The sequence below is a fragment of the Cryptomeria japonica genome, chromosome 9 (genome assembly GCF_030272615.1).
Source record: "Cryptomeria japonica chromosome 9, Sugi_1.0, whole genome shotgun sequence".
NCBI classification, from domain to species: Eukaryota; Viridiplantae; Streptophyta; class Pinopsida; order Cupressales; family Cupressaceae; genus Cryptomeria; species Cryptomeria japonica.
In genome coordinates this window covers 398,956,109-399,100,287 of record NC_081413.1, presented here as the reverse complement: position 1 = coordinate 399,100,287, position 144,179 = coordinate 398,956,109, and the positions used below count along the sequence as shown (strand labels likewise).

The 144,179-nt window shown below is 37.4% G+C and overlaps 1 protein-coding gene across 2 annotated transcripts; it reads left to right on the top strand.

Moving 5' to 3' along the window:
- The first annotated feature begins 46,022 nt into the window (after positions 1 to 46,022).
- On the top strand, positions 46,023 to 101,109 carry LOC131073094 (uncharacterized). Of its 2 annotated transcripts, none has more exons than XM_058009472.2 (6): positions 46,023 to 46,423; positions 48,041 to 48,193; positions 48,447 to 48,593; positions 48,760 to 48,912; positions 49,009 to 49,131; positions 100,818 to 101,109. In XM_058009472.2, the coding sequence occupies exons 1-6, from the start codon at positions 46,205 to 46,207 to the stop codon at positions 100,890 to 100,892; spliced, it is 870 nt and encodes a 289-aa protein (XP_057865455.2). In that variant the 5' UTR covers positions 46,023 to 46,204; the 3' UTR covers positions 100,893 to 101,109. The 2 variants fall into 2 exon arrangements, with proteins under 2 accessions (XP_057865455.2, XP_057865447.2); XM_058009464.2 differs by lacking the exon at positions 100,818 to 101,109 and adding an exon at positions 72,052 to 72,344 and having other exon boundaries at positions 46,024 to 46,423.
- The last annotated feature ends 43,070 nt before the right edge of the window (positions 101,110 to 144,179 follow it).

Below are 144,179 nucleotides of genomic sequence, written 5' to 3'. Positions count from 1 at the left end.
TGTGACCACAATCAAATAAGACTTATACAAGTGACAAGAGACACTAAACTTGAGGACTACAGTGGATGTTGGTGTCGAGTCTTGGTTTTCTTTTGATTTTATCTTTTGGTGATATGTCTTTTAGCTTTTTTAGGATGTCTCAGACTAGAGATTCTATCTCCAGGATGTCTTTGACTAGAAAGGCGAGAATGGGGTATCATCACCTATTTGTATTTGCTATTTGTGGATTGTCTCTTAGTAATGCTATGACTTGTCCAAGGATATGAGGACACTGTGAGTCTACTATGAATTGGGGCATTCCTTGTTTGTGACTGTCTTATCTCCATGCAAACAGGTACAATGACTTTCTGGGTCGAACATATGCCTCGATTGTCATAACCTACTTGCCATAATAAATCTCAATGATGATAATGCACAAGAAGCTCTTTCACTTTCATATCTTTTGTCTTTCATCCCCCTTTCTTGATTGACTTCCATCGTCCTTCTCGAGTCCGCGTAGCCTGCTATCTCATGACTGAGTATAATGACACACCAAAAACATTTGCATTTCATGTAGTTGCATCTGCATTACCACATATTAAGCATTTCATACATACATATAGATATCACATCCTACACACAACACCTGTTAGCATAATTTACATTTGCATTATCATATTCATCTGCATTTCATACATTCACATTTGCATCATGCATACACATATAAAAACATAAAAGAAAAAATATATTGCATTGCATCATGTACATATTTGCATCCATATCATAAGCATCACATAAGAACATCTCATCACATAGGTACACATACATATAGCTACCGCAAAGATGAATCATCTCATATATATATAGAAAGTGTCATGATACAATGATGTCAAAAAGTCATATGGCTACAATCACCCGAAGGTGTCTACATCATCATACAAAAATGGTACAATACTGATACATAGGGAGCCCTCTATGGCTATGATGAACTCCCTCCCTCAGAGCCACCTGGCCTCGATGGAATCTGAGCCCCTAAAGGACCTGCCCCAGGATCATCCCTCCCATCCCCTCTATCTGGTGGTGGTGGAGGACCCATAACCCCACCACTAGATGCCTATCTCCTCCGGCTCCCTCCCGTAGCTATCACTGTCCACAATGGTCTATGGAAGCTCCTCGCCCGCTGATCCGCTAGCACTACACCATAATAGAGATCCCGCCAGTAGGCAATCTCCTCCCCGGCCCGCAGAACATAGGCATATCCGGCCCCTATGTCCTCTGCTGCCTGCCTCCCAGCCCTCAGTGTTGTCTCAGCCTTTGTGTAGCGCTGAATGGCCTGGTCTCGCTCTCGCTCAGTATCTCAGAGCTGCCTCCTGAGCCTATCCCTCTCCCTCTCTAGGTCCTGGATCTCATCTGCCTGTCCCTGGTAGATCTCCCTCAACTCCGTCAGCTCATCCTCCTCTGCCTCAGCCCCCTGTGGCTCCCCCTATATGGGCGCCTACCCCTGTGCCTGTGCCTGTACTGGTACCTGTACTAGTATCTGTCCCTATACCTGTCTTTGTACCTACACCTGTCTGGGACCCTATGCTGCTGGCACCTGTAGCGGCAATCCACTGCGACCCCTCACCACCCAAGAGCCTGCCTATCCTCTCCACCCTCCCTCCACGGTGCAACCCTCCTCTCTCCAACTGCTCCCCTCCTCCTCTGTCGGCCTCTTCCACCATCAGCTCCATCATCATCATCCCCACCACCATCTCCATCTAATAGCTCTCCCAGATCCGTCAGGCGTGGGAATGGATACTCGGCCCAGTATGTTGTGTACTCGGCATCCATGCCGGCATCCTCAATCTCTGGCCACATGTCCCAGGGTAGGGGCATCATCTCTACCAGCTGCGTAACAGCCTGATCATATGATAATAGGGGCCCAAACTACGCTTGATCTCTCACAGTCCATGCATACATGCCTGAACCCCATGGCATCCGCTGAATCCTGTCAAACTACCTGCCAACCCTGTCCACTAGCTGCCTTTCCAGCACATAGGGCGTCCGCCCAATCAAGTACCTACTCTGGAAGGTGTAGGGAAGCTCAACCACATCATCCTCCCACTGCTTGCATCCCAGGTATGGCCTCCATATGACCATGTCAATGTCATCAATCACCCGCCACCAATGCTCCAACCTGCCAATCTGTGGCTGTGACGTGATCATGTCATACAAGTGAACAAAACTGCGTCCGTGACCTCTACCTCTGAAGTGTATCAGTCTCGTCACTAGCACATGCTCATAAGCCCACACCTACAACAATGTCACCCCGCAACCCAATCCCACTGACCCGTGGTACACAAACTGATGCAGCTCATAGTAGAGGTGTGTCAGCACACACGGTCCCCAAGCATATCTAGTGTGTTGTGTCACTAGTGTCTCCAGTGCACCTCCCCAGCCTATAGCCAACCCCCGTGTCGCCCTATCCGGACATAGGAACCCACTGATCGCTCCTCCTATCACTGCTAGCAGTGCTAACCCTGCAGCTATCATAGTATCCCAAGCCACATGTCCAGCCCTCATCTCCAGTCCTGGGTCCCAGAACACTCGTCTCAGGGCCTCCCTGTCTCCATCTCGATTGTACAGAATCAGCTCCCCGTCGATCGGTATCCGTAAAATCCTATATACATCCTCAAGGGTGACTGTCATCTCCCCCATCGGCAAATGAAATGTACATGTCTCGGAGTGCCATCTCTCCGCCAGTGCAGTCAACAGTCCCATATTCGCCCGAAACTCAGGCACATACAACATATGTCTCAATCCCATAGCCTCGATCGTAGCTCGGTCCTCGGCTGTCAGCTCAGGTCGCAACCTCTGAGTTGATGGGAATCTCTCCCGTGACTCCAACATAGGCAAATACTCTTGCAGTCAAGCAAATCAATCATGTCAGTCATCGTGGCATTCACTATTCATCACAAAATGCTACTTTTTTTTGTGCATATGGCATTCTATCCTAGTGACACTCACTATTCATCACAAAGTGTTGCTATCTATCCTAGTGACACTCACTGTTCATGACAAAGTGTTGGTGATTATCCTAGTGGTACTCCCTGTTCATCATAAAGTACTACGAGTGTTGCACTCCCTGTTCATCACAAAGTGCTGCTCACACTTGCACTCCCTGTTCATCACAAAGTGTTGCTCATATTTTAGTACTCCCTGTTCATCACAAAGTACTCTATCTTGGTACTCACTGTTCATCACAAAGTGGGGCAAATTTGTATCAGTTCATCTTATCTTCTTTGAAACAACGCGACAAGCCGCATTGTCTCAAAGAGGGGCAAAATGTAGACACCTAAAATTGTCATGTCTAATTAAATAAATATTTTATTTATTTAATTATCTAAGCTTAATTCTTCTATTAATTAAATAAATCTTTATTTATTTAATTAATTCATTTATCCACTTCTAGCCTTATTTTTCATTTAAATAAATACATTTATTTATTTAAATTATCCTTTTCCTAAATTAAATAAATATCTTATTTATTTAATTGATCCCACTTCTTCTATTAATTAAATAAAACTTTATTTATTTAATTAATTCATTAACCTTTTCTACCAATGACACATGCCATTCATCTCTTAATTCATACACTACCTACCCCTTTCATTATTTTATTATTTCTTTTACCTACCCTCTAATCATAGCCGACCTCCTTTTACACCTCTCAATCTTATCCCTCCATTTCATATAGTGTCTTCTATATAAGGAGAGGCTTCCTTCATTTTCAAACCCTAATCATCTTTTATGCACTTGACTACACTACGATCCTACTTGCAACCACATTCCGTTCTTTGTTGAGCTCTTGTGCACACACAAAATCTGAGAGCAAATATATCAAGCAAGATCAATGGAGATAGGAAGAATGGAGATCCAAACCCTATTGGACATGTGATGGTATAATCTTTGTGATTTCATTTGATTTTCATTGTCTTAGGTAATCTTCATATCTTATGGTAGATCTTTGTTGTTGTTAGGCTAGGGTTTTTGTGGTTGAATTCATTTAGCCTTTCAATATCGTTATTATTGTATCCATTTTCACCATATACAATTTGTATGTGATAAGTGACTATTCTATTATATGTCATTCTAAAATTCAATTTTTGTATATGCTAACATCATTCTTTTCATGTATCAGGTGGAGTTACAAAAAAGTCTGGAGAGGAGGTCGAGTGGACGTACTCGAAAGACACCTGCATCATATACATCTCCATCCCCTCGATAGGAAAAGATATCTCATGATCTGTTTCCTTCCCCTAGAGGGAAATGAATAGAATAGGGTCCTATGTTGTATGCCTATAAGGCAATTTTGAAGATATGTTTTGTATTACGAATATGTGACATTCTATCACCATATGGCTTTTGGCAAGCTCCTATTTGACTTTATCAGATACCATGTTGTATGCCTATATGGCAAATTCGAACATATGTTTTGTATTATGAATATGTGACATTCTATGTCCATATGGCTTTTAGCAAGCCCCGATTTGACTTTATTGGATATCATGTTGTATGCCTTTATAGCAATTTTGAACATATGTTTTGTTTTATGAATATGTGAAATTCTAAGTCCATATGGCTTTTGGCAAGCCTATTTGTTTGTATTGGATATATTTGATAGTTTTAACGGTATACAATATTGCATGGATTTGTAGCTTTTTGGTTAATGCAAATCATTTATCATGGTTATCCATAATTGCAGTACAAATGATTAGATGAATAATTGCACAAAGTTTATTATTACTTGAGCTTTGAACCTAAATATGTGTTTTTAATCCAAGACACAAGCCACCCCGACGCATACAAGCTGACAGTTTGGTGCCGCAACACGACCCCGTATGATCAGACGGATCGTTCTTATGATTAACGGGCATGAAGAAACGCGATGCCAAATATTAACAACTTTGAGCAATTTAAGCACTTGGGTGATTTGGTTGCTAGGGTGTGGCCCGCAACGATCGAGCGAGTTGGAGAGCAAAAAGAAGGCATTCCTAGCATAAACCTAGCCACCTCGATGCGTACGAGCTAACGATTCGGTGCCGCGATGAGCGGATTGAAAGATGGGGCATTGTGCAACTTTTCATTGAACTCATCTGTCGCTTTTTGTCGCAGTCAAGAAAGAGTCGCCACGAGTAACTGGATCCGAGTCTACCCAAACCAAGATAGGCTTTTTTAGAGTGTCATAACTTGACCCCGTAGGATCAGACGGATCATTCTTATGATTAACAGGCACGGAGAAACGCGATGCTGAATATTGACAACTTTGAGCATTTTGAGCACTTGGGTGATTTGGCTGCTAGGGTGTGGCCCGCAACGATCGGGCGAGTTAGAGAGCAAAAATAAGGTATTCCTAGCATAAACCCGGTCACCCCAGTGTGTACGAGCTGACAGTTCGGTGTCGCGACGAGCGGATTGAAAGATGGGGCATTGTGCAACTTTTCATTGAACTCATTTGTCGCTTTTTGTCGCGACCGAGAAACAGTCGCCATGAGCAACTGGATCCAAGTCTACCCAAACCGAGAGAGGATTTTTTATAGTGCCATAACATGACCCCGTAGGATCAAATGGATCGTTCTTATGATTAATAGGCATGGAGAAACACGATGCTGAATATTGATAACTTTGAGCAATTTGAGCACTTGGGTGATTTGGCTGCTAGGGTGTGACCCGCAACAATCGGGCGAGTTGGAGAGAAAAAAGAAGGCATTCCTAGTGTAAACCCGACTACCCCAACATGTACCAGCTAACGGTTAGGTGTCGCGACAAGCGGATTGAAAGATGGGGCATTGTGCAACTTTTCATTGAACTCATCTGTCGCTTTTTGTCGCGATCGAGAAAGAGTCGCCACGAGCAACTAGATTTGAGTCTACCCAAACTGGGAGAGGATTTTTTAGAGTGCCATAACATGACCCTGTAGGATCAGATGGATCATTCTTATGATTAACGGACACAGAGAAACGTGATGCTGAATATTGACAACTTTGACCATTTTGAGCACTTGGGCGATTTGGCTGCTAGGGTGTGGCCCGCAATGATCGGGCAAGTTGGAGAGAAAAAAGAAGGCATTCTTAGCATAAACCTGACCACCCCAACACGCACGAGTTGATGGTTCGGTGCCGTGATGAGCGGATTGAAACATGGGGCATTGTGCAACTTTTCATTGAACTCATCTGACGCTTTTTGTCGTGATCGAGAAAGAGTCACCACGAGCAAATAGATCTGAGTCTACCCAAACCAAGAGAGGATTTTTTTACAGTTCCATAACATGATCCCGTAGGATCAGACGGATCGTTCTTATGATTAACGGGCACGAAGAAACGCGATGCCGAATATTGACAACTTTGAGCAATTTGAGTACTTGGGCGATTTGGCTGCTAGGGTGTGGCCCACAATGATCAAGTGAGTTGGAGAGAAAAAAGAAGGAATTCCTAGCATAAACCCGGCCACCCCGATGCGTACGAGCTGACGGTTTGATGCCACGACGAGCGAATTGAAAGATGGGGCATTGTGCAACTTTTCATTGAACTCATCTGTCGCTTTTTGTCGCGACTGAGAAAGAGTCGCCACGAGCAACTGGATCCGAGTCTACCCAAATCAAGAGAGGCCTTTTTACAGTGCCATAACATGACCCCTTAGGATCAGACGAATCATTCTTATGATTAACGGGCACAGAGAAACGCGATGCCGAATATTGACAACTATGAGCAATTTGAGCACTTGGGCGATTTGGCTGCTAGGGTGTGGCCCGCAACGATCGGGCGCGTTGGAGAGAAAAAAGAAGGAATTCCTAGTGTAAACCCGGCCACCCTGATGTGTACAAGCTAACATTTTAGTGCCACGATGAGCGGATTGAAAGATGGGGCATTGTGCAACTTTTCATTGAACTCATCTGACACTTTTTGTCGCAACCGAGAAAGAGTCACCACGAGCAACTGGATCCGAGTCTACCCAAACCGAGAGAGGATTTTTTAGAGTTCCATAACATGACCCCATAGGATCAGACGAATCATTCTTATGATTAATGGGCACGGAGAAATGTGATGCCAAATATTGACAACTTTGAGCATTTTGAGCACTTGGGCGATTTGGCTGCTAGGGTGTGGCCCGCAACGATCGGGCGAGTTGGAGAGAAAAAAGAAGGCATTTCAAGCGTAAAACTGGCCACTCCAATGCATATGAGCTGAAGGTTCGGTGTCACGATGAGCGGATTGAAAGATGGGGCATTGTGCAACTTTTCATTGAACTCATCTATCGCTTTTTGTCGCGACCGAGAAAGAGTCGCCACGAGCAACTAGATCTGAGTCTACCCAAACTGAGAGAGGATTTTTTAGAGTGCCATAACATGACCCTATAGGATTAGATGAATCATTCTTATGATTAACGGGCAGGGAGAAACACGATGCCGAATATTGACAACTTTGAGCAATTTGAGCACTTGGGCGATTTGGTTGCTAAGGTGTGGCCCGCAACGATCGGGCGAGGTGGAGAGAAAAAAGAAGGCATTCCTAGTGTAAACTCAGCCACCCCAACGCGTACAAGCTGATTGTTCGATGTCGCGACAAGTGGATTGAAAGATGGGGCATTGTGCAACTTTCCATTAAACTCATCTGACACTTTTTGTCGCGACCGAGAAAGAGTCGCCACGAGCAACTAGATCCGAGTCTACCCAAACCGAGAGAGGATTTTTTATAGTGCCATAACATGACCCTGTAGGATCAGACGGATCATTCTTATGATTAACGGGCATGGAGAAACGTGATGCCGAATATTGACAACTTTGAGCAATTTGAGCACTTGGGCGATTTGGTTGCTAGGGTGTGGCCCGTAATGATCGAGTGAGTTGGAGAGCAAAAAGAATGCATTCCTAGCATAAACCCAGCCACCTCGATGTGTACGAGTTGACAGTTTGGTGCTGCGACGAGTGGATTGAAAGATGGGGCATTGTGCAACTTTTCATTGAACTCATCTATCGCTTTTTGTCGCGACCGAGAAAGAGTTGCCACGAGCAACTGGATCCGAGTCTATCCAAACCAAGAGAGGATTTTTTAGTGTGCCATAACATGACCCCGCAGGATCAGACGGATCATTCTTACATGTCACTAACATCGAGAAAAACCATTCCGAATTTTCATAATTTTTCACACTTTGAGTGATTAACAACAAATGAGCATTATTTACATCTTTTACCATATTAACAAGGTATACTTCACGAAATGATCCCATGTGATCTCTAGTGGTCCAAAATGACATTATTTACATAAAATCACACAAAACAAGACAAAGACATAATTTGTTATATTACAATACCTCGAGTAGTCAAAAATACAAGTCATGTACATATATCCAAATAAGATTGATATTATAATTTTTTACATTTATATTTAATCCAATGAACCATCTGGATTTGCTCTACTCTTTATCGTGTCTAGTATGGCCTCATGGTCAGACTCACGAACCTTCCATAGGTTCTTGTTTTGTGGTCTACCCCCATATTTGATCAAATGAACATTTGAAGCTACAACAAGGTTAGAATAATGAAGAATCTTCCTATGTGTCTCGAAGTCCTCGAACAACCACAAGTTAGACTTCTTCACTGGGTACCTTCTAAGCCATGTACCAGTAACAACTACTAATCATGTGGGGTACTCAATATTTTCTCCATCTACCACAGGGCAATCCAATTTCTTTTTTGCCTCCACACAACGACACAGGTAATAATATGTTCCTTCTTAATTGTCTTCAACTACAATTACTGCATAAACATGCCCTGCAATGATAAAGTGAGAAGAATTTAGCAAACAACTAAGGTAAAATATTAAAGTACAAAAATTGCATGTGGATAATTTACCTAGTTGGACTAAATCTGGCACATGGTCAAAGTCAATTGATGCTTCCATTTGTGTGAGTTGTAGTGCAATTGGACGTCGGTATGTCTCAAGTGGGATTAGAGGTCTCATACACCATTCGTCCACCCACTCCTTTGACTCACAATCATTATAGGCACCATCTCTACATGAAGAACAATAACATGCCATCTGCCATGTATGGATAGTCCATGAACCTGCATTAGAGCTTTTGAAAGAGTGTAGCTCACTCGATCCTGTCAATGTACAACAATCTTCTAATTTTGCAATGTTAGTATCATCTACCAACCAAAAAAAATTGTGAACTAAAGACTTACCTTGATTACCTGGACCAATTGTACCATTGCACCATTGAACAATTGATTTTGCATCTTTCAAGTTTGCATCCCCTTTGTACTTTAACTCTTCTCGTGCTAAAGCTCTTTTAATACATGCTCATGCACCATCATGCTCCCCTTTTCCATGCCCAGCCTCAGAGAAATTCCACATATGTTGAATAGAAATCAACTTATGCATCCTACTCAACCAATAAAACATTTGAGAGTTCTTAAATTGCGATGCACAATTATCTGACTATATGATATGTTGACGGAATGATATGCCTCGACTAGCCAAATCATCGTAGAATATCTGAAAACAACCTTGCACAAACTTTGTAGAGTGTGAGCGATCATCACTGATGTAAAAATGATTCTCCCTCAATATCTTCCTATCCTCTTCCATACTATCATGTGCATGAATGAATGCTATATGCACAAATATGGCAACTTGTGTGGAGTTGTAATATTGTGATTGCACCTCGTTCTGAGGTTGTAGTGTGTATTTCTCTACAAAGTCAATAATTGAAACGATTGTATGAAGTGGAAATGTGTCCTTGCATAGCTTAAATTGTGAGTCCAACCAACGAGCTTGATGGTTATGCCTTGCATACTCATACACTATATTCTCATGAAAGATGCCTATAAAGTGATACACTGGAATCTTCTCACTAACCAATTCACACCTCTTTGCTTCTTTTCCATCTTTTAGCATGTAGGCCTTTGTCTTATATTTTCCAAATTCTACTAATTCATTACCAATTTCTTGTCCAATATCCATATGTTGACAAATTTGTAAATGTCGCAATCCACCACAATTAACACATGTTCCATCCAAGCAACACTTATTGTAATATACTTGAGCATATACTCTTTCACATAAGATGCTAGATATGAATTCCCTTGAAGATTTCGGTGGATCATTTATGTTGCATTCCTGCAAAACATTGTTAGCATGTAAATCTATACATATGCGTTGATAAACATCATAATGGTTAGAAAATTCAATATGTACTCTACAACAACAAGTTGTGCATGTGTGATTTATTTTGACATAAAAAGGCTTTAGCATTTCAAAGAACCTTTGACTAATTTTTATTTGAGGATACATACGTTGAAACTTAGCAAAAAATTGTGTTTGAGTCATAGCCAAAAAATGTTTCGGATGTGGATCATGGATTTTACTACCAATCCTCCTTCTTACAACATCTCTTTGATTTTGAGAGACCCTTGTGTTATTCTTGCAAAAATCTTCAATTAGGGATCTCAAGGCTTCAACAATAGCTTTATCTTTCCGTGGTAATCTACCAGAAAATGCCCATAACTCATTGTTATATGGATCCTCTGCTCTTTGTCGCCTTCCCAAAGCTCTCATTAGAGTTTGTCTACTTATCTTCAATTGTTTACTTGTCTTTCTAAGGAGGCCAGCTTTCTTAGTTTGAGTGCTTACAATTGTTGATGTAATGACACGTCGTGTGGCATTACTATCTTTTGTGCATGAGTTAGAACCAACAGTATCATATGCATTCATCAGATTCTTCACAATAGATTTTTCGCTTGATTCAATCGATGTTCTTAGCCCAAGAATCTTCATTATAGGCCTAAATTTCAGATTTCTCATCATTTCAACAAATAGTTGACATCTTCCTGTCTCATTTAAAGGCTCAAAAAATATTTTCCATATCTGGTTAGCATGTCTTTGACAAGTACGCTTCGGAAACTTGTCAACCATTGGTTTCAAAACATTAGCATCAATATCAATCAAATACTTAGGATTTCTATGCAAAACTCTAGGAGGTGTTCTCAAACTTTGAGTTATCTCAAGATTAGGAATGTCAACAACATTAGGGATAGGTGGCATACCTTCAAGCGGAGATGAAAATGATGACATACCTTGAAATTGAGGTGTACAAGATGGTGTAGCTCCAATACTTGATGTCAGTCGTGAAGTACTTGCAACGTCAAATGTCATAGAGGGAGTGAATTCAATATGAGATGTTGTAGACACCAACGATGTGCCAATAAGAGATGGTGTGCCTTCAACTTGAGATGTAAGAGATGGGGTGCCTTCAACTTGAATTGTTGTAGACATGCTCTCAACCTCAGGATTCAATTATCTCATTGCATGAAGGTTTTGCATCCGTTGCCTTTGTGTGGCCAATTTTGTCTCTCTCTTAGATTGGATGGATATTTCATGTTCCTCTTCAATTGGCACCTCTTCAATTGATACCTCTTCTTCTATGGTATTCAATTTCCTTTGTTCACGAAGTTGCTTCATTCCTTCTCTTTTTTTGGCATTCTTAGCTTCACACTCTTCCGGTGTTACATTTTTTGGTCGTTTCCTCGGCATGATGATGATGCTGCATATGTTAAAATGGATATATGAAATTGAAATTATTTCATGTATTCCTTTTCTAAATTATTTCATAAGATCTTAAAAAGGATGTATGAAATTGCAAATTTTGTTTTAAACCACTAAACAATTAATTTTCTTATGCAACTTCCTTCAAATGCATAGTTAAATCTAATGTAAATCTAATAGGATTATAATCAATTTTGACTCACACTTTTATTCTAACATTTAAACAAAATAACACTTAATAAGTATTTGAATTCTAAAAACAAGAAAATGTTACCTCAATTATTCAAATTTGATAAAAAAACTATGTTCTTCCTCTTTGACGTTGCCAAATGAAAAAAAAGGTGGTGGAGAGATAATGGAATGTATAAAATAACCTTGCATAAAATGTCAACACCATGCAAAAAGCATTTTTTTGTCTGATCATGCGCAGATAGAAGACAAAAAGAGAGAATGTGGGCTTGGATCATGGGTCAAGGGTCCCATATAATGGTTTTTTAGTGTAGCTCATTTGGCTAGCGCCAAATATGGCGCTAGCCAAATGACTTCCATTGAAATTTTTTACCTTAAACTAAACACTAATTATATACCCTATAACCTTTTTTTTGTGCAGCTCATTTGGCTAGCGCCAAATGACTTCCATTGAAATTTTTTACCTTTGATAAATTTCTACTCTATACCCTATAACCTTTTTTTTGTGCAACTCATTTGGCTAGCACCAAATATGGCGCTAGCCATATTTGGCGCTAGTCAAATGACTTCCATTGAAATTTTTTAACCTTTGATAAATTTCTACTCTATACCTTATAGTTTGATAGCCACAACCATAAAAATTAAACCATATGACTCTTTAGGACATAATATGGTGTCTTAGGACACCATATGACCCCTTAGGACATAATATGGTGTTGTTATGGGTCGTATGGACACCTAAGGGGTCATATGATGTCCAATGGGGCCATAGGACACCATATGACCCCTTAGGTGTTGTTATGGGTCGTATGGTGTCGTAAGGGGTCATATGGTGTCCTATGACCCCTTAGGACACCATATGACCCCCTAGGACACAATAGGGTGTCGTTATGGGTCGTATGGTGTCCTAAGGGGTCATATGGTGTCTTATGACCCCTTAGGACACCATATGACCCCTTAGGACACAATACGGTGTCGTTATGGGTCATATGGTGTCCTAAGGGGTCATATGGTGTCCTATGACCCCTTAAGACACCATATGACCCCTTAGGACACAATATGGTGTCGTTATGGGTCGTACGGACACCTAAGGGGTCATATGGTGTCCTATGGGGCCATAGGACACCATATGACCCCTTAAGTATCGTTATGGGTCATATAGTGTCATAAGGGGTCATATGGTGTCCTATGACCCCTTAGGACACCATATGACCCCCTAGAACACAATAGGGTGTCGTATGGTGTCCTATGACCCCTTAGGACACCATATGACCCCCTAGGACACAATAGGGTGTCATTATGGGTCGTATGGTGTCCTAAGGGGTCATATGGTGTCTTATGACCCCTAAGGACACCATATGACCCCTTAGGACACAATACAGTATCGTTATGGGTCGTATGGTGTCCTAAGGGGTCATATGGTGTCCTATGACCCCTTAGGACACCATATGACCCCTTAAGACATAATATGGTGTTGTTATGGGTCGTATGGACACCTAAGGGGTCATATGATGTCTTATGGGGCCATAGGACACCATATGACCCCTTAGGTGTCGTTATGGTTCGTATGGTGTCATAAGGGGTCATATGGTGTCCTATGACACCTTAGGACACCATATGACCCCCTAGGACACAATAGGGTGTCGTTATGGGTCGTATGGTGTCCTAAGGGGTCATATGGTGTCTTATGACCCCTTAGGACACCATATGACCCCTTAGGACACAATACAGTGTCATTATGTGTCGTATGGTGTCCTAAGGGGTCATATGGTGTCCTATGACCCCTTAGGACACCATATGACCCATTAGGACACAATATGGTGTCGTTATCGGTCGTATGGACACCTAAGGGGTCATATGGTGTCCTATGGGGCCATAGGACACCATATGACCCATTAGGTGTCGTTATGGGTCGTATGGTGTCGTAAGGGGTCATATGGTGTCCTACAACCCCTTAGGACACCATATGATCCCCTAGGACACAATAGGGTGTCGTTATGGGTCGTATGGTGTCCTAAGGGGTCATATGGTGTCTTATGACCCCTTAGGACACCATATGACCCCCTAGGACACAATAGGGTGTCGTTATGGGTCGTATGGTGTCCTAAGGGGTCATATGGTGTCTTATGACCTCTTATGACACCATATGACCCCTTAGGACACAATACGGTGTCGTTATGGGTTGTTATGGGTCGTATGGTGTCCTATGGGGGTCATATGGTGTACTATGACCCCTTAGGACATAATATGGTGTTGTTATGGGTCGTATGGAGACCTAAGGGGTCGTATGATGTCCTATAGGGCCATAGGACACCATATGACCCCTTAGGTGTCGTTATTGGTCGTATGGTGTCGTAAGGGGTCATATGGTGTCCTATGACACCTTAAGATACCATATGACCCCCTAGGACATAATAGGGTGTCATTATGGGTCGTATGGTGTCCTAAGGGGTCATATGGTGTCTTATGACCCCTTACGACACCATATGACCCCTTAGGACAAAATACGGTGTCGTTATGGGTCATATGGTGTCCTAAGGTGTCATATGGTGTCCTATGACCCCTTAGGACACCATATGACCCATTAGGACACAATATGGCATCATTATGGGTTGTATGGTGTCCTAAGGGATGATATGGTGTCTTATGACCCCTTAGGACACCATATGACCCCTTAGGACACAATATGGTGTCGTTATGGGTCGTATGGACACCTAAGGGATCATATGGTGTCCTATGGGGCCATAAGACACCATATGACCCCTTAGGTGTCATTATGGGTCGTATGGTGTCGTAAGGGGTCATATGGTGTCCTATGACCCCTTAGGATGCCATATGACCCCCTAGGACACAATAGGGTGTCATTATGGGTCATATGGTGTCCTAAGGGGTCATATGGTGTCTTATGACCCCTTAGGACACCATATGACCCATTAGGACACAATATGGTGTCGTTATGGGTCGTATGGTGTCCTAAGGGGTCATATGGTGTCCTATGACCCCTTAGAACACCATATGACCCCTTAGGACATAATATGGTGTCGTTATGGGTCGTATGGACACCTAAGGGGTCATATGGTGTCCTATGGGGCCATAGGACACCATATGACCCCTTAGGTGTCGTTATGGGTCGTATGGTGTCGTAAGGGGTCATATGGTGTCCTATGACCCCTTAGGACACCATATGATCCCCTAGGACACAATAGGGTGTCTTTATGGGTCGTATAGTGTCCTAAGGGGTCATACGGTGTCTTATGACCCCTTAGGACACCATATGACCCCCTAGGACACAATAGGGTGTCGTTATGGGTCATATGGTGTCGTAAGGGGTCATATGGTGTCCTATGACCCCTTAGGACACCATATGACCCCTTAGGACACAATAGGGTGTCATTATGGGTCGTATGGTGTCGTAAGGGGTCATATGGTTTCCTATGACCCTTTAGGACACCATATGACCCTTTAGGACACAATATGGTGTCGTTATGGGTCGTATGGTGTCCTAAGGGGTCATAGGACACCATATAACCCCTTAGGACACAATATGACTCCTAACGACACCTAAGGGGTCATATGGTGTCCTATGACCCATTAAGACACCATATGGTGCCGTTATGTGTCCTATGGTGTCCTAAGGGGTCATATGGTGTCCTATGACCACTTAGGACAAAATATGGTGTCGTTATGGGTCCTATGGTAACCTAAGAGGTCATATGGTGTCCTATGACCCCTTAGGACACCATATGACCCCTTAGGTGTTGTTAGGGGTCATTTTGTGTCCTAAGGGGTCATATGGTGTCCTATGACCCCTTAGGACCTAGAGAGAGGGGGGAGGGAGGAAAAAACTAAGGGAAAGAGGTGAGAGAGGGAATTAGATGGGTGTAAGGATGAAGAGGGAGATAGCTCGAGGGATAGGAGAATAAGGGAATTGTGAGAGCTAGAGAGGGGAGAGACAAAGAAGAGTTTGTATCTATTCCACATTTGGTGCATGCCAAATAGGGAGAGTGCCAAATGTGTACATAGAAACCCCCATCTCACCTCTCCCTTCTTTATCTCCCTTTCCTCGTAGTTCCATCTCTCTCTATGAACTAGATCTCATATTCTCTCTCTCCCCTTACCTCTTCTCGGGCTCTTCATTCTTATAGATACATACTCTTCTTTGTCCCTCCCCTTTCTATCTCTCACAATTCCCTTATTTTGCTATCCCTCGAGCTATCTCCCTCTTCATCCATATTTGGTGCACCAAATGTGGAATATGGACCACATTTGGTGCGCGCCAAATGGAATATCCATTCATCACATTTGGCGCACGCCAAATAGGGCGAGTGCCATATTTTGCGCATGCCAAATAGGGTGCTCGCCATATTTGGTGAGCGCCAAATGTCCCACTTTGGGAAACACCAAACCTATGGTTTGGATTTGCCTTGGGCATTCAACCCAAAGGTTTGGACGACCATTTCAGGCTAGAGACATGTTTTTGTCAGAACATTGAAAATTTTGACATATTTTTGGTCGTGCTCTCTGTCAGGTTTGCACATGTTTCAATGAAGTTAAAAAAAATACTGTGGTAAACTTGAGCTCCCTCTTAGTTATCCAAAAATGTAATTTATTTCAAATTTTGATTTCGTTAAGTCTTTCATCTATAATTTCTTTTGTTAGTGTGTCCGTTTTTTGTCAAAAACCAACATGCACTATTTTGGGTCTAGATTTTTACACGTTCATCAGATTTTGAAAAAAATTACATTTTTAGAAACTAGACTCCATTATACACAATTTAAAAAAAAAAAGTTTTGATTTTTTATTTGTTTTCAATGATTTTAGGGGGGAGCACGCTCAAATTTCTATTTTTTAGGATGTGTCCACTTCGAAAATTAGTAAAAAATCATATACTCATTAAAAAATTAGCTGAAAATTCTGGCATAAACTTCAAGGTGTTAGCTAATTTCTCACTAAAGCAATTTTAAAAATTCAAAAAAAAAGTTGACATTTTAGGGGGGCCACAATAGATGCTATGTTGTGTTTTTTGCATAAAAGAAGGACCACTTTTTGTGGCCCCCCTTTTTCAAGTCCTTAATCTCCACCATTTTCAAAAAAAATTAGTAGTTTAGAAAGTAGACTCGAAGCACTCTGACTCTTGTTGTTGTTGCATCTTCAAATTTGGAGTGTAACTATCTTCAATTTGTTGAAGTTCAAACTTTGTTGATTTCAGAAAAAAAAAAAAAAAAAAAAAAGTGGCATCTTAAGACCCCCTTTTGGTACCACAACTTGGTGCACATACCCAGTATCCTATATATACTCATGTATTGCTCTTATAGGAGCAATATCAAGTAGTCATGAATATAATGTATTTTACATCATTTGAATAGAATACTTTTTTTTTAGCCCATTGATATCTTTTTCTTTCGTTCAGGCCTTCTTGACCTTGGTTGGTTGTATCCATAGTTAAATCTTACAAATTCAATGGTAATCCTACTATTAGGATCAATAATATCCAAGCCCTAGAACAATGTGGAGATGGACAATTGCCCTTGGGAACCTAGATAATTTTTGTATCCTCCTCTCCTTTGATTGTTGGTAGGTCCTTTATTGGTGCAATAAAAAGGAAGAGACAACAAACAAGCTAACATAAAAAGGACAAAGATGGTTGTGGTTATATGTGTAATATCAAAAAATTACACATCCTTGCAATTTCACACTACACTGTGTCCTCATTTCAACATCCTGATATAGAGCATCTTAAATATAAAATGTTAAAACTTTAGTTCTATGTTTTTTGATATTTTTGTGATTATTTAGGATTTTTAACCCATAATTTCTTCATATGGGAGCACAATGCATGGACATACATGCAATGCATTAGCATCCCATAAAAAATCATGAATCGAATGTTTTTTGAGCGTTACTTTCCCATAGGCTAATTAATAGTCAGAGAAGTAATGACTTTGCGTGTGAATCCAAACAATAGTTTGACTTCTACTTTTCCCTTTTGACTTCCAAATTGGATTTTCATTCTCATTCCATTACTTTGGGAATTATTCTACAAATTCTATTACCTCAAAGAAGAAACTAACAAAATAAATAACTATACCCATATTTTGCATGTGTGATTTCTATATTATTTTAAAGCAAAAATCTTCATGGGATCATGGTAAATAGTTGAAGCAAAGACACATCAATTTTCTTGGGGTTTTCCTTAAAATATTTTAGGTGATTTTGTTCTTGTGATAGTAATCCTTTTCTCCTTACATTTTTAATTTTCATTTGTAAACTCCAAGTGCTAGGATAGTATATGTAAGATTACTTGTATCTCAACCATTGTCATTTTTCAATTCAATCATTTTACTTTTGTATATGTTGAATTTGTACCACTCAATTGCATACCTAGTTCCAACCACAAATCCCTAGATCTACAATAAAAATTTAGCAGCACATCAATGAAGAAGCATCAAACATGCAAAATCATAAAATAACTCAAATGATACCTTCACACATTCACATAGATTTGATCTTCTTTGTTCTCCCATCTCCATTGATCTTCTTTTGATATAGTTGCTCTTAGATTTTTATGCTTTCACAAGAGCTCAATGGTGAACGGATGTGGTTGTGATGATGTAGTTTGATGTACGCTAAAGTCAATTCAGTAGAATGTAAGTATGCTCCAAGGTTTCTATATGGAAAAGATAGGGGATAAATCCTCTTATATAGAAAACATCCTAAAGGCATAGGGATAGGATTAAAAGGTTGGCAAAGATTGAAGGGTAGGTAGCGGAAATAATAAAACAAAGGGAGTGGTTAAGATAAATGAGAGGAAAAAGATAAATGAATTAATTAAATAAATTAAATAACTTATTTAATTAATAGAGAAAGGGCCACATAAATTAAATAAATAAAATATTTATGTAATTAGGGAACAAGAGAATTTAAATAAATAAAAATATTTATTTAAATCAAGATAGAAAAAGGGCTTAAGTATGCTCCAAGGTTGCTATATGGAAAAGATAGGGGATAAATCCTCGTATATAGAAAACGTCCTAAAAGCAAAGGGATAGGATTAAGAGGTTGGCAAAGATTGAAGGGTAGGTAGAGGAAATAATAAAACAAAGGGAGTGGTTAAGATAAATGAGAGGAAAAAGCTAAATGAATTAATTAAATAAATTAAATAACTTATTTAATTAATAGAGAAAGGGCCACATAAATTAAATTATAAATATATTTATGTATTTAGGGAAAAAGAGAATTTAAATAAATAAAAATATTTATTTAAATCAGGATAGAAAAGCGCTTAGAAAAGGTTTAGTGAATTATTTAAACAAATAAATATTCATTATATTTAAAGAAGAAAGGGGAATAATTAAATAAATAAAAATATCTATTTAATTAGGCTAGAACAACAACTTTATATTTCAATATATATAAAAAATCAAGGCTATATTTGGAGATGAAAATTACCAAAATGGGTGTTTGATTGAGGCAAGCCCCTCAAGAACCACAATTTTAATTTGTCTTTCTTTGTTTGTAGTTTTTGTTGTAGAATAAACAACTCCCTCCAAAATAATTTTCATACTTGATGTAATGCCCGCCAAAATACCCTAGATAAATATAACCAACTAATATGCAAATAGAGATACTTTTTTGTTTTTTAAATTACTAACTAATGCAACATATACAACTAGAATACTCAAATGCATTAAGCAACCATATGCAAGATATGCACATAATAAACTTAAAGCATAAACATAAGAGCACAATACACAAGCGAAAATAAATACAATTCATCAATTAACTTTTCCTAGGGTATCTCAACGCTATTACTTAATATAACACTACTACCATGATCTATTGCATTCTAACATTTCTTCCTATCATTTACTTCTTACAATATCATAAGAGAACATTTGTTAACCTAACTATCAAGATTACCTTCAATTATAATACATATGCCATTAAACCCCTTCAATTCACTTTAAGAGTGCCAATCCAAATGTTCCTAATACCCATTCACTTATTAGCTTTTATACCATCATTATTCCAATACTAAACATCAGCTACAACATAGCTAATTCATTTTCTTTAATAAGAATAACCACTCACATCAACATAATACTAAATGCATATCCACATTCAAGAGATAAGAACATTAAGGGAATTAACTTAATTTTTCTAACTAAGCTCATAAACTCTATTCCATTTGAGTCTAATCCAATGACATCTTTTATTCAATCATAAACCCAAATCCTTATTTCCATAAATGATAAATATCCAAGACACAAAATAGATTCGATGAGAATTACAATAATATATATCCTATTACAAGAATCATGATCACAACCTATAGCATATTTTTCCATTACATATAGATTCAAGATCCTCTTACACCAAGATACATGGTTCTCATTCTACAAATACAACTATCACATAAATCCTACTAACATAAATGTCATATGAATCATATTACATCAATCTGCTCCAAGAATCCAACCATAAGCTGAAGAGATAAGAATATGCATCCACACACAAGAGCATCCACTGAGGAACATCCCAATGGAAGAAGGCATCAAACCACCTGACCATGTGGAACCATAAGGAACCACCCCTCGTGCTAGGAGATGACACAAGGTCCCACACGCACTCTAGACCTAGGCTGACACCTAACAACCAAATAAACCTCAACAAGACAACTTCCACAACTGGAAAGCAACCACATAAGCAATAATCCAAATCATATCACATGGATGAACTGAAATCATAAAACTCCTAGAGACAAATCAACAACCATGGCATAAAGAACAAAGACACGTGTAGGGAAGAGTGTCATCATATGCTATCCTCACATAGAAGGGAATACACACACACACATCAGGATCTCCATCCAACACTATAGGATCTCCACCCATCCTCCTTATAGATACGTGGAACCGTCTCAACCTATGAGAGAATCAAGGGAGTTTGGTTATGTCATCTCCATGACCTTTCCATGCTCATCCTGAGTCTCCACTCAAGGGCTATGAGGTGGGGCACCAGAATATAATTTATTACCTTGTTTAAAGGAATCCTAATTACCCAACCCATCTAATTAATCATTATGGTTATCACTTGTTTAAATAAAGAAAACCTCCAATGTGTTCCTGGTGGTCTAGACTCCAAGCATCCTTATAAAGAACCTCTTGGCAGTCTATTCTCTCATGACCCCGACCATCACATGGAAGCCCACTCCCCCTAACCACATTCCAAGGCCTTAGTGTAATCACATAACATTAACAATAGCAAGGAGGCTCAACCATAATCACAAAATAACATCCACATACATGTGCAATATGAAACAGTAGCTGGAGCCATCACAAAGAAATCCTCCACAACAAGGAATAAACCTTCTTGCTAGAGCCATATCAATACAATCCTCAACAATGAGGTACAATTCATCTCGCTAGAGCTATTAACATAATAAAATATCCTCTAAAGAATATCCAATTCTGAAAATCACAAGGATATCGAAAATATCCTCTGGTATGAAAACAGACTCATAAAAAACCATCTCAGAAAGTCAAAATGACCAAAACACAAAAGACAGGACAGATTAGCACTTTTGCAAAATAGTACGACACATTTGTCAAATCCTGTAGCACCTTTGTTAAGTTTTGTAGTGCTTTTATTAATCAGTTTAGCACTTTTACTCAGAAGAACAACGCATTTGATAATTCCTACAACACATTTGACTAGTATGGTAGCACTTTTGGCTAGTTTGTCAACACACATAATAATTAGGGTAGTGCATTTAATTAACAAAACAACGCATTTGTGAAATACAACAATGCATATGCTAAATACAGTAGCGTATTTAACAGTTTAGTGCATTTAATTGAAAAGACTCAGAAAAATAGAAATAAGAATCGTGATATCGCCCCGAAAATACATAAGAATATCAAACGAAACCAAAACCAACCAAATAAGGGTGCAATACAAATTAAGAACCAAGGAATCAACTCCAACAAAGAAATAACAACCAAGAGAGTAACAAATTGACTCACGACACTTCACAGGAGCTTTCCCGACAACAACATGTAGGGAACAAACTCTTAGCAAAAAAAAATGACACCAAAGGCTCCTTAGACAATAAGGTCTCTCCCAATGGTAAATAAACACCCCCAAATGAAATGAGCACTCCCAAATCATTCCAGAATGCAAAAAAAACATGACAATGCACATAAAATGCATACAGGCCAATCTCAACAGGATCATATACAAACATATGTTTCTCCTCATTAACAAATTCAATATGTATATACATATATACATGTATGTATATATACATACATGTATATACATGTATGTATATATATAAATGTATGTATGTATATATATATATATACATGTATATATATAAATACATGTATATATATATATATATATATACATATATATATACATACATATATATACATATATACATATATATGTATACATGTATATATATGTATACACATGTATACATGTATATATACATGTATACATGTGTATACATGTATGTATATATATATACATATATATACATGTATACATGTATACATACATGTATACATGTATATATGTATACATATATATATGTATATACATATATGTATATACATATACATATATGTATATACATATATGTATATGTATATACATATATACATATACATATATGTATATACATATATGTATATGTATATATATGTATATAATTAAAAACCATATAACTAATCTCAAACTCCCACCCCACAGACAATCTTTCAATAGGTACAATGCAAACACTCTTTTTAAATCAAAACAATAGAAGGAAGAATTCCTCCAACTTGGACAATAGTAGTTATGGTCAAGAAATGTGAAGAAGAGCAATCCAATCCAAAATCCAGTCAAGCCAAATCCAAGCTCCAAGCAATCGAAGATCTCCAATAACATAGAAAATTCTCCTAAGGCCAACCCCAACAATTGCTTAGGAAAATGTATTTATAAAAATGTATTCAAAACTATAATATTTCATACCTACCATACACAAAATGGAGATAAAATAATATAAAATATTATTATTTAATTTACCCAAATCTCAAAACCAATAATAAAATAGGGAAGGTAGGGTAAACAATAATTATAAATAGCCTAAATGAGTAAAAAGAGATTTAAATAATAAGAATAGCCAATAATAAAATAAACTATGGGCATAATAAATAAATAAATACCAAATTAAATATTAAATACCAAAACATAATAACATATGATCAATAATAATTAACAATTATGTAATAAATAATAATAAATCCAATAAATCAAACTTAATAAACATTAATCAATATAACATTAATAAATATTAATCCTCAACAATAAATCACCTAATAATAATTAAATATCAAAACTCTTACATTAAATTAATTTTAATATTAATAACTATTAATTAATTAATTGATTAATAATCACAACATCACAAGGCAACCCGACATAGGGTTGAACAACACATCACAAGATGCTAACAAGACAACTCACACCAAGATACTAGATTGACAAGGGTATCAACTTAAGCCTAGAGTGTGTAGAAGGAACTCATGTCACCTCCGATCAACTTGCCATTGGGATAAGACATGCTCAGACCTGTGGGACTAGGTGGAGTCGATGTCTAGCACTTGCAATCTTGCATCCACCAATAATGACAAGAAAAAATATACAATTGCATATATCATAATTAATCAGACAAGTGAGAGAGAATTGTAATGCCATATCATGCTCATAATGAGTTGTATGACATCGTCTCTATCACGAATACAGTAGTAAGATAGTCTTGACAATCACAATATCAACACATCCAATATAATCATGAAGTGGGGCTAGCACTAACAAAATACCATCATATCATCATAAAAAATATAATACATCCATGTGTATAACCATCAAATGTAAGTCCATCCATCATAACAATCCAAGATATGTCAACATCCACATAAACCATCATATATCAAATGTCCATATAAAATATCTAGCATCACCAATTAGCATCTAAGATATAAATAAAGTCATAAGTATCAACCAAACATCATCAAAGAGTCTAAACAAGTCTATCGATACACAATTAAAATATGGTTTAGGGAGGGACACTACACTTGGTTATACTGATAGTTTTATGTTTGGACTAGATGATAATGCGATGTGAGGGCATTTGTGCAACATGTTGGTGTAATAGGCAAAGCTGATGCAACCATGGTCTGGAGGGTCCTCAAAGAGAATAGTTTTGATCATGCAGTAAGAGTAACACAATGAAAGCAACATCAACACAACAAAAATGTGAAATCAGACATCGCAATATCATCGATTCATTAAAATCCAGCTGACAACATGTGGGCAAACATGCAGGCTCACAGGCCTTATTACATGATACATTCCAGAATACAATCCATCTGAACCTCCAAGTGGTGTTCTGATTACAAATCATGAATTGAAATCATCATGTATCTATATTATCTCCCTAAGGATCAAATACAATAATATCAATAGCATCCAGAACACATCTGGGTCGGCCACAAAAGATTACATTCTCCAAAGACATGAAAATGAAATGTATCAGATGGGTTAGACCCAAAGCATGAAGATCTCCTCTGCCAAATCCAAGAATGAAATGCTAACCACCAAGGAAGGTCGGCTAAGGGCCTAAGAATATCGCACATGGTGCAAATTAGATCCACAAGCCAAGAAATCACTCCGCACGAGAAGAAATCTCCAACTAGTCGTTAAGGTCAAACTTCTCCAGGAACCAAGAAATAACCAATCTGGAAGTAATAACTTTCCAGAAAAGATTCCAAATGAATTGGCAATCTAGAACAAGGAATAATCAAATGTTTAGAGGCCAAGAATCTGATCTGCGCAACAAAAAAGGAACAACTACCGGAGAATTCTGGAAGTAACACAAAAACTACAACACAAAACAAGAACAGACTGAAAGCAATTTTTTTTTTGGTTGATGCAAGATTGCTCATCGACCAAGGATGCTCGTGCATCAGACACCCTAGGTAGGAAAATATGTTCCATGAGAGGGAACTCATGAACATCGAAAAGGTTTTGGGATATAGACCCCATGCTCATTTATGATCCAAACATCTTCTTTGTATGCAAAGTTCTTCCTCCTTACCCCTTCCAGCAACTCGGCTAAAATATCCAACTTCTTTTCCTCTTCTCCTCTCCTTCCATGCTTCATACTCACACACTGTCTCTTATTACCACTCTCTTTCCTTCGCAAGTCTGATCTATTCCTTCCACCGGGAATCTTATTATCTGCCTCCACAACTCTAACTTTACTGTCATCTGGTACCATCTTGCTAACAAACCTATCCACAAGATCCTTCTTCGTATCTATGCCATCATTCGGTATAACCTCTGCATCCTACTTCTCAGCACTACAACTCTTCACAAGACTCGGGATCTTCACTTCCTTCTCATTTTCCTTCAAAGAAGCCAAAGTAAACTTATGTCCATCCTTCTCAATAGTGACCAGGTTTATTCTATGATCATAGATAGCTCCCCTATCATACTACCAAGGTCTACCCAACAAAACATGACAAGCACTCATAGACACAATATCACACAAGACTTCATCTTTGAAAGGTCCAATGTTAAAATTCTTCAAACACTGCTCTCTCATTTCTACCTTATGATCGTCTTGTAACCAACTCACCTTGTAAGGACAAGGATTCTCAAGCCTCTTCAAACCAAGGTTCTCTACCATTTCCTCTCATACCAAATTATCAGTACTTCCAGTATCCACAATAACCTTACAACACTTACCTCTTGATTTGCATATAGTCCAGAAAAGATTCTTCTTTTGAGTAGGCCCGGTTTCTTCTCTACTATGCTCCACCAAGAATCTTCTAAACATAAGGGATTCTCCCTTCTCCGATGCTATCATGCTCTCATCTACAGCTCTAGTATCTGGTTCCATGTGTGCTATAAAATTCCTTTCCATTCCCTTGATACCAGTTCCTTTAGAACACTCATAAGGTCTATGTCTGGTTTCTCCACACTTAAAACATTTACCCAAGAACTCCATGCTACCACTATCATTCCCTTTTCTTTGTGTCTTCTAATTCGGTTCTTTACTCCACTTAGATCTTGATATTCTTCGATAGTTTGCTTCTCCATACTGCCACTCACCTGTCCTCTATTCATTGCATATCTCTCTCTTCCCTTAGGGTTATTTTCTTGTCTTCTTTTTACTTTATCTCTAGCCTTCAAAGCATATTGATAAGCCTCCTCAACTGTAGAAATCTTTAACATACTCATATCTTGAATGTTAAATCGGAGTCCATTTATGTCTCTAGCCACCTTCTCCATATCCATCTCTCTATGTCCAGATTTGATCATCACCTTGTATAATTCCTCACTATACTCTTTCACACTCATGTCCTTCTACTTCAAGTTCTGCAACTTCTTAAACAATTCCAACTCATAGTCTCTTGGAATGAATTTAGCCTTCAATCTTACAAGCATCTGCCTCCACCGGGTGATTTTCATCTCACCATTCTCCACTATATCCCTCTGCAACTCTTTCCATGACAAAGAAACATGCCCTTTCAACATAGTTTGTGCAAACCGGACCCTCTGTGGGTCTTTAATATCTTCAAACTCAAAGTAGTCCTCCAACTCTCTGATCCAATCTATCAAGTCTTCTGGATTCAAGGTACCTGAAAAATTAGGAACCTCAAATTTATGAACTTTACTTACTTGTGTTACTTCTCTAAGAAATCTATCTTCGCTTTCATCTTTCAATCTTTTTGCCTCTTCGACTTATAGTTCCTCTCCAACCTCTTCATACTGATCCTCCGAATTTGGATTCCTTCACAAACTAGCCAACGCGTTTCAGATCTCATTCCTTATCTCATTTTTAAAATCCTCTATAATCTTCTCTACCCTTCGAGGGTTCATCCTTCTTGGTGACATCTCCTCCTTTGATCCGATGCAACTGCCTCAACTCGGTGATCAAACTACAAGGTTCCAATTGGCTCTCTGTTGGTGATCTATTGAACACATTGTAGCCTACCTCAAATCAGCGATCTGTTCACCCAAAGAAATGCCTCAAGGTTTGCAACCAACTCTGATACCATCTGACACAACCATGGTCTGGAGGGTCCTTAAAGAGAATAGTCAGGATCATGCAACAAGAGTAACAAAACGGAAGCAACAACAACACATAGAAAAAATGTGAAATCATACATCTACAATATCATCAATTCATTAAAATCCAACTGACAACATGCGAGAAAACATGCAGGCTCACATGTCTTATTACATGATACATTCCATAATACAATTCATCCGGACCTCTAAGAGGTGTTCTGATTACAAATCATAAATTGAAATCATCATGTATTTATACTATCTCCCTAAGGATCAAATAGAACAATATATATAGCATCCAAAACACACCCGAGTTGGCCACAAAAGATTACATTATCCAAAGATAGGAAAATGAAATGTGTAAGATAGGTTAGACCCAAAGCGTGAAGATCTCCTCCACCAAATCTAAGAATGAAATGCAGACCACCAAGGAAGGTCGACCAAGGGCCTAAGAACATCACGTGTGGTGTCAATTAGATCTGCAAGCCAATAAATCGCTCCGCACGAGAAGAAATCTCCAACTAGTCATTAAGCTCAAACTGCTCTAGGAACCAATAAACTATTAAATAGTTCAAATAACCGGAAGACAACTGAGGGGGGTGGGGGTGAATCAGTTGTCACATATTACCAGAACATTTATCAATTAAAACTTTAATACTGGAACCCAAAACATTAATACCGGAATGCTTAAACGAAATATTGGAATAACAGTTAAACCAATTAAGCATAAACAATAATCACAGAATAAATACTATCCACATGACACCAAGATTTATACGTGGAAAATCCGGTAAAGAGAAAAATCATGTTGGGAAGCCTACCCATAGTCAGATAATACTTCTGTAGTAAGTATGTGAGTTACAATCGAGGGGCTTGCACTTGCAGCTTCACTTGTAGGAAGGCCAATAGCCTAGAGTGCACTGCTCATCACAAAAGGAGTCTCACTGACTACATATAAAACCATACTAGAATACGAAAGAAGGAATGAACTGCAAAGATAACATCTCCTATGCCTGAGTACAGTTTCGATTAAGCTCAATACCAGAGGACTAAATCCTCTTACATAAACCCAATTCGATCTCCAATGATCGACCAAATCCTCTGCTTGAATGATATTACATTATTCGTACATTACATATCCATATCCCATTCCTTGACCTTATACCTATGATGATCTACAATGAGATCTTACATCATATATATATACAAACCCTCGACCATAAACAATCAGGTTGGCCACCAGATAATAAACCGATTACATAATTATAAAACATGTCGGTATTAGACCAAACAAACAATATCCAACACATAAGACATCCCGAAAACACATCGAGAGGTCTAATCCACACGTTACATTAAGTTGATCCATAACCTAGAGAAACTGAGACCCAATATAGGTCCACATGCTAAATCAATGATCTCCATCCACCAAGTCTCGAACATGATCACCAACAACATCCTGAATCTCCACCAGAAGCTGCACCAACATCACTTATACAATTCATCAAAGATCTTCAACAAAAGCTCTATCGGTGAAACCCTCGCCGAAATCGCAAGCCAAGCTTCCAAGCAAACAGGATAGCATCTGATCACCAAACCAAAACCAACTTACCGAATATGTACATGAGTATCATGAATAAGCCAATTCCATAACCAAACCATATTGGAGAATACCGGATCATGCCGGATACAAACCAACCAGAAACTACTCAACCTACCGGGACCAGAAGGGTGTCGGTAAAGCATCCAAAATAGCTAGTGTTGACATCAATGAAAAAACATTAGTGCAACACATAATCAATTCCTCCAAATGGCCAACAATGTCCCCCTTTGGCATTGATGGAAACACTAGATGTGAAAAATATCTAAGTATCAAGAAATTCCAAACAAGTCTCCCCCAATGAAAGACAACCAACAATCTCCCACTCAAAGATATAGCAATGAAGTTTTGAAACAAAGACCAAACTCCCCTTGTGAATGATATCTCTATAAAGCTCTGAATTAAACATATATCTCTCCCCCTAATGTATACAACCCCTTAAAGTTTTCTTTTTCACATCAGTATCTCTCCCCCCTTGACATCAATGCCAGAAATCTGACAAAAATATAAAAGAAAAAACATAAACCACTGAATCATAAAGCTAACTACTCCCCCTGAGTAGTAGCATCCCCACATCAATGCTGGAATGAAAAACATCTTTGATAATGCATACCCGACTGATTCCAAAAAGCATTAATCAGTTCTCTACTGGAGGGGTAGAAACCCCTAACCTGTCTCTCAGGTACTCAAATGGTTCTTTAGGCAAAGGTTTAGTGAAAATATCTGCAATCTGCTCTTTAGTGTTCACATAAACTAGTTTGACTTCATTTTCTTCCACCTTCTCCTTCAAAAAGTTATACTTGATAGATATGTGCTTTGTCTTAGAGTGAAATACCAGATTCTTTGATATGTTAATAGCAGTAGAGTTATCATAGTGAATACCTATCAGTCCAGTGCAATGCACTTTGATATCCTTCAACATTTGTTTCATCTATAAAACTTGTGTACAGTTAGTAGTAGCAACAACATACTCAACTTCAGCAGTAGATAAAGAAGTGCATGCTTGTTTCTTGTTGATCCATGAAACCAACTTCTTTCCAAGAAAGAAAGCTCCACCAGAAGTGCTTTTCTGGTCATCAACATCTCCAACCCAATCATAATATGTATATGCACATAAAGTAAACTCATCATCCTTAGGGTACCACAAACCATATTCTGATGTACCTTGCAATTATCTAAAAATCCTTTTCATCGCACTCATGATTTTCTCTAGGATCACTCTGAAATCTAGACGCAATACAAACAACATTCATTATGCCAGGCCTAGTCTAAGTCAAATAAAGTAGACCTCCAATCTTATATTTGTATCTTGTAGGATTTACCGATGTAGAAACATCTTTTCTTGTCAATTTCTCAAGGTGTTCGCCCTTGGTCTCCTTGTTCTGTGCATCATAGTGCTCGGGTTTGTGACATGGCTTAACCGCCTCCTGTGGATTCTATAAGTCTAATGGTTGTATCAGGCATTAGAAGGTCGATCTTTTGGTGCAACGACAACCACACTTGTAACAAGTGGTATTAGAGCTTGGTCACAGGTTCAAACCCCTCGCTTGTGTTGGGGGGGGATTGTTACAAGGTGTGCACCCTTGGTCTCCTTGTGTTGTGCAGCACAACGCTCGGGTTTGTGACATGGCTTAACCGACTCCTATGGATTCTATAAGTCTAGTGGTTGTATTGGCCATTAACAAGTCGATCTTTTGGTGCAACGACAACCACACTTGCAACAACTCCCATACCAAATTTCTTCAACAATTCCCTAGCATACTTAGTTTGACATATGAAAATACCTTTGTCAATTTGAGTAATCTACAAACCTATGAAAATTTTAATTTCCTCAAGCATAGACATTTCAAATTCTTTCTCCCTATTTTTAGAAAATTCCATGCACAACTTATCTTCACCTCCAAAAATAATGTCATCAACAAATACTTCAATAATCAGTATATCATCATCAGTGATCTTATAATATAAATTACTGTCAGCATTACCCTTGGTAAAACCAAGCTTCAAAAGATATATATGTTGGTGTAAATAATTATTCATCTTGGATATTATTACACCTTACTTAAGTTTACTTAGGAAATGCATTTCATAGTAGTTTGGGTATGAGACACTTGGGTGTTTGTGCCACATTGGGATAGTGTGTGTAGGAGAATTTCCACCTTTTATGGTGTTGATTTTGTTGTTACACTCCACATTCAGTGGGTGATCCACCTCATGTGGAATATTATATTGTTTCTTCTACCTACCCACATCTATTTCCTACCTAACCTTGTTTCTTATTGAGCCACATGTCATGTTTGTGTGCTCACATATCCATATAGTCTTGCCTATATAAGCAAGCTCATATTCATTGTATGTAATGCTTAATGATCCAGTTGATCATATTTTTCATCTTGATAGAATACAGTTTATTTCTATCATCTATTTTGTTCTCTCTTATTTTTGCTTTCCATTGCCTCTTGATCTTGGCAAAATCTCACATGGTATCAGAGTCATTAGAGTGTCATTGGTTTGCTAATTGAGAGAAATTTGATGTTATTTAGGGTTTGCATTTTGGATCTTTCTATTGCAGGTTTTTATTGAAGCTTGATGGGTCAAATCTGAGGTCATCATTGGATTGAGGAGGTCCAAGAAAGTTAGTTTTGCCTTTTGTTTCATCCAAATCGGACTTCAGAGGCCAAATCTAGAGACATTTGAAGTTTGACGCTGCGGCGGAAATTTTCCAGAAATTATAATTTTGCAGGCATTTTTCAAATAGTGATATCTCACTCATCCGAACTCGTTTTTTCGAGCAATTTTTTTTGTTTTGGGGTAGAATTTTGTGATCTGTACAATGGTGCAGGATTTTTTTGTTTCTCAAATATATGTTTTTTGGAAATTCTAATCCCAATTTTTACAACTTTGGAGGCTTCATTTGGGCTCATATGGACTCCTTTTCAGGTGCCATTTTTTTTGAAAGTGCATATTTTTTCATCTACTTTCATAATATGCCATTTGTTTGCAGTAATTTTAAGTAGAAATTGTACTTTCATTATTTGGCCATTTTTGGCATATTTGGTACTTGCATTTTGCTTGGATCTCAGTTTAGATCACTAGCAGTATTTGTTGAAGTCTCTTAGATCTCATTTTGAGAAGTTGTAAAACAAAATTAGAAGTCCACCTTGCCATTGTTTGCAAGTGGCCTATTGTACACACACTACATATAAAGTGCCAAAATCATCATTTTTGGGGTACTTTGATTGAGTTAATTTGGGGGGGGGGGGGTGTATCTTGTGCTTTTGTGCTCTTGTGTTCCTTCCTTTCTGCTGTTATGGGTTCTTCTAAGTTTCCTCTATTAACTCCTCATAATTATGCTACTTGGAAAATTGATGCATGAAGTAAACTTATGGAAAAAGGACTAACTCATTACATTGATGAAACTATTGTTGCTCCCGCTGATCCTAAGGTTGATCCAGTTGGTCACCTAGATTGGCTCACTAAAAATATCATGGCAATTGGTACCTTAAGAAAGTATGTATCAAAGGATCTTATTTTTCATATTGAGAAGTGTACTCTAATCAAGGACGCTTGGAAAAAGTTTCAAGACTTGTATGGTCAAGTTGATGAGATTAGGGGATATCAAATTGATAGTGATCTCACCATGTTGGATCCCAAGAACTTTGATACTATACAAGATTATGTCACCAAGGCAAATGAGTTGAGGGCACAACTCAAAGATTGTGGCATTGATAAGAAGGATACTCAATTGATATTCAACTTGATAGGCAAGCTTCCACAAGAATATGTAGCATTTTTTTCTAGTTTCCAAACCCATAGGATGGCAATGGGTTCAAGCTACACAATGACTACATTTGATGCTTTCAATGAAATGTTGATGATGGAACAAACTAAGTTGATAAGCATGGGCATTATTAAGGCTTCTAAGTCTCAAGCATTAGTAGCAAATCAAGGGAACAAAGGAAATCAAGGAAAGGACAACTCAAACAAGAAGAAATGGCAATCAAAGACTAAGGACAAAGCATCATCATCTCCACAACAAGAAGATACATCCTCTTCCAAGAGGGATAATTCACCAAAGAGGGAGAAACCTACTTGTGCCTATTGTAAAAAGTTTGGTCATGAGGAGCGTCGTTGCCATTTTAAAAAGATTGATGAGCTCACACATATCATCAAAAAGAATAACATTGATTTGCCTAATGTCTACAAGAAGGATGATTCACCAACTTCCACTTCCTCACATTTAAAAGGAAAAGGGAAAGCATTCATGGCTTCTACAAGTGGGAAGACTCACTCTTTTGGGACAAGAAAAGGAAAATCTCTTTGTGCTACTACCAGTCATGATTCAGAGAGATGGCTTCTAGATTCAGGGGCTTCTCATCATATGGCATCTTCACAGTCTATGTTCTCTACATTTGAGCCTTGCACCATGCCCCAGATTTTGATGGGTAATCATACATACATGGATGTGATTGGGAAAGGATCTATTGACATTGGGGATAACTCCTTCAATGATGTGTTGTGTGTACCCCACTCGACAAGCAATCTCCTTTCCATCTATCAAATCACACATGGCACAACTAAGAGAGTTGTGGAGTTCACACCTGAGTCAGTTTTCATTAGAGATTTGGAGACTAGAGCTATCATTGCGACTGGGGTGGTTGATCATGCATCTCGGTTATACTCCTTTTCAGATTTTGTTGATGATGATGATTTCACATTTGATGATTTTACACATGATGATCACACTTCTTGTGATGGTTCAGTTTTTGAGGAGAACTTTGGACACTTGAACATGGGGATTCTCACATGTGACCCCATTCTTGAGCCTTGTATTTCATCTCCTCATATTGATATCACATCACCTATTGAACCTGATGATTCAAATAGTGTGACAGTTTTGCCTTCATGTGATTCAGTGCAGCAGGATATTCATTGTCTTCCAGCTTCAGATTCATGGGATGATTACTTGACAGACATTGTAGGCTTGTTTATGGAATCCTACATTGCATATTTGGGGGACATCATTGATGACATTCATCTTCTCTTTGATGAAGATGATCCTTCTTTGATTGTTGTGAGGGAACACTCTGACCCTCTTGTTCATTCTCTACATGATCATTCTTTCGAGGTTGACATGATTGTGGATACTTATGTACAACAGTTGGAGGAGGTCTCTTTATTTTTTGAGGAGACATGTGAGTCTTTGGGACATGTTCTACATCCATCTCCACTAGATCTTGGAGTGCCTTTTTCAACAGTGTGGCACAATTTACCACCTTTGGAGGGGGTATCTTTTAGCATCGACATGGGGACACTTGAGCAGTTTTCAGAGATTTCTTTCATCATGAGTTTTTTTCATACATCTTCCCTTCATGATTGGGGAGACTTCATGGATACACCTTTGGTTTTGTTTCTTCCTAAGGGGAGGAATGTTGTTCGATGTTCGTGGAGCAATTTTTTCATACATCAAACTTCTATCATTGGTGCAGATTCCACATTGAGGGGGGGCTTCCTAGCTTCTCTTCTTCTCTCATATGGGGGGGACTTTTTCCTCACATGGGGTTTTGTCCTTCACATACTTCTATGAGAGTTCTTTGTATCTAGTTTTTCATCTCTCTTTTGGGGGAGGGTTTTTTCCCATTGGTTTTTTCTCTCTTTCCCCACTTTGTGAGAGATTTCATTGCATTGGTTTGCATGCATTTGCATTTGTTCATGGGTACCTAACATGGCCTAGGAGCCAGGACCCATCTTGCATTGCTTAGTTGCATTGTAAACTTAAGTGCATTCCCCTAAGTTGCACTTAAAGGGGGGTGTTGGTGTAAATAATTATTCATCTTGGATATTATTACACCTTACTTAAGTTTACTTAGGAAATGCATTTCATAGTAGTTTGGGTATGAGACACTTGGGTGTTTGTGCCACATTGGGATAGTGTGTGTAGGAGAATTTCCACCTTTTATGGTGTTGATCTTGTTGTTACACTCCACATTCAGTGGGTGATCCACCTCATGTGGAATATTATATTGTTTCTCCTACCTACCCACACCTATTTCCTACCTACCCTTGTTTCTTATTGAGCCACATGTCATGTTTGTGTGCTCACATATCCATATAGCCTTGCCTATATAAGCAGGCTCATATTCATTGTATGTAATGCTTAATGATCCAGTTGATCATATTTTTCATCTTGATAGAATACAATTTATTTCTATCATCTATTTTGTTCTCTCTTATTTGTGCTTTCCATTGCCTCTTGATCTTGGCATCATTATTTATTTCTATCATCATTAGATTCATCTTGTATACTCCTAAAGGAGGTTCTGACCTGTTTACCCATTTGACATTCTTTACATACCAGATTATAGGGCTTCATAATCTTAGGTATATCTCTAACTACCTTAGTTGAACTTATCTTCACAATGCAATCAAAATTCACATGACACAACCTTTTATGCCATAGCCAACTCTCATCAATTTGTGCAATCAAACATGTCTTCGCATCAGAATTCAAATAAAATATATTACCTTTTATCTGTGTACCAGTTGCAATCTCCAAACCAGATCTGTTAATGATTTTGCATTTTCCCTCCTTGAACTGTAATTGAAATCCCTTATCCACCAATTGTCCTAAACTCAAAATATTATGCCTTAAACCTTCAATATAATAAACATTATCAGTATTTTTCTTACCATTCAATGATATAGTTCATTTTCCTTTGATCATACATGCTTTGTCATCTCCAAATCTAACCAGACCACCATCAAATTCTTGCAAAGATAGAAACTTCCCTTTATCTCCAGTCATATGATGTGAACAACCACTGTCAATTACCCACTCATCCTTGTCTTCAATTTTTGCAGCAAGTGCCTTCTCTTCAGGTACATTCTCTTCTAGTGTTGGAACATCTTCCTTGATAGCCAGGAACACCCATTCCTTCCCATTGCCGGAATCACTAGCAGAATCTTCTGCTGGTTCATCAGCAGAATCAGTAATGCCTTCCTCATCCGCTATGTAGCATGATTTGTATCTATTTTTCCTGTACTTATACTTGTTTTGATATCTAGGGTTAGGCTTAAATGATCTTCTAATTTATTCTTCAAATATTTCTTACCGGTTGCTAATGCAGATGCATGAAAAGCAGGTTCAGTTTTCACAGCTCCAGAAGGTCCAAATTCTTCAATCTCAAAAGCAGATAATTTCCCAACCAAGGTATCTCTATTGACAGATGTATTAGTCATTTTTCTCAACTCATTAATAGCAGTAGCCTTCATCTTGTAATTAGGTGGTAGGGCTCTCAGAACTTTAGAAACTATTTCATCTTCACTCAGAGTTCCACCACAACATTGAATTCCCATAACAATCTCATTTACCCTTTCCATGAATGCAATAATCCTTTCATATTCTTCCATCTTCATGTTTTCATATCTCACCTGGTAACCATCAAGTTTAGCAATCTTCACTATAGGGTCACCTTCATTAAGAGTCTCCAACTTATCCAATATAGCCTTTCTAGATGATTTGTCAATTAATCCCATTATTTGTTGATCAGAAAGTGCACACAAGAGGGCTTTTCTTGCTCTACAATCATTCTCAAGCTCCTTATCCAAGTTTGTCAGAGGAGGATTGTCAGCTATCGGATTATGAGGTGCAACACCATTCTATGTGATCTTCTAAATCTCCATGCCAAGACATCTCAGATGAGTATCCATCTGAATCTTCCATACTGTGTAATTTGTTCCATCAAGCCTAGGAATATCTCTCTGAAAGATAGCTCCAGATGAACTAGATGAACTTGAAGTGTTAGTCGCCATAGGATCTTCCTCAAGTGGTTAAGCTTTTTGCAAAGAGGACCAAAGCTCTAATACCAATTGTTAGACAGTTTAAATAACTAGAAGACAACTGAGAAGGGGGGGGTGAATCAGTTGTCACATATTACCAAAACATTTAGCAATTAAAACTTTAATACCAGAACCCAAAACATTAATACCTGAATGCTTAAACCAAATAGCGGAATAACAGTTAAAACAATTAAGCATAAACAATAATCACAAAATAAATGCTATCCACATGACACCAAGATTTATACATGGAAAACCCGGTAAAGGGAAAAACCACAATGGGAAGCCTACCCACAGTCAGATAATACTTCTGCAGTAAGCATGTGAATTACAATTGAGGGGCCTACACTTGTAGGAAGGCCAACAACCTAGAGCACACTGCTCATCACAAAAGGAGTACTGACTACATAGAAATCCAGACGAATCTGGAAGAAGGAATGAACTGCAAAGATAACATCTCCTATGCCTGAGTATAGTTTCAGTTAAGCTCAATACTAGAGGACTAAATCCTCTTACATAAACCCAATTCTATCTCCAATGATCGACCAAATCCTCTGCCTGAATGATATTACATTATTCTCACGTTACATATCCATATCCCATTCCTTGACCCATTGGAGGACCTCGAGGATGATGTGGATGAGGATATGGATGTCACTGAGCATGAGCTTGAGCTTCAGACACAGGTAGAGATCATGGCTACAGAATGTTCTAGGACCTGTCTTAGGTGCACACATAGGATAGTTGTAGGGTCGACTGATATTGGCTCCTCTGAGTCTTAGACTTCTAGGTTCTAGCTTTTATGTTGAACTTGATATATGTTTTGAATGTTTGATGACATATATTTCATATTCCATGAATTTTGTAGACATTTGACACTATCTATATTTCTAATGTGTTATTTAGTTTAGCGCAAGCCTAAAATTTGCATTTATACTTATGTGATCAATGCAAACTTATGTATGTGCTTCTATTTGATGAGATTATTGTCTTTAATGTTTATTTATTAAAAAATGCATGAAAGAAGTATAAAATCGTTAAAAATCCTTGAATTCCTTGGGTTTTTCAATTTGTTGAGTCTAGGAGTTGAGTCTAAGTACGAGGCTTGTAACTATGATTTATATAACAAATTATACTGGCACACTTATATATTAAAAAATCTATGTAAAATACACTGAGAGATATCAATTTAAATTATAGAGAGACATAAATATAAGAATACTAATACCAAATATAAATCCCATTAACAAATTTTCTATCACCAAAAAATAAAATTAAGTTGAATTGGACAAAATTAAAGTTAACTAAAAAAATTAAAAATAAATCTAACTAATGCAAATCTGTAATTTTTTGATATCTAAGCTTTTTTAATAGATTTAATTATAAGTTTTTGAATAATATAAACATAAAAAATCTATCAAAATAATCAAATTAAAAGTATATTAATAATAAAATTGAGTATTAATTGAAAAAGTTTCGCATTAAATTGAGTATTAATTGAAGAAGTTTTGCATGAACCCTTCATATGAATTATATGTAATAGACAACAAAAACTTTCGTTGAATTGAGGATTAAAAACAATTCAAATTACAAAGTGGACTAAATTCACTTAAATCTACCTATCATGTTATTAAATTTTGGGATGAAAGAAAAGCATATACCTAATTGATAAAATCTACCAATCTAATTTTATTAGTATATTGATTCTTAGCAACATTTGAATAATTGTACTTCCAGGTCGAGGACTGATGCAAACATACTTCATTCACAAATGACAAAAGCAAACATCCCCTAGCATTTCTATCTAGAAAGCTACATTAATAAGATGAGAAGAAAGTTCATTCAATTGATGGGCATCTTTGAACCCGAGACAAATGCAAAATTGGTCTAGTATTGTGCCCTGTGCTCCACCTAGAGCCAAATCAATACCACAAACATGAGAGAAAACAACATTCTCATTTGCACTTATTTGTAGTGCTTCCTTTGAAAACTCAATTGAGAAATGTGTTTGACTATGAATTGAAGATATTCATTAATCCTCAATTAAAGTATTCTACAAAATATAATTATGCATCTACAATCTGACTCAATGAGTATTCAAAAAAATCAAAAAACAAGAAATATAAGGATTTGAGTTGGAAAATGAAAATTTGTCATTTCAAAGTGATAATGAGATAATGATGAATTATTTAACTCAATTGATAATGATTGTGAGGATATTCTTCTTTTTTTTAATTTCAAAAAAGAAAAAAAGAAAAAATAATAATAGTATAATATAATAATTTAATTTCTTATTATTCCACTTAAATATTATTATTTTTATTTTTTTTGATAAAAGTGGATAGAACCACTGAACTATATTAATTTGTAAAAGTTTTTTACAGTGTCTGGTTCAAAAAGCATTGAAGGGAAAAAACCAGTAAGAAAACCCTTTAGTATTGCTTAAGTAACACAAGCCTATTCTACCCAATACCAAATGCCCATTGGCATAGTACATCAAAAAACCCATCCCAATTACATAAGCCACATTAGATATAAAGGAAGCCGCCAACATAAGCATATAGAAGGAAGATTAAAGTATGATCACCGAAGGATGCATATCCATTGCTGCCAAAAAACACCAGTTTGAACCATCCCTGTCTATGAAAAACAATTCTCCAAACCACTGGTTAGAATGATACCACATAGCAGAAAGGAAACCATAATCAGAGACACTGTCAAAATAAACATTGTGATCAAGCATAGCATAACCCACACCAAATAAGGAGGTTGATGAAGACTACAACTATGCCCTCCTTTACTTCAAGTATTCCAAAACCGAGGAAGGGATCTCATACACACTTACCTCCCACATATTAGCATCACTATCAATGGCTAAGTTAGCCAAGAAATATGCAATCTTATTCACTTCCCTATAACAGTGGGAAATCAAGAAGGAATCAAAAATATCTAATTTTTGCAAAATATGATCAAGTATATATTGTAATTGCCAACAATTCGACTTCTTTTTCATGACACTTTGAATAATAACCATATAATCACCCTCAACTATCAAGTCCTTAATTCCCAAAGATATAGCCATATCCAAACCAAAGGACAAAGCAAAGAATTATGCACAATTGTTAGACTTGAAACCAATCGCATGACAACGAGCCTGAATAAATCTTACCTTATGATCATAAATTACCATACCTGCCCCTGCCAGGCCAGGGTTCCCACGAGAAGGACCATCAAAATTCAATTTAAAGTGCCCTTGCAGAGGAGGTTTCCAGCAAGCAAAATTTCTCTTACTTATAGCATTAGTCTTATTTAAAATAGATCTATGAGAAGGTAAGACTAATAATATTCTCCAAACTTGAGTTACCCTACCATCCCAATGAGAAAAAGAGGTAAGGGTTTCCAAATTCTTATAGATAAAAGACAAAGTAACTTCAGAGATGGAAGATTCAATCCTCAATAAAACCTTAGCCAAGGAAGAACTTGTTTGTTTAAAAATCCTATTATTACGCTCTAACCAAATATTCCAAATCACAATAGATGGAGAAATAATCCAAAGACATGCATAGAAAGATGAGGCAAACAGGAGAGGCCAGACTCTAAAGTGGGAAAGGAGATCCTTACCAATAACAAAGGATAGATTGAGCTTTTCAAACAACCACTGCTAGCAAGCATAGGCAAAATCACAGTGAAGAAACAAGTGTGTAGAGGATTTTAAAATTTTTATTACAAAAGATACAAGAAAATACTGCAGTAATGCCCAACCTATCCAACCTCATTCCTATAAGGACCTTGTCTTGCACTGCTAACCAAACAAAAGCACTAGCCTTTGGGAGGCAAGCCATATGCCGAAACATCTTGTATGGCCAAGTAGATAAATCTTTAGCAACCAAGAGAGAATTATATCCATCCTTAACTGTGTACTTACCAGAGATATTCCTTGTCCAAATAAGTTCATCGTCAGCATCAGAAAGAATTATTACTCTCTCCCCCAACATCTTTTCATATTCCAATTTCACATTTTGATCAATATCTAAAAACTCAATTGATTTCCATTTTGCCACCTTAAGATTCCCACTATACTCAATTTCAAAATAATCAACCACCAAGACACCCCAAAGGGAAGAAAGAGTGGAAATTAAAGGAGACCAATCCCTCGAGTTCACCAGAGGGGGATGCCCATTCCAAACTTCCTCCCAAAACCTGACCTTTCTACAATTATGAACAATCCATGAGAGATGAGGCAAAATCACTGATCTACATTTACATAGAAAATTCCAAATAGCTGAACCAGACGGTAAATTAGAAACTTGAAAAACATACTCTCTTGGTCCGTTATTTAAATATTTAACAAACATAATCTGTGCCCAAAATGAGAACGGTCTCTCATACAATTTCCAAACCAACTTAGCACCTAAGGCTAAATTCTGACTTTCCAGAATCCTAATGCCTATGCCCCCAAGGTTTTTAGGCAAACAAAATTTATCCCATGCTACCATAGGGAGTTTCTTCTTGCCATCTTTATTATTACTCCAAAGGAAGGACCTAAGAGTATCTTGCAAACTAACAAGAGCCGCTTTTGGAGACTACAAAACAGACATGAGATAAATAGGAGCAGCATTTAGGATAGACTTAATAAGAACAATCTTACCAGCCAAAGATAGCCATCTATGATTCCAGGATAGGATCCTTCTAGAGATAACTGAAATGATCTTATCCCAAAACTCAACTCTATCCTGCTTAATGAAGAAAGGTATACCAAGATAAGAACAAGGAAGATTTCCAGATGCAAATCCTCAAAAAATCTTCAATCTATCTTGAACCAATTGTGAAGCATGAAGGAAAAAAATCTTTGACTTATTAACATTGACTCTCTGACCAGAAAAGGATGCATAATTCTGTATTATCCCCTTTATCACTCTTGCCTCACCCAAAGAGGCTTGACCAAGTAACAAGGTATCATCTGCAAACAAGCAATGCGAAATGCTTTGTGGAACATTCTGAATCCTAATTCCTTTCCAAAGCCCTCCCAGCTTCGTGGCTCTTATAGCCGAACTGAATGTTTCAGCTAGAAGAATGAACAAGAAAGGAGACAGGGGATTCCCTTGCCTCAAACCCCTAGAAGAGGAGAAAAAACCACAAGGGGAGCCATTAATTAGAACCGAGAACCTTGCAGAAGAAATACAAGCACGAATCCATTTGAACCATGCCTTGGAAAAGCCCAATTTAAGTAGAACAACACACAACGCCCCCCATTCTACTCTATCATATGCTTTCATCATATCTAATTTGAGGATCATGGCCGGGATTCTCTGAGTAGAAATATAATTTAGAACCTCATGCGCCACTATAGCTCCCTTTGTCGTCTCCCTTACTGGAACAAAACCACCTTGTTCTAATGAAATGATCCTAGGCAGAATTTTAGCCAACCTTAAAGAAATAGCCTTGGTAAAAATCTTGTACAAAGTATTACATAAAGCAATAGGGCGAAAATCAACAAATGTCTTAGTAACCTCTTTTTTAGGAATAATTGCAATCATTGTAGTATTAAGCTCTTTCAAAATAGACCTATTCCTTCTAGCTTCCTCAAGAGCCAATAAAACATCATTTCCCACAAAATCCCAACATTTCTGAAAAAATAAAGGAGTAAAGCCATCCGGTCCCAGAGCCTTATCAGGGTTCATTGCAAAAATAACATTCTTAACTTCATCCAAAGAAAAATGAGACATCAACATTTTAATATCTTCCGAAGATACCAAAGAAGGAATATTAGAAGAAATGTTATTATGAAGATCTCCATGCTTCGAAGACAATAGTGACTTAAAAAACCTAACTGCCTCTGAAGCAATATCCTCCCGTTCTGTTAAAAGTCTGCCATTTGGACACTTGATACAAGATATCCTATTTCTACTTCTCTTAATTTTTGTTGAAGAGTGAATTTTTTTTGTATTTTTGTCACCATCTGAAAGCCAGATCTCCCTCGATTTCTGTCTCCAATAGATTTCTTTTCTGGACAAAACTTCTTCAAGCTCTACTTTTAGCAATTTTAGTTCATAAAAAACAAGAGGCACCATACCATGTTGAATCACATGTGAATTAAGACATTCAATCATATCTTGAATCCTCTATTTTTCCTTAAAGATGTTCTTCAAATGCAAAAATCTCAACTTCTTAGCAATCTGAAACATTCGGGATCTAGAGCAATAAGGAGCAGAACTCCACCATTTTTTGAGCAAAGGCAAAAAGGAAGAATCTCTAAACCACATAGGTTCAAATTTAAAAGGTGACTTAAAAGGAGCTTTATCTTCCATAATTGATAGGGAAATTGGAAAATGATCTGACCTTGAAATTGGAAGAATAGAGGAAAAAAATTCGAACTCTGAATCAATCCAAACATCTGATAACAAAAACCGGTCTAACCTTTCCGCAATTTGAGAAAAATATCTTCGCATATTTGTCCATGTGAAAATCCCATTCTGAAACTGACAATCAAAAAGGCCCATGTCCTTAATGAACATCCCAAAGTCTTCCATAATTTTTTTATTAGGAAGAATACCTCCTTTCTTTTCTCCCAAGTCAGTGATAGCATTAAAATCCCCCTCAAAGATTATAAAGGGACCATGCCTTAAAGGGGAGGAAATCCTCTTAAGTTCTCCCCATAATTTAGTCTTCCTTTGAATACCAGAAGGAGCATAAATATTAAAAAGTCAAAACTTAACCTTCGAAAGCTTGCTTTTAACTAAGGCCAACATCCAGTTTACAGTAGAAGCAACTAGCTCAACCTCAATGTTATAGTTATTCCAAAGCAATGCCAAACCCCCTGACGCACCACAAGCTGGAGAGGAGAGGAATTCCCACTTTCTCCAAGAAGAAAAAACCAAATTAGCGGACTCCTTTGACAATTTTGTCTCTTGCAACATGAAAATATCACACTTCACTAAGTCCATCTGGGACTTAATTAAGCGCTTCTTGTTAGGGGCATTTAAGCCCCTAACATTCCAAGATATAATTCTCATTGCTCTTGAGGGGAGACCAAGGCTCCCCTCTTTCCTTTAGATGGAGAAGACTTTCCTTCTCCAAAACTACTTTGAAGATTACGCTTCACAGTCCCCGACCTAGTCACAGGAGGACTAATAATAGACCTCTTACTCCTCTTACCCTTAGGAGTACCACGTCCTTTCATAGTGTCACCAAGAGAAACCGAATGCTTCCCTTTCCCAACACCAGGAGAAAGAGACAAAGTCTGCCGAATCCCAACATCAATTTCCAATTGAGTCTTTCGATTCTTTGGAGGCCTACCCCTACCAGGAGAAACCACAGTTGAAGCCCTAATTAGAGTAGTTTGAACAATTGGTGAACTCTTAATTGACTTAGGAGAAGTCATGGCTAAATTATCTATGATGCCCACTTCTGATGAGGCCAAAACCTTAAAAGGGTTAGTAGATCCAGAAATAGGAAGGGTCGATTTAATTCCCCCCAAGTCATTCTCAATGGAACAGATAACCCTATTCATAATGTCGTCATCCATCTGATGCTCATGATCTTTAAAAAGATCATTTACTTGGTGAACCGGATTTTCATCTGGCACAATAACAAGAATGTCCCCCAACTGAATATTATTTCCTAAGGTGGCGTTATTATCCACATCCACATCAACATGCTGCGAAAAATTATACACCAATTCTTTGACTTGTAGAGCAAGGATAGCATCATCAGGAAACCCTAGAGAAGAAACCCCAACATTAGACTCCGAAACAACCCCATCATTCTTCACAAAAATTTGACCAATCCCCTGACAACCTTCTAAGTATTCTTTTGAATTCATAGGACATACAAGATTCCCACCACCATCATTTAGTGACTTATCCAAGCAATTCGAGGTAGTGAGATTTGGAAGCAGATCATCCACATTGTTGTCCCCTAAAACCACAATATTCTGGTGAGCTACTATCTTATCCTTACTTGTAAATAACCCTACAAACTCCGGATCGTGAGACACAACATAAACCTCTCGCTTCCCAACATCCCTCATAGCTTGGTTAACCTCACAGTAGCGGGAGGTTTCCTAGTGGAACCATTAACTAATAGTTTATCCAAAAATGGATTATCATTACTACCCAAGCAATGTTCTGCCTTATCCAGAACAGAGGATTTCAAAAAATCCATAAGCAAAGGAGCATCCAATTGCAAGGAAGTTTTACCAAAGTCTTTCTCCAACTTATTAATTGGTTGTTTCCAGATACCCTCATGAGACTTAATGATACAGGTCCGAGGGCAAACATTATTAGGGTTAGTCAGGACACAGATTTTTACCAGAACCTCCCCCTCCACAAAATCAAATCTTGATGATAAGAAAGAACCACAAGTATTACCAATTTGTTCCAAACCTCTGGGTCCATAAATTCAAATGGTAATTTGGGCAAGCCAAACTAGAAAGGAACTAATTTAAAGCTTGACCAAGCAAGGACATAAAATGGTTTCCAAGCCGAAACAAACAGTAAATTTTTACCAAACCAGTAATGTGAAGGTTTTAAAACTTCATCCCTAACAGATGAAGAGTTGAAAACAATAATAAATGCATTTGCATAGAGTAATTGAAAATAACACACATCAGACCACTTTTTCTGCAATTTATGATGAAATTTAGATAAACTAGTTGCATCCCCCCATATTTCCCCAGAAATAGCATGTGTATGCAAACAACGAGCTTTCAAATCCACAACAGAATCAAGTAAATCAATGCATGGAACAGGAGCCCATACCTGCGAAGACCCACCTCCTAAATTAGAGCCGATTTGATTATCACTTACCTTATCGTCTTTTCCTAATGTCGAAGATTCCCTTACCTTATCCCCCCTTTGATGTGACGAAGATAACTCAAGCGGGTTACTGTTAGACTGTTTGTCCATCATCTTTTCACCAGCGTTCAGCCGAGAAACCCTAATTGCCTCATTTACAGATGAAAACTTCACAACTTTCACATATGACGGTTTTCCTCCCAGCTATGTAGATCGTTTACCCGGAAGCCCCTTTAAATGATTTGGGATAAACTTTTGCTGCGGGCCTTGACCAAAATACCTACGATCCCAAAATCGTTGATGCCCTTCACCAGATCTGTCCATACTCCGCCAATTTCCACTGCTTGGACCTCTGAAAAAACCCTGAAAATACTTGGAGACCGGTCTGAAATTTCGTAAGTCCCCCTCAACCAATTTTGCGCCGCCATATCTACCCATTTGCCCTTCATGAAGACCAGCTGTGGGACATGCGGCGGATCATCCCAACCCACATCAACCCACACGCCAATAACCCTAGTTTTGCCCATACTGAACGAGAAATTGCAGAGCACTTTTAATTATTACACGATCTCTCAAATTTAATTCATTCCACTTAAATAATATTAATATATATCATTTTATAATATTTATTAAAAAAATTAATAATTTAAACTTTTTAAAGGTAGAATGTTTTTTTCATTTTTAAAATATTTTTTAATATATATTTAAAAACTTACTAAATTATTTTTAAGAAAGATATATTACCAATTTATTAATTAAATTTTTTAATAATTTTTTTTTTTTACATTATATAACATATCCACAAGAAATTTAAAATTTAATGAATGGTACAATAAAAATCCATATCTATCATTATCATCAATTGAGTTACAGTACAGTAATCTCCAGGACATATTTAAGAGATCTGGTACATAAGATACAGAAGGAAAGTAGAGCACACAAATACTTTAATGGCAACCAATCAACTATAACGAGGTTTAGGAGGAGATTTTGCCCTGGATAATAAGCCTTGGTAGCGAGGATGAGGATTGGGTTTTAATTTTAAATAAAGTGGGGCTTGTAAGCGGAGAATTGGGTCGAATGATATGAAGCCACAACTCGCTCTGCGTTCTCCTACACCAATGCCAATGCTCTTACGCCATCTTCCGCCTTTGCATATACCCATTACTGCCAGTAATCTTTTTCTCAATGCCAAACCTCTGCATTGTTTACAAAGTTATGGCAGGCACAGAGAGACTCTCAAAACTGTACGGTACAAATGCAATGCTGCCAGTGACAAGTCTATTTTATTTGAACAGCACAAGGTAAGTAATATTTGAGTTAAATTTTAAACAAACGATTTCGGAATCTGCAACGAACACATAAAATTTTAAACCTGTTATTGAGAAGATAGGTTTGACAATGTGCTTCAATGCTAGAAACTATCATTCAGAAATTTCTAGGGTTATATCTTAGCTTAACAGTTTTCATGATAGAAAATTTAGTTTCAGAAATCTGGAGTTTTTATCCTTATTAAGCAGTAGTAATAGAGATCACCAGCTCTCCCTGATTTGAACTTCAATTGTTAATCTGTCTTGTACGTGACTATTGTTGTACTCAAATCAGGTGCATTTATTTTCCTGGTGCCCCTTTATGAATAAAATGTAACAGCTTTCAGTGGCATTACTGCTTAAAATTGTGGAAAATGTTGTTTTTATGATCACCTTATTGGTTCTCTTAAATTGTGGGTTTTCTAAGGGTGTTCGGAGGTGATTCTATTGGGATTTTAACTTTTTTGTGGCCGTTTTCCTAACAACTGAGTTATGGTATGAAGTATGAACATAGTCACTTGATAACATAGCACTCTTTGGATGGGGTTTCTCTAAACTTAGGAGCCTTTTTGCAGTCGAATAGCCTTATGGCTATCACATTTCAGCTTTCCTAAACATTTTTAAGAACATAGTTCCCATTCATAAAGTTTTTCTGGGCTTCTACACGGATAAAATTCCTATCCAGTTATTGCAAATTTTTAGCCCTTTCCTCTAGTGTGAGCTGTAAATCTTCCTCCTAAAGAATAGCTGCACGGATTTTTGAGAGGAAGATTCCACTTTCACCATTCCCCCAATGAATCACATACAGTGGAGTAAAATTTCCATCATTATCTTTCTCCATGCAACCATCATGTTTTGTTGGTGTTGAGTTCTAAGTCCGACCAGTCCAAAATCAGGAAAAAGAACCTAGGAATGCTACGAATTTATGATTTATCACTCTTGGAGAAGAGGTGCAGACTGAGTACTACACAATATGACAAGTGAAGGGGTCGACTTGACACAAGATAGTATTACACATTATGACAAATGGCCTTTAGGACATTTCAAAGCTAAAGTTACACACGCCAACATCTTTGCACCAATGATGTTATAGTATTTTACATAAATCCTTCTTTTGTTTGGTACTGATAGTATTACACATTATGACAAATGGCCTTTAGGACATTTCAAAGCTAAAGTTACACACGCCAACATCTTTGCACCAATGATGTTATAGTATTTTACATAAATCCTTCTTTTGTTTGGTACTGATTTAATCAGGAAAATTTGAGATTCTTTTTGCTGCTCGTTTACGACAATTAGAATGAAAACAATTGGAGGTCTGTTTCAGGTTGTTGTTCTAGATTGTTTGTGAACAGCCAACCTGATACGTTGAACTTTTTTTATGGGCAGGGGATTAGATGCCATGTTAATGAGCCTAGTTGACTATTTTTCTAATGAAGGGATCTTGATTAAGCTTGATTTCCCTGTGGTTGTCTTGGCCCCCTTTTTCATATTGCTAAGTTTTTTTGTGCCTGCTCGTTGCTCTTGAGGCTCCTTTATCTCTCATAGTGAATGAGAATTTTCTTAGTCAAATTTTACTGGAACTTGATCTGTTCTTTAACCTGGCAGCTCATTGTGGAAGTGAAAGAACGACTACAAATAGAACATGGAAATTTGCCTACTGGGAAAAACGGAAGGGATGATGAGGAAATGATTCTCTGGTTTTTGAAGGACCGCAAGTTTAATGTGGATGATGCAGTTGCTAAGTTGGTTAAAGCGCTGGTATCCTTTTCTTATAAACTCTCCAGGAGTTGGTTATGTTTATCTGATAGCTTTCTATATAAATATGTTTTTGTAACACTTTCAGATGGTAGCAATTTTGGAAGCAACAGTCTTTTTTCTGTCTGTTCTAAACAAAAGATTCCATGTTCTATATTGTCCTATGATTGCCATGAGACTTGATTCATCTAGGTATGGATTAGAATATTTCTACCTCAACAACATTGTGTTTCCTTAACTTTAAAGGCATGTATAGGTATGGCGTGAGGAATTTGGTGTTGAAAATCTCACAGAAGAATCTATTCAAAATATTGCGTCCACTGGAAAGGCTTATCTTCATGAGTTTCCTGACATAGAAGGCAGGCCTGTATTGGTGGTTGTTGCAGCCAAGCATCTTCCAGCTGTAAGCCAAATCATATATGAAATTGGTCATTATGCTTTTATGATTCCTTTTTCTCAATGCAAAGCCTTCAATTTTTCTTTCTGGCACATTGCAGTTCTCTTTCTTTGCTACAGTATTGATTTTATACAGAACTTTACACAATTGTATATCCTAAATAATGGGGCAGAAACATGACCTGTTAGAAAGTCAGAAACTGTGCGTTTATTTGATTGAGATAGCCCTCAGTCGGCTCCCGCCAGGAGAAGAGAAGATGCTGGGAATATTTGACCTTCGAGGATTTACTGTGCAAAATGGAGATCTTGCTTTCATAAAGTTTTTGGTACTCGATTTTTAGCCCTTCTTCAGATGGGATTTGGATGTGTTGTTTGGGTTCTAACATAGAAACTGACCTTGATTGTGCCTGAACTCTATGCAGATAGATGTGTTCTATTATTACTATCCAAAGAGAATCGGGCAAGTTCTTTTCGTGGATGCTCCATTGATATTTCAACCTGGTTGGAATATTGTCAAACCCTGGTTGAAGTCATATGCCAATCTGGTAAATATTTTTCTTCTATTTATACCGAGGATGTTTTGTTTCTTCGTAAAATTAAATTTGCATAATGATCTGGCTACAATTAAATAGTGCTTTGTGAAGATATATACATAAACATGCGAATCGATGCTATGTCATTTATGGAGAAAGACAGTATAGATACAAGTTAATTCAAAGCATTTGTCCAATCTGTAAATCAGTCTCTCATTCTCATCTCCGATTGATAGATCTGGCAAAAATGAAAGAATTTGTGCAGCCAGTTGCTGCTAAGGTTTAGCTTCTTGGCCCTCTTTAACTTGTGCAGCATCAGGATCTTACACTTTTTATTTGTCAAGCATACCTTCATCTGTCACGATGCCTTTGTTAAGTTCAACTCTTAGCCTGAAATTCTACCATTAGCATCCTTGCTTATCGATTTTTACATTGCTGTAAAACATCATAGCTTGAGCTTTAGAAATCATCAAAATCGAATTTGTCACTAGCAATCCCAAATGATGATTCATTGGGGTGGTACCTAACTGGATCTGTTTGATATAACTGATATAGAAGCTTGAAAACATCTATAATCAACTAATATAACCACTTCAACTTGTTTATTCGTTGTTCATCAGATACAATTTGTGCTAGCTTCTGTATATAATCTCTTCAAATATTTTGGTTTTGAAAATTTCCCACATCTTACTATGGCATCTCAGATGCATCCTTTTGCAAGTAAAGTGTTAAAATATTCCTTAAACTCTAGCTAGGAGCTTATTTTGCCACATACCCTTTGGCCTCTTGAAATTTTCTTTATTTTCAAGGTTCTTGATAACAGCTACCACATTCCTATCTGGGTCTTGAGTCTCCTCCATGCTTTTCCTTAGAGAAGCCCTTCGCTAGATGAACTATTCAGTTTTGTTGGTTTATAAAGAATTTTATTCACACACTGATTTTCTCCTGTAGGTCTGACAATCTGTTGATAAACCATTGAAACCAGTCTTAGCGTTCATGCCAAACCTTTCTGTATCTTTCACATCTCCATTTCGGTGAATTTTTTAATGTCTTGTTTTCAAGGTCCTTTTCTTTTTCTGAAGCTTTGGTATTTGCCCCCTTCATGCTTCGTTTTTCCCATCAGCCACATGTTTAAGCTTTGTAACACTCAAAGTTATCAGACATTCTCATTTGAGGATCATTCTCACCATTCATTTACCTCGTATAATTGAATTCTTGAATTAGTTTTCCACTTCAATTTGGGATCTATCATGGCATCCAAGAAAACCTATCCCCCTTTTAAGATTCAGAGAAAAGCAAGTACCATTTCAGTAGCATCTCCCAGCCAATTTTGTTTCCTCGGATCTTGAAGTTTTACAAAGGCGTAGGTCCAACTTCTGGAATGTTTCTATCAGCATGAATCAGTAGTATAATTGGTTAGTCAGATACCAAGATGTTTGTTGCACCTCAACAACTCCTCCAATTACTGGTAAAGAACGGGGCACATCGGTTTAGACCAGCCTTCCCTTGATGTTTGCCCTTACCATCGAGAGACCTACAGAGAAGTTTGACTTCTATAACTAAAATCACTTTAATGGGCACCAAAGTCTAGATTTGTCAAGGTGCAGCTCTGAAATCAGGAAGCGCAGAACCTTTTGCTAGAACCAATAAAAGGAAGAGTTTTTAACTATGCACTAGATGTACAGCAATAACTTAATGATTATATATGATGAACATACAATTTCTAAACATGTTCCAGCAAAATCATTTACCTCTAGCATGCTCGTTGGACCAAAACAGGTCTCTATAATATGATGATCCTCTAAATGGGAAGAAGGTAAAAGACCATTTTAGATCTAACGGATTGGAAGAACACTTATCCACAAAGCTATCCAACACTGTAAGCAACGATTTTAAACGGGTGCCACTAGATGGCAAGCAGAGAGCTATGAAGACTATAGTGCCATTAGCTGGTAAGCAAGGGCTAAGATAACACGGTACATAGAAGATAAAATTAAAATAATGAGCAATACTATGCTATCTAATATATGAAGCACATGTCATTCACAATATAAATCAAAGAACCAAACGAAAGAGATTAGGGTTAGGGATACTTACCTTGGTTGACCCATTGGTCCATTACTATCCCCCTTGGCTCACAGAACTTTGTTTGAGAGGGTTGTAAATGAAGTCAAGATGGATGGAAGAAGACCTAAGTAGATCACAATCAGGGATTCCAAGGACTTGTTAATTTCTATTGGCATAACTACTATTTTTGAAATCTTCAAGATCTTTATATTGATTCGTGTTTACTTGGTCTAAGCACCTCTTAACCCTAAATCCTCTTCTTCGCAATGGAAATATATATGTGCCAAAGAGTGAATGATGCATTTTCTTTTGCTTGAGAAATGACAAAAAGAGGAACCTATAATTTTGGGTTTAACCCTAAAGCAATTTTTTTGTATAGTTTATGTCATCAACTTGGTTGATGTTGTTGACAAATAAAGTATTGTAAAACATCATTGGCTGGGTGATTGATTCAACTTTCTAGCAAACCTAAGGGAAAAAGAGAAGTAGAGGAGAGTTAAGAAGTTTGGAGGACAAATCTAGAGATATGAGAGTGATATAATATATGGCACATCTCTCACAAAGTACCAAAAGCGAGCCCACTCCAATTTTCACATATGCATAAACATATCCTCAAGGAGGTCAATTATAGACAAGTATTGCACAAGAAAAGTGTTAATAAAATAAAAGTAAAGTTCATTGCTTGTCAACATAGTGTAGTGAAGGATGTTGCTTTGTGAAAAACATAGTGCCATAGATAATAAATGCTTGCAATAAATTAATTGAGGTGCTAAAATTGAAATGCACATGCCTTTGATTCACCTTGCTAATGGATTCATGCATGTAGTTGAGTTTTGATTGTGGTAGGTGCAACTAATGCTCAAATTATATCATTAAAAGCTACTTATGTGAACCCTAGTGACTCAAGACTACATGGAGTAATGCAATTCTAGCCTATAAAAGCGAGTCTATGCAAGTATATGATTGGTCACAAAGGAAGATAGTACTAGGACATGTTTGGATAGCCAAAAGGGAAGGGTTGGATTCGGTATGATAGACTTGAGAATGGTTATAAAGGTTTGATTGTGTAGATTTTTGAAAAGAGCCCTACGCATATTTTAGTTAACAATATGAGTAGAATATGACACCTTTATGATGGTAGGAGATTTCTTCTTAGGTTCTTGTGATGGAGTAGGTGGATTTTCAACTTTATTGAGTCACAAGGTTGGTATAGTTGTATTTGTTGTTGGATCTTTAAGTGTTATTTATCATAGAGAGGGTTTCCTAGGCCTTAGATGGGGTCCTTATGAGTAGTCTTATGCTAGTAACTTTGGTTGCATTGACATATTGTGAGTTGATAAAATTTTGATATTAACCTCCTATATATTTACTACAAGTTACATGGTTTGAATACTCTTATGGGTTGGTTTGTGATTATGGATTATAGGGCAAGGGAATGCTTTGGTCATTTTGTTTTAAGAAATTTACTAGTTTGGCTTGTTCTTTTTTGTGGGTTTCGTTGTTTTTTGGAAGTGATGAGATATTCATGATATCTTTCTTTGTAATGGATACACAGTCAAAATTTGCATCGAGCATGTAATCATAAGCAACTTTTTTAAGTTGTGACAATTGTCATGACAATGCCTTAATTAGCATGCCACCAATAGGACATACCATTGCGACAAGGGTTTTGCAGGAGCTATGTTGGAAGGCCAACATATTGGTAATTGTTGTTTGAGTTCATTGTGGATTTTGACCACTCAATGGGGGAGGTTTCTCTTTGCATTGTTGAGTGGTAATAGTATTACTTGTCATCTTAAAATAATATTTGCTAGATTTTTTAGGTCATTTGATAAAATTTCAATTATGAAATGGGGTTTAAGTTGATTTTACCATTATAAAGCACCCTAGTTAGGGTTTTTTCTAGTAATTACGTGGCAAGATAAGTATGAATTTTAAGATTGTCTTTGTAAAGATTGCTAGATGCTTTAAGGTGTAAGGTGGGGTTAGTAGACTATTCATATGAAATGAGGGAAGTGATTCCTCCAATGTCAATGACTAGGATGTAGGGAACTAAGGTTTTGTTTTCTAAAAATTTTAAGTACTTACTTATGGAATAGAGGCTATGGGATTGGCCTCCCATTAATATTCATTATGGGGGAGAGGGCTAAGCATTGATAAAGCAAACCCTTTTCAATTTGTTGTGGCTGATTTGTCATTTGTATGATTTAAGTTTTCATTTGATCTATTTAACAATCACTTGTAGCTTGCATGTGGTCCATTTGGTCTAGAATTTTGAGGAGCATTAGGGCATTATTTAATGGAGGGCTTTTTGTATTAGAAGTGCTAGGAATGAAACATAAAATGTAGGGTTAGGACTAGACATTGAGGGAATTCTAGTGAGAGTTATGCCCTTTTAAAGAGTGTAAGTAAAGACATTGTTTATATATATATTTTTATTTTTAATATTTGATTGGGATTTCTTGTTCATCGTGCTTGATAATTCAATTGCATTGCATTCAATATATAGCCTAGGGAATGAAAGCACAACCACTTTGGAACCTAAAGGGGTCAAGGTTTGCTAGGAAAATCGTAAGAGGTGATATGATTAAAAATGATTTCAAAAGATATAGAAAACAAAAGAACAAATAATGTGAAAAGGACCTAATCAAAAGTGATCTAAGATTCACTTTTGGTGCCCTAAAAATGTGTTGGGTAAGACTATAATGTTATTATTTGTTGGATACAATTGTTTAATTGTGTATTGTCTTTGATGTTACACAAATGTCATATCAGTCTACCGAGCTCAAAATGTTCGGCAAGGCAGTTAGACAGAGTCTACCGAGTTCAGACGGCAAGAGAAGCAAGTTACAGAGTCTACCTAGCACTCCAGAATACTATACCGAGTTCGCAGTCTTTACCGAGTTCAGTCGGTCTTCAAAGACTGTGAAAGAAAGTCAGTCTTTACCGAGTTCGCAGTCTTTACCGAGTTCAGTCGGTCTTCGAAGAATATGTGAAAGAAAGTCAGTCTTTACCAAGTTCGCAGTACTTACCGAGTTCAGTCGGTTACCGAAGAATCAGCAGTGTTCACCGAGCATCAGTGAAATGTTTATGCAGCCGACCGAAGCAGAATTTATTTATTGAAACTTGTATATGTAGCCGACCTATGTAATATTTATTTCAACTTGTAATTGGGCCGACTTGGTAACCTGAATGGTATATATGAGAGATCAAGTTGCGATTTCGAAGTGTGGGAAAAAGTGTGAGAAGTATGGAAATATGAAGGAGCAGAAATGTGCGAATTCTGATGAAGGATAAGTGATATCCTTGAGGTGTAGAAAAGATATATGTGATCAGTAAGGATCTATTAGCGCAGAACAGAGATATGTATCAGCAAGATAAGTTGTATTTAATTCAGATCACTTCATTGTTGCTTTCTAACCATTGTAGCAGTGATACCGAAATCTCTTAACAGATTGGGTCTAACAACCATTTTTGTAAATCCTCTGACAAGGTGACAATTCGATTGAATTGTTCTTAAGACCTTTCACAAGGCCACTCCTAGCAGGGTGATTAAATCCTCTAACAAGGTCACACCTAACAGTGTGTTTTGTAACCTTTAACAGGGTTGGCTCCTAACAGGGCTCACTTCAGAAGAGTGAAAATCAGTAACTAGTTACATTGGTGGTTTTCCCAAAATTGGGTTTCCACGTTATATCTGGTGTTACTTGTGTTCATGTCATTTGTTTTGTGCATGTTAATGTTTAATGAACAATGATAAGTTAATTTACCGAGTTTCAGCAGTTTATATTTAAGAAATCTAAGGGACTTGTGGATTTATTTTTGTGGTAATTGATTCACCCCTCCCCTCTCAGTTACTCCATCCATATTTCCAACAATTGGTATCAGAGCTTTCGGTGCTTGTAGGAAGGATTTCAAGGATCTAAGCTAAAGATCAAGATGTCTTACAAGAGGGAAATTCCAAAGCTAAACAGAAATAACTTTTCAGCATGGCAAGGTCTCATGAGACTCCATTTGGCTTCCATTGGAGATACAGGATTGACACATCTTGACACAGAATATGTGACACCCACTGGTACACTAACTGTTGCTGATATTGCTGCAAAGAAGACTCATAACACCATGATGATAGACATTGCATCTGCCCTAAGCTATGAAGAGTTTGATGATGTCAAAGACTGCAAAACTGCATTTGAAATGTGGAACAAGCTGAAAGATATCTACGGTGGTGATGACAATGTGAGAAGAGCCAAAGCAGAAAGCTTAAGAGGACAGTTTGATCAATTAAAAATGAGTGAGGATGAAAATATTGCAAAATATGTTGAAAGAGTCAAAGCCAGTGTCAGTGCAATCAAAGCTTCTGGAGGTGATATCTCAGAGGAAACAGTCATAAGCAAAGTTCTCAGAACATTACTACCCATCTATGCAATCAGAGTTTCTGCAATTCAGGAAAGAAGATGCGAAGCAAATCACAAGATAAATTTAGAGGCCATAGTTGGAAGATTAACTGCATTTGAGTTAGACAACTATGACAACTATGTTCCAGCTTCCAAAAACATGGAATCAGCATTTGAAGCTAAGGTTTCACTCAAGGAGAAAGACAAAAAGAAAAAGGAATCTCGGTCAGAAAGTGAAGATGAATCAGAACCAAGTTCAGACAGTGATCTTGAAATAATTGAAGCTCTTCTAGCAAGGAAATATTCCAAAGGCAGAGGAAAATACAGAGGCAAAGTTCCTCTAATCTGTTTTTCATGTGATGAAGTCGGTCATATTGCTGCTAGATGCCCAAACAAGCAAAGCAAAGATGAGAAGAAAGATCACAAATGGAATGGCAAAAAGGACTACAAATCATTCAAAGGTAAGAAAACATGCTTTATGGCTAAGGATTCTGATAATAGTGAAGATGAAATTGTTTATATTGCTATAAGAGATGATTCTGATAATGATGAGGAAGATAAGATGACACTTATTTCTCATATAAGCAAAAATGATATTTGGATCATAGACAGTGGTTGCTCACATCATATGACTGGTGATAAAACCAAGTTTGAACATTTTATAGACTATGATGGAGGTAGTGTAAGGTTTGGTAATAATGAACCTCGCTACATAAAAGGAAGAGGTAGAATCCCTATAACCAAAGAACTTGTATTTGATGATGCCTACTGGGTTGAAGGTCTCAATCACAACTTGATGAGTGTGGCACAACTACTTAATAGTGGACTCAAGGTGGAATTCATGCATGGATAGGCCAAACTGCTAAATAATCAAGGAAAGCTGATTGGATTAGGCACTCAAACAAAAGGTAATTTGTTCCGACTTGAAACAAGTGAAAATTCATGTTTTATTGCTCAAGTTGAAGAAAGTTGGTTATGGCACAAAAGGTTATGTCATGTAAATTTTGATAACCTAGTGAAAATAAGTAAATTCAGAAAAGTAAGAGGTATTCCAGATATAAAGAAACCTGAGGTCGGTCTATGTAAGAATTGTCAAATTGGAAAGATGGGAAAGACTAGTTTCAAAAGCAAAAACTATCAATCTGAAGATGTATTAGAAATTGGGCATACTGATTTATGTGGACCCATAGGAACTGAAAGTTATACTGGAGAAAAGTTCTTCATTCTTTTTGTTGATGATTACTCAAGAATGGTGACTGTCATGTATTTAAGGAACAAATCAGAAGCATTTGAAAAGTTCAAATGGTATTTGGCTAGAGTAGAAAAAGAAACAGGTAAAAGACTTAAATGTCTAAGGTCAGACAGAGGTGGTGAATTCATCTCTCATGAATTCAATAACTTTTGCATTGAAAGAGGAATCAAAAGACAAGTATCAGCCCCTAGAACTCCTGAGCAAAATGGAATAGCTGAAAGAAGGAACAAATCTATCATGGATTGTGCAAGAACCTTAATGATTGAAAAGAATATTGCTATCAAATACTGGAAGGAAGCTATCAGCACTGCTGTTCATACCTTGAACCGAGTACAGCTGAAGAAGGACTCATTCAAAACCCCCTATGAATTATGGTATGGCTACAAACCTAATGTAAGTTACCTAAAAGTATTTGGAAGTAAATGTTACATTTTGAAAGAATCTAGAAAAGGAAAATTTGATGTGAAAGGTGATGAAGGTATATTCCTCGGATATTCTTGCAAGAGTAAAACATATAGATGTTTGAACTTGTCTACTCATAAAGTTATAGAAAGTGCACATGTGAAAGTTGATGAGTTTGCAGAAAGATCTGAAGAAGAAAGCAAAAGAGAACCAGAAGATTATAGAAGATTTGTGTCTATTGAACCTGATACAATACCAGATACATCTGCTAATCAGGAATCTTCTACTCCCGAGTCATCAGTAACCGAGTTACAGAAAGAGCAAACCGAGCCAGTATCTACCGAGTCTGATGAACCAGAACCAGTGTCTACCGAGTCTGAAGAAACCGAGCCAATAATTACCGAGCCAGACCAGCCAGTTGAAGAACAAGAGGACAATGATGAAATTCATTCTAAAGGCAAGAAACCTGTATTAGCCGAGTATGTCAGACGACATCACTCAGCAGATCAGATCATTGGAGACAAATCTGAAGGAACCATGGCAAGAGGTGAGTTGAAAAGCACTTGTTTACTTGCTGATTTTGAACCTAGAAATGTCAAAGATGCATTGGGAAATGATAGTTGGACAGAGGCTATGAAAGAAGAGATAGAACAGATAGAGAAAAACAAGACATGGACTCTTGTACCCAGACCTAAGGATAAAAATGTGATTGGAACTAAGTGGGTATTCAGAAATAAACTGAATGAAGATGGCAAAGTTTCAAGAAACAAAGCAAGACTAGTATGCAAAGGATATGCTCAACAAGAAGGAATAGACTATGGAGAAACTTTTGCTCCTGTTGCAAGATTGGAAGGAGTCAGAACCTTACTTGCATATGCCGCCTACAAAGGATTCAAAGTTTATCAGATGGATGTTAAATCTGCATTTCTCAGTGGTATATTGGAAGAAGAGGTTTATATTGAACAACCTGAAGGTTTTGTTGATCCACAAAAGAAGGACATGGTCTGCAAATTACATAAAGCATTGTATGGTCTGAAACAAGCCCCTAGAGCATGGTATGAAAGATTGCATAACTATCTTGTTCAGATTGGATTTCAAAGAACTAATGATAACAGTAGCTTGTATATCAAGGAAGGATCAGATAACAAAATTGTCTTAGCAGAAATATTTGTAGATGATACTGTTTTCACAGGAAATGATGATCTTTGCAAAGAATTTTCAGTACAAATGAATAAGGAATTTGAAATGTCTATGTTTGGTGAGATCAAATTCTTTGTTGGTCTTCAAATTCAACAGAACAAAAATGGTATCTACATTACACAATCAAATACATCAAAGAGATACTGAAAAAGTTCGGTATGGAAGATTGTAAACCAGTTGGAACTCCTATGTGTACTGGATTGAAGCTTATCAAGGAAGATGAATCACAAGAAGTAGATCAAACACTGTATAGATCTATGATTGGAAAGCTGCAGTATGTTGTTCATACTAGGCCAGATATTGCTCTTGCAGTTGGTATTGTTGCAAGATTCTCAGCAAAACCAAGAGAAAGTCACATGACGGCAATCAAAAGAATAATGAGATATTTGAAAGGAATTGAAGAGTATGGATTATGGTACAAATTTGGAGGAAATTTTGATTTGAAAGTATTTACTGATGCTGATTGGGCAGGAAACATTGATGACAGAAAAAGTACAAGCGAAGGAGCATTCTTTCTAGGAAAGAGATTGGTTTCCTGGACAAGCAAAAAGCAGAACTGTATATCCCAATCTACAGCAGAGGCAGAATATGTTGCTGCAGCAGTAAATTGTTCAAATGTTGTTTGGTTTAAACAGCTATTGGCAGGCATGAAAATGGAAATCAAAGAACCAATTGTTATGTTCTGTGATAATACAAGTGCAATTGACATGTCAAAGAATCCAGTGATGCATCCCAAAACCAAGCACATTGCAATAAAATATCATTTTGTTCAAGAATTGGTGCAGGACAAGGAGATCAGATTGGAATATATTCACACAAAGGAACAAATTGCTGACATATTCACAAAACCATTGGCTAAGGATGCATTCTTGTATCTAAGAGGTAAGTTAGGGGTCACTCCCCTATCTGAAATTCACTAAAGAAAAGTTTTAGTGATGCATCAACTCATCCTAAGTGAAAAATCTACTAGTTGATGCAGTATAATTAGGAAAACATTGCATATGAATCAGTACAAAAGGTACATTATAAATCAGATGAAGTCTTATTGTCTTTGGCATAATTTGTCAAAGAGGGAGAGTTTTACTGTCATATCCTACTAAAATTTGAAAGAAAGTTCATTAAGATAAAGAGGGAGAGTTGTTTGATAAAGAGAGAGAGTTTTACCGTCCAAAGATGAAGTTACTTCACAGAGGGAGATTATTGAAAGAGGGAGTGTTCTCTATCCAAAGGGAAAGTTATGTTGGCATGTTGCTGTCATAAAAGAAAAGACCTGTTTTCAAATTTCATTCTGCTATGACATGTTGTCTTGCCATCAATGCCAAAGAGGGAGATTGTTGGATACAATTGTTTAATTGTGTATTGTCTTTGATGTTACACAAATGTCATATCAGTCTACCGAGCTCAAAATGTTCGGCAAGGCAGTTAGACAGAGTCTACCGAGTTCAGACGGTAAGAGAAGCAAGTTACAGAGTCTACCTAGCACTCCAGAATACTATACCGAGTTCGCAGTCTTTACCGAGTTCAGTCGGTCTTCAAAGACTGTGAAAGAAAGTCAGTCTTTACCGAGTTCGCAGTCTTTACCGAGTTCAGTCGGTCTTCGAAGAATATGTGAAAGAAAGTCAGTCTTTACCAAGTTCGCAGTACTTACCGAGTTCAGTCGGTTACCGAAGAATCAGCAGTGTTCACCGAGCATCAGTGAAATGTTTATGCAGCCGACTGAAGCAGAATTTATTTATTGAAACTTGTATATGTAGCCGACCTATGTAATATTTATTTCAACTTGTAATTGGGCCGACTTGGTAACCTGAATGGTATATATGAGAGATCAAGTTGCGATTTCGAAGTGTGGGAAAAAGTGTGAGAAGTATGGAAATGTGAAGGAGCAGAAATGTGCGAATTCTGATGAAGGATCAGTGATATCCTTGAGGTGCAGAAAAGATATATGTGATCAGTAAGGATCTATTAGCGCAGAACAGAGATCTGTATCAGCAAGATAAGTTGTATTTAATTCAGATCACTTCATTGTTGCTTTCTAACCATTGTAGCAGTGATACCGAAATCTCTTAACAGAGTTGGTCTAACAACCATTTTTGTAAATCCTCTGACAAGGTGACAATTCGATTGAATTGTTCTTAAGACCTTTCACAAGGCCACTCCTAGCAGGGTGATTAAATCCTCTAACAGGGTCACACCTAACAGTGTGTTTTGTAACCTTTAACAGGGTTGGCTCCTAACAGGGCTCACTTCAGAAGAGTGAAAATCAGTAACTAGTTACATTGGTGGTTTTCCCAAAATTGGGTTTCCACGTTATATCTGGTGTTACTTGTGTTCATGTCATTTGTTTTGTGCATGTTAATGTTTAATGAACAATGATAAGTTAATTTACCGAGTTTCAGCAGTTTATATTTAAGACATCTAAGGGACTTGTGGATTTATTTTTGTGGTAACTGATTCACCCCTCCCCTCTCAGTTACTCCATCCATATTTCCAACAATTATTCACCAAACAAGGGATATAGGTAACAACGATGTAGAAGATAGAATAGAGTAATGAGCAATATTATGCTATTTAATACATAAACCATACTTCATTTACAATATAAATGAATGTACCCAAATAAAGAGATAAGGTTAAGCATACCTACCTTTGGTCAATTCAATGGTTCATTAATCTCCTCCTTGCCTTGTAGCACTTTGTGAGAGATGGTTGTTGGTGAAATCAAGATTGAGAGAAGTAACCCAAAGTATACCATAGTTGGGGACTCTTAAGGACTTGATAAGACTTCTTTGCACACCTAATATTGAAATGTTCAAGGCCTTTATATTGATGTGTCCTCCTTGGTATAACCTCTTCTTAATCCTCAATCTCCTTGTTAAGGTGGATGCATATGTGCTAGCAGAGTGAATGACTCGTCTTCTTCTCAAGAAATGACGTGGGAACCTATAAGTGTGGCTCTAAACCTTAAAGCCAAATGGTTGATGTCATCAACCTAGCTTATAGCAACAACTACACACAAAACTAAGGAAAAAAAAAGAGTTAAGAGGGGGAATCAAGGAGTCACAAGGATAAATTTACATATTTGAAAATGACTTGATAGTGATAGGATGAATGGCATGTCTCTCTCAAAGTACCAAAAGCCAACACACCATTTCCTAACATATGTACAAACACATGCTTAGGGAGATTAATTCTTCAATAAGTCCTACATGAGAAAAGTGTTAGGAAAGCAAAAATTAAGGTGTTTAGATTATGCACATGCCATCATTTAGTGAAATTCCAATAGTCTAATAATTATCAGTGATGCATATAAGATTAATTTCTTTATTGGTCAACTATATTTCAAAATTTATGATATATGTATTGACAAGTCTATAACTAGTATTGCAAGAGTGTCACTTCTTAAAGTAGACAAAATGAATGTATTTTTCTCTTTATGATGGTTATTTGCAAGTACTTTATGTTCTGAGTAATGGTAAATATTTTTAATAGGGGTCTTAAAACCCAATTACATCAAAATGTTAGCTAAAGAATAACTGACCTATCATATCATTTATTTTAGCATGTTGAGTTCAAAGAGAGTGACTATCAGTCTTCTTTAGACTCTCAATTAAAATTTTTAGTCTCATAGCATTGTTTTTATAGTGCATTTTCTAACTTCAAGAACTCGATTTATTTTCTCGTTAATTTCCTTCAACTCCTATTCTAAGGCTGCAATTTTGAGTACAATCTCATCTCACTCCCTCCCTCAGTTGTCCTTTAGAGAATCCATCCTTCTCTTTAAATACTAGTTTTTGGCCTCAAATTTGCCAACCTTGGGAAGACTGTTCTAGTTTTGAAATTAAAGTTTGTGATTATTTAGGTTACTTTGTCCAATATTCTTTTTTTTTTCGATAAAAGTGGGCATGCCACTAAACTATATTTTATTAATTTTGAAAAATCTTTTTGATTACAACGAGTTCAAAGGGCATACCGACAGGAAAGAACCCGCAAGAAAACGTCCGGTTGTGGCCCAAAAATGCAAAAAAAGTAAATACCCGATAATCCCAATTACATAATCAGATTGTAATCACCCTCCCATTACATGACTTTCAAAGATATACACATAAATGCCCATACGACCATCAAAAAATGAAAGAGAACCACCCAACCCATGAGATATGATCTGTAGAAGTAGACTCATAGCATCAAAGTTTCTCAGGCTCGCAAAAAATTCGAGCATATCAACAGTTCAAAAACTTGCATAAAAAAGATATCAACCAACAGATGCCTGCATAAAGTAGTTAAATCAGAAACCAAGAACTTGAGCTCTCAATAGGAGGCTCTCTGTCCACGCTCGAAGGAGGGATAATTTGTAAGGGGAATTCCAGTCGTGGAGGAGCTGAAGCCAAAAAACCAAAAGAGAGCAAATAATGTAATCCCATAAGCACAACCAATGCCTTATCCACAAGCTGTGAAGGAACCCAATCTAGTAAGATTTCAAATGATTTCAAAGTATCCCCCAATCTGTCACACAATAAACCCATTCTCAACTCAAACAATAATTCCCCACACCTCCCATTATCCAACAGGTCAGAGCGAGGAAGAAAGCCCCAATAATAAAAAGAGCCCATCTCAAAATGATAACTATCCAATGCAGTCCTAACAAGCTCCCAGGAGCAAATCGAGGGAGGAATGAACGCAGAAACCAAGAGTTGGAGTAAACCCTCATCAAGCAAAATGTCATGGCAAACAGTAAGAAATTGAGACAAAATCTCAGAGCCAAAAAAAGTAGAACTAGACTACAACCAAAGAGTTCCCACCAACCTACGAACCTCAAAATCCACCTGAGGAGAAAGCAAGCGAAACACTTTTCCAAGCATCTCAGAACTATTGCCCGAAACCTCATTTTATTCCTCAAGCTGGCATTCAACAATGATCCTGTATCTTGAAAGAGCAATGACACTCGACATATGAATAACCCAAAAAGAACGAGACAAAGTCTACTGCCAGATTGAAAAATGCTATCGGCTTTTAAAGACAACAGCCACCAAAAACGTGAGCAAGAAGAACCACACCTCTTCATGATTAAAAGTGAAGGCATTTAAGCAAGATGAAAACTCATGCGGGATACATCATAAATGAAAAACTTCTCACGATGGTGGCGACGGAAAAAGTAGTACTTAATATCCCATCCAATGCCACACAATGAAATGCTTGCCCAAACATGATCACAGGACAAAAACCGTGCCTGAATGCAACAAATGCACATTCCCTATGAACAACACGAAACAATCAAAGCACTTTAAGCACTCGTGCGAGAACAGACCGAATAAACCAAGCCAAAAACATGACTGCTGACAGGGCGCCACCCTAAGACCATAAAAGGTACTTACCCTTGCTGCCTATGCCAGATCGTAACCATACTTTGTAGCTAAAAATAAATTCTTACCTACAAAGCATCCTTGCCACCTGTACATATACAACAAACATGCCTACCTCCCAAGGAAGAAGGGCAGGAAAAATTTCATAATGGCCATATTAAAGGAAGAACCCGAAGACTTATTGCAGATATTTCAGAAGTGAAGCAGGGATCTCTTCAATGCTTACATTACGCAAATTGACATTGTTGTCTATAGCTAAATTTGCCAAGAAATCCGGAATTCTATTAATTTCTCTGAAATAATGAGAAATCAAGAAAGAATAAAAAAATGCCAATTGTTGTAAAATTAAATCCAAAACATATTGCAATTTCCAACAATTAGATTTCTTCTTCATAACACATTGTATGATCACCATTGAATCCCCTTCAATTACAAGATCCTTAATTCCCAGGGATATAGCCATATCCAAGCTTAGAGACAAGGCATTAAACTCTGCAAAATTATTAGTCTTATGTCCAATGGCATGACACCTAGCCTGGACGAAGTTGGCATGATGATCAAAAATCACCATACCTACCCTTGGCAAGCCAGGATTTCCGCGAGAGGCACCATCAAAATTCAGTTTAAAATGCCCATGAGGAGGAGGCTTCTAGATAGCCGAATTTCTCTTGGTTAAAGCAACATTCTTTTTCAAAATTGACCCATGAGAAGGCAAGGTAGATAGCAACTTCCAAACCCTAGACACCCTACTATCCCAGTGCGATAAAGAGGAAAGATTTTCTAAGTTCTTGTAGATATAAGACAAGACAACTTCCGAAATAGAAGATTCAATTTTCAATAAGAGCTCTTCAAGAGAAGAACTAGTTTTTTTAAAGATCTTGGTATTTCGTTCTAACCAAATATTCCAAATTAAAATAGATGGAGAAACAATCCAAAGACAAGCATAGAAAGATGAGGCAAACAGAAAAGGCCAAGCTCTAAAGTGAGATATAAGATCTTTCCCTATAACAAAAGTCAAATTCAATTTATCAAATAGCCACTGCCAACATTGATATGAAAAATCACAGTGAAGGAAAAGATGGGAGGAGGATTCCAAATTTTTATTGCATAATACACAAGGAAAAATAGCAGCGATACCGAGTTTATCCAAGCACATGCCTGTAAGAACCCTATCCTGAATTGCTAACCAGGCAAAAGCCCCAGCTTTCGGCAGATAGGCCGAATGCCAAAAAAACTTATATGGCCAAGAGGATGAGTCTTTAACAAACATAAGAGAATTATATCCATCTTTAACCGTATATTTGCCCAAGATGTTCTTTGTCCAAACGAGTTCATCTTCGGACTCAGATAGGATAATCATTCTTTCTCCCAAAACCTTTGCAAAATGCATTTTGAGATCATGATCAACATCCAAAAACTCAATGGACTTCCACTTAGCCATCTTAAGATTTCCACTGTGAATTACCTCAAAGTAATCTGCCACAAAGATCCCCCAAAGGGAAGAAAGGGTAGATATTAGAGGGGACCAATCCCTTATATTTCGTAAAGGAGTGTGACCATTCCACACCTCATCCCAAAATCTAACCTTCTTCCCATTATGAACAATCCAAGAGAGATGTGGCAAGATGACATTCCTACATTTGCAAATAAAGTTCCACATTACCGAACCTGAAGGTAAGTTTGAAATTTGAAAAATATACTCCCTAGGCCCATTATTAAAATACTTTGCAAACATAATTTGTGCCAAAAAAGAATCAGAATGCTCATACAATTTCCAGACCAATTTAGTTCCAAGGGCCAGATTCTGTTTTTCCAAGTTCCTAATACCTGTACCCCCAAGATCCTTAGGCAAATAGACTCTATCCCAGGCTACAAGAGGTAGTTTTTTCCTTCCATCCTTATTACTACTCTAGAGAAAGGACCTAAGAGTGTCCTGCAAGCTCACAATCATAGATTTAGGGGATTTTAACACTGACATAAGGTAAATAGGAACTGCATTCAACACAGATTTGATAAGTCGAACAATTTTCCTTGCAAGGCTTAACCATTTGTGGTTCCAAGATAAAATTCTCTTTGAAATGACAGAAATAAGCTTATCCCAAAAGGTTAGTTTGTCTTGTTTGATGAAGAAAGGTATACCAAGATACTTACAAGGAAGGATACTAGGTTCAAAACCCCAAAAGGACTGCAATCTATGTTGAACTAACTATGATGTATTAAGGAAGAATATTTTTGACTTCTCAATAGTCACTTTTTGCCCTGAAAAAGCCGCATACTTTTGAATAATTCCATTTATAATATTTGCCTCCCTCAAAGAAGTCTGACCAAATGATAGAGTATCATCTGCAAATAAACAATGTGAGATAGAAACTGGAACCCCAGGGATCGCAATCCCCTTCCAAAGCCCTTTCAATTTTGCAGCCTTAATAGCCCAACTAAAGGACTCAGCTAAAAGAATAAACAGGAAGGGGGACAAAGGATCCCCCCGCCTTAGTCCTTTGGAAGAAGAGAAAAAACCACAAGGAGAACCATTGATTAAAACAGAGAATCTTGCAGAAGAGATGCAAGCATTGATCCATTTGACCCAAGCCTTAGAGAACCCTAACTTGACAAGAACAAGACCTAAAGCCCCCCATTCAACCCTATCATAGGCCTTCATCATGTCCAATTTAAGTATCATGGTCGGGAACCTCTGAGTGGAGATAGAATGCAGCACTTCATGAGCCACAATAGCTCCCTCCGCTGTTTCCCTACAGGGCACAAAACCACTTTGCCCTAAGGAGATAATTTTGGGAAGAATTTTTGCCAAACGAAGGGAAATTGCCGTAGTAAGGATTTTATACAGAGTGTTGCATAAAGCAATAGGCCGGAAATCAGCAAAGGTCTTAGTAACATCTTTTTTAGGGATAATAGCAATCAACGTAGTATTAAGTTCTTTTAAAATTGACCTATTTCTCCTAGCCTCTTCAAGAGCCAAGAGGACATCTTTGCCCACAAAGTCCCAACACTTCTGAAAGAATAAATGGGTAAACCCATTCAGCCCCGGGGCCTTGTCGGGATTCATATAAAAAACCGCACATTGACTTCTTCTAGTGAGAAATGAGACATCAACATCCTATTATCCTCAAGGGACACTAAGGAGGGAATATCAGAAATAAAATCATTCGAACAATAACCACCCTCCGAGGACAGTAATGATTTAAAAAAGTTAACTGCCTCTAAAGCAATGTCCTTTGATTTAGTAAGCAAATTCCCATTAGGATCCTCTATACAAGATATCCTATTTTGGCTTTGTTTGTTCTCCCATAGACATTTTAATATTTCATCTATTGATCTAGACAAAGAACCATTTAGTGAGAGTACTCTGAGCTTCAAAATTTTCTTTAGCCAACTATATATTATTGAACATCATATTTGCAAGAATGCTTCTAGAATCAACTACATATATTTTTTTATGGACGTTTAGGATTAAACTCAACAATCCATCATTAGAACGAGGAAAAGTGAAGAATATGATTGCAGATAGACTTAAAAGAGAGGCAAAGGAAGAAGTGAATTGGAGAATGAGGTACAAATGTGAGGAAGAGGAGGAAAGAGAAGGAAAATAAGTTTTATGGATGAAAAAATAATATCATATTCACAACTTCAATCATGCCTTCCAACGAGGTAGGTTCCACTTTAGGAATGTCATAGAACCTTGCATTGTCCAAACCAGGGGTTTGAACCTTTACAATGTAGCACCTATGGTAGGTTTAGGGACATGGGACACAATGCAATTTCCCTTCCAATCCTTACTCATATCCCTAGTATTAGCACCAACCTCTCGTATGCCAAATTTTTATTCATGCCTCTCCTTGTTGCTCTCCCCTTTGTTCCATTCGAAGCTTTTAAACCCTTGACCATGATCCCTCTTCGCTTCCCTACCCATAGTTTTCACACCAATATCCACTAGGCTAGGGAAATACGAACTTGAGTCATATTTAGGGTCCATCCATGAATTATCAAGTTGGAAGGGGGGGTCCTATAAGCTTCTCATAATGTCTGTCACTAGAATCCACATGGTGAACATTTTTAACCTCTTTATGCTTCATTGTCTTCACATGGGGGTATTGTGATTTAACATTGCTATATAAATAAGCATTATGAGTCCTTAGTACTTTCTTACAATTATTGACTAATTTTTGAAAAGATGATAAGAGATAAGAGGAAAAGGAAACAACATTCTATGCCTAAAATGATTTAAGAGAACAAAATGATACAAATATAAAGATATAAAGCATCCTTCCAAGGTGACATACTTCATAAGACACAAGGCAATTTCATCCCAAGGATTTTGCATCGAACTTCTCATATGACCTAAATGGAACTTTATCAGTTCTTTGCTTGACTTTAAGAACTTGGTGATGGCGTTATCACTAACCTTGCAATCCTTGAAAATCTAGGCCCCTCTAGTAGCTAAAATAGTTGCCCTTACAAGCAGTTCTTTAGTAATTTTAAACACCATATAATGGAACAATTTCATTTGCCAAAGGGGTGTCATACCCATTTGGTCTTTCAAGGAAAACATCTAGCCCCTCTTTCTTTATAATTCTCCAAGTTGTGCATTTTGCTTCAGGTTGCTGCAACTAAGTGGCTCAATCCTCTTAAAAAATGAGCTTTGAAAACAATATGTTCTTGATGTTACAAGAGATGGTTATCCCACGTATATATGAAAAAAATGAGTTGTGAATTTTAGATATATTGTAATAGAAATGTTGATGTATTGATAATATTACTTGTCCTTTAGATGGCTACTCTATTTTTTATAATAATCAATTAGATTGATGTGAGAATAACATGCTTGTATTTAGGCATATCATTCTTGACATTTAATGGTCAATATAGCTTGCAACAACATGAGGCACCTTAACTTCCATACAATGATAATTAAACTATTATATTCAAATTTCTTGATACATGTCAACTTTAGCAAATTAGTAAAATGTCAAAATACAATAGTGATTTAATGTGCAAAAGTCCCACTCTAATATTAATGTTTGTCATGCTCTTTTTCCTAATTGAGTTGGGATTTTCTATGGAGTCTTCCTCAAAATATTTGAACTCAATTTTGTTATTTACCATTTGAAGGGGTGTAAATAAAGACATTTTCTACATCATTGATTTTGAAGATTCAATAGGGATTTCTTATTCATCGTGCTTCACACTTTGAATTACATTGCATTGTATGTATAGCCTAGGTTAGATTCCAAATAAATTTCATGATGAGGTGTTACCATTAATGGTGTTCGTGGACACAATGGAAACATAACCACTATAGAAGGTGGATGATACCACATCCTTCATGGGTCATTCTACTTTTGATCTAATCCTTATTGACATTGACATTTCTATTCCTCTCCCCGGTTCTTAAGGTGGATGTGGTTCTTATGGTTGGGGATAGGTCATGGACTTAATCTCTAGATTATGAGGGCCTCTCCTTTCGTTGTCGTAGATGCTTCTCAACTAGTCACTTAGCTACTGATTGTTCTCTCTCACACTGTAAAGGTACCACAACTTGGTGGAAAGATGGGAATGATGTTCATTTGATTGTTGATGCTTTTGATTCTGATGACTCTTCAAATGCTAATGACTCCTCCTAGGATGAGGTTGTGCCTCTTACTACTGTTGTGGCCTGTGCTGCCCACTAGATCCTACTCCTACTGGTGAGTCCTCCTCTGGGCTTGAGGTTTTCACTCACATTGCTCCTATTTTGTAGAAAATTTCTTCTCCAAGTCTTCTACAACATCAGTTTGCTTCAGGTGTTATTCTGCAACAACAATCTGCTCTAGGTGTTGTTCTGTAGTAACAGTTTGCTTCTAGTGCTGGCAGACACTTTGAGGAATTTTCTTCGCTTGAGCTAACTTGCGATGATGTTCCAAATAATAATATTGCTTGGATTGTTGTTTGTCATAGGTGAAAAGGCAAGTCTTCCCCCCTCCCAAACTCTTTCCTATCGAGTTGAGGGTGTTTCTTCCCACTCTTGAGTTGGGATCCTAGCTTTCTGCTATTGCGTCTTTGGTTTGGTAGGCCTATTAATGGTGGTCTTTTGGCATGTTGTTAATGAACTATTCTACTTGAGCTTGTATAGGGTCAACACCCTTGTTTTGTTGCTTTTAATAATAATAAACATAACCACTATAGAACCTAAATGGGACAAGACTAGCTAGGAAAACCATAAGAGGTGACATGATGGAAAAAATGCATTTGAAATATCTATAAAATAATGTGAAAATGGCCTATCAAAATTGGGGTAAAATCATTTTGGGTTCACTAAAAATGTGTTGGGCCTAAAATAAGTCTTTATAGTAGGATGATTCTTTAAAATAAAAAATGGTAGAACATTCTAGATCCAAAAACAATTCAAGAAAGTTGGTCCACAAAGCAATTATAGGTTGTAAGCAAGAGCAATGTGTAAAGAGTTGCCACTAAGTGGTAACTAAAAGTTATGAAGACCATAATGTCATTACATTCCAACAAGGGTTATAGGTAATAACAATGTAGAAGATAAAATGATAGTAATAAGCAATATTATGCTATCTAATACATGAAGAATATATAATTCATAATATAAATGAAAGTACCAAAAAAAATAGGTAGGGTAAAGCATATTTACCTTTGGTTGGTTCAATAGTGCATTAGTGTCCCCTTTTCCTTGTAGCACCTTGTGAGGGATGGCTATAAGCAAAGTCAAGATTGATAGAAGTTGCCCCCAAGGACCATAATTGGAGCCTCTAAGGACTTGGAAAGATTCCTTGACACAACTATTTTTGAAATGTTCAAGACCTTTATCTCGACTTGTCCTCATTGATGTAATCTTCTGTTAACTCGCATCACCTTCTTCCTAAGGTAGATATGTATATATGCTAGTAAAGCAAATGACTTTTCTTCAGAAATTATCAAAGTAGGAACCTATAAATATGGATATAAACCCAAAGCCAAATCTAAGTTTTAGGTGATGTGATTGACCCAATATATAACATCAACTACATAGAAAAATAATGGAAAAAAGAGAGGAAGAATCAAGGAGTCATGAGAACAATTTTGTAGATATGAAAGTGAAATGACAGCCATATGAAATTGATATGATGGATGACATATCTCCCTCAAAATACCAAAAAACAACACAGTTTGATCTTGACATATACATGAACACATGCTTAGGGAGATTAATGCATTGACAACTACATAAGAAAATTGTTAGGAATGCAATAATAATGTATATACAATATGCACATTCCTTCATCAAGTGAAATTCCTATAGTATAATAGTACTTATCATTTTCTAATACAAACATGTTTTTTTTTCAATGTTTAACCATTTTCCAGAATTAATGATAAGAGGTATTTACAAGTGATGCATAACTAGTATTTCAATAGTGGCATTTGTAAAAAAATAGACAAAATGGACGTATCTTTATCTTTACGATGATTATCTACAAATACTTAATGTTACTAGAGATGGTTATCCTACGAATATTAAGAAAATCACCTTTAAATTTTACATATATTGTAATAAAAATGTTGCTGTATTTATAATGGTGTATTTCCTTTAGATGACTACTTGTTCTTTATAGCAAACCAATTAGATTAATGTGAGAATAACATGCTTGTATTAGGCATATCATTCTTGCCATTTAATGGTCAATATTGCATGCAATAACATAACACACCTTAACTTCCATAAAATGATAGTTAAACTATTATATTCAAATTTCTTGATACTTGTCAACTCAAGCATAAAGATATTTCAAGCAAGAGCCAATCCTTTAGCAAATGAGTAAAATGCTAAAATACGATAGTGATTCAATGTGCAAAAGTCTCACTCTAAAACTAATGTTTGCCATGCTCTTTTTCCTACTTGAGTTGGGATTTTCTTTTGAGTCTTGCTTAAAACATGAACTTAATTTTTCTATTCGCTACTTAACAATGTTATTTTCTATTATGTTTTAATTTGTACTTGAGTTGGGTTTTTTTTTATGAAATCTTGTTAAAAAAATTTCAATTTAATGTTTCGATTTTCTACTTGCTATCGGTAACATATAAATTTGCTTAATTATCCAACAATATAATAGCAAGGTCATCTGAGATTATTTGAAAGCTAAATGGCAAATGTCTTTAGTTCTTGTTAACCGTTGATGTATAAATGTATTTTTTCTTCCATTACTTCTAGTCATAATGAGTTGAAGTAACATTTTATTTATGCTTACATATACAGGTGAGATTTTGTAGTGCGCATGTGGTACAAGAATATTTTGCCCCTGATCATGTACCTATTGCTTTCAAACCTTGAATTTTGTATTGAATGAGAGGTTGCATTGAGTTTTTAAGGAAATAAGATAATTCCAAAGCGGTCAAATAAGTTAGCACACTAATAAACATTCAACAAGAGGATTGCATGATTTGATTTATGTAATTGAAAATATCAATTGTTAGCTAGCTTTCTTCCTTGGACTAAGAAAACCCTTTATATATAATTGTCATTCATAAAATACATGGATTATTTGATCATTGTATTTGAATTTGATTTCTACCATAGTCACAAAGCACCATATTTTATATTTTATATTGAAAATTACTTTCATGTCCATGTTAAAAAATCAAGTGATTATAAAAATACAAGAAACACAAAAAAGGGTCTAAAAAGGGATTACAACTAAATATTAGCCTTGTGATGTAGGCATATTACAATTATGGAAAACCCTTAAAAGCATTTAAAAAATTATTTAACATCAAATAGAAAATCTCACAAGCCAACATAAAGTATTCAACCCATCACAACAAAACCATGTATCAAAATCAACCAAAGTTTTAGTAATGCATTTGTGAGACATAACTAACATAAAAAAGTTAATGTAGCCTTTAAGAGGAAATTGTAATGATAGAAAATCCACGTAGAGGGTCATTGTCACATTACCTCTACTCAATATTTGGATCGTTAACTAAAATGAGATTCCATCTTGTCAAAGTTGTCACCTCCCTTTGTTTATTAACCTCTCCCATAGAGTTAGACAATGAGATATCCAAGACCAAAGTAGAAAAAGGTTGTGTATTGCTAGGGAAGAGGAAATTGACACTTGTCCAAGTGAGTAATGAGAGATGAAATCTTGGAATAATCATAGTTTTTAATAAAATCAAAATCAAATAATCATGCTCTTTTTGGACAATGTAATTTGATAGAGGACCTGTATTGTTAGAGAATCAAGAAGAGGCACCTTCACTTGTGAGTCTACTCATCATGTAGGGAGGATGATATAGTCAAAGATAAGGGGTCAAGTGAATTACAACCTTGTCCTTGCAACTATTACATGAACACATTCGTAAAATTTTCAATGACCCAATATTAACACATGCAACAACTCATATTCATGCTAGCATAAGGATTCTCTCAACAATGGATCTAATTTTAAGTATGCATGCATGTATTGTATGGAAAATTTGATAGTCTTAGAGATTACATCATAAACCTCAGCCATGAATACCAAACATTAATAAGATATTCTATTTCTTTTCAAGTCAAATATAACAAGCCATTATAACATTTGTTCACTAGACTTAAGGTCTCTACCCAATAACATCCACCCAAAAGATCATTGGAATTTTTTTACAGTTTCCCTTGCAAATCAACAATCTTAACATACAAAATCACATGTAAAAACATAACTCTTTAGTCCAATATCTGCAAACATCCACACATTGAGTACTATGTTTCCTCAATTGAGCTTTTGACGACTTGCAAATAATGAGGAAAATTACAACCTTCCAACTTGTAATCAAACCCTGTGGTGATTGCCTCTCCATTTCCAAGAAAAGAGTATAAGACCCTCCTCTAATTGGGGCACTCAAAACAATAATGCAAGCATGATGAAAGTGTAACTTCTCCAAATTGCAATGTCATATTGTAGGAATGAAGACAAGTCAAAGTTAATAACTCCTATCAATGAAAATCTTATCCACTAGCTAAAATTAGCCAAGTTGGGCACCCTTTCCAACATCATTACATCCACTTGTGAATGAATTTGGATTAACATGTGTCAATATGTAGATTGAACATTCCATTTCCTAAGTCCAATTTATCAAGTCAAAGATGCCTCTCATGTAACTTCTCGTCTATGATGCACCATAGGTTTACGTATTTTCTATCTTGTCATGTGTAACCCAAGACTGAAAGAGATGTCATAACTAACCATTAACCTACATACAAGTGGTAAAAGAGAATCAATTGGATTCCCACCATGTGGGACATCCCAAATTACATGATAAATAATATTAAAAGTGCTTAAAATTGTAATCCTAGATGTTTTTTGAACCAAGGAGCCTAAGCCTATTATTTCTAAACATAAAAAGACAATTTTATTGTTGGATGATGCAAGATTGCATTAGCCATAAGATGCTCCTAGATCACACCCCAGGTACGAGTGTGCATGCATAGTTCTTACAAATTAGAGTTGATTGGTAGAACCACCCTTTTAATCTATGTATAAATGTTAATATGCCTCATCACTAGATGCAAATGCCTTAAAAGAAATACTACTTTGCTTGTTCTAGCTTTTGGCTTCGTCATATCCCATCAAACTTCACCACGTTTTTCCAATCACTTTCATCCCCCTTGTGGATCTCTATCCACCAGAATTCAATCTTCGCTTCCAACTTCTCCTTCACTCCCTCTTTGTAGAAATTGAATTTATTTATCTCTATTCATAGCTCCTTTATTTATCAATATTTGTATTGCTTGTGTATATTGGACACTTTTATGTGCATGACCCATGCTAACTCTAAATCCACTATCTAAAACATGATCTCATCTTCAACTCAATCCAATATTGTGCATAGCAATTCCTTATTTGCAAAATATTCCTCTAGGATCAAATTTATCTATATGTTGGAATTAAATGAGTTACTCATTGGCTCTTCCTCACATTTATCTCCACCTTTAATCAAGGTTTGTCTTTCTCATCTACACTCATCTCAAATTTCATTTCTGCAACTTCTCCTTCCTCACTTGGTGCCATCTCAAGGTACTTGTCATATGCATCCACATGCACTACTTTCACTTCCCCATGAGCATTCATTTTTACCACATCCATCACCACCTTCATGCACTCCATAGGACATACCTTTACTACTTCTTCCTTAGGATTGACAATTAATGCCTCCATATGCCCCATTATGAGAATGCCTTCTTTTACATCATGTTGTTGCCCTAATGATAGTTTTTCATCTTCTATTCTTGCCCCCCAATTTCCTTGTGATTTACAAAGAACATCCATCATTGCTTCCACATTTCCCATTTTCATCTTGTCTTCTTTGTCCAATCTAACAATTATTTTTCTTGTAAAAGATAATCTCATTGGTCTTGACAAGATTTTTCTAACCATATGGTAGTCATTATGGTTCACTTTTTGATGAATAGGCCTTCTCTATTAAAAAATAATATTAAAGTACATATTCACAAAAAAAGGTCGGGGGATACAAGATCACCCCGCGAGAGTCAAATGACAAGAAGCCAGAGCCAAAAAACAAAGCTATTCATAAAAAAACTTCCTCAAGCAGCCAAAGCAGTGGCGGTCAAGGGGGTAGGATCTTGATCATCTTTGTTGCCCCATACATTAGCGGGGGCAGGAGTCGGGTTTGACACGAACCATCCATTGTTTGGGTCTTTTTCTTCTTCTCCTTCCTCCCACCTGGGAGGCGAAATAGCCATAGCCAGGTGAGGAAATTTAGAGGTGGTCGTAGCAGGCCACCCAGAACCATCACCGATAGTAGGAGCCAAAGTAACAGGAGCAACAAAAGGCCACCCGAGGTAGAGCAACAAAAGGCCACCCGAGGTAGAGCCACGATGCAGAGGAGAAGCCGAGTGGCGCCTCCACGCATCATCTCCCCACCAGAGGAGCGGCAAGAAACCTGGGACCACGGGGTCTGAGAGCGTCAGGCAGAGGAGCTTCGACCACGACGACGACCACAGGGCGGAGTGCGGTTGCCAAAAACAGAATCTGACGACACTCGAGAAACTGCACAAGGCGCATTGCCCCAATACTAAAGGAGGTCCTGTAAGTGGCCCACCTCAAGAGCCACTTTATCGACTTGTACCTGAATCTGCATTAATACATTATTACAAATGCAAGCTTTAGCATAGAGCGAGACATTAGTATCCAAAGAGCTGTGAGTAAAAAGAACAACATTTCTATCTTTCCAAAGAGTAAATAGGATCTCCATTCTGAAAGCATGCCATATCTGGGAAAACTTGAAGGGGATTCTAGGCGGATCTTCCAGAAGAGCCATATGCCAAGAAAAGGGCTCAGGCTGAAAAGGCCGAAAGAAATCATGGATCCAACTCCAATACTATTGAACTCTTCTACAGAACCAAAAAATGTGCATAAAGTTTCTGGGTGACCACAAAAAGGGCACTGGGGATTAGGAACCCCCAAATGCTTAAGTCTGGAACCCAAAGGCAACCCTTGAAAAAGAACACACCAAGCAAAGTGTGCAATCTTGGGTTCAGTGGTGGTGGGCCAAACAGAAAGAAACCTGAGTCTCCAGGATTTCTAAGAAGATTGCAAATGCCATCACTGGTTAAGAATATGGACCATAGGCAAATGGGGCACCGACTAGAGATAACCCATTTTGGGTTTGTAGCTGGTAAAAGGAGTCCAAGGATACCACTTCCAATCCTTCCACCAAGGTCGGACAAACTGAATGCCAAGCTTATGTAACAAATGCGAGGGTAAGGTTGAAACTAGAAGGTCATAAGTCTGTTGATTAGCTCGAGACAGACAAAACTGGACCTAGTGGTCATCCCATGACCAAAGACTCATATAAACTCTGGAAAACAGGTCCTTAGGTGTTCGAATGCCGCGTTTGTGAAAACGCAAAGCACTAATACCCTGGATTTTGGCCAACGGTAACCCTTGCACCTGAAAAAGAGGTGACCACTAGAGGTTGTGTTGATTCATGGAGATCCCATCACGAAAACCATCACCCGCCCACCCAAGCCAAGGCTTAATAGCTTCCCAAGCATGCCAGATGCTTTTAACAACAAAAGTACCCTAGATCTGAACTGGGTCTTTCATAATGAGAAGGGTTTGAAAACCAATCCCCTTCCAAGTCGGCCTATTGGCAGGAAAACCTGAAGAAATGCAATGCCGAAGAAGGATTTTCTAAGCCTCATCACTAGATAAGGCTCTGATGATCCATTTAGCACATAAAGAAAGCCCTTATTTTTGGGTAGAAATAAGGCCGAGCCCTTCGGACTCCTTGGGAAGGCAACGATACTCCCAAGCGACTATGTGAAAACCTTGATGGTCAGAACTAGAGGCCCAAAGAAAAGCCCGCAAAAGTCTTTCCAACTTCATGTAAGAGGCCTTAGAAGGAGCTCAACATGAAGAGTAATAGACATGAGTGGCAACCAAAACCTTCGAACAAATTTGAAATTTGCCAGCCATAGAGAGAGGCTTGGTTATCCAATAGGCTAATTTTTTCTCAATCCTGGCTAAAACAACATTCCAAAGATCCACAGACGAAGCTCGAAAGGTAAAAGGAATGCCCAGAAAGCGAAAAATTTCGCCATGATGAAGCCATTTCCAGCCATATTGAAGAATCCAAGGCGGGGCGGGAAGAAAAGATTTCCTATAACATTGCGTCTTGTGCCATTGAATGGCCGAGCCAGAAGCGAAGGAAAAAGTATCCAGACATTGAAGAGCAGCCTGGACATTATCTTCTTCCTTAATGAGAGTGAGAAAGGAGTCATCCGTAAAATGGCCATTGACAAGTTGAGAAGGTGACTCAGGCAAGGAGATTCCACGGACACATCCATCAGAAATGTCATTAGCAAGTACCCAAAACCCTTCGCCGTAAGAACATATAAAGCACGAGCCAGAGGACAGCCCTGGTGAATGGATCTGAAAAGAGCAAAAGCCTTAGACTAACGACCATTGATGTTGATGCAGGCTGAGGCATCTCTGAATAACATTTGGACAAACTAAATGAATCTAGGGCTGAAGTCAAGAGCTTTGAGCATAGCCAAAATAAATGGCCACTCAATGCGATCATACACTTAAGTGAAGTCAATCTTAAGGAAGATTGCTCGTTGTTTGGAGCGTCGGGCCCATTCCATCCTTTCACAAACAACAATAATATTATCCAGAATAAACCTGGACTTGATAAATCCAATTTGTTCCGGACGAACAATCAAGGCAGGAGATGACGAATCTTGAGAGCCAAGACTTTGACAATGATCTTATACGATACATTGGGCAAGGTAATAGGCCTCCAATTGCAAATGTCCTCCGGATCCCCAGCCTTAGGGATAAACTTGATGTTACCCTGATTAAGCATCTTTCCCAGGGACTAGGAATGAAAAGCTTCAAGGTAGACCTTATGTAGGTCAGGACCGACACAAGGCCAAAGGGCTTTGTAGAACTCACAAGGGAAACCATCACACCCTGGGCCTTTATCATCCGCCATAGAGAAAACAACTTCCTTGAGATCATCAATGGTCAGTAAGAGATCACAAAAGGTTTTTGGGAACAATAGCTAAGAAATATTGCAAAGCTTGGGCTTTCGCTGAAGAGTTTCCTTGTGCTGTGAACACCTTCTCATATGACGGACAAAATCTTGCAGAATATCAGGCAGCTCGGTGAGAACAACATGCCCCTCTTTGATTTTCTTAATCCCTGCAGAGGTCTAACGGGCACGTAAAGCCAAGAAAAATTCTTTGGAGACCCTATCACCCACCTTGAGCCAATGTAACCTGGCTTTGATTTGAGCTCCTCTGGCAGAGTAATTATTTGCAACTTGTTTCTGATGACGGAGCTGGGCTAACCAAAGTTGCAAGTTAGAATCAAAAGGATTTGAGGCCAGAGCTTCTGTGGCAGCACAAATATCTTTGGTAGTCACGTCATACAAGCGCCTGCGGTACATGGCAAGTTGTCTACCATAAACACGCAAAAACCTTGCAGAGCGGTTAATGGCATCATTCCACCACACAATCCAACCAGTGATGATGAGGCCTTGGTTCCAAATTCCAAACCATTTGAATGTGGGCCATTGTGGCTTGATGGTGCAAGAGAGACGTGTTGAGGTAGAACTACGTCTTGGAAAGATGCGACCTAACTGGATGCCATTCAATGCTAAACTTTATGGGGAAGTGATCAGACAACGTCACATCAATGAGAGGAGAGACAGTTAGATCTTGATCTTCAGAAAAAGAAAAAAAAGATTGCGCAATTATCATAGCACGATCAAGCCTTTTAAAGATTCTAACCGAGCAAACTCTGAAATTAGACCAAGTGTGCCAGACCCCACCTAGGCGGAGGCGGTTGGTGTTGGGGTCGAAAAGACCCAACTTATTACACATAGTACCAGGCTTCCCTCGCCAGCTGTCCATCGAAAAGGCAAAATCCCGTCCTTATCGGTCGCCACCTCAACCATATTGAAGTCACCACACATGACCCAAGTTGCAGGTGACAGAGTATCAACAATCCAACGCCATAAGTGTGATTTATCAACCGCATCATTGGGAGCATAAACATTAACAATCCCAATAGAATGATTATCAATTGACATCAAAACCCATACAACGCGATGCATGGGATCAGAACCGTGAGAAATAACTGCAGAAAGCCAACGAGGTGAAAGGAGAGTAGGAACTCCACCTCGACCAGCCTCATGCTGGGAAGCAAAAACTAGGCTATCAGGCCAAATAACATGACATGCAATAGTAAGCATGAAACCAACAATTTTAACTTCTTGGAGGCAGAGAACATCCAGGCCTAAAACACGTTGACGAACATCTCTAACAGAATACTTTATGGTGATGTCTGTGAGACCTCGAACATTCCATGAGATGTAATTCATGAAAAATATTTCATGTCATCCTTGTCCCCAAGAGAGGAGAAGCTATTGCGCCAAAAATATGAACTGAGACTGAGATGAGAGTCCCCATCGGAAATAACTCTTCTTTTCTCTAAACCACCATCTGCTATCTCAGCACGCCCAGAAGGGCTGCGAGAGCAACACAAAGAGTGTGGAGCAGAAATCATAGACGCATCCCGAGGAGTGCGAATCCAAGGGGGTCGAGCGACACCCTCAGAAAAATCCTTCCCCTGTTGGTCAGGGTTTGAAACCGAAGTGGACAACATAGAGACCACCTGGGCAAACGGTGCCTGTGTAGGAGACTCCACCGTCGGCTGAGAACTTGATTCGACGGATGGCTTTTGGGTAGAAGCCACAAAGTTCTTGCCTTTGCGAACCACAATGGTCCATTCATCCTTCTTAGGTCCCTCCACAGATCGAGAGCCGATCTCCTTAATAGGGGGTTTCATTTTCAAAATAGCCAAGGGACAATCCTTGATTTTGTGCTTCGTCGACTGACACCGATAGCAAGCGTTGGGAAGGTTCAAATAAAACACCTTCTGGGTGAAGGTATTGCCACCCACTTGAATATTAACAGTTTCTTTTAGGTCGTGGGAAAGGTCAACCTCAACGTAGACCCTCTTTTGAGGGCGAGCATTAAAAAATTGGTTTGGTTCAAGACAAATAACTTTGCCAACAGACTGAGCAATAGTTTGCATGAAAGACCAACAAGGCAAAGGAAGACCAGGAAACTCAACCCAGACCGAGACTCTCAACTTTTTATCATCTGAGACAGAAAAGTCTTGAGACCAACACTAGAAAACCAAAAGGGAAGACTGAACGGTCCATGGCCCATGAGAGAGGATAGCCTCAACATGGGAAGGGTTCGAGAAGTGAAACAAAAAGAAGCCCTTGGTGAGGCTTTGGACGCCATTAAGCCGGACTCCATGAGGAGACCAAGCTTTGGCGACCCAATCACGAAGCATGCTTTTAGGAGGGATCCTACTCACAAAATAACCTATCAAAATGCATTTTCAAGCCACTCACAGGCATTATCAAAATCTTGAATAGGAAGCACAACATCAGGCGAGGACATACCTCGTGAACACTTTCGGAACAAATTTGTGAGGGCATTTGTTCTGAGGTGCCATGAGGGTCCATCACAGGTACTCCAACACCAACATCAATTGCTGGGCTAAAGTTGGTTGGGGCCATAATAAACTCTAGAATCCCGCTGTAAATGTGGTCTGAAAAAAGCAATACACAACCTCAAACCCTAGCAGAGCTCATTTCCCCCCTTCGATCATCACTTTGATCCACGCATTAGTTATAAATTCTTATTTGTATTTTTTGTAGGATTCAAACCAAGTCCCATACACATGTAAACACCCCAAAATCCACAAACTAGTTATTGAATGAATTGGAAACATCCTCTATCCAACAAACTAGTCATTGGAATAATTGGAAACATCCTCTATCCAACAATACATAGTGGAGGATGTTCCCTCTTCTATACACCTACTTGGTACACTTTTATTGGAGGATTTTTACAGGCACATGTAAGACAATCCAACTCTAATATCGTTTGACATAATCAAGAATAGGGGATAAATGAATGACAACCTTTTCCTTGAAACTAACAACCAATCACACTAATGAATTTCAACAAACCAATAATAACATATGCAATAAATCATATTTATGATAACACAATGGTTTTCTCAACAATGGATTTTAATTTTTATTTAATATAGAAAATGTAATGGTGAAAAATTTAGGGTTTCACCATTAAATGTGATAAAACCACTATTTTTTCCTAATTGCCACTACATTAGGGAGATATATGAATTTGATAGATCTGATCTTAAGAGATCAAGATTCTGATTAGATTCCAGGGCTCCTAAATGGGGCTCTTCTTTGTCTTAAATTGAATTGTAAAAGATCAGGGTAAAATAGGGAATTATTGAAGAGATTATGCATAAATAGTGAGCTACAGTCATCGTATGGAGCCACAAACCTAGATATGAGCAAAGGAAGATGATTCAAATCTTCTCCCCGAAATTCGGCCTGAATTGTTGGGACTGTGGTGGTGGTCACCTTGGTCCTAACTTTTCATCATCCAAAGGGGAACCTGTTCGTCTCTATGAATCATGTTGTTCCTTCAAAACGTAGCTCTATACCTGTTCTTGCACATAGTGAAAAAGGGAAAATCGTTGGGAATAAGGGTTTACATTAGGTCAAACCTCAGTTTTGGAATTAACCATGAAATAGAATTGAAATGTAAATGAAGTACTGCAGTAAAGATGCTTTCCTTTTGAGGGAAAAGACCGAAAATGTTTGAAACACTAATGATATACCTTTAATGAAGTTTTGTTTGTCTTCACAAGGAATTAGGGTTTCATGTAGACAATCTTCATAAAACATAGAACATGAATGTCATCTCCAAAGCTTGAGTCTTCACTTCACTTCACTTCTACTCCAACGCTTGATAGAAGATTGATTTCTTGCTCATTTGAATTTGCTAGAGTGTAATTGAGATCTTGAATTTATTCATTAGGTTTTAAATGAGAGGGGTAGACCTCCTTTTGTACTTGCTAGTTGAAAAACAAATTGAATTTCCGACATAGGTTGACACAGGATCTAGGTGCTTGCTCAAATTAGGTGACCTTTTTGAGAGGACCATGGCATTGGGCACCATGTGTTAGGATAACTGTTGAACAACTGAGAGGGGTGCGGGGGGGAGGAGTGTGAATCAATTGTTAACAGATTATAAGTTTTAATCCACAATACAACCTTAAACAAATCAAATAGCGGTAAAGAACATATAGATGCTAGTAGGAATAGATACTGGTAAACAATACAACTTAACAATTAACCAGATAATCAATGTAAAACAACCATACCACATAACACCATGATTTGTACGTGGAAAATCCGGAAAGGGGAAAACCACGGTGGGAAGCTTACCCACAGTCAGATGATACTTCTACAGAAAATATGTGTTACAATGAGGGGCATGCACTTGCAGGAAGACACACTGTCTAGAGCATATTGCTCATTACAAAAGAGTCTCATTGACTACAAAGAGGCTACAACCATCTCAAGATAAATGGACAACAATCCAATAGAGTGAACTGCTAGAAATAACATCTACCATGCCTAATTACAGTCCCGGTTAAGCTCAGTGCTAAAGGACTTGTTAGCACATATTTTTACAAAATATTTTTGTGCTATATATGGAGGCTTTTGCATATAGTTTTATCATAGGAGCACTTATTGCTAGATTGTATGTGCAGGTGATGTGTTGCAGTGTATTCATAAAAAGGCATCACTTAGGCATACTCAAGGGAAGTGTTGAGTATGATGGCATTCTGGCAATCCTCATCTTCACAGTTAGTCTCATTGCAAGAGCACTTTTTCGAAAATCAGCATAGAGAAAGGTTGTGAGCATGTTCAGAGAGGTAAATGGTGTGGGAGAAACCCTTCAGTATTATTATTAAAAGTTGCATCCATAAAGAGGGCTTTCTTCTGCAAAAACTGCAAAATTTTGCTTATCGGCATAAGTCATCTCGATGAGATCGCCTAAGGAGGAATAAGTATGTTGATCGGAGTAACTCATGCCGACGGTGTTTCCTAAAGCCTGAGCGGCGGGAAAAGGTGCAATGAAGTGGAAATCCATCGGGGCAAGTTACGGTGATGATATGATAGGAGGTCGAAGTCATCGGGATAACATACACTATCGGTAATGAGGAAAAAATGTCATCCCGATACCCGATGTGGTTATCAGTGGAGCTCTTGCCGACAACCAATGGAGTGATGTTTTCATAGCGATGACATCGAGTTATCTAGAGGTCCCAATTTATGTTACCTCGATACCCGATGCACTAAATGGAGAAGGCGACTCTATCGGAGAGACTCTCCGATAAAGTGATACCATGCAAGAAAGGGAGTCAGACTCATCGGGATAACATACATTGTCGAGGAGATGCGTTTTGGGTTATCCCGATGCCCGATGAGGAAGATGAGCTCGACACAAATGAAGTGACTACATCGGGAAAGCCTACTCCGATAGACCAGAACAACCTGATAAGGAGAGTAAGGTGCAAGAAGACTCATCGGGATAGCTTATGCTACCAAAGAAACATTTTTAAAGTTGTGTCGATGCTCGATGGGCAGAATGCCACAGAGGGCGGATCTATCGGAGAGACTATAACTATCGGAAGTAAGGGAAATACGGTACTCCGACGCCCGATGAAGCAATCAGTGAGAGTTATGCCAATCAAAAAGAAAGGTAGATGTCATGGGACCATCAGATGCAGTATTAAGTGACTTTATCCTGAAGGCTGATGGAGCGACTGGATGAATAAACAGAGGAAGGTTTCATTGGAGAGACATACCCCGATGTGACATAAAGAAAAGCTGACTAATAGAAAGGAAAGGTGGATCCATCGGGATAAGTCAAGCCTCGAGGGAAAAAGTGAAACGACTGGAGCGAGATCAGATGGATTGATCAGAATGACCTATACCGATCAGAAAGACAAAAAGGTAATTGAAGGAACGCAAAATACAACGCCAAGTAATTGAATTATCGGGTGGGGTTACACTGATTAGCCGTTAGAATGTCTGATACGACAACCATTATTTAATGCTCGCGATCAGGTGGGTTGGATCCGCACGAAGCGAATCTGATAAGTTTTTTATCGTTACAGATTCTAGCTGTTGCATATCCAACATAAAGAAAGAGTTTTTGTGTTAGAATTATTCACAATTTCTTTAGCCACCAACATTGAAGTTGCAGACAAGAAACGCGGGTAATTTAAGAATCCAAGCATTTAATCATGGAGGCTTCTGGTTCACAAGGAAAGAGAAAGGTCATAGAGATTTCAGATACACAGTCAACTAAATCAAAAAAGACGAAGTCTATGGAGGGTGTACAAAAGCAAAAATTGAACCAGGACATGATTGACCAGATAGAGTCATCTGGTGCTAAGTCGAGGAGGTCTAAAACCAATTTGCCACCCAAGGATTAATTGGAAGATAAGTACAAAGGGGTTTTAGACATTTGGACAACCATAAGGGGCCACAAATTGTTTTTGTATCACTACCTCAGGCGAAACAAGGAGATGCCATTGTCAAACCCTTGGACGACAAATTTGGGCAGACTGGTGGTCCCAAATATTTTTCTGAATCTCAGATTCTTGGAATTGCTCACTAGGAAATACAACAAAGAAAAAAAATACATCCAATTGCCCAATGGGGATCCATTCATCTGGATATCTGCCGGGTCTATTCAGGAAGTTTTCGGCATGACATATAAGCCTTACATGCCCCTATCTTTTTCAGACGTAGAAGGAGAATACAGCCAAATGGACACTGCTCACACAGTGTGGAAGTTAGCAATTCACAAAAAGGAGAAGGGACGACTCACTGAGCAGGATGGTCCTCCTTTTGAGATTACCCAGTTTAGACAATACTTGCAGTATACCTATTGGGCATGTGGCCAGGTCTGCGGGGAAGAAGTTCCTAATGTTACAAGAATAGGCCCATTGGTGTTGTTTGCAGACATTCAAATGCATGAGCTGAGGCCATTTGATTATGCAACTTACTTGGCAGAGAAGCTGCATGAAAGGTTTTTGAGTTTGCAAATAGAGCCTAACCCTACTTTCAAGTTTTACTCATTGCTAATGCATATGGTTTTGTTTTATGGTCATATGCAAGGTTTGTGGCCATGAGAATTAAAGGTGACTTCCAGGAACAAAGAGGGACAAAACCAACCAATTCAATTATGGGTATCCCTATGGGACTCAAGGTTCGACAAATCACACTATGTGTTGTTTGAAGAATATTTTGTCAAGCCCTTGTATAGATTGTTCGAGGTAGAATGTGAGGGGTCTATCTCATAGGAGATTAAGAGATTCTTGAGACCCCATGCTTTTGGAGACACTGGGGTCAACCATAATTGGGGTGACTGGTTTGTATGCCATAATTTCACCTTTTTTAGGGTTTATGGTTTTGAGGGTGTTCCATATGTGTTGCCCACATTAGTTCCTGACATGATTGCTTATCTAGAAATTGTTAGGCAACTTAGTATGTCAAATGCAAAGCATTTGGGTGGTGCACACAAGCAGGTATTTATGCCTGACACTTTGCATTTTGGAGACTTCACCATTGTATCTACCAAAGCTTATGAGATGATAGAAAAGACGCTAGTAGAGGAGTACAATTTGTATGGACACCAAGCTCAGAAAAATTATGATCCAGAGGGATATATCAACCACTGCAGGAAGAGCCAAAACCCTTGAGAATATTTGCATATACCCATGGATGTTGAAGATTTATTTAGAAACAAGGAACAAAATGAGGCTGATGCAGTCTTAGAGGAGTTGAACCAAAAATTGGAAGAGCGGAAGCAGAGGCTTCAAGAACTAAAAGAAGAAGCAGACTCTAAGAGTGAGTCTGATGAGAATATAGATGTATTTACCCTCTGTGCACCTGGACTAGAAGAAGTGGCAGAGAGCCAAGAGCAAGCCATGGTGAGAATAAACGCCAACATAGATGTGAGAATGGAAGAGCATGCAACTTTGGTTGCAGATGAAGTTTTTTTACAGTCCAAAGGATTTAAATCATTTTTGTGCCACTACAAAGGGAAAAAGTTGAGGGAAAGCATCCCAAATGTCACCCCAAAAAATGAAGTAGAGATGCTCAAAAAATTGAAAGGAGACATTGATGCAAAAGTGGACACAATGACACCACAAAGAGGGAGGCAACTTCTCAGTGAGGTAGGTATCATTTTATTTCCAGGATGGGACTTAAGTGCTTCTTTCATTTTTGATAGCTTGTTACATTCTGATAGAAAGGATGTAAAGTTAGACATACAGGGAGTTGATGACATTTTTATTGGATCAAGATATGATCCAAATGAAGAGCAACTGTTGCTTTGGGCCCTATACCCCCCAAATAAAAGACCCAAGATTATAGATGTAGATAAGGCATTTGGGCATATGATGACGCTGAAAGTGGGAGAGGTTAATCCAATTGTCATTGCAGATTTGGGGATTGACATTGCAAAACTAAATAAGGCCCAAATGCAGTGGGTGTTAAAGGAAGGTCAAAAATACAAAAATATATATAAAGACCTGCTAAGAAGTCATGGTCATGAAGTACCAGAGATAACTGATACTGGTGTGCAGTGGAAAAAGAAATATGAGGAGCAAATGAAAGAAAACATAAAGCTAAGAAGGCAAATCAAGACTGCCAGGGTGGATGCTGCTTGTGTTTTGTTGACTAACAAGTTTGAGCATTTGTTGGAAGTTCTCAAAGAATTCTGGACCAACTGTCAGAAGACTCAGGATAATATGGCTTCTCATGAAAGAATTTTGAAGAGCCTGAAAGAATTGTTGAAAGAGAAGAGTTTCGATGAGAAAATTGTTGAGAAGATCCAGAGAAGGTTGAACAAGCATAAGGCATTTGGTGTGGACATCAAGCAGGAATTCACTGATTGTAAGGATATTGTCATATATGGTGTACCAGATGTTGTGGATGAGGCAGAGAAGTTAAAGGACAAAGGGATTTGGATTGCAGAATGCCAGAATGTACTCAACACATCCCTTAATGTTGCCTGAACAGATGTTTTGGATATGAAGGAGACAGGTGAGCAGATGGAGGGAATGGTTACCATGGAGATCGCTGTCAGGGATACTGTATTCAACACCAACACTCATCAGGACAACAAGTATTTGGAGCACATACAAAAGTGTGATACAATATTGGACGACCAGAATTAATTTTTTATATTTTGTATCTAGTAGTTAAGCAGTTAGGTGTTAGGTTTTAGTCAAATTTAGTTTAACAAGATGAAAGGGTGTGTCCTTTCATTTGAATCCTTTGGCTCACATATATGTAATGAGTCACTTTTGTATCATAAGATAGACAATATTCTGCCGCTGGTTGGGCTATAAGTGTTATGTTTTTAGAAAAGTCTAATAAAAATGAGGAGTTTATTTTGTGCAAACTGAATGTATTGGAGTATTTGTAAGTGTTTTTTGTGTACATTCTTATTTCAGAAGTTAATATACAAGATTTCATGCTATTATCTTCAAACTGTTATGTGTAATTTTGTGTTTGATGGAATCATATGTCCTCTTGATAAATCTTTTAGATTTGCTGTGATATGCCATCACATGATGTTGTATTGAATGTAAAATTGGGTTTTCATTGTTCATGCAACACATAATGAAACTTTCACAGTGATGGTCTTATAATTGTCTATTGAGTTGATAGTGATTCTTGTCCACAAAGTTATTCATTAATGATCAGATAAGGCACTGGTCTCTTATTAATCTTTGCTGAATAGGTTTGTATGCATTAGGTCCTTATCAAAGAAACAAATCTTCTAATTTCTATCGGTACTGCTCTTTTTCATAATGACTTAAAGTCCTAACAATAATCTTTTACATATCACAACTATATTCACACTTATGTTATCAGTTCTCAAGGTATTAAATAAAAAGCACTTTTGTTAGCATAATTGCAGGAAAACCTTTTGCCATCCCTGCAATTGCTAACTCCCACAGTTTAAATTCGCTTAAAATAAACCTCTTTTGTGCTTGAGATTGTAAGGTACACCCACCTCGGTTTAGTTGAGCCTAAAGTGCAGAGGGATTTGGTCTTCGACCATCCGTGTTCATTGGCCAACGCTAATTGGATCAACTGAGGATTAGGCAAGTGTTTGGTTTTCCAATCTATGGTTTTGGGCACGAACATGACTAAATCCTCTTCTGAATCTAATTCAATCACCAATGATCGACCAACTCCTCTACCTGAATGGTATTACAATATTCACATATTGCATTCCTTGACCATGACCTTTCCAATAACCATGATACTTTACAAAGAGTTTCTACCTCTTATTTATACAAACCCTAAGGCCTAAACCGATTAGGTTGGGCACCTAAAGATACTACAATAAGATCATTACATGATTCTTTTTATAATGATATGCCATGTCGGCTTAAGACCAAAACAATAATAGCAAATCCATAAATCATCTCGAGACATCCCGGTAACGTGTAGAGTGCACATTAGCATGATACCGGTCCATAACCTAGATAGGTACCAGACCTATTCTGGGTCCACCACGCAAAAGCAATGTCTTCAAGTAGTTGAAGCACGATCAAAGAACATCTTCAACATCTTGAAATCCATAAAGAAGCTGCACCAACACCAATTATGCATCCTGTCATGATTCCTCAATGAAAGCTCTGTCGGTAAAGCCTTAAACCAGTGTCGGTAAGGGTTTACTAGAGTGTATAATAGCATCCGATGACTAAGCCAATACCAACTGACCAAAACATGCTCATGGAGCATATAACACATGAAATCAAACATACTTCACTGATCCAAACATGTTGAAAGTGTCAAATAGATAGTCTCTTTTGCCGGTAACACTACATCTTCTACCGGTAACCAAAACTTGTCAGCCGATAACCAACCATAACAGCTAGTGTTGACATCAATGACAAAACATCAATGCAACACATAATCAATTCATCCATAATGCCAACAATCTCCCCCCTTGGCATTGATGGCAACACCAGATGTGAAAAACATCAAAATACCAAGAAATATCAAACAAGTCTCCCCCTGTGGAAGACAACTAACAATCAATAGCACTCCCCCTATGAATGATATCTCTGTAAGGTTCTGAATGATTTTTCACATTACTATCACTTCCCCTTTGACATCAATGCCAGAAATCTGACAAAAATATCAAAGCAATGATATAAACCTCTGAATCTCAAAGCTGACTACTCCCCCTGAGTAGTAGCACCACTCATCAGTGCCGAAATGAATAGTATCTTTGATAACACATGCCATACTGATGACAAACTTCATCAATCAAGTCTCTATTGGAAGGGCAGAAACCCCTAACCTATCTCTCAAATACTCAAATGATTCCTTAGACAACGGTTTAGTGAATATGTCTGCAATCTGTTCTTTAGTGTTCACATAAACCAATTTAACTTCCTTTGCTTCAACCTTGTCCTTCAGAAAGTTATACTTTATTGAAATATGCTTAGTCTTAGAGTGAAATACTGAATTCTTAGACATGTCAATAGCTGCAGAGTTATCACATTAGATAACTACCAGTTCACTACAATTTACCCTGATATCCTTCAACATTTGCTTCATCCACAAGACTTGAGTGCAATTAGTTGATGTTGCAACATACTCAGCTTCTGTAGTAGATAACTAAATGCATGATTGGTTTTTGTTGATCCATGAAATCAGTTTCTTTCCAAGAAAGAAAGCTCCAACAGAAGTGCTCTTCCTGTCATCAGTATCACCTGCCCAATCTGAGTTAGTATATGCACATAAAGTGGAATCATCATTTCTGAAATACCATAAACCATATTCTATTGTTCCTTGCAAATACCGGAATATCCTCTTTATTGCACATTCATGATTTTCTTTAGGATTACTTTGATATCTTGAAACAATACTTATTGCATTCATAATATCAGGTCTAGTTTGGGTTAAATATAACAGACCACCAATCATAGATTTATACCTCGTCGGATTTACCGGTGTAGAAGTATCCTTAATAGATAATTTCTCACTTGTAGCCATAGGAGTACTTATCGGTTTGGAATTCTCTATAGCAAACTTCTTCAACAATTCCCTCAGATACTTAGTTTTACAAATAAAGATGTCTTTGTCAGTTTGAGTAATCTGCAAACCTAAGAAAAATTTCATCTCACCAATCACAAACATTTCAAATTCATTCTTCATGTTGTTAGCAAATTCCATGCACAATTTATCTTCTCAAAAAATGGTATCATCAACAAAAACTTCAATAATCAAAATATCATTATTAGTGATCTTATAATATAGATTACTATCAGCATTGCCTTTAGTAAAACCAAGCTTCAAAAGATATTTGTCCAGCCTTGCATACCAAGCTCTAGGAGCCTGTTTCAAACCATATAAAGCTTTCTTCAATCTGCAAACCATATCTTTATCATCTGTCAGTGAAAATCCATCAGGTTGCTCAATGTAAACTTCTTCCTCAAGCTCACCACTCAGAAATGCACATTTAACATCCATTTGATAAACTTTATAGTTCTTATAAGTTGCATAGGCAAGAAATAGTCTTAACAACTTCAATTCTAGTTATAGGTGCAAATGTCTCACCATAATCAATTCCTTCCATTTGAGAATATCCTTTACAGACCAGTCTAGCCTTGTTCCTATTGTTCACCAAAACTGGTTAAACCAAGTACACCTGCAATTGATCTACGAAATAGCCAATTTCAATCTATAAAAACTTCAGGGCTTGGACAACATAACAAGGATATGAATCCTTCTACTCTTCAGGCTCTGCAAAACCTACACAGGTATACCTTTGATGCTTAAAATTAAACCCATTACACACAAGACATCATCAACAAAAGCTGATGAATCTCAAAAGGTTAAAAAACAAGGAGGGTACTGTAGATGGGCTAGATCTACACTCACAACTCAACAGGTTTGAACATGAGATAAGTGGAACCTTTCAACAAAATAGAAAAAACAAAAGATATTTTGACTTGACTTTTAAAGTGCTGCAAGTAACGTCTAGTTGTAATGGACCAATGCCTTAACCTGGGCATGGAGTCAAATACATAATATTATAAGAGAACCTAGTTGCAAATATGGCTTACCAAAATATCCCTGCATTAATACATTCTACATTCATTCATAGAACCATACATATCCAAACAATGATTCAGTTCCACAATTTCTGCTCCAAGAATTTAAATCCTTTCTGTAAAAGATTCATAAGAACAAGAATTTTCACTCCCCCTTGGAGAGGATAAATTCAAAATCCCTTGAAAATTGAATTATATTGAAACTGACAACAAATGCCTGAAGACAATTCTATGGCACTTCACACCTGCCTTGCACATGTATGACCTGCAACTAAACCAATTACAATCTTATGCAAAATACCCACATACAGAACTAAAACTCTAAAAATATTATCGAATTAAAAATTCAGTGCAAATTTGGAACCATTTGGAATTCTCCCTTGGAGTCATTTTCCAAAAATTGGAACCCTTACAAATGAGAAGAAATGGGGATATGAAGGAGGGGGGAAAAGACCAAAATGCATTAGAGATTGCCAAGTGTCCCTTTTTCCTTAATTGAACAATATTTCCTTTTCTTCCTGTTGAAGTTGTTCTCGAAATATCTTATGTTTGTTGAAACAAACTACATGACTGGATTCCTCATCCCGAGAGCTTTTCGATGATATATAATACTTGCCATTTCGGGCAAAAAATAACCATTGGGCAAATTAATCTCTCAATGTAGGCCATCATTTAAATTTTTAATTTTTCTCTATAGTCTAAACTATATCATTTAACTTTGATTTTTGGTCCATTTTTACTCTCGATGCCCTGCCACGTGGCAGCCTGTGATTCGCTCGTGAAACCACCTTTCGCCACTTGGGACAACACCTCACCTATCTGCCACTTGTCTGCCATTAGACTTGCCTTGCGGACCGCCACCTTACGCCACTGGACTGGCACCTCATCAGGATCCACCAGCTCACCTACCATCTGGACCTGCTAGCTCATCTTTCGTCGTTTCGCAAAGGGTAACCTTCGTGCATCTTCGCTTTGCGAAACAACGCAAGTCATCGATCAACATCGAACTTGCTTGATCTTTAACTTTTCGTTGTTTCGCGAAGGGTAACCTTCGTGCATCTTCGCTTTGTGAAACAACGCTAGTCATCCGATCGCCTCAAACTTGCATGCTCTTTAATTCTCCTTTTTACTAGAAAATCATGGCACTTACCTCGGGAATCGTGCACATGGTGGGGTCTACCCAATCACCAACTATCTCTTTGTCACCTCGGGAGTCGTGCACACACGCGTGGGGTCCATTGGGCGTCAGCGAGCACCTTGCGTCAAAAGCCTTCAAGGCTTTGACACTATGGTTGTGTGTGTTCTTAATTTAAAATATCAAAATGTTCCTGCTCACCACCAATGTGGGATAATAGCTTTTGCCTCGAACTGTGCATTTTTTGAAAGTTTCCTGAGAGTTTTAATGGCGCCTTCGTTGAAGTTTGACAACCCTTCAGCACTGCATAGGAAGGAGGACCTTGGAATTTCGCCTACCAAACGCATTTGTTGTTGGAGGTTTTGATGTTTGCCACGCTTTACACCTGCTACTTGCATTTTGGTTGAGTTTCATTAACCACTTTCAACATAGAGAGGATGCTGGAAAAGTCATGGAATTTGGCTTACACCTTCCACATTGCATTTGCTTGGAAGTGTCTATAACCTCTTCTCCATTGGGCAGGGGGGTTTATGCCTGCCAATGGTATTTGCTTTTTTAAAAGTTTCTCCTCCTCCAAACTCTACATTGCCTACAACAGATTTACCACGTAGGGAGGACATTGGAAAGTCACGCTACTTTGCATTTACTTGAAAGTTTCTGAAACCTCAACATTGCCCTTTGTTTCCAACGAAGGGGAGGAGCTGGCAGAGGTTGTGAAGGTTGGGCACACACCTGCATATAAACATTTGCTGACAGTTTCTAAAGCCTTTTCAACCTGCACTTCATCTTAGACATGGGAGGATGTTGGCTAGCATTTCACATGCCAATTACATTTGCCTTGATGGTTTTTTTAGCGCAGCCTGCCACATGATCCCCAGGAGGAGCAATGCACTTGCCCTTGGCATTTGGGCTCTTACACCTACCCTTGGCATTTGGAATTTGGGCTCTTACACCTGCCCTTGGCATTTGCTTGAAAATTTTCAATGCACTCCCCAGCCACTTTACAATTGCCTTGAAGTTTTATGAAATTTTACCTCACCATGCAAAGGGATTTAACAATACGCCTATCAATTTGCATTTGGTGTTGGAGTTTCTTTGCTCTCTCACTGTCCAACTGGCAAATTGCAGTTGAGGCAGTCTTGATATGAATTGCCATAAAATAAGAACATTTCGCCATAAAATGAACACTGCAAGGGCATGAGCCAGGTCGAGGCCCAAAGTGGGTCTGACTAAAAAAAAATTCGTTTCATGCAACCGACCTTTGAAAACACCTCAGGAACCTTGAACATGCCTCTGGAATCGATTGACACCATTTTCTGATCATTAAAATAGGTTTCGCAACTTTCAGGTACCTGCGCCACATTTTCGCATTTAATCCCAAAGATGTAATTTTCAAATTGGTCAAAACACCTCTCTGGACTTCGCAAACTGACAGACGTACTATTTGATATATAAGCATTCACTCTGCCAAGCCGTTTCTCAAGATGAATCCCGAGTGAAGAAATATTAATGGTCAAATATGACCAACTTGCTCTGTCAACATTGTGAACCTTATAAAACCAATACGCAGGGACCTCAAAATGCCTTTCTTAAAAATATCAAATGATCTTCATAGGCCCCCAAATTTGAGGCATAGATACCTTGAAGTACAAAGAAGACCTTAGAATGCTTAGTTCGACTAGGAAGCTGATAGGGTGCAAATAGTGCGCTCATGAAAATAGCAACTTTAACTGATGTAGCAATGAAAGTGCAGAAAACTGAATAAAGTGGCTCGAGAAATTATCTTGTAAAACTGATCAAATGGATTGGTAATGGATTGAAACTTGGCATGGAGGCACACTTATATGCATACAATTCAATGCATTTTAAAATTCACCATGACAATCATCTGGGCAAAAGTTATAGGTGCTCAAAGTAGGCTACTTAATAAAATCTGCATTTGCACCTAACATGCACTTTCAGCTCACCCTTTGAAAAGGGTACTTGATAAATTGATCCAAACTGAATTCTGAAAGTTGCAAAACACTTCATAGGCCAAATGAAAGGTATAGAAAACAATTCCCAAGCCTTACCCTTTGATAATTAACTGACCCCATTTTACCCTTCTTCAAACTAGGCTATCTGAATGAGATTAGGTGCCGCCTTGAAAATGCAAATGCAAAATTTCAAAATGGGCCTCTCAAATTTACTCAAATTTTATGTGTCCCAATAGTTCCTTATAACTTGACCATCCTCATTCAGTTTATTCCTAAAAACCCATTTAGTTCTAATAACATTCTTATATTTAAGTCGGGAAACTAAAGACCAAGTTTCATTCTTCTCTATCTGATCTTATTCATCTTCCATAGCCTTTAACCAATGTTTATCTTTACAAGCTTCAATAACAGTTGCCAGTTCAACTTGAAAAATAAGACATACCTTTTCATTTGTTAGTTTTCTTCTTGTCATAACTCCCTTGTTTCTATCTCCAATAATTTGATCTTCAAAATGATTTAATCTTACATACCTAGGTGTCTTTTGAACTTTAGGTTTGTTGCTCTGATCATCAGTCATAGTTGAATTTTCTAATTGTGCCGGTCTAACTGTCTCAGCTTCCTGTACGAGTTGGGGTATTGTTGGTTCAGTTATGATCATTTCCACTGCTTGTTCCCTGTCATATGATATAGAATGATTTTTGTACTGTTCATCCACTTTCACATTATCACTCTCCACAATTTTCTGCATTCTTTTGTTATAACATCTATATGCTTTGCTCTGAATTGAATAACCAAGAAATATCCCTTCATCACATCTAGGATCAAACTTTCCTATTGAAACATCTCTTTTGATATAGCATTTACTTCCAAAAATTCTGAAATACTTAACAGTAGGTGTATGTCCAAACCAAAGTTCATAAGGGGTTTTACCGGTTTCACCTTTGATGTGAATTTCGTTGAATGTTAGACTGGTGTACTCACTGCTTCTCTCCAGTAGATATGAGACAATTTGGCTTCCATCATCATAGATCTAGCTGCATCCAAAATGGTTCTGTTCTTTCTTTCCACTACTCCATTTTGCTAAGGAGTCCTAGGTGCAGATAGCCGTCTCCTGATTCAATTTGTCTCACAATAACTGTTAAATTCATGAGAAGTGAACTCACCGCCATGATCTGATCTTAGACATTTGATTTTCAATCCAGTTTCTGTTTCAACCTTCCCTTTAAAGATTTTGAATTTCTCAAAAGCTTCAAACTTCTCCCTTAGAAAATTTACCCACATTATTCTAGAATAGTCATCAATAATCAACATGAAATACCTATTACCTTGAAGGCTTCTAGTCATTGTTGGACCACATAAGTCAGTGTGAATCAAGTCAAGTACATCATTAGATTTATCATGTATGCTCTTAAAAGAACTTCTAACTTGCTTATCCAATTGACATTCCTTACATACCGGATTATGAGGCTTCATAATCTTAGGTATATCTCTAACTACCTTAGTTGAACTGATCTTAACAATACAATGAAAATTAACATGACACAACCTCTTATGCCATAGCCAACTCTCATCAATATGAGCAATCAAACATGTCTTATTACCAGTGTTCAAGTTCTTCATCTTCTTTCCTCATGTCTTCCAATTCTTTTGCATATAGGGCTTTCCAGTCACTTTTGCCGGTAGATGTTGATGATGATGCATGAAAAGAAGGTTTAGACTTTATAGTTCCAGAAGATCCAAATTCTTCAAGCTCAAAAGCAGATAATTTCCCAATCAGAATGTCTCTGTTAACTAAGGTGTTTGCCATTGTTCCTAGCTCATTAATTGTAGTTGCCTTAATCTTGTAAGCCGGTGGAAAGACTCTCAAGACTTTGGAAACTATTTCATCTTCACTTAGAAATCCTCCACAACATTGAATTCCCATAACAATTTCATTTACTCTTTTCATAAACACAACAATTCTTTCATTATCTTCCATTTTCAAGTTTTCATATCTTACCCGATAACCATCAAGTTTAGCACTTTTGACAATAGGGTCACCTTAATTCAAAGTTTGCAATTTGTCCCACATAACCTTAGCCAATGATTTATCAGTCAATCCCATAATCTGCTGATCAATAAGTGCACACAAAAGGTCTTCTCTAGCTCTCCAATTATTTTTAATATTCTTATCCAGGTTTGCAGGAGTAGGATTGCTAGATATCAAATCATAAGGTGTGTAACCTTTCTCAGTGATCTCTCAAATATCCTTGCCAAGACATCTAAGATGAGTCTCCATTCGAATTTTCCATATCCCATTATTTGTTCCATCAAGCTTAGGGATTTCTCTTTTGAAAATAGTTACCGGTGGATTAGAGGCGTTAGTTGCCATAGGATCTACCTCAAGCAGTTAAGCTTTTGCAGAAGAGGACCAAAGCTCTGATACCAATTGTTAAGATAACCGGTGAACAACTAAGAGGGGGGGTGAATCAGTTGTTAACATATTATAACTTTTAATCCATAATACAACCTTAAACAAATCAAGTACTTGTAAAGAACATACAGATGCCGGTAGGAACACATACCGGTAAATAATACAACTTAACAATTAACCAGATAATCAATGCAAAACAACCATACCACATAACACCATGATTTGTACGCGGAAAACCTGGAAAGGGAAAAACCACGGTGGGAAGCCTACCCACAGTCAGATGATACTTCTGCAGAAAGTATGTGTTACAATGAGGGGCCTACACTTGCAGGAAGGCACGCTGCCTAGAGCGTACTGCTCATTACAAAAGAGTCTCACTGACTATAGAGAGGCTACAACCATCTCAAGATAAATGGACAACAATCCAATAGAGTGAACTGCTAGAAATAACATCTACCATGCCTAATTATAGTACCGGTTAAGCTCAGTGTTGGAGGACTAAATCCTCTTCGGAATCCATTTCGATCACCAATGATCGACCAACTTCTCTGCTTGAATGATATTACAATATTCGGACATTACATTCCTTGACTATGACCTTTCCAATAACTATGATACTTTACAAAGAGTTTCTGACTCTTATTTATACAAACCCTAAGGCCTAAACCGATTAGGTCGGCCACCTAAAGATATTACAATAAGATCATTACACGATTCCATTTACAATGATATGACATGTCGGCTTAAGACCAAAACAATAATAATAAATCCATAAATCATCTCGAGACATCTCGGTAATGTGTAGAGTACACGTTGGCATGATACCGGTCCATAACTTAGATAGGTACCAGACCTATTCTGGGTCCACCATGCCAAAGCAATGTCTTCAAGCAGTTGAAGCACGATCAAAGAACATCTTCAACATCCTGAAATCCATAAAGAAGCTGCACCAACACCAATTATGGATCCTGTCATGATTCCTCAATGAAAACTCTGCTATTAAAGCCTTAAACCAATGTCGGTAAGGGTTTACCAGAGTGTATGATAGCATCCGATTACCAAGCCAATACCAACTGACCAAAACATGCTCATGGAGCATATAACACATGAAATCAAACATACTTCATTGATCCAAACATGCGGGAAGTGTCCAATAGATAATCTCTTCTGCTGGTAATAGTATATCTTCTACCGGTAACCAACCATAACAACTAGTGTTGACATCAATGACAAAATATCAATGCAACACATAATCAATTCATCCATAATGCCAACACCATGGTCTTGGACATCAGGGCTCCAAGATTAAGGGGATGAAAGTGCAGATAATGAAAAATTGAGTTAGGTACTTGGTGTGAGAAGAACCAGAGTTTCAATCAAGCCTTATAGGATGAATGCCAAAGTGAGGCCTAAGTGATGATAAAATTGTAGGCGAGTACAATTTAGGATGCTACATTTAGCCCCTATTTTAGTTAGAGTATGAGACTAAGCATACTCATGGTAAAGTACAAAGGTTTGCATTGAAAACTTTCATCAAGACATGAAAGAGACAAGATACACCAATGCCCCAAGGGACTTTAGGATCTTACTACTTCAATATCAAGATATTAGGGACATCATAAGAAAGAGGAAAAAGAGAGAGAATCATGACTGCTAGCCTAGTAAGGTTCACTTACTATGGTGTCATGAAAAAAAAAATACCAAATTACAAAGCAAAAAGCTTAGTTTGTAAAGTAACTTGAGCATCGAGACATGTTATGGTGTGTGCATAAAATGAAACATTGAGCAGAGTGTATGCCCCCACGTTAAAGTGATTGCATATGCCTTATCAGGAGCAATTAATTTAAGCTAGCATGCATCCAAATACAAGAACGTTACCACAATGATATGCTCCCAAGAAAGGACAAATCAAAAGATAATGGTCACAAAACACAAAAACACACAAAAGATCCACTAATTTGGGGTCAATATGCTCTTATGATAAATAATGTATATCATGAATATTTTTGTTGAATTGACCTCATCTCCCAAAAACAGTAGAACCACAAGCACAATGGAAGAAAGGAACATGTGTCTTTTGAGTCAACATGGAAGAGACCAAAAGAGAGCTCAACGCTTTGCATCATCCCCAAATAGACAACACAAGGGACAACAAATAGAAGAATAGAGATACAAATAGAAGAATGTCACAACAGATTTGGCCTCTTTACTAGGCCTTACACCAGCATAGTGACAAGGGTCATCCAAAGAAAACCTAACATAACAAAAAAATATATTACAGAGGAAACACGTGATGAACAAGCAAGAGAGGAGAGAGAGAATCTACAACACGAATGAAGCTAATGAAGCAAATCATCCACCTCCCAATGTTGTTGAACATTGTTTTGGGAAGGTGGACAAGATGCAAGAGCAACTTTGAGCATGGGAGATGGAGCTACTATAAGTTCTAAACAAGGACTATGATCTAATAATGAGTCACTTTGTTTGTCATTAGGAGCTAGGATTAATGCTTTTGAAATTTGTTTAGATAAATTATTGTAAACATCAACAAGCTCATACATATCATCAAAATCATTAGAATCAACATTGTTAGCATGAACATCATCATCCATTTCTTCATCAAGATTAATAAAAATAGGACCGTGCACACAAAAAGAGCATGAACCATCATTTTTTCTGAAGCATTTTTAATCTTGGTGATTTAGGTTGAACTTCTTCCCTAGGGTTAGGTAGAGGCTAGACAAATGGGAACAAGTCAACATTTGGTGTCTTCGGGGAGGAAATGGGTTGAGAAGCAAGTTCACGATCCTTAGCACGACGTATTTGTCAACATTCTCTTGCTCAATGATATCTTTTAGTTTTAGCTGAGGGTTGTGCATGTTTAGGATCAATAGACATAGGCTACTTTTCTTCCTTTAAAGGAGGAGGAATGGGATAAGGTCTACTAGGTTGTGAAATAGGAGATGCCAAGCGCTTTCCTTTGTAAGATGTAGGAGGTGGAACTGCGACATATATAGGAGGAATATAGAAGGTGTAGGAAGGATACTAGGTCCATCATGATGAGGAATAGGTCTAGGATCTCTATGCTTACTCAAAGATAAGATCATTTCATTTTTCCAATTTTGATAAGATACAAAAAAAACACATCACTTCGAGACTTAAGAGGCTCAAATTGTTTAGGCCAAAAGTAATCAAGGGTGACATATCCATGCCTCACCATGGGTTGGTACATGATATGATTGATTGTTATGATAGTGCCATTACGAGGGAATTTTAGACTTTTATGAATGGTAGAAGGGATTTCTTTCATGGAAGAGAACCAAGGATGTCCCAACTTCACACAAAATTGATCTGATGTAGGAATGATAGCAAAAGTCACATCTAAGCATTCAGTACCACCCTCAACAGGAAGAGTAATAGAACTAATAGTAGAGCAAGAGAAACCATCATACACCTTAACCATTACATTAGATATATCATATGTTATTTGATGCAATTATAAAGTATAGAGATATTATTTAGTGATCACATTCACCATGCACACTAGATCAATGAGCACTCCTCATGAGAGTTTGTCTTTGATATTTGCAATGATATATAGTGGATCATCAAGTACATCAATAGTTTCACTAGGGTCAAAGGTAATGCATAGGTCCTTAGGAGGTGTACGTTTGTCAACAATATTCACAACATTATTAGACTCAACACAAAGGTCATCAACAAAATATGGAAGAGGCTCAGACTCAGCCACATTAGTAGAATGGGAAGGCAAAGGATTAGTAAATATTTGGAGGTTTTGATTAGGAGCTACTAATTTGTTTCCTTCGTCATTCACATTGGCTATAGATATGGTATTGTTATCAATAAAGTCTTTAATCCTACTCCTTAAGGTATAACACTTTACTGTATCATGACCAGGTTGACAATGACATTGGCAAAAGGCTTTGGGACCATGATAAGGCAACAAAGGTTTGGAGGTATGAATTGGCTTGATGGGAGGAAGTTTCAAAATATTTTTATTTATCAAATTTGTCATTATGCTATGCAAAGACTCAAAAAGAGGAGTAAATTCTTTTCTAAAGTATTTGGATAAAGGGGTCACACCTGATGTTGTGGCTGCCTCTTGAGTATTGATGTTGTCATTTATCTTCATGTATCCCTTGTTCGGTTTAAACTTCATAAAAGATTGTTGAGCACTCTCATTCTTATCAACCAGAGCCATTGAAAGAGATGATTCAAATTGACTCACTTGAAGTTGATAATTATGAAACACTATGCACAACTATGTAAATGAAGTAAACTTAGAAAAGAGAAGCTTATCCCTAATGTCTTTTTGTAAATTAGCAATAAAAATTCTTTGAACATCATGATCAGGCATAGGATAAGCAATTTGAGAATAGAAATATTTATATCTACCAATAAAATTAGTCACTTTTCCTTTAACATCATGCTTACAATGAATCAAATCAGACAAAGTAATCTTAGGACCAATGTTATTGTGAAATTGTTGGATAAAAGAATTAGCTAATTGTTGAAATGATGTAAAAGAATAAGGAGGCAAAGAACAATACCATTGCAAAGCTTTATTCCTAAAGGTTCAAGTAAATAATATAGCCATAAGTATTTGATCATGAGCAAAGTCACTACACAAAGTTTGAAATGTTTTCACATGAATCAAGGGATCACTTTTTCCATTGTAGAGCTCAAATTGAGGAACTTCCATATGTTTAGGAGGGATAACATGGATAATGTCTTTAGATAATGGGCTCGCTGCATCAAATGTGGGCACATTTAACTTGGATTGGGTAATGAAAGCCAATTGTTGTTGTAGAGATGAAACAATTTAGGCTAAGTTATTGATGGTTGTTTTGGTGGGTGGATTGAAATTGGACATATTGGATTGGGATGGAGGAGTAACATTGTTGTATGAAGGTAGAGGTTGAGAATAAGGAGGTGGAGTACTATGATATGTGGGTATGAGAGATGATTGGGACACAAATGGAAGACTCGCGAAAGAAGGTATATAAGAATTTGGGTTAACAAGGTTGCCCCCTTGACTAACATGTTTAGGATTAACATTTTGTGTGGATGTAATCATGATTGAAGATGTAAATGTAGGCACGCTAGGCAAGGATGTAGGCATAGGAATAGAATGATTGACTTGACTAGTGGTTTGAGTGTAACCAAGGACTTTGACACAACTTTTGATAGGCATTATATTAGCATCAACAACGTGAGCAAGGCCATGCAAAAAATCAACACCAATTTTATCACTTTGCACCATTCTTTTTAAACGTTCAATCAATGGGATTGCCTCACTTTCTGGGCATTGTTGACTCATCCATTGTTGAATATTTTCAAATTCATTTTCAATCTTCTACAATTGGTCTATGGTAACCCTAGTTAGTGATTCATCCACATCATGAGAATTATGAAAAGAATGAGGATAAACAATATCATTTGTTGGGCTAGAAGAACCACCAACATTCTCATGAAATAAGTTATCCAAATTAGGCTCCATATCCTTAGTAATTAAACCTTGGGAAGCCTTAATTCTACAACTTCTTCTCGTGAGAGTATTGTAAGTAGGACTAATGGTAACAAAACTTATGCACAAATGAGGGAATTTTGAATGCACAAATTGAAGATTATGATTAAATAATACAAAATTTTGTAAAAGTGATTGATTACTCAATTAATTAAGCAATATGATTTATGAATTTGAAAGAAAAATGCCTCTAAATCATAGCATAACATATCATAAATATCAGATCTGAAAATGAGTTTGAAAACTTATGCAATCCACAAGTATATTTTAGAATTATAAATTAGGATTTTTGTGAAATCAACCTCTAAATTTATGTAATTCAATTGAAAATGAAATCTATGAGTGCATATTTGAATTTTAAGCTACATAAACAATTAGATTTGAAATAATGAATTCAAATTAGGCAACCCACAAGTCCAAATTTAGAATTATAAATTAGCGTTTATGTGAATTTAACCTCTAAATGTAAGTAATTCAATTGAAAATAAAACTTGCAGGTTTAAATTTGAATTTGAAAATGCATAAGCAATCAAATCTAAGAACATAAATTAGAAATTAAGGTATAAGATGTTGGGTTCACCAAAATGCAATGGTGAAAAATTTAGGGTTTCACCATTAAATGTGATAAAACCACTAATTTTTCTTAATTGCTATTACATTAGGGAGAGATAGGAATTGATAGATCTGATCTTGAGAGAGCAAGATTCTGATCAGATTTCAAGCCTCCTAAATGGGGCTCTTCTTTCCCTTAATTGTAAAAGAGTAGGGTAAAGTAGCGAATTATTGAAGAGATTATGCATAAACAATAAGTTACAGTGGTTGTATGGAGCCACAAACTTGGATTTGAGAAAAGGAATATGATTCGGATTTGCTCCCCAAAATCCAGCCTGAATTGTCGAGACCGTGGTGGTGGTCGCCTTAGTTCTCCTAATTTTTTGCCATCCAAAGGGGAACCTGTTCATCTCTGTGAATCCTGTCGTTCCTTTGAAACCTAGCTCTGTATTTGTTACCGCACACAGTGAAAAGGGGAAAATCTTTGGGAATAGGGGTTTGCCTTAGGTCAAACCCTGATTTTGGAATTAACTATGAAATATAATTGAAACATAAATGAGTACAATAGTAAATATGGTTTCCTTTTGAGGGAAAGGATGAAAATGTCTGAAATACTAATAATATATCTTTAATGAAGTTTAGTTTATCTTCACAAGGAATTAGGGATTCATGTAGATAGTCTTCATAAAACATAGAACATGAATGTCATCTCTAATGCTTTAATCTTGACTTCACTTCTACTCCAATGCTGAATAGAAGACTAATTGCTTGCTCACTTGAATTTGCTGGAGTGTATTTTAGATCTTGAATTCATTTAGTTAGGTTCAAAATTAGAGGGACAGACCTCCTTTTATACTTGTTGGTCGAAAAACAAATTGAATTTTCGACACAGGCCGACACGGGATCTAGTTCCCCACCGAAATTGGGTGACCATTATGAGGCCCCAAAATGGGCCCTTTTTTTAGAAGACCATGGCATTGGGCACCATGGTCCCAGGGACATGAGGGCTCCAGGATTAAGGGGAGGAAAACATAGATAAATGAAAATTTGAGTTTGGTACTTGGTGTGAGTAGAATCAAAGCTTCAATCAGGCCTTAGAGGATGAATGCCAAAGTGGGGTCTAAGTGATGACAAAATTGTAGGCGAGTACACTTTAGGACGCTAAGAAAATAAACATGTATGAATCTTATAGAAATTTTGATAGTCTCCTATAGAGATTACAACAAAACCTTCATCCATGTGAGGCCTCACCTCGATTCAGTCTATCATTCAGTGGATTTTATATTTAGACTATTATGGATACTTTATTTTGATGCATTTTGAGACTTAGAACTTACATGATTTCAGGATTTGGATAACATTACTATGATTTGATGATTTTACTTATATGCTTTATGAGATAGAACATTACTTGATTGTTAGATAGGATGATATTGCAATGATAGATGTCGTTATTAAATTTGCAGGACTTTACTATGATAATATAACTATGATGTATGGTTAAGTTTATGTGAATTGGGATGAAATTGTTTATGAGAATTTTGCTTGATAAAAGTTGTATTTAATCTGTGCAGATGAAAATTGTATGCAAGTGATGATGTGTATTGTTATTCCTTTGAATTATATTATATGTGGATATTTGAAAGTACTAATGTGTAAATTGAGATGCGCAGGAAATTTACCATGTGACCATGGAAATTACGGAGAACCAAACCTAGACTTATGTATGTTCGTAAGCCAGGGGTTGTCTATTTGGAGAGACAACACCCCGTTTGTGTTGTATTTTATTTGTAACAGTATATGCTGCATGAGTGTTAGGTGTTATTTAAATTTAATATGTTAAAAAAAACCACTAGAGACAATTTCATGTTTTATTGTAAAAGTGTTTTATTTGTGTCACTTGACACATGTGTGGATTTAAATTTAAATGTTTTATTTGTGTCTCTTGGTGGGAAAGTGTTTAATTATAGTTTTTCTTAAATAATATAATGTGTTGTCATAAATACTTTGGGAATATAATATTTGGGGTGGTCAACATATGTATGACCCGAAAATAAACTTCAGAGAGGTTTAAAATGGGTTAAATGAACACCTAGGGGTAGTTTAATAGGGTTTCCTAAAGCCCATAAGGTATACCTAGGGGTTAGGGGTAAATTTAGGCAAGTTTCTACTTTTTAATGATCTTTTTAACACTTTAAAAATTGGTTTTTTTGAGTTGTGCGAAAATCGAAAATTAGAAGTTTAAATCTAATTGAGATTTTTCCTTTTGGAATGAGAGTCTTTTTGTATTCTGCTTTTCTTTCCTTTTTGGTTTTTAGAAACTTGTGAGAACTCAGAGAACGAGCTTCTTAAGCAAAATTTTTGAGAATTGGAGGGTAATCACCCACTCTCCATTTTTGGAGACAACAGAAACTTTGAAAAGAAAATAATAGTTTGGAATAGAAAAATTTGACTAAGGGTAGAAGAAAGAAGATTCGTGGATTGGGCAGCTCTTCCTCAAATATCAAAACTACCATTGGGCAGAATAAGGTTGGTTTGATTATTCTTTAAAATGGTTATTTTCTTGCATGTGTTTGAGTGTATGATTGGTGAAAGAAATCTGTTTTTTTGTATGTCTTGTTTTAGAATTTCATTTGAAAATCTTTCATTATGCTTTGTTGTGTTTTGGGAGTTTTCTCAAGACCTCTTACTCTTGGGAGAGAAGAGGATCTTGTGGGTGGTAGCAGTGACAACCCTCGAGTGAGAGACTCTCGTTTGAGAGCGATCACAAGGGATCTTTGTGTGACCCTTGCTGCATGGCCTGTTTGTGCAATGGGGGTCATAAGGAGGGATATAAGGCTAGAATGCCTTTGGGGGGCATAAGGAATAAGGGGTTGAGATTCTTGATGTATTTATTGTGCCATGAGGTGGCTACTTGTTTTCCATACTTGCAGTTCTCCTCAGGGTATTGGTCCACTACCACCCTTGAAAAGATCATCACCAAAGTGTGGTGCTATGAAGCCAAGTTGGGAGTGTGTCTGAAAATCTGTATGTATTTTGTCTTCTATGTGTTTGCCTGTTTGTTACCCGTCTAGGAATTGGTTCTCCGAGCTCGGGGGTGGCTACCAGTTAACCTAGGCTAGGAGGTGAGCACTCCATGGTCATTTTGTGATTTATTATGCAGGAAAGTCAGGAGAAGAGAATAGGAACAGTGAAAGGATGCAGAAGATTATTGTTGAAGATACTTAAATCCATTTGCAGTTATTTGTTTAAATTTGATAGTAGAAATATACCCTCATTCGTGGAATGAGAGGCAAGTTGTAATTTTGAAAAAAAAACATGAGATTTAATATTGTAGTTAAATAAGGAAACATCTTGTATTTTTGCAGAATATTGAAAGAGTTGTAAAAAGCCAGATATGCTTCTATTTTCTACTTTGAAAAGAAAAGGGTTGCTTTGATTTGTATGCAAAAGTTGTTTTTGAAATATAAGAGAAAATCAGCTTTTTAATTAATTTTACCTTCATTCTACTTACAGAAAAATATGGGTAGTATTTATTGTTAATATTTTAATGAATGTATGCATGTTGTTTTAAAGGTGAATATTGAGTTTATTTCTCTATTATAAGATCTAAGTTTCTTTTTGGATCCTAGAAAATAATAGTAGCAAGAATGAAATTTCACAATTAAGTTTAAGAATAAAATCAAAGCATTCATCTCTTCTAATTTCTTAATTTGAGTTTATTAAACTTTAGATTATTTTTTTAGTTGCTATTAAGTTATTGAATTCTATGGTTATTTTATTGCAAGATATAAACCTATTACTTTGCTGTTATCTTATTAAATTTATTCATCTTAGACACCAGCAATATCATAAATTTTGCTTTTGATAATATTCAGAAAAGGAAAAAAAAAAAATCAGAGTGTTAAATACATTGAAATTTCTTCTAAACCCTATATTCATAAAACAAATGAAAAGAGAGCCTAAGTTTATTTACCCAAAAAAAAAAAAATAAAAAAATAATTATATATATATATATATATATATATATATATATATATATATATATATATATATATATATATATATATATATATATATATTAATTTAGCATTATGAGGTTTCTTTATTATTTTGTGTCTTTTATAAAAAAATTTGCATATAAATTTAGCTTTGAGAAATATATATATAAATTTAAAAAAAAATAAAAAAAAAATAAACAAAACGCGGGGGCCGAGCACTGTGCATCGCACAGTGAACGGCGGCAAGCTGCGCACTGTGCAAAGCACAGTGAGCGGCGGTGCCGCACACTATGCGCTGCGCAGTGGGCGGCAAGGCTGAACACTGTGCAGTGCACAGTGGGTTGCCATGGCTGCGCCGCGGCCTTGGAAACCCTCCCCGACGCTCCTCTTTAACCTGCATCAAAAAAAATTCGTGGCCGCCGCCATGGGGTTTCGGCCCTGTGGTAGATAAATGGTGATAAAAAAAAAAGATTAAACCCTAGCTCGGGTAGGGCTAGGGTAAGCAAGATAATATGTTTAAATTAATTAAATTAGAGCCATTTTATATAGAAAAAAAAAGAAATCCCTAATTAGGGTTGGAAGGCATATTGACTATTATATTGGAAAGATATTTTTAAAGGATTTATATATATATATATATATATATATATATATATATATATATATATATATATATATATATATATATATATACTGGTTATATTTTTGGAGTAAGTATTTAATAGAGATTTAAATATTTAAATACCTCCGTATGAGTGCTAATAGGAAGTAAAAGAAAGAGAAATATATAAATTTAAGAATAAAGCCTAGTCTTATAATTTTAAATGTATTTAATGTAATAAATACTTAATTTTGCCTTAGTTAATTTAATTAGAGCATTAAAATTTAAAAATGGATGTTTAGACTATATAGTCATATTGGAGACTGAATTAATCTTCCTCTCCTATTTCTTTATGTAGCGTCCTAAAATTGCGACACTTGCAATTTCGATTGCATTTCGATCTTCACGATGGCGACGCAACACGCAACCTGAATGGAGACCCCGAAACCTGATTATGACACCAAAAATTGCATTTTCTTGCACCCTGGCCTGAACCTCCTTTGCACCCTGCTATCCCGGGAGGTGGGACCAGAGCGCCCAGTGCCCTGGTCCCCAGGACCATGGCGCCCAGCGCCCTGGTCCCTGGGTCCTATTTTGGGCCCGGTCTCTTTTGGACTTCGGGTCTTTATGTTTGCAAATTGGAAAATTAACTTTCCTAGTCGGCCTAAGGTCTGGAAAATCAGTCTATCAGCCCTAAATGACAAGTATATAAACTACATTTGCCTCTCCCATTTGGGTAAGAAGGTCATATGTGTACAAGCGTGGAAACTATACTCAAGCATTCAAGCATTCAAGCATTCCTTCAAGCAATTGATCATTTCAAGTCTCCATTCAAGGCTAAGTGTTGCATTCAAGACAAGGATTCAACCATTGAAGAGGAGATCACTTACAACATACTACTACAACATACAACATACAACATCTATACCTTCGCACATAAGGATACAAACATCCTTACAACAAGGTATTAGTACTTGTTTTACATTACAGACATTTACATTTACAGCATTGCTCATTTCTTGGTTAATTCCAAAACCGGGGTTTGACCTAAAGGCAAACCCCTAATCCCTAACCCCCCAATCGTCTTCGCTTTTCTGTGTTTAGGTTGTAGGTACGCGGCTGAAATTGAAGATCTGGAATCCTTGTGCAGAGACGAACATATCCCCCTTCGTTTCACGGATTTTTCGGAGGACCGTGGCGCTCGGGCGCCATCGTCCCGACAACTTTTGCTCAAATTTGCAGGACAACGCCGTATCGACATTTTACTGCTAATTCCAGGTCCGCAGCTTCATCCTATATCCCTATCTCAGTTTATAAGCGAATCTTTGTCACTTTCTATGCATTCCTAGCTTAATTCTTCTATGCACATTCTTTACGAAAGAGGGTAGCCTTGCTGTCATAACCCTTGAAACTCATTTAGCATCCAATCTTGCATTGCGTGGGATTGGATCTTGTGGGTTTCAACCCCTCTTTTGAATGTAAAGTCTCTCCCCTAAGTGAAAACCATCAACCCTAGTGAATCTCCCTTCTCTCTCCTTGGAGTTGGAAGAGGGGAGAGCAACTAGGGTTCGATCGCGATTTTTCGCTTTACATTTTGGTGAACCCGACGTGAACATCCTTTCTGATTATTCATGGTTAGATCTGAAAATTGGATTCCTTGATTACATTTCCATGTTGATCTTTTGCAAAATTTTAGAGGTTAATTGCATAAAAGCCCTAAATTTTCTTTTTAGTAATTAAGCTTGTGAAATGTTTAATTGTTAAATGCTTGTTTCAGATCTGCCCTTCTATTACAAATTATCAATTCATATTTGTGCTTTAATTTTGAAAATTAAGTGGTTAAGTGTCAAAACCCTAATTTTTGAAACCCTCTTGATTCAACCTTTGTCCGACAATTTCACTGATCAAAACATCTCCAAATCGGCTGTAACTTTGGATTCCGCAATAAAATCACAATATCTTTCATCCCTGAAAATTTGGAAAAAAGTTGCGAGGACCGTGTGCACTCCGAGCGCTATCGTCCCCGACATTTTTTTCAAAATTTTGGGAGCTAGATCTTACTGTATTTTCCTACTAAAATCTAGAATTTTGGCTGATTTTATCAATTATAACACTTTCAAAATTACAGTCAAAGTTGGTCTAGCGATTGCTTTGATTGAGGCTTCTAATCATTCAAAAATTGTTGAAATTGAAATTTGTGTCAAAATTGTGTTTCTTACAGTCCTAAATCTGAAAAGTGTGTTTGCATTCATTTGAAATTTCAGTGCTTTATTCAAATTCTTGCAATTTGTGACTTTTGAAATTAAGTGCTTAATTACAACAACTTTGATTTCCGCTTTCAAAATTGAATTTTGCGTGAAATTGAGTCAACTTTTGAATTTCAAAATTTGCATTGCTCTTGACATTCCCTCTAAAGTCATAAAATTCAAAATTTCAGTTTCCCTCTCTTTTTCAAAATTCAAATTTTGCATTTTTCGACAATCTTGGTAGGGTTCAATTTCGGGATTGCAACTTTAATTTGGCCTATCTACAGATCGTAAAACCACTCAATTTTTTCAGATTAGCTCCAAAATCATCATAACTTTCATCCCTGCAAATTTCAAAAAAAGTTGCCAGGACCGTGTGCACTCCGAAGCGCCACGGTCCCTGACAGTTTTTTTGAAATTTCGGGAGATTGTCCTGATTGTATTTAATAGCTTAAATCTGGAAGATTGGCTGATTTTACTGAAAATTGCTACCTCTAAATTCAAAATTTTCTCTCCCTCTCTAGTGCATGAGTTTTACAACAATAAGCCCTACTTACACTATTCCCGTTAGACGAAGCCGTAGAATTAAGTCTTTCCAAGGTTTAATTACCGAGGAGATGGAACCTAATTTGAATAGCCTTTTTAACGAGGACATGGGTAATTCCTCTAATCCTCCTAATGATGAAGAAGCTCTCTATGAGGTTTCTGAGGAACAAATTTTGAAATTGGATAACCAATTTGACGATTTTCGACAATGGATGTCTCAAGAATACCCCGATAGTCAAGCTCTTCCTTTAATTGAGGGTCTAAAACGTATGCTTCAAAGTGATAAGAATGGAATTGATATTTTGCGTGGTATTGCACACATTGTGGATTCGAATGTGATGCCTATGAAGAGTTGTGCTGAAACCTTAGGTTATACACAACCTCCTACTCAAGACAATCATTCTATTCCTTTGACGACTCCTATTGCTAGTATACCTACTTTTACATCAAACATAATGACAACTTCAATACAAGACATTCCTCCTATGATCACCAGTCATGGGGGCAACCCCTCTTCTTCAATCAACCCTCTTCCTTCATTCAATCCGATTTCTTCATTCATTCCTTCAATGAGTGTCCCTATTATATCTCCACAAATGAACATGACGCAAGGGGGCAATTCATTCAATCATTCCATTCCTCCTTGTAGTGTTCCTCCTGTCCAATCATCTCCTATGACTAATTATCATACGGTCCCACCACCTTACTCTTTACCTTCTTTCAATAACATAACACCTCCATCTCAATCTAATACATCTAATATGAACTCTTCGACTGAAGCGACCATTAACAATCTTGCACAAACTGTCTCTTCTTTACAACAACAAATTGTCTCTATGAATCAATCTAAGTTTAGTGTGCCCACATTTGATGTTGCGAGCCCACTTTCTCTTGATATTGTTCGAGCTATTCCCCCTAAACATGTTGAAATTCCGCATTTGGAGCTTTATAATGGTAAAGGTGATCCTCTAACACATGTTAAGACCTTTCAAACAATATGTGCCGATTTTGCTTATGACCAAAGGTTGCTTGCAAAACTGTTTACTAGAACATTAAGAGACAAAGCCCTACAATGGTATTGCTCGTTGCCTTCCTATTCTATTACTTCTTTCGAACAACTTGCAAATGCTTTCATTCAACAATTTCAAAACAATATAAGCCCTAAAGTTACTTTGATTGATTTAATGCATTGTAAACAAGGTGTTAAAGAAAAAGTGACTGATTTCATTGGTAGATATAAGCATTTGTATGCTCAAATTTCTTTTCCAGTGCTTGACAATGATATTCAAAGAATCTTTATTTCTAATTTACAAAAAGATATTCGAGACAAACTTCTGTTTTCTGAGTTTACTTCTTTCCAACAGTTGTGTGCAACTCTTCACAATTATCAACTGACTGTGAGTCAAATGGAACAATCACATCCTATGGCTCCGAGTGATAAGGGTGATAGCAGTCAACAACCATTTGGGAAGTTTAAACCGAACAGAGATTCCATCAAATTCAATGAAAACATCATCAACAACAATGTGAATGCAGCAACAGGTGTGCCTCCTATTTCTAAATTTTTCAAGAAAGAAAGAAAGTATACTCCTTTGAATGAATCATTGCATAGTATTATGAATAAGTTATTGGAACAAAATGTGCTTACTCTTCCTCCTATAAGGCAAATTGATCCTGCAAAGATTACTTCACCTTATTTTGATAACAAAGCTTTTTGTCAATTTCATCGTCAGCCTGGGCATGATACTGAAAAATGTTTTTCTTTAAAGGGTAAAATTCAAGATTTGATTGATAATAATACTATTTCTGTTTCTGGAGTGAATGATAAAGGCAATACGTCTGTAGCTCCTCCTAACCAAAATATTCAGATTTTTACTGATCCATTACCTTCTCATACCTCTAATGTGATTGAGACTAATGATTCCTCTCTTTCATCTGATGGTCTTGTGTCTATGACTCCGAATGTGATTAACTTTGTAGAGCAGCAAGAAAACCCTAAAGAACCTTCCATCACATTTGATTCCAGTGAAACCATTAGGGCACCTGATGGTCCTTTATACATAGTTGCAAAAGTCAAGAATACACCTTGCCATGGAGTGCTTATTGATCCTTCGTGCATGGTTAATGTTATTACTGAAGAATTTCTTTTTACTTTGCAATTGAATCAAGTGATATATGACAAAACAGATGTGATTGTGAAACTATTTGATGCATTTTCTTCTCCTACAATTGGTTCTATTACATTGCCTATTGAGGTCCATAACAAATCCCTTGATGTGAACTTTGCTATTATTCCATCTTCCGAACAATTTCGTGTGAAGCTTGGCTATCCTTGGTTGTCTTCCATGAAAGCTATTGCTTCTTCTATTCACAAGTGTTTGAAATTTCCCCATAATGGTGAAGTTGTTACTATCAATCATAGTCTCTTTAAACCAGCTGAAAGAACTTCTAGCATTCCTATTGATTACTTTTGGCCTAAACAATTCCAATCTCTTCCTCCGCGAAGTGATCATCTTTTCAAATCTTATCAAAAGTGGAAAACAGATATGATCCTATCTCTAAGTGAACCTAGAACACCTAAACTTGATATCCCTATCATTCTTGAGAAGGAAGTTCTTCCTTTGAAAGATAAAACTAATGTCTTTCCTCAAGAAGATTCCCAACCCATCCCTATGGATGTGACTATGCCTATGATTAATAAACTTCCTAAAAGTAGACCTATTCCTCCTCGTCATGATGGACTTGGTCTCCTTCCTAAACCAAATATTCCTCCCTTATATGGAGCAGTTCCTCCTCCTCCCTCTTATGGAGAGAAGAGACCTTCCTCTTCTCCTATTGTCCAGCCTAAGAGACCACAACCTAAACACCCAAGTGATAAGGATGAGAACATTCCTCCTCCTCAATCTTCTCAACTTCCTACTAAGACTAGACGAAATCGTTCTGCATGCGAACGTCGATGAAAGCGTCATCTTAGAGCTCAAGCAGCTGCTTCTCAAACTTTGCAATCTCCAAAAACACCTTCAACAAGCATTATTCCATTTTCTCCAAAATCTCCAAAACATAAGATGCATGATGGTCTTGATCCTGTGCGAGTTAAAGACCCTATCTTTATAAATCTTGATGATGATATAGATGAAAATGTTATTCATGATGCAAATGTTACTCTTGTTCATTCTGATAGTGAATATGAACTTGTTGATATTGATAACCATTTATCTAATGAATTTTCTAAAGCACTTATCCTAGCTCCTAGACAAGAACACTGTGGCTTGGGATATGAACATAGCCCTTGTTTGGATCTTGTGATAGCTCCATCTGCTGTGTTGGATGTTCCTCCTCTAGCGTGTTCCTTGCCTTCCCGAAACATTGATCAGCAAGATCGGGGGGTAGATGACGTGCTAGACTAGTTACATTAGCATAGCAGATTCTCTCCTCCTCTATCGTTACTTCTTCTATGTGTTATTCTCATTCTTCTATTTGTTGTCCTTAGTGTTGTCTACTTGAGGACGATGCAAAGCATTGAGATCTCTTGGTCTCTCTCATGTTGACTCAAAAGACACATGTGTTCCCTTCTTCTAGGTGACCTTCCTTGATTGGGGAATGAAGAACAATTATGCATACATACATATGATATACATGAATTATCATACAGCATACTGACCCCGAGGAAAGCGAAGTCACCTCGTGCTTTGTGTTTTGTGTCTATTATCCTTGGGTTTATCTCACACTTGGGGGCTAAATCCTTGTGATAACGTGCTCCTTTCCCTTTTTCATTTTCTTATATGTATCACTACCTTAAAGCAATCACCCCCGGTGAGGCGTGTGCGATCGCTTTAACGTAGGGGGGCATACATCCCGTTCATATCTTTTCAAGATACTTGAAAATTTCTTGACAAATTTAGCTTTGCCTTGAAAATTTTTGGTATCTTTCTTGCATGACTCATAGTGAGGGAACCTTACTACTGACAGTCATGGTTCTCCCTCGTGATCTTCCCTTTTACTTTGTCAATCGAAGTCGTAAGATCCTTAGTCCACTCGGGGCTTGGTGTATCTTGCCTCCTTGACGTGGTGAAAGTTTTTCAATGTTGTTTCCTTGTACTTTACCGGAAGTATGAGCATACGCCTATACTCCCGCTAAAGTGGGGGCTAAATGTAGCGTCCTAAAATTGCGACACTTGCAATTTCGACTGCATTTCGGTCTTCACGATGGCGACGCAACACGCAACTTGAATGGAGACCCCGAAACCTGATTATGACACCAAAAACTGCATTTTCTTGCACCCTGGCCTGAACCTCCTTTGCACCCTACTGTCCCGGGAGGTGGGACCAGAGCGCCCAGCGCCCTGGTCCTTCAAGACTAGGGCGCCCAGCGCCCTGGTCCCCAGGACCATGGCGCCCAGCGCCCTGGTCCCTGGGTCCTATTTTGGGCCCGGTCTCTTTTGGACTTCGGGTCTTTATGTTTGCAAATTGGAAAATTAACTTTCCTAGTCCCCTAAGGTCAGGAAAATCAGTCTATCAGCCCTAAATGACAAGTATATAAACTACATTTGCCTCTCCCATTTGGGTAAGAGGGTCATATGTGTACAAGTGTGGAAACTATACTCAAGCATTCAAGCATTCAATCATTCCTTCAAGCAATTGATCATTTCAAGTCTCCATTCAAGGCTAAGTGTTGCATTCAAGACAAGGATTCAACCATTGAAGAGGAGATCACTTACAACATACTACTACAACATACAACATACAACATCTATACCTTCGCACATAAGGATACAAACATCCTTACAACAAGGTATTAGTACTTGTTTTACATTACAGACATTTACATTTACAGCATTGCTCATTTCTTGGTTAATTCCAAAACCGGGGTTTGACCTAAAGGCAAACCCCTAATCCCTAACCCCCCAATCGTCTTCGCTTTTCTGTGTGTAGGTTGCAGGTACGCGGCTGAAATTGAAGATCTGGAATCCTTGTGCAGAGACGAACAGATCCCCCTTCGTTTCGCGGATTTTTCGGAGGACCGTGGCGCTCGGGCGCCATCATCCCGACAACTTTTGCTCAAATTTGTAGGACAGCGCCGTATCGACATTTTACTGCTAATTCCAGGTCCGCAGCTTCATCCTATATCCCTATCTCAGTTTATAAGCGAATCTTTGTCACTTTCTATGCATTCCTAGCTTAATTCTTCTATGCACATTCTTTACGAAAGAGGGTAGCCTTGCTGTCATAACCCTTGAAACTCATTTAGCATCCAATCTTGCATTGCGTGGGATTGGATCTTGTGGGTTTCAACCCCTCTTTTGAATGTAAAGTCTCTCCCCTAAGTGAAAACCATCAACCCTAGTGAATCTCCCTTCTCTCTCCTTGGAGTTGGAAGAGGGGAGAGCAACTAGGGTTCGATCGCGATTTTCCGCTTTACACTTTAACGTGATTGATTTAATAAAATTTAATGACTAGGTATCTCGTGGAGATAAAATTAGACCAGTTAGATTTCCGCAAATAAAATTAAACAATAATCGATGCTTGGTTCGTTTCAGAATTAGCTCGAATATAGTTATGGCAAATACATTAACGCTTGTTGTGTGAGTGAACTTGTTAATTAATTAGTATTTTTTTAAAAAAAAAATCGTTCCGTTTTTGCCCTAAATTTTGGGCATGACAATCCATAAATGCCAAAGATAAACAATAGATTGCAATTTGTTTTTTGGATAAAGTAACATAACCTATTACAATTTTTGCCCATTAGACTTTAGATCTCTACCCAACACCATGCACCCAAGGTTCTAGTGGATTTTGATAAAGTTTCAGCTTGAAAAATCAATAATCTCAACCTATATAATGGCATGCAATAAAATAACTCAATCTTATATTTGGAAACATCCACATATTAAGTACTCCTATGTGTCCTCAATTGAACTCACAATGACCCATAAAAATAAAGAGAATTTGATCCTTCCTTCAACCTATACTCAATCCTTGTGCGCACTCACCTCTTCAATTCCAAGAAAAATTTATAAGATCCTCCTCTAATTTAAATGCTCAAATCAAGAAGGAAAGCATGGTGAAAGTATAAATCCCCCGAATAGGAATGATGCCTTGTATAAATGAAGACAAGTCAAAATTGTGATCCTCCATTAATGAGAATCTCTTCCTCCGACTAAATATATCCAAGTGGGGTGCCTCCTCCAACATGCACTCACATGCACATGAATTTACATTAACATGCATCAACATGGAAATTGAGCGCTCTATTTGCTAAACCTAATGTGTCAAGTCAAAGACACCTCTCCCATGTAACTGTCTGTGATGCATCATAGATGTTCTTTTGAGATGTGATGATTGGTGGTTGCATAAATCGTGTATTATTAACAATGAGTGAGAAATTTGATGGTTATAATTCTGAACTGGCTACTGGAAAAATTGGTAATAGTATTTGAATTGTTGAAAAAGTTTAAGACAAGCCTTCTTACTAGGAAGTGTTAGATGGTAAGACTATTTGGGTTCACGAGTTAGTTATTTTTCAATTGTTAAGAATGGTTTTAGTAGACAAGGAAGAAGAAGAGATGGACAATAAAATCTTGGTGAACCAGAAGGAAAGTCTTGGTACAAGCTATCAAAGATAAAGAGAATAGATTAGACATGGTACCAGTCATCAAAGATAAAGAGTATAGATTAAATAACTTTTTTTTAATGCATGTGGATAATATTTTCTTTTTTTAAGAATTATATTTTATGAATGGTTGGGAAAGTTCAGGGGAAAAAAATTGGGAATATATATAATTTGTTTATAATGGTTTAGAAAGGGTTATTTCTTATTATTTTGAATAATAATAATATACAAGATAGAGCTATTAAGAAAGAATTCTAAAATATTGGTTAGTTTGTGTCCATAGCCATTGTGTGGTTTGTAGAGTCCATACCAAATAAAGTAGTGGCTTATTCAGCTTCAAGATGGTTGTAAATAAAAAAAATTAACCCTCATTATGAAATGCCATTCCACATTCCTTAAACCCTTTAGGTGAAATCTTGCAAACTAAAGAGACAAGGGATACTCTCCCCCATTTAAAAGTTTTGAGTCTTGATTTATTTGAGTCCAAATATAAACATCCTAAAACTCTTGTATATGGAAGATAATTGTATTGATTATGAATTAGAAATGTGGGGGGGTCTTAATGCTTGTTTTCTTTACAAAAGGAATGGCCATCAAATAAAATACTATCGTAGAACTCCAAAAAACATTGTCAAAAAATACAATATTGAAAAAAATAATTAGCTCATTGAAAACCTAGACATAAGGCCTAAAAATTTCATGTAGGCTAAAAAGCCAAGTGATGGTAAGAAGAGTATAGAATAAAATAAACCCTTAGAGGAGAAAGTTGAGGATTCCAACATTCCTTCTAACTTCAATATTGAAATGAATGATGTTAGTTAAATGATTTCTCTCACAAAGGAGGAATATGTTGTTTTTCATTAAAATAAGTAGCAAAACAAGGGTGTTGGTCCTATACAATTTCAGGCCAAACAAGCCATTAACAGCAGGTCACAAGACCAATGTTAGCAAAGCAAAGGTTAGAACAAACCTTCAATAGTACACTAGTTGTAGAACTAGGAACCCTACTCAAGAGTGGGAATAAATTACATCCACAACTTGGGGAAGAGTTTGGGGGGAGGAAAAATTACCTTTTCATGTACGACAAATAACAGTCCATGCAATACTACTATTAGGAACATTATTGCAAGTGGGATCAAGAGGGGAAATCCCCTTAGAGGGTTTACAACACTAGGAGCAAACTATTGACCAACCATTAAAGGTTGCTGCAGAATAGGCACAACAAGAGTCAAATCCCCATGGCTACTGTAGGCTACACCACTAACAAGAGGAGGAGAAGGATCCATGGGGACTGAGGAGGCCACAATAGTAATAAGAGGTGCCACCTCATTATAGGAGGTGTCATCATCAACATGTGAAGAGTAATCAAAATTAGAAGTGTCAACATTCAAATGGTCACCATTAGCGTCCTTCCACCAAGTAGAAGCATCTTTAGAATGCAAGAGAGAACAATTTGTAGCTAAGTAAGGAGGAATATGTTGTTATTCCTACTTGACCAGAAACTTTTCTAAATCAAGAAAAAATTAAAAACCATGAAATTTTGGGGGGATTTGTCAAAAAGAATTCTCAACGAATCAATCTAGAAAAAAATTAGAGCTGCTATTGAAGTTGAAAAGAAAAACCTCTAAGTTCTCCCATTTGCTACCAAAGATAGTGTTCAGTTAGTGGCGGACAAACATGCTATTGTTTTTAACATGACCTCTAAGAGACAAAAGATTATTTTGGATTGTGTTAATCCACTTTTCTTAAGAGAAGGTGTGGAAATTTATTGAGATAGAGATAGTTCTCTAGGGTAAAGCAAGAAAAGGAGAAAGCCAAAAATACTCAAGATGAAAAAAGGGTAAGAATCAGGATGCCTTGCACCCACATGATTTGATGTTTCGAAAATTTTATGTTAACCCATTTGGTTCCAATATCTTTGGTAGCATTTGGAGGGCTTGGGAGATTGTTAAGCATTTATTAACTAATATTAAAGATTTTTAAAAGTCAACAAATGTGTTCTTTATTTGCAGATGTATTTTATGGAACCTTGAATGCAATAATAAGCCTTTGCCTCTCACGCACATACACATAAGATTCAAGAGCACACACTTTTTCAATTACAATATTAGTTATTTGTAGAGGTGGAATTCACCAAAAGAAGGGGGTTGACTAAGACAAACTCCTATATATCCACAACCTTACCATTTTCTATTTGAAGGTGTAGTTATAGGTATTCAATTGTTACTACTTACTAAGTTGCCATTAGTTTTATGTCCAAAGTCATTTTATATACTCTAGTCGGTTACTACTACCGAAATATTTAGTCGGTAAGCACAGAGTAGTTGGTTATAGAAGAAAGTAGTCACAGAGCTTAGTATACACCGAGCTGTCTACTGAGTAACACTATGTCTATCGAGCAGTAAAAATGATATACCGAGTGAACACACACCGAGTGAAACGTGTTACCCGATTCATTGAACCTAGACACACATGGGAAACATGCTACAAGATCGAGGAACAAAGAACCGTTATCATATTGGAAATTGCACTTAAAGATTTTGTATGAACTTGAGGTCATCTATCCAATGAAATATTTTGTATGGTTAGTCATTCGATAAATCATGTTTGTAAGATCGATGCAATGAACAGATCACCGACCTAAGAGATCTATTTATACAACATGAATTAAGGATCAAAGAGATAGAGATATATGAAGCAAGACATGTGTAATAGATAAGGAAGCACTGAGTATTGTGACTGTTAGAGACACAAAGTTCACTAAGAAGGATTTCAGAGAATTGTCAAGGAATAGAGTAAATAGAAGGGTTTACCGAGTTACTTTATGGATTACTGAGGTATGCTATAAGGAAGGTAATCTCATTTTGAGCACATAGAATCTGCTATAACATTTCAGATGTAAAGTTGCAGATATTTGTAAAGATTTTAATGTAATATTTGAGTTGTAAGAGAAACCTTTAACAGGGTAAAAAACTCTAACAAAGTCTATAAATTGTAAAGCCTTTAACCAGGTGCAACATTTAGAATGAGTGTTGTAAAATGCTTTAGCAAGGTAGATCTAATGATCTTGATACTCCTAACAGGGTAAGCTATTAGAAATAGCTAAGTATGTAGCTTTAACTGAGCAACCTTTATTATTGCAGTAGTGAAGTTGTGGGTGCCATCCCCACCGCAGTTTTTCTCTCTAACCAAGAGTTTCTGCGTAACCAAAATATATGTGTTATTGAGTGAATCATGTATGATTGTTATTTATTTGTTTTAGCTTTATGTTATGTTACAACAATTTTTGGTTTATGCATAACAATAAAGATACTGTTGAAGAAAGAATTTGAAGTACTGATTCACCCCTCCCCTTTCTGTACATTAGCTTTCCATATTGGGCCTACCAATTGGTATCAGAGCTTCAATCTTGGAAAAAGGATTAACAACCTAAAGAAAAAGATCTTATCAATGGAAGGCTATAAACAATCTCAGAAATTGTGTATCTGCAAGAAGAGTTGGATCATGCTAATCAAGTGATTGCAGACATGCAAAGACAAATGCAAAAATCATTGAAAGTCAGAAGAAGATTGTCTGATGATTTGCAGGACTCTCAAGAGTTAGTGGAACAAATTGAGACATCATTTGAGAACAGTATATCTGAAGAGACTGAAGAGATGATTGGAGAACTGAAAGAAAAGAACAAAGCATTGACTGATCAGCTAAAAGCAATGAAAAGAGGACATGAACATTTCAGCACACAGATGACTGAAAATTTGGATGCATTTAGGACAACCGAGGATAAAGTAAGAGATCTAGAAAGAGAAAAATAACAGCTTGAAGCATTAGTATCTGAAAAGAATGATGAAATCACAAGGTTGACTGGGATTCAACAAAATCTGTCAAATCAATTGGGTTATGCACATCATGAAGAAAATCTAAAAGATGGTGAGAATCAAGCATTAAAACTTGAACTATCAAGATTGACCGATGAACTTGAAACATAGAAGAAATCCAAAGAAACACTGAAAAAGAGTTATGAAGCATCAAAGATGTTGGATGAGCAACTTAATACAAAAAGACCCAACAAAGTTGCAGTACTCGGTTACAAAGAAAAAGACTCTACCGAGAAGGGAATCCACACTACCGAGAGAGGAGAATCATCAAAGCAAGCTGGAAACAAGAAAAACATTGAAGGAAATAAACTTATTTGCAACTACTGTGGAAAACAAGGACATACTTCTAACATGTGCCAAATCAGAAAAGGTAAGCAATTGAATGTCACAAGGTCTAATGGTTATTGTTACAATTGCAATAAATATGGACACACATCTAACCAATGTAGGACAAAGTCTGCTAGCAATTATCAGAAGACAAAATTCAAAGGATTTTGTAAAAACTGCAATAGATATGGACATAGTATCGATAAGTGTTGGTTTAAGCAAAAGAACTATATGTGGTCTGCACACCGAGAAAATACTAGAGGCTATCGAACACACATAGATCCTAACCGACAGTATTCTGTAGTACCATGGGATTACAACACAAGGATATGGTGTGAATGCTGTGGATGATATGGACATAAAAGGTGCCAACTGCTTTATAAGTTTTGGAATGAACAACTAAAGATCATGGAGAAATCCTGGTATGACATGTTTTCATTGTCACAAAGTTGGACACTTGGCTAGAGATTGCAGAGATCAACCTAGAGGAGACACTGAGGAAATAAAAGGCAAATTGCAGATGATTTGAAAAAAGAAGGAAATTGTGTCAAATGAAGAAAACACCTTATCTACCGAGTTAGGTGCACCTATTCCAAATTAATCGGTAAAGGTATGAAGGGATTGCATTCTCTCAAGGTTAAATCTTAACAGTTCCTATTTTTTCATGTACTTAATTCAAAATCTACATAACTAAAGATGCATTAGGAAATTTGAAATTTTATCAGGTCTTTTGGAAGCCTGTCTAGTCGATAAATACAGGAAGTCTGGCTACTCGGTAAAAGCATAAAAAGGAAATGGTACCGAGTGCATTTAATGTTTTCTGACCTAACTATACGAAGCCTGATAAGGTATATTGTGTACTTAAAGCTTTTGCACGATCATTTTACACTTACCAAGTTTTCAGAAAGCAGAGCAAAGCGATTCAAAGGTGATCAAACCTCCTTCAAAGCGAAATTCAAGGTATTTACATCTATCACAACGCATTGTCAAGCTAGTTTACTGATCATATCAGTTGTGAATATCTGTTTTACATTTGTTAAGTGGAAAGCGTCTGTCGTTTAAAAGTTTTCAAACCCTAAGGATCTTTTGTTAAGTGATTATCTGAAATTTGAAATAGCACCTAAGATCCAGAAGCCCGTTGTTGTTGAGAACATTCAAAAGCCCTCACTGAAATACTCTCTAACTCCCAAAGTAACATCTGAGCCGGATGATAAAACTGCATTTTCACTCATTCCGGATAGGGTTTTACTAGTCGAGGATGTTAGATTTTTCACTAAGTGTCGTGTTGAGGAACTAGGTCATGTTGAGATCAAGGACACATATGATGAATTGTGTACCGATGGGAAATTGGATAGCAAGTATGAACACATTAAAATCAAGGGATTGACCGAAGCCCTAACCTACCCACGAGTCTTCAAACTCCAGTGGGTCAAGTTTGTTCTAAGTAGAGTTCATGATGATTTCATGTGGTTAGAGGAGAAACCATTCAAAATCACCAAGGAAATCATTCATTTGATCACCGGTTACCCTATTTTTGATCATGCTCGAGCTCAGAAGATGATATCACAAAAGGAATTGATCACTTTAACCGGAGTTGAATCTGATTGCAGAGGACTGAAATTGAACAATGTCATAGATGTAGAGTTGAAGTTTGCTTTTAGAGTAATAGGTTATTGTTTTTTTCAATCGGCAAGGGAAAACAGTGTACCTTGTGCAGCAGTCGATTTAGCATATAAAATTGTGAAGAAAGGAATGAAAATTGATCTATGCGAAGTATTGTTGAAAAACCTGTTTGAGAATCTAAACACTATAAGGAAGCCGAAGAAGAACAACTCGGCAAACACACTGAAGTTTGGATCACTTTTGGTATGCATGTTTTTCTATTTTGAGAAATTCTTTCCATCAGTCGGTAATGTAGTTTAGGAGCTACACCGACCAATCACCCATCAAATTAATGACTTCATCAAATGGCTAGGTGATAACTTCAATGATATTATGGATGATTACTTTAGCAATTTTCAAGAAAAGATGCATAACAGGTATAGAATTCCACCCAAGTTAGTAGAGAAATACAAGGATGATATATGCTTTGAAGTAGACACCGACTACTGCTATGTTAATGCTGTGGAACTGAGAACTCAATCTTTGCCACCTATGGGTTATGAGATTGATTTTGACATCACACAACAACAGATAGATGCTTTTCTTACACTTCCAAGGCATGCTACAGAAATCAGGTATGGAACCTATGAAGAAGTTAAAGAGAAAGTTAAGATGAGCATTGTAGTACCCAAGGCTACAAGGAAAGCAACAAAAATGATCAAGGCATTAACGGAGAAATTTGGAGAAGGTTCTTCCTCCACACTTGTCAAGGGCATTGTAGTCATCACTGATGAGGAATCTAAAGCCCAAGAGGCAGCTATTACATTGAGCACCGAGTTGCCTAAAGGGAAAGTTTTGAAAAGGAAGAAATAGGATACATCAAAGGTATCACCGACTCCTTCAATAAAGCGCCCAAACACAAGATCATCTACAACGTCACCGAGTAAGAAACCAAAGAATGTTGCTGCACCAAAGGTAACAAAAACTTATAAGAAATCTACTTGGAGACTCATTTTGACTAAAGAGTCTAGTGACACCGAATCTGAAGACAAAAGTAAATTTCAGATTGTCAAGAGTAAAAAGGAAGAAGTACATAGTGTTGATAACTTTTGTGCTAATCTGAAGCAATATGGTGGATTTGGAACATTTAGATATGTAAAATATGACTCCAGATCTGATGCAGAAAAGAGACAAATTGAAGAAGCCGTAATCTACACTCTTTTGAAATTCTGATTGGTCCCATTGGAAGTAACTAATTCTCTTCCAAAAGAATTGTATTCGCATATTGATAACAGGTGGAAATATGCCATGGAATTCGAAAAGAAGATGACAGAAAGAAGTCTGGTATATCTCTTTCCAGACATGTCGGTAGATGAGATCAATGAACATCTGAAAAACTACCACAAAAATTTCTTAGTCAAGCAAAGAGCCTTGAAATTGATGGATGGCCTTTATCTGGATCTAGAGAATGAGACCAAGGAAAAGTGGCAGGAAATATTTCGAATCAAGAATGATGGTGAGCAAGTTGAAGTTAAAATATTTGATGTCATCGAGCAAGATCCTGATATCACCGAGCAAGACCCTGTTGACAGTATACAAATTGATGAGGATATCATGGACACCGAGGCACAAGAACAAAAAATGATAGAAGGGAATGCATATGCCAAACTAGTATCCAGTGAGTCAGTTTTGGAACAAGTTCATCCCTATCCTCTGGTCACTCAGCCTATTTCAACTGAGGCCCCTCAGGATACTGAACAAGGAATAGAGGGTCACAAGTCTACAGAAGGAGAAGCTACTTCTCACGCCGTTGGGGAATAGACTTCTCAAGCTCTTTCTAGCACCGAAAATGTTACAACTGAGACCTCGAGCAAGGATTCACTGAAGGCTACATCAGAGGTTCAAGAAATTGACAAAAGTGTTGCCTCTACCGAGCAACCTATCGAGGGTCAACAAGCCTCCCAAGCCATTGTATTAGTTCAATCGGTGAAAACTAAAGAAAAGAAAATGAAAAAGCATAGTTTCAAATTAGATTTGTCAAAACCAATAGTGTTGCCAAATGTAGATATATCCAAATTAAAAAGGGCAAGGACTCATTGAATTCAATGAACTATGCAAAGCCAAAGCAGAATAGGAAAAACAAATGGCTATTCAAAAGAAAAACAAAGTACTTCAGAAGGTGAAAGCACTATTAACAGATATGCTACCTGAAGCTACAGTGACAAAAGATGCAGCCATCCATATTCAACTAGATGAACTCCTAACTAAAATAGAGACATCTGGAGTAGACGCATCTGAATACTTGACCAAGTTAAAGGACAAAGATCTCACTCCAAAAATGATTGAAGAGGTACAGAAAGCTATTGCTATTTGCAAAGTAAAACTTGTCAAATTTATTGCTGAGTTGTCCCCTCAACTCAAGCACATTCTTTATTTATTTTAGAAACTCTATACATTCTCTTTATTCATTAAAGATATCAAAAATAAAATAGAAGTGATTGAGAAAGAGATCACCGATCTCTCAAATAAGTTGACCACTGAGCCAAATTCTATTCAGCATTTCTATACAAAGTTACAAAAGCTCATGGCTCAACAATTGGAACTTAGGAATGAAGAGCACAAAATAAGAATGGACATTATGACTCTTCAAACCTTATTCATTCCACACTTGTCCTCCGTCCAAGAATAAATCAACAAGGCCACCTCCCTATCCACTCAACCAGAGGGAAGCACCTTAGATGGACTAATTTCACTGTTAGCTGACATTACAGCTCAGAATTCACTCATGGATAGTGTCAAGGATGCACTCTCTGCCGCTCTTACCGATGCAAGGACAAAGTACAAATCCATTTTTGACCAGTTGCCTCCACCGAATGGTAACTAAGTTTTGATGTTTGTCAAAAAGGGGGAGTGAGTATAGTATCAATGTATCAAAGGGGAAGTGTAGTATACAGGGGGAGTATACCGAGCTGAACAGAGTGTCCAAATGCACTGAGCAGTGAACCGAGCAATTAATACATAATATTGATCACAGTGCGTGCATAATCAGAGTTTTGTACAGTATATTGATAAGGGGAGTATATCTGGATATACTATTTTATTGACAAATGTATATTCTGTCTGATTAGTCAAATTTTGTAAGTATATAGATTTTTGAGTTATGACTTTGAAAGCAGTTTTGTCAAACATCTCAACTAATGTCAAAAGGGGAGATTGTTACTACTTACTAAGTTGCCATTAGTTTTATGTCCAAAGTCATTCTATATACTCTAGTCGGTTACTACTACCAAAATATTCAGTCGGTAAGCACAGAGCAGTCGGTTATAGAAGAAAGTAGTCACAGAGCCTAGTATACACCGAGTTGTCTACCAAGTTACACTCTATGTCTACCGAGCAACAAAAATGATATATTGAGTGAACACACACCGAGTGAAACATTTTACCAGATTCATTGAACCTAGACACATGTGTGGAAACGTGTTACAAGATCGAGGAACAAATAACCGTTATCTCATTGGAAATTGCACTTAGAGATTTTGTATGATTTTGAGGTCATCTATCCAATGAAATATTTTGTATGGTTATTCATTTGATAAATTATGTTTGTAAGATCAAAGCAATGAACCAGATCACCGACATAAGAGATCTATTTATATAGCATGGACTAAGAAAAAAAGAAAAAAAGAAATGAGGTGTATGAAGCAAGACATGTGCAATAGATAAGCAAGCACTGAGTATTGTGACTATCAGAGACACAAAGGTCATCGAGAAGGATTTTAGAGAACAGTCAAGGAACAGAGTAAACAGAAAGGTTTATCGAGTTACTTTATGGGTTACCGATGTATGCTATAAGCAAGGTAATCTCATTTTGAGCACATAGAATCTGCTATAACATTCCAGATGTAAAGTTGTAGATATTTGTAAAGATTTTATTGTAATATTTTGAGTTGTAAGAAAAACCTTTAACAGGGTAAACTCTAACAAAGTCTATAAATTGTAAAGCCTTTAACTAGGTGCAACATTTAGAATAAGTATTGTAAAATCTTTTAGCAAGGTAGATCTAACGATCTTGATACTCCTAACAGGGTAAGCTATCAGAAATAGCTAAACATGTAGCTCTAACCGAGCAACTTTTATTATTGCAATAGTGAAGTTGTGGGTGCCATCCCCACCGCAGTTTTTCTCTCTAACTAAGAGTTTATCCGTAACCAAAATATATGTGTTATGGAGTGAATCATGTATGATTTTTATTTATTTGTTTTAGCTTTATGTTATGTTACAACAGTTTTTGGTTTATGCATAACAATAAAGATATTGTTGAAGAAAGGATTTGAAGTACTGATTCACCCCTCCCCTCTCAGTACATTAGCTTTCCATATTGGGCCTAACAATTCGATAGAGTGAGAAGATTTTGGGAGATCTCAAGAAGTAGGTATAGGTTCTTAGTCATAATTCTAGCCTAGGTTTTAGGGACCAAGGTGCCCATCGTCCCTATCCTAGGATAAAGGTGTCAAGTTCCCTAGTCCTCCCAATACAACCTCGAATTGTAGGGTTTCTTCTTAGATTGTACTAGGATTCACATTCCCAGTTTATAGCTTAGTAGAACGAGACATCCAATGCCCTGGTCTTATCAATTTTGCTCCATATTTTTGTCATAGATGCATATTTAGATCCTCTTTTTATTTTTGTACTTGTTGTCTTAGTGTTGTTATCTATTAATCTGCTATGGTACCTTTACATTTGATTCTCTTTGTGCTTTCATCAAAGTTTTGCATTCTCCTATACTTACCATATGTATTTCCATAGCAACAAAGGAATAGAAACCCTAGAAGTATCCCTTGACTTTCTTTCACAAGAGGTAGTCAAGGATGATTACTCCTCTAGGTGCTTTTGTATTCCAATGTTTGTGTGTAAGTGGTTTTAGTAATAATTCTACTCGATTCCATTTGCATCCAAAATATTTTGGTGAACCCAACTTATTTCATGCTTATTTCCGATGTATGGTCTTAGATCTAATTTATAGGCATTTAAGCAATAAATTTTGCACTCATAAATCATCTTTGAATGGAATTACATAAATTTAGTGGTTAATTTCATAAAAACCCTCATTTATTATTCTAAAATTGACTTGTGGGTTAGATAATTGTTTCCTTGTGTTTTTAGATCTAATTTTGGTGTATTTTCATGATGGAATTTACTAAATTTGATTGGTTTTTTATTTCACATATGATTACATTGTTCCTTATTGACATCTATCATTGGATAATGGTTTTTTTCATTTTACATTACTTCTTTTTCATCCATAGTACTCTTGCATATTGTATCTTTAGAATTTCAAGGATATTTCCTACTTGCAAATCATCTCTCAAGGATTTTCTCCATATTGTATGTTGTTTTATGATGATATTTCTAAGAAAATGCATTACATATGTAGATCACATAAAATATTTCGTAGACAATGATAATCCTAGAGATGACATTGAAAAAGCTAACACTGTACCTCTTCTAGGGTATGTCATGTGAATGAGGAAAGATTCAATACTCTTATTAATGATCTCTTTAATAGAGAGAAAGCATTGAATAGAAACATGACACCATCTTCTTCTCATGAGAATACTCTAGTGCAAGAGGGGCAAAATCAAAATGTTGGCGTACCAATCTCTTTAGATCCTCCTTATTCTCCTAGAGCTTATCTTAATTGTCAACACATTTGTAGAGAAGATTGTTGGCAATTGGAACTCATCTAATTGGTTTCATATGTTGTCATTGATGGCAACATGTTTAGGCTTCATTATTTGGTTTGGTTCTTCACCGACAAACACTTCACTGCCACTGGCAGGTGTCTTCACTGGTAGGAAGGATTCTATGGGTACTGACATTGAAGGCCGACATGACTTACAAATAGGGTACCGATATAGGAGGCTAACATCATTGGGAGATATGGCAATTGATAATTCATTTTGATATTTATGTATATATGTAATGAGCTTACATGTATAATCATTTTGTAATTTTTTATGTAAGCCAACATGAGTCATGAAGGATTGTAAGGGTATATAGGTTAGTTGATTAGGTCATTTTGTGATTTGTTAGCATAAGATGGAAATTATTGTAATGAGGAATGTTGATGTTGTGAGTAATGCGAAGATCATGTGTATGAGGACATTTATGTAAGAGGTTATTTCGGTAAGGGTTTAGGGTTTTCAAAACTAGAACAGTCAGAGCTTGAACCGAAACTCAATCAGGAATAACATATGCATTAAATGACTTCAGTCTTATGTTTTCTTATTCAAAGTGACTGTAGTCAGTGAGACTCCTTTGTGTTGAGCAGTGTACTCTAGGCTATAAGCTTTCTTGCATGTGCGGACCCCCATATTATGTAATATCTTTTTATATGGCCAGTGGATTGATATTGTGGGTCACAAATTCCACCGTGGTTTTCCTCTTGGAGGGTTTCAATGAATAATTCTCTATCTTATGGTATTCATTTGTATGATTGGTTCATTGATTGCTTTACTTCTTTCAATTATATGTACTGGTTTACCGGTTGGTGAATGCATGTTATAATAAGGTTAAAATTGATTTTACCGACAGAACACTGATTCACCCCCCCGCCCCCCTCTCAGTGTTCTTGGATTCCAACAATTGGTATCAGAGCCTTGTGCCTCAGAGGAAGTCTAACAATTTGAGGGAGATCCTGAATCCAGAATCCATGGATATGAGTATGGAGAAGCAACTTGAGGTAGCACTTGAAGATTATGATGTTGAAAGAATGAAGAATCTGAAGTTACAAGATGAATTGAATTCTGCCAAGCATTAATTCTTATCCTACATAAGAGGTTGTCATTTGTTCAAGCTAGGAGGAAGGAACTTCTGCAAAATCTGGATAATGAAGAGAAAGATGCCCTTAATAAAAAATGTCAAAAGATGAGTTAAGAGAATATTGTCACGAGGAATGAAATGCACGCCCTAACTATGAGGATGTCAAAGGAGATTGAATATCGAAAGATGAATGAAGAAAACCTTGGGAGATCTCTAAAAGATAGATCTGAAGAATGCATCTAGTTGGCTCATGAAAATGATATGTTGAGAAACAAATTAGTGCAATCCCAAAGCAATGAACAAGAACTTGAAAGACATATGATAATTCTAAGAGATGATCTGGCTATTGCAAGTGAGTACAAGGAAAAATTCAAGGTTAGTTCAACACAACTTGATGAATTATTGAAAAGTCAAAGACAAAATGGAGATTCCAGTGGAATTGGATTTGAACAAGGTCAAAGCTCTGGTACTGCAAATGAAGATCAAAACTGGAAGACACAGGTAAGGCAGCTTAATGCTTACAAATTTAATGGTAGATGCTTTGTTTGTAATAAATTTGGTCACATGGCTAGGCAATGTAGAAATAGAGAAAATCAAAACTATAATTCTACTCTCGGTCAATGTTGTAGATGCAATAAGTATGGTCATAAGACAAAAGATTGTAGAATGAATGTAAAATGTCATGCATGTGGAAAATTTGGACATATGGCTAATCAATGCAGGTCAAGCAATTATACCGTTATAGCAAAGCAATTCAAAAGAACAATGTTACATGTTATGCATGCAACAAGATTGGACACATAGCAAAATTATGTAGAAGAAAAAATCCACCGGTTAATAATGATGGATCAAATGATAAAGGGAAAGAAAAAGTCAATGAAATCTGGCAACATCATATCAAGAAATGGGTCAAGAAGTCAGATGATCAATCAGCAGATGGGAATGCTCTGGTTAGTCAACCGACAGAGGAGATTGCTCCTGCACCGATAGGGAGCTCATCTAGTAACTAAGGCAAATGCCTTAGGGGTAGGCAAAATTCATGAAAATATTGTATAAGCCCCAGGGAAGGAGTTGTAGAAGATGTTCCAGACATTGGAAAAGTTTATCCAGTATGGAGATGTTCGACCGAGATCTGGTATGTACCACCGGAAGTCATTCATTTCAATGGCAGATTAGGGTTAAAGGTTAAAAGTTTGAATCCACTTCATTTTTTATCACCTTGCATTCAGAGCGATACAGAGAGAGTTTAAGACGATTCGGTGCGATCAAATATCTTCTTCAGCGATTCCACCAACGATCGGAAGAGTTCTCTAGGGTTTCACTGGCAACCATTTCTCAAGTACTTATTGAAATCATCTTTAATCATGGAAGAAGGATCATTCTGTGCACCTACTTTAATTGCAAATCCTACTATTTTTGAGGTTAAGGATCGTCCCAGGTTAATTTTTAAGCAATGCCCGCATATTGCCACCTTGGATGATTTCATTGGCGCATTTTCCTGTGTTCCAGAAGGAGTTGTTTATGTGGAAGATGTCAGAGCATACATTTACTGCCACATTGAGGATCTGAGTACCCATGACAACAAGAGCATGTATATGAGAGAATTGATGGGAGACTCTAGAAAGATCAAGCCCGAGTATAAGCACATTGAGGATCTAGGGTTTATCGACATCCTTAATATCCCTAGATTTGAAGATGAGATCATTTGATATGTATTGAGCAGAGTTCATGGAGAATTCATTTGGTTGGACAGACCTTATAAGATCATGAAGGAGGCCATTAGGGCCATCATGGGTTTGCCGCAGATTGGTTACTCTCTAGAGAAAAAGATTTCAAATGACCAGTTTAAATAACTCACCGGCGCAACTTCAGACAAACGATCAATAAGGGTCAACACCATTACTAACAGAGATATCAGATTTGGCAACACGATCATTGTGTATAAGGTAACTCAATCCAATCATCTCCATTATGTTTCTAGCTCCTACATATATGTCGTACATAAGATTATGAGGGAAAATGAGAAGATAGATCTCTGTGGATGGATGTTAGATGAGTTATTAATTAACCTTGGGAAGATCAAAGGAGATAAGAAGCGGATATTCCGGTATGGGAATCTTATTGTCTGCTTGATGCTATTTTTCCTTAATGAAACTCTTAGTTTTGGGAAGAGACAATGGGCATTTTATATCCTGGTTGGTAGACATCTGAAATAATCTATTACTAGTTTGGGTAGTTAGTGAGATGATAAGGTTTGGGGTTATTTCAAGGCATTTCAGAAAGCAATGAAATCCAGAGAGAGGGTTCCTAAACAAATTGTTGAGAAATACTCAACCAAGATCTGCTTTATGGTTAAAAAGGATGAAACCTTAATGGAAGAAGTTAAACCCCAGAAGATATGGATAGAGGGGATGGGATATAAGGTTGATGCTAAGATGTTGATTGATGCTCCTATTGATGAGACTGAAAAATCCTTTGGTACTGCAAAACAGAAGAAGCAAGAGGTTCAAATTGAATTCAATCAGAAGAAGAGGGAGAACCAACAAGGCAAGGCCAACAAATTTGTTGAACAAGTATCTCAGGACATCAAGGCCTTAATGGATGTTGTTCTATTAAAAGGAAGGAAGAGGAAAGAGCCTGAAATCTTCATTGAGCCTATTCCATCAGACTCTAGAACTGAAGATGACACACCTTTAGCATTCAAGAGGGTATTGAGGAAGAAAGGTGAGGATTCTAAGGAGGAAGCAAGGAAGAAACCAGTAAGGAAGGTCCTAATCAAGGTACTGACCAACAACCTTGAAAAGAAAAGAGCTCCAAATGAAACATCTCATACACCTTTTGCACCATCCGATACTGGAAAAAGAAAGAAGATGGATGACACATACCTTGCTATTATATTCAGTAATATAACTATAATTCCACCCAAGACTTGTGCAGAATTGATAGATGAAATCACTAAGGATGGTATGTTGAAAAATGTACAATTTTATTATGAGCACTTAGATGATGATAATGAGCAGAAAGAAATTGAGGAAGCAGTTTTGTTGTATCTGGACATATTTAAGAAATCTTTATTGGAAATTGAGAAACAAATATCGACACAACTATATGACAACCTAGATTCTAGGAGATTATCCGCTATGGAGGAGGATAAACGCATAAAAATTCAAAGGTTATTAACTACATGTGGATCAATTACTCCAAATGAGTTGGATATGACACTTAAAGTTGCAAACTAAACAATTTTTTGAAGCAAGCACAAGATAGTTAGTCTTATGTCAAGTAGGGTTAATGAAATAATCAGTGAGACCCACAAGGCATGGGTTCAATTCTTTATTGACAACCCTGGTTTCTAGACTTCACCGAAAGCTAAAACTGAGACTACTGGTATCCCGATTGAAGGAAAAGGAAAAGGTATAGTGGGTACCACACCCACAATTTTGAAAGATAATAAGGCATTGGATGTAGAGCCCCTGGTAGAATCTAATGTATAGGACACAGAGGAGATATCGACAGATTCTCAGAGTGTACAGGTTACAAATATTGAGGACAACGGTCCTCCGGATCAGAATGTATAGGCCAAGGATACAGTTCATGTGGAACCTATTAGACACAATGCACCACTGAGAGGGGGTGAATTAGTGGTTCTTAAACTGTTCCCTTAAACTATCCATGTGAAAGTATAACGATTAACATTTCTAGCTGAATGCAAACTTACCAGTTAGTGAGGAGACTGAACACAAATGCATTCACACACAAGAATATCACATAACACTAGCATGTATGAGGAAAACCCAAGATGGGAAAAACCTCGGTGTTAAATGTTGCTGGAGTGAATTGCTCCAATCAAACCTCACAATCAAAACTCTGTTATAATGTTTAGGGCACCAACCCAAGGAGAAACAACCCATGATTTAGGGCACCAACCCAAGGAGCTACCACCCCTGATTTAGGGCACCAACCTAAGGAGCACCAACCCCTAACTAGTTTATGGGCTACAACCCAAAGGAGCTACAACCCCTGCACCGAGATACAAATCAGTGATCTCAAATATGACTTCAAATACAAAATTAATAATACTATTACAAGTGAATCTTGTAACCATCTCATATACCTCACTCTGCCAGTGAGACACCTTCTCAGCTATATCGACTCATTCTTTTGCTGCTTCCTTGCCGGTAAACACTATTGATTCACCTCTCTTTTTTTATGCTCTAGTTGGTTCTATATCTTCCTTTTATACAACTTCCTTCACTTCTTCTTTGTCAGTATGAACACTACCAGTTTTGCACTGCTACATGTTGAACACTTCAACCTAATTCTCCCTCAGTCTCAGTCTCTTCTTAGATTCATGTTGAGCTCTTAAGTGATTTTCTCTCACATACAGAAGTGACACTCAATCACTTCGCAACATCACACTATTCTTCTATTCAACACCACTCTCTCTCATCCAGCGACCACCATCTCAGATTTTGGCTTGCATATTTATAAACTGGTTTTACCACCAAAAACCAATTCAAACTTTGGGAGGTTAGAGTTTCCTCACTTACCTTGAGGTAAACCAAATCCAATCAGATCTTGTCTGATCTTATCACCCAGACAGTTGTTTCCTCATCACTGCCATTGTATTGCCTTCTTGATCACGTCTTCTATCTTTGGCAATCTGCTTTTTATCTTGTCAACTGATTTCTTGGTCAAACACCAAGATTGATCTTGTGGTTTCCTTCATCTACCTCGATCTCCTCACTCACTCTAAGCTATCTCTCAGTTGTCATGCAAACCTCAAGCCACAAACCTCTGCAATGGCCTGCAACACATCCCATGATTTGCGAGATCTACCATTAATGTCAACCAACTCTGCACTACTTCATCGTTGTACATTCCATCTACCGCTACATGCGAGTCTTCCACCTTGACTCCACGTGGCATCCAATTTGACCACCTGCTAGCTTGGACCTTCATGTTGGTCCAGATAGGATCACCAACTAAACATTCTACCGGTTCCTCTTTTCTGCTAGTTTACTAATCTTGTCGGTATCTCACACTAGACTATTTAACTCCTCATGTATGTACTATGCTGAACTACTGGTGGAACTCCTTAATCGAACATCAGACATGTCTATCCAAAGCATGCTCATCTTCATCAGGTAGGGAGTCTTCTTCATCTACACCTTGTCCATATTACCGGTGACCATTCATACCAGTAAAACCTCTTGATGAAACCATGTCATCAACCTTCCACAGACTCCATCTTTAATCAGGCCAATCTTCCTCTATTTGCATATGCTCAGCCATGCATTCTCCCTAATCAATTATGACCATATCTCTATTGGTTTGTCAAAGTGACAAACTAATTACTCTTCATCTATACCGATGGAGTAATACCTAGTTTTTTGCATCCTGCAATGCACTTATGTGACTTCCCTGTTTGTCCAGCAAACCTTCAAGCATGCACATGTGATCCGGTGAGGGCACATTCACTGTTAGTCATTGCATCTCATGATGACTACATCTTCATCTGGTGGAAGTCCTATTGTTTTGCAACTTTACAACATATAGGTTATGTAATTCAGGTAACATTCTGCCTCTTCATCACAAACAACTTTGAAGCACCTTGCTCATCTTGCCTGTACACTGGTCACGAGCTTTGCAGGCTGACAACTACTCACTTGGTTGATCTAAATTCTCCATGTCAACACATCACTTACCAGTTGACATCCTTTCCTTTTTGGTGATACACTATACCGGTAACCTATCTATCTCATACACACAAGTCAGGCACTAACTTATGAACTGGTAACACTAGTGGTCATCCATCTGAATGAAATCTCTTCCTTACCTTACCGGTGTCCTATAACATAAATTGATATCAAAGATATTTCAACCTGTACTTTTGCATGACATTGTTGCACATACATCTCTCATACCGGTAGTCATCCCATACCGGTTGACATCAATGACAACACAATGCCAACAATCTCCCCCTTTGGCATTGATGTCAACTCATATAGTATCCAACATACTACATACTCCTTCTCCCCCTTTGATAGCAATTGCAAAGGGCATTGTCAGGGTATCATTCCTCTTTATATTTTCCAGGCACGGACAAAATTCTTTCTCCCCTTTCTCTTTACTAAATGTGTCTCCTCCTTTGATACCAATTGTTACATTTTCTCAAGTCACAACAGTTGAGATGGAGGACTCAACAATCATCTAACACTAATTGAGCATGCAAATTTTATACCATTTGTTAAAATACTCAATTGCAGAAGGATGTGCCAATGAACACTACTTACCTCCCGGTCAAACTACATCACTTCCCGTTTGATCCCAAATTTCTTTAGAATCAAGTGTGATTGTACTATGAATACAACCAACCAAATGACAAGTAGATACCCATAACAATGAAACTCTCCTAGGTATACCTAATGTAACTTTCATCATTTGCAGTTTGGGAAATTTGTGCACTTACACTTTCAGGTTCAAGAATGTCGGCCTTGCATCATAACCACTTGAACTCCCCTTGAGTTATACATCTCAAGTTCTCAACTCTAATCAGGTCCAATACCAGGGGCTCCAATCATCTCCATGTACGAGTTGAGCTGTGCAGGTGAGATCATTTGATGATCTTTCAGCTTCATTATTTCACCACAACTTGTGATATGATCCTAGATGAACACAATGCCACACAATGTCATCATCGAGTCATAATTCTAATCGGTTTGCCCACAAACATGCATGTCTGTATGGTCAACCACTAGGCCAACATATGTCATTTAGGTCTTTTCCAATACCACCCGAGACATGAACTCCACATTCCATGCTACCGGGGCTATTGGAATGATCTCCAACTTTATTGTCTTACATAACCTGCAAGTACCTGTTAGCATTTATGTCGGTAACATCCTGCACATACCGGTTTCCTGTTCTAGTTTACTGTCACTACCAAAGCACCTTCCTATGACTCCTGACCTTTGTGTCACTTTGTATCTAATCACAATTTTTATCTCATCATACTTTGACACAACAGTAGTGATCCAACATTCTTGTGTAGGTGTGTAGTCAGGGCAACCTCTACACACACTTATCTTCTTATTTTCTTCCTTCATACTGACAGCAGTTTGTCCTTCCTTTTGTCCTCTTCCACTGAGGGGGTGAATGATCTAGTCAGTATGTAGCTCCCCCTGAGGTTTTGCATCTCCTTTAGGCCTTAGGAGATATCACATGTGCATTGAATGCACAGAGATGGTCTATGGTCTTCTTCCTCCATACTTGCTTGGTCTCATTTTTCTTCCCATTTTCAGTCTTGGGAGCAGGTCTTTCCTTCTTCTGCTGATGGGTCCTTCCATTTTTGGATTCTGCATCACAACCGGAAGTGGTGCTATAGTAGTACACAACATCCATCCCAACTTTATGATTGGGGAATCACTTAACATTCCGGTTTGACCATCTTCTTCTGGTCATGTTGCTGAGACTAGCAACCAAAACCGGTGGACCTCTTTCTTCTGCAAGGATATTCCGCCTTTGGTTCCATGCAGATCTCTGACTTCCATATGCTCTGTACCCTTTTTTTTGCATAGCATAGTTGCTATACCAACCTCCATGTGATTGCAAGTTCCTCTTCCTGCATTCAAACTCTCTATGGCCAGATCCATTGCAATTATAACAAATAATATTTGCATAACTGGGAGAGAGGAAATGCATGTATCTACTCCTGGATACATTTTGTTCACATGCATGATGTCTATGAGATCCTAGATTATTCCTTCTAGATCTCTTTCTACATTATTCTATCCTATGGCTTTGGTTGCTTTGGTTGGTAATAGGGACTTGATTAGCTGGAATAGTGCTCACAGGTAAGGTTGACTAAATTTTAACTGGAGGGAGTGAGGCATGCTGAGGTAAAGGTTTACTTGGGTTTGTTGAAGGAAAGACTATGGGAGGAGATTTTAGATAATTAATTTTTCTTTTAACCTCTTGATTGGCTGCTTCTAATTCAACCATTTTCAATTCCCTTTGCAGGTCTTCCTTCTCTTTGCTCATTCTGTCTATCTTTCTCTCATGTGCAAACAACATATGAGAAATTTTTGTTGTAGTCTTAGACCCAAACCCATCTTCCATGCACTTCTATTTTCCTTTATCAACATTATTTCTAATAGGTTGTGGGTCACTAAGAACCTTCCTACTTGGTTGCACAACAGATTTGTGTGCAGGGTTGATTTTGGCAACTAAATTTTCTCTGATAACTGGACCTTCGTCCTCACTCTTAGCTTTCTCTTGGGTGAACAATTCAAGATCAATGATCTATCTTAGAAGCCTATCCCTCTCAATCAATTTAGCTTTCACTTCCTTTTCTTTATTTGCTTCTTTTTGTGCTCTTAGGGACATCAAATGATGAACTCTTCTATTGAGAACCTCAATTTCTTGGGATACGTTATCCTCATTAGGGAAGATCTCTTCAGAATTAGATATATTGACTTGATCTATATCAATCAAACTAATGTTTCCATCTACTGTTCTAGGTACAGTATCCATCTTTACATTTGAACTATTCCTATCCTTCCTAGATAAACTAGCATGAGAGATCCTCTGATTTAAAACTTGGACATCCTCATTATTATCAAACAAACTAGAATGGAAACTCAAAATGTCTTGCTCAGATTCATAGGAAGAAGAATTTGAATTTTCAAATATAGGTCTATCAGATGACTTACCCGTATGAATGCCCTTTTGTACCCATGTAGCACTAGATGGCTCATGTGCAACTGATCTTTTCTGGCCTCTTCGTGCCTTCTCAGGTAATCCTTCTTGCAACATCTCATGAGGATGTTTCCTCATGAATGATCTAGTGTTATTTCCTCTCTGCATTATACTTATTTTCCTTAAAATGAATTATGCTTATTCAAGAGCACTGGTTACTTTATATCAGAGTTGCCACCCAAAAAATGGGAGAATAAGAAAACAAGATTTGACAAATCACTTGCAGAGGATTAGATAACAAGAAGATTTCCAGAGAAAGAGAAAAAACACAGATGAGGGACAACACGACCTACTACAAAGACCGAACACACATAAATTTGAACAAAATCTCAAAGCTAATACAAGCACCAATCCGTAGTATAGATTCACACTATGACTCTCCCCAATAGAGTCGCCACTTTTGTTGTTCTCAAATTATGATTGCCTCCTATCCTCCCTGTAATAAAATTTAATAACTCTATTTGTATATGAAGATGATAACAAGAAAATAGAATTCTAGAATAACATATATTAAGGTTTCAACAAAAACTTCTACACTTTGAACTTATCCAAAGCTCAGGTGGGTATACCTTTTGTGAATACTTTCACACTTTTAAATTGAGATCCACAGTAAACCAATGCTAAAAACCTATGGACTTCATCACCTCAATAAAACTAAAACATTAAAGAAAACTTATGCTCATTTTTAGTATTTGATCCCAAGAAAGATAGAAAGAATTCCATAACTGATATCAGTGCCTTATCCAGGCTACAGAATCACCTAAATCAAGCAATAGTTCCAAAACTGAACATTCTCATACATTTCATCACTTTGGCTTTCATAAACCCCATACATGCATGATATTTATAGGTTCTTTCCCTTTAAACTAAAACTGTTTATCAAATTCAAAGCAGCAAACAATTGATCTACTGACAAAAATATTTCACGCATATTTAATCCCTCTCCTGAAGAGAAAAGCCAGAAATATATCTATAAGATTGCCTTACAATCCATGCTCATTCAAATAACCCTAAATTATCCAAATGAAACTAGCAAACTAATGAATACACACAAGAAGACAACAAAGATTTAGGCCCGAAAAACTTTGATTTGTATATTCATATTCATTTTGAAAATTTTACATAACTCAAGGTAATTTCTGAGAAAACCAGAAAACCCTAGATATATTTCAGCAGAGTATCTTTACAAATTCTTGTGATCCTTTTTTAGTCTTGGTATCCATTTATAATAATATGGATGCAACATAAGCTTCGGACTTTCCTAAGAAAAGTTTGTTACAACTACAATTTCCTTCAAAAAGAAGTTACAAGTCATTTTCAATCCTAGTGGCCTTTTAGTTTGTTATTCCGCTGCAACATCTTCTTGAACCTTTGCTTCTTGCACCACATATTTGCTTGTCCACTCTTGGAACATGTCATCAGTAGGCCAGGAGAAGCTAACAATTTTCTTTTTCAACTTGTCCAAACTTTTCCAAGTATTTCTAATTTTTTTAACCTCTGATTTCAAAAAACCATAATGTGACTTTGTCTTCTCTATTTCTTCAATTGTCTTGACAAACAAAGATGTCTCATTTGTCTTGATGACTTCATTCACCCTCTGAGACAAGTTAGCTTGTAGCTCATCAAGCCACACTTGTTTATCCTTCAACTGATTTGGACTAACAAAACCTCCAGGAAACAGTTCAAACTTATGTTCAGTGTATTCCTTCTTGTATAAGTTAGCCTTCCTCTCTACACCAACTCTTCCTTCTGCCAACCTGGTCATGCCTTTCACTAACTCACAAGTGGATGTAATATTGGCATCATACCCTGCCTCATCATAGGATGCACACATAAGTTCCAAATCCACCTCTTTAGGTATCCACTTATTCAAAATTGGCTCCAGAGTAGCCTTGTCTTCATTCAGCTCGATCAAAATATCCACAATTCTTTTTATGTTAATGTGCACAATGTAAGCTCCTACCATGTCAGCAAAACTCAAAACTATGGCCCTTACCTTTTCCTCATATTTGTTTGCAAACAGGGCCTGGGCCTGTTTCAACTTTTCTAACTCATGCTGTATAGTCTCAGCTGGTTGAAAACTAGAAGACATAGGAGAAGGGGGAAATTAGATAATGGGACTAGTGGGTGGAGGTCTTGCTGGAGAAGATGCAATCATTAGAGTAGAGGACTCACCTTTTTGATATTGCCCTACCAATTGACTTTGTAGTTTAGCAATGATGCTATCCCTATTGGCTATCTCCCCTTTGGCTTCATTATAAGCCTTTAAAATTGTTTCTATTTTTACTTGGAGATTATCCCTCTCCTTAGCTTCCTTCTCAATCACTGCCACACTGAATTTTGCAGTTACTAGAACTGTGTTGGCAGCTTCTACCACCCCTGTGTCTTGCACCCTCTTGACAATCATACCTCCAATGTAACTGGACTCTGAGGTGTCCTTCCTTCTTTTTCTTTCATCCCTTTAAGGACCACATGACCAAAGCAACATTGTCCTTGTTGAATGTCACTCCTTCCATGGGCTTGGTTTCTTTCCTTACTACTTCAAGCACTAAGGCATCTGCTATGTCCCATTCAGGAAGAATTAAAACACCTTCCTTTGACACCATTTCTCTCCCCTTTTCAGGAGTAATGGCTTTGAAATCTGCCATCATTTATTGCTTCACCTCTTCCTCCACTGTAGTTGCATCCTTGTGGGGTTGCTCACTTCTTTTCTTCTCACATCTTTCCTTAAATTGCTCAATATTTTGTTTCCAAACAAATTGCATAAAGGACCTTGTTGTCACAAAATTATCATCAGCTAGGAACTCCTCACTGGCTTGTTTGATAGCAGGGTCTAATTCCTTTCCTTTCAACTCATTTGCAATCAAGTTCATCTCAGCACTCGGTGGCTCCTCAGACATTCCCTCTTGTGTTTCCTCATAGGTGTAGGCAATCTCCCTGAGACTCTCTAATTGCAACAATTGCTTGGCCACTGCTTTTTCATCTCCCACATGGATAGGGGATTGGGATGGAGAGTATAAAAGTTCACCTATTTGCACCTCTTTGCCTACCCTTTGCCTTTTAGGGGAGTCTTGGATGTAAATGACATCTTCTATTGCTCTCTTCCCTTTTGAAGTAGAGGGCTCACCTATTACCGACACCAACACATTGTACCTTGGTTTCTTATGCATCACATAATCACCCGGAGGGATAGCCTTAGCAAAGGTAGGCTTAGCTAGAACCAGCTTAGCCTTCTTAGGATTATTTCTCATTATAGCTTCTCTCTTCTCCTTCAATGTTTGCATTAGGTCTTCAAAATAAAGAATTAAGAAATTAAACTTTTTCCTCAAAGGGAGTAAAACTAGACAAAGGGTCATAAAAACTATCAAATTGGTGAATAAAATCAAGAGCCTTTTTGTATGCTACCCATTTTTCTTTTCTCAATTCTTGCTCATCTAGATTGAATTCATTTCTAATCAGATCTCCAGGAAAATGGAACTGGTGAGCTCTGCCTTTACATACTGTTCTCTTTCTGAACATGCCATTGAAGAAATCTTTAGGGTCAATAAACCTTGATACTGCAGTAGACAATCTATATGGCTGAAAGAAATCATCAAAGTGTTTCCAACCACCCTAGGTGATTACAAATTGATGAGCCATGGCGACAGTTGGGAAAATGGTCCCTTTTCCCCTATTTGTCAATTCTGCCTCTTGCACACCCCCAATTTGCCTTAGGATCTCTGCAATTCCTATCTTCAATGGGACTTGATAGGGGAGTAAGTATGGGGTGCCTTTGAAACCATAAACTCTGAACATAGTAGAGACGGGGTATAAATATATATCACCCTAATTGTGAACAATCTTGATACTTTCAACAAATTCTTTAGGACTAAGGAATTCTAAAAGAGCCTTAGGGATCCTAGGGTTTTGTGCACACAAGAGGATCCTAAGCCGAGACGCAAAACATCTATCAAACTTCAAGTAACTGGCATCCTCTCCGTGCCAAGACAAAATTATGCTCCACAGTTGCACTGACATCTCTTCACCATCCTTCTCCTTAACTAGGTCCATTTCTTTGGCAAATAATCAGCACCTTTGAACAAAAACATGTGCATAAGAAGAGAGTACCACCCAAAAGTTCTGTCTACCATACCATTTTTTGTCCCTATCAGCCCAACATGGATTACATCAGTGAGATAAGGTGCAAAATAAAAAGTTACTACCAGAGAGGGGCTCTGAATTTGTGCTATCATTAGCATATAGTGAGTTGGCATGGTGGTTTTAGCATCTTCCCCAAAAATCTGACAAAGTGACCAATACATGCCTTTAGCCCTCAGAGTGAAAAGATTTAGAGAGAAAGGTTCTATGGTGCTAGGGCCTACAACAGTTAATCCTCCTATCTTGACAAAAAACTCTTTCAAAGGGCCACTCCTGAGGTGATCTTTCTGCACATTTTAGACCTATGCAAGTGTATCAAAATTGATTGGCTCCAAATAATTTGATACCTCACTGAGTTTAAACACGTTCCTAAATTCATCATCATTTATCTCAATTAGAGCTCCCCCATTTACATTTCTCACACATTTAGCAACAGGGTCATAGTTATTTGCAACCTGGGTTAATAAATCTACATCCATAAAAACCCCAGGGACTATGAGCTTTCCCACATCTAACTCCTATATATTGTTCATTGGAGCAGAGGAATGTCTTTGGAAAAATCCCGCTTTGAAGAGTCCCAGACTTGATATCCCTATCTATGAATCCCTTAACCAGTTCCCTTTATCATACAAACCATCTCCAACTCTTAAACGGGGGGCCTTGGGTACTAATTCTTTTATTTTAGTAGCGACATTTGTAGACATGGTTAATTGTTCTAGGAAATCATCACATATACTCTATCATGATAATTTACCTTCCCTGTGAAATCTCTTCGAGGTGCCATCTTTGAATTACAGCTATTTAAATTTACATTTAAACAAACCTCTCAGAATTTGAGCACCCAATGATGCCAATTCAAACTAACTTCTGAACAATGTGCAAAACTTACTTGTTGCATGAAGAAATTCACTTTGCACAATGGTTCCTCTGCAAAACTCTTTGAAATGACATTACAATTTAGTTGATGTGAAGCTTAATACGGCAATAGAGCAATGAATTGAAGCATTAATCCACATGCTTCGGCAATCAATTCGCAATTGAATTTGAAAAAAGGCTCCAATGGACCAGAAAGAAATTCTTAGTGTCTCGGTTTTTCATTGTTTCGCAAAGATTAAAAACCTTGCATCTTTGCCATGTGAAACAACGTCATCCATCAGATCCTGAAGAACATGCATGTCTCTTACCTTACCTGGGTCATCCTGCTTAAAAATGGGCCCCAACTTCCTTTTGCTGCTTCGTGAAGTATAAACCTCGCGCATCTCTTTCATGTGAAACAACGCTGGCCATTGTATCTTCTAGCATCCACCCAATCTTTACTCTTTACGATGACCGCTAGTCTTTTTCACTAACCGCACACAACCATCACCGCTAAAGGTTTTCGCTATTTTGCAAAGGTTAAAAAACTTGCATATTTGGGTTGCGAAAAGAACTTATCGTTGGATCATTTTCAAGATGTGCGGCCTTTAACATCCCTTAGCCTTCAGAGTGGGCCCTCTGCATGGAACCCACTTGCCTTATTGATTACCGACAGATAGCTCTTACGTGTCAGCCACCCATTCGTCCAAGAACTCATCGGACTCCACATCTTAACTGCCACGTGTTTTACTTTGGCCATGAATTTCATCACCATCGACGCTCAATCAAAGTGGGCCC

What these genes read in the sequence shown, in the direction of transcription:
- LOC131073094 (XM_058009472.2), top strand. Translation starts at nt 46,205, where the DNA reads ATGAAGCCACAACTCGCTCTGCGTTCTCCTACACCAATGCCAATGCTC. An exon ending in CTAAGTTGGTTAAAGCGCTG is followed by an intron (nt 48,194 to 48,446) that starts GTATCCTTTTCT and finishes AGGCATGTATAG; the next exon opens with GTATGGCGTGAGGAATTTGG. An exon ending in CAGCCAAGCATCTTCCAGCT is followed by an intron (nt 48,594 to 48,759) that starts GTAAGCCAAATC and finishes ATAATGGGGCAG; the next exon opens with AAACATGACCTGTTAGAAAG.